Source organism: Heteronotia binoei, chromosome 5, assembly GCF_032191835.1.
Source record: "Heteronotia binoei isolate CCM8104 ecotype False Entrance Well chromosome 5, APGP_CSIRO_Hbin_v1, whole genome shotgun sequence".
Taxonomy (NCBI): Eukaryota; Metazoa; Chordata; class Lepidosauria; order Squamata; family Gekkonidae; genus Heteronotia; species Heteronotia binoei.
Window position 1 is genome coordinate 2,163,545 of NC_083227.1, and position 136,992 is coordinate 2,300,536.

General features: G+C 48.3%; 3 protein-coding genes across 3 annotated transcripts; all 3 read right to left on the bottom strand.

Annotated features, from left to right (window-relative positions):
• Nucleotides 1-5,636: 5,636 nt before the first annotated feature.
• LOC132571380 (zinc finger protein 850-like) lies at nt 5,637-91,821 on the bottom strand. Its single transcript, XM_060238178.1, is given in 15 exon segments — nt 5,637-8,341; nt 19,347-19,451; nt 19,707-19,833; nt 20,057-20,127; nt 41,205-42,270; nt 42,272-42,439; nt 42,441-42,458; nt 47,311-47,381; nt 50,031-50,145; nt 62,825-63,039; nt 64,625-64,729; nt 70,787-70,901; nt 84,119-84,333; nt 85,919-86,023; nt 91,728-91,821. Coding segments are annotated over 15 exon segments (3,774 nt in total). The 3' UTR covers nt 5,637-7,157.
• Nucleotides 91,822-99,843: 8,022 nt separating this feature from the next.
• Nucleotides 99,844-112,493, bottom strand: LOC132571381 (oocyte zinc finger protein XlCOF6-like). The gene is made up of 8 exons (XM_060238179.1): nt 112,371-112,493; nt 109,600-109,714; nt 104,966-105,009; nt 104,057-104,164; nt 103,662-103,770; nt 100,408-102,083; nt 100,158-100,336; nt 99,844-100,075 (listed from the first exon to the last, which is right to left on the bottom strand). Exons 1-8 carry the CDS (start codon nt 112,491-112,493, stop codon nt 99,844-99,846), a joined length of 2,586 nt encoding a protein of 861 aa, XP_060094162.1.
• Nucleotides 112,494-121,407: 8,914 nt separating this feature from the next.
• On the bottom strand, nt 121,408-122,439 carry LOC132571406 (gastrula zinc finger protein XlCGF17.1-like; the record flags this gene model as incomplete). The annotated part of the gene is made up of 1 exon (XM_060238200.1): nt 121,408-122,439. A coding segment is annotated over exon 1 (984 nt), but the record flags the coding sequence as incomplete, so codon positions are not given.
• Between the last annotated feature and the right edge of the window lie 14,553 nt (nt 122,440-136,992).

The window sequence follows — 136,992 nt, forward strand, 5'->3', positions numbered from 1 at the left end:
GAGACCCTTCCTCCTCAGAGACCTCCGCTTCCATCTTCACAGATGGTCCCCACATCTGGAACAGCAGGAAGAGAGACAGGGAAGAGCAGGAAGGCTAAAGACCAAGGAAGCAAAACATGCTCCGTTCCCCATCCCTGCATCCATCAACAGAGCTGCAAGAATCAGGGATCTGGTTTTCTATCAACCCTGGGGAAGTGCCAGGGAGGTCTTAGGCCAGGGGTGGCTAAACTTGCTTAGCATAAGAGTCCCATAGAATAAATAGCAGTGGTATGAGAGCCACAAAACAAGAACATCAGCTATTGGGGGAGGGAGGGAAATAGATGGAGGGGGAAAGAGAGAGGTGGAAAGAAAGCAACTTTAACTTTAAATGCATTCTCCAAGCCACTGGCTGCCTTGGCTTTGAGAAGTGATTTAAATGCCTTTTTCAGGCTGGCCGACTGGTGGCGGCAACTTCAAGAGCCACAGAATATGCGTGCAAGAGCCACATGTGGTTCCCAAGCCACACCTTAGACTAAGGTGGAAGATCACAGCTCGAAGGGACTGCATGAAGCTCCCTCACCTGCCCTGCCTGCCTCTTCTCCTCTGCCTGGCTCAGGAGGAAACCTTCGGCCAGGGCCACCGCCTGGGAACTGGTCTCCGGCCCACATCCTCTGACCCAGCCCTGCATTTCCTGGGGCAGGAGAGTCAGGAACTGCTCCAGGATCACCAGGTCCACGATCTGCTTCTTGGTGTGCCTCTCCGGCTCCAGCCACTGGCTGCAAAGTCCATGGAGCTGGCTGCAAACCTCTCAGGGCCCATCGGCCTCCTGGTAGCGGAACTGCCTGAACCTTTGGCTGTGTACATCTGCAGTCCAAGTCTCCTGAGGCAAGACCTCTGGCTCAGCTCTTTCCCCAGATTCAACACCACTCCCTGCTTGGAGGGGATGGAGCCCTTTGCTTGAGCCCTTGCCAATTCCAGCTCCTTCTGGGTCCTCCTCTTCCATCTCCTTCCCTTCCTCTTGGGCTCAAAAGACACCTAGTGATTCCCCCCCCCCCCCCCGAATCAGATGGAGCCTCATTGCTTAGCCTGCAGACTAGGATCATAGAGTTGGGAGGGACCTCCAGGGTCATCTAGTCCGACCCCCCTGTAAACTGAGTTGGGTAACTGCTGGGGAGACGGCAGAAAGGGGGTATCGCCCTTGCTCCGTCTAGCTGCCAGCAATAGTCTGATTGTGGCATTCTGCCCCCACTGGGTATTTCCCACATAAAGGGGGAGAGCAGCCACGTGGAAGGCATTGCAGGAGCCTGAATGTCACGAGGACACGGATTCAGGTGGCCACACCAGCTGCATCAAGTTAAGGGTAGAGCAAGTTGGAAGAAAGGAAGGAAGGAAGCCTTTTCTGCAACTGCCTTAACTTCCCTCTCCAGCAATTCTGGAGCGTCCAGTAAACCCTCCCCTCCCTCCCTGCTCTGCCAGGGTCAGCTGAACTCCAGGGAAAGGGGGGAGCAGCGGGCTCTTCAAGACCCCTCCCCTTCCCATCCGGCATCACTTCTGTCTTCCCCGGACTCCCTTTGGACTTGTCCAGGCCTCCCTCAGCAGGAGATCTGGAGGAGGATGAGATGCCAAGAGGGCTCTGCCTCTCCTCTGCCCACCGATGCCAGGCAAGGCCAAAACCACCCATGACGATGTGGCCTCCTCAGGGGTGAAGGAGCATCATGATCACCTCGCTTTACTGCGATTACAGCACTGCAACTAGGAATCCTAGAGTTGGAAGGGACCTCCAGGGTCATCTAGTTCAACCCCTTGCACAATGCTGGAAACTCACAAACACCTCCCCCTAAATTCACAGGATCTTCATCGCTGTCAGATGGCCATCTAGCCTCTGTTTAAAAATCTCCAAGGAAGGAGAGCCCACCACCTCCTGAAGAATCCTAGAGTTGGAAGGGACCTCCAGGGTCATCTAGTCCAACCCCCTGCACAATGCAGGAAACTCACAAACCCCTCCCCCTAAATTCACAGGATCTTCATCGCTGTCAGATGGCCATCTAGCCTCTGTTGAAAAACCGCCAAGGAAGAAGAGCCCACAACCTCCCGAGGAAGCCTGTTCCACTGAGGAACCGCTCTAATGGTCTGGAAGTTCTTCCTAATGTTGAGCCGGAAACCCTTGATTCTGGTCCTACCTTCCGGGGCCACAGAAAACAATTCCACACCATCCTCTACAGGACAGCCCTTCAAGTACTTGAAGATGGTGATCCTATCACCTCTCAGCCGCCTCCTCTCCAGGCTAAACATCCCCAGCTCCTTCAACCTTTCCTCCAGACCCCTCACCATCTTCGTTGCCCTCCTCTGGGCCCGTTCCAGCTTGTCTGTATCCTTCTTAAAATGTAGTGCCCAAAACTGAACACAAGACTCCAGGTGAGGACACAATACTCCAGATGAGTAGGAAAAAAGACTGATGGGGCCAACTCTCTACAGTTCCATTTCTGCACTGGGACACCATTGGGCCCTTTGAGCCAGCAGGGGGGGGGGGGGGGCGGCTCAGCAATTGGCCCAGGGAAGCCAGGTTTTGGACCCTGCTCCACCACGGTAAAGGAGATCTAGGAGATTGTAAGCAGCTGTGAGTCTCTGATTCAGAGAGAAGGGCGGGGTATAAATCTGCAATTCTTCTTGCATTGTCTCTGTGCCCCCAAACTCCATCCTAATAGCTCCAATGAGCCGGGCAGGGACTTACACCCAAGGTGGGCAGGCATCCCTTCACCTGCATCACACAAGGACTGCATTTGGTGGGTCCCTGATCTCCTCCAGGGGTCCTTCCCGGAGGAAGGACTGCACCCACTCCAGCCCCCCATGCCGCATTCTGCCCCCCCCTCCCAGGCAGGCCCCCCAAGGGGAAGAGGGCAGCAGCAGCGGAGAGAGCCCGGAGGAGGAGCGGCTGCATTTTAAGAAATCTCTCTTGCATTCCAAAAAAGGCTCCATCTCCACTCCCCGGCAAATGCAAGAGCGGCCCCCCCTGCCTCTCCCTCCCCCGCTTACTTGCGAGGAGACCTTCCCGGGCTCCGGCTGCTGCAAAGAAGATGCCCCCCCCTTCCTTCCCCCTGCAGATCTGAAGTCACTTCCTGCTTCCTCTGCCAATTCAGGAGCCAGGCCTCCTCCTCCACCCCCCCCCAATAACCCCACCCTTTCCTGCCCCCCCCGCCTGGCCGGGCACTCCCTTTAACCCTTTCTCTGCTGCAAGCGGAGGAGAAGGGCTCCCCGCCCCTCCAAAGCGCCTTTAGGGTCTCTGGGAGACCCCCTGCTCCTCTTCCTTCCCACCAACCCCGGGGGGGGGGGGTGCGCTGGGGAGCCTGGCCTGCGGGAGACGCTTGACACCTCCTGCTCGGGAGATCCCTGGAGGTGATGCGGGAGTTAAAGGGACAGGGCCGGTTTTGCAAGGGGGCGCCGCGGGGGGGGGGGAGGAAAAAGAGCTCTTCTGGGGGGGGGGGGAGAAGTTTCTGAATTGCCCCCGAGAGGGAGGGAGGGAGGAAGGAAGGAAGGAAGGCGGAGCAACAGGGAACCCCCCCCCCCCCCAGCAGCAGCCGGATCCCGGGGAGGTCTCCTTGCAAGGAAGTGCTGCGGCGGGCGGAGAAGCTTCGCAGTCCCGGGAAAGAAAGAGAGCCGGCTCCCTGGAGGGCTCTTGCTGGGGAGTTGAGATTCAGTCGTTTAAGAATGCAAGAAGTGTTTTTAAAATGCAACCCAAGGTCGCTCCTCCTAGAATCCTATAATTGGAAGGGACCTCCAGGGCCATCTAGTCCAACCCCCTGCACAATGCAGGACACTCACAAACACCTCCCCCTAAATTCACAGGATCCTCATTGCTGTCAGGTGGCCATCTAGCCTCTGTTTCAAAACCTCCAAGGAAGGAGAGCCCACCACCTCCCAGGGAGGAAGCCTGTTCCACTGAGGAACTGCTCTGTCAGGAAGTTCCTCCTAATGTTGAGCCGGAAACTCTTCTGGTTTAGAATCCTATAATTGGAAGGGATCTCCAGGGTCATCTAGTCCAACCCCCTGCACGATGCAGGAACTCACAAACACTTCCCCCTAAATTCACAGGATCTTCAGCGCTGTCAGATGGCCATCTCACCTCTGTTTAAAAACTTCCAAGGAAGGTGAGGCCACCACCTCCCAAGGAGGAAGCCTGTTCCACTGAGGAACCGCTCTAACGGTCAGGAATAATAGAGTTGGAAGGGACCTCAAGGGTCATCTAGTCCAACCCCCTGCACAACGCAGGAAACTCACAAACACTTCCCCACTCAATTCAGAGGCTCACATGGCCATCTAGCCTGTTTAAAAACCTCCAAGGAAGGAGAGCCCACCACCTCCCCAGGAGGAAGCCTGTTCCACTGAGGAATCACTCTAATGGTCAGGAAGTTCTTCCTAATGTTGAGCTGGAAACTCTATTCATAGAATAGAATCATCCTAAGCACCTCCCCCTAAGTTCACAGGATCTTCCTTGCTGTCAGATGGCCATTCTAGCCTCTGCTGAAAAACCTCCAAGGAAGCAGAGTCCACCACCTCCCGAGGAAGCCTGTTCCACTGAGGAACCGCTCTAACGGTCAGGAAGTTCTTCCTCATTTTGAGCCGGAAACTTTTCTGGTTTAGAATCATAGAATTGGAAGGGACCTCCAGGGTCATCTAGTCCAACCCCCTGCACAATGCTGGAAACTCACACCTCCCCCTAAATTCACAGGATCCTCATTGCTGTCAGATGGCCATCCAGACTCTGTTGAAAAACCTCCAAGGAAGGAGAGCCCACCACCTCCCGAGGAAGCCTGTTCCAGTGAGGAACCGCTCTCACGGTCAGGAAGTTCTTCCTAATGTTGAACCAGAAACTCTTTTAATTTAATTTCAACCCACCGGTTCTGGTCCTACCTTCTGGAGCCACAGAAAACAATTCCACACCCTCCTCTAGATGACAGCCTTTCAAGGACTTGAAGATGATGATCATATCACCTCTCAGCCGCCTCCTCTCCAGGCTGAACATCCCCAGCTCCTTCAACCTTTCCTCATAGGACTTGGTCTCCAGACCCCTCACCATCTTCGTCGCCCTCCTCTGGACCTGCTCCAGCTTGTCTATATCCTTCTTAAAATGTGGCGCCCAAAATTGAACACAAGACTCCAGGTGAGGTCTTACCAGAGCAGAACAGATCCTCAGGGATCTGTCTCTGCTGCTGCCCTCCTTTGGCCTGGTGGACCCCGCCTTAATCCCCTTGAGGGGCCTGGCTGGGGGGGGGGGGCTGGAGTGGGTCTATTCCTTCATACCCTCCTTATATGTTCTTTTTTTGCCATGTTGAGCACCATTCCCCTCAGAAGAGAAGACTGAGGGAAAGTAGGAATTAAGCAGTTCCGCCCTCTCTTCATTAGCTGTTACAAATTCACTTTCTTGCCCTCACAATGGGCCTACCATGTCCTTGCTCTTTTTCTTAAGAAAAGAACCCTTTTTTGTTGTTTTTAGCATCTTTGGCCAGCCTGTGCTCATACTGTGCTTTAGCTTTCCTAACTTTTTCTCTACAAGCACTGGTGATTTGTTTATATTCATCCTTGGTTATAAGGCCTTCCTTCCAATTCCTAAAGGAGTCTTTTGTATTTCTCAAGAAGTTTGTGTCTCTGAAAACAATCTGTAATTTCTACAATCTTTATTCCACCTCACTCTTCCTCCGAGACCATCCAAGAAACCCAAGTAGCTTGTTTATCTTTTGTTTACATGAGAATGAGTGGAATATTTACAAAAACAATCCTAGGATCATTTGTTGGAAAAGATAATTGCCAAGAGAATATATGTCCAATTGGAGAAATTTCCAAGTTAACAAAAACTCCCTTTCAAAGGTATATAATCTTTGATATAACTCGGAACAGATCAATACTGTATACCCTATCAGGCTCTTTGGGTAACCCTTATCTCTCCTCCACAATCCTCTTCTGGAAGCATCATCTGCCAGGGACATATAAAAACCTTTAAACTATTTCTATATATTCACAAAATTCAGTCATCTCTTCTCAATGAATCTCACCAAAAGATTCAGGCAACAATTCTTGTTTTTCACATATCTGGCTGTGATCATTAAGTACTAATCACAAACTTTATGTTTCAAAGCTTCGCCAAAAGTTCCTGGATTCTAGAGAAAGTTCCTATGTCCTGTGATCAGAACTGAATGGGACAACATCCGTCCCACCTGCATCCAGCTGTTAATTCTGGCAACGTGGAAGGTCATCATGAAATAGCAGTTCTTTCCTTGTGTCAGCACAGAGACAGAGAGACATCTTCCTATCTTTTTAGGTAGAAAAGGTGTAGAGTGAGGCCTCACAATGAAGTTAAAACAAATTTCAGCCCTTTAAATAACTAACACTCCCTTCTGTGGAATCCTCTGTGCTAAAGGAGACAGGAGCTGATCTTGGATCTACTTAAACTGGCAGATCCCATCTTTGCTTTCTCCCTTCTGGGATCTATCTGAGGGCTTCAGACACGCCTAAAGATTTCGGATTAGATTAAAGATTTTTACAAGGGTTTATATTGTTTCGCTGCTTTATGTGGTCTCCAGTTGTCTTTTATTTGTGAAATAAGTGTACTCTTTTAGTGGCCTAAGGGATTACATGGTTTCCCCTTACGTCAGCTGGTAGATGTTGTCAAAAAGTCCAACTCCAGCTTAATCTCTTTCCACGCTCTAAGGACTCAAAGGATTTCTCTCCCTGGATGAGTTCTTTGATGGTCTTGAAGATGGCCACTCTGACTGAATCTCTTTCCACAATATGAGCATTCAAATGGTTTCTCCCCTGTGTGGATTCTCTGGTGCTTCCGAAGATCACCCCTCCAACTGAATCGCTTTCCACACACTGTGCATTCAAAAGGTTTCTCCCCTGTGTGGGTTCTCTGATGGTCTTGAAGATGGGAACTCTGACCAAATGTCTTTCCACACTCTGAACATCCAAAAGGTTTCTCCCCTGTGTGGGTTCTCTGATGGTCTTGAAGATGGGCATTCCGACTGAATCTCTTTCCACACTCTGAACATTCAAAAGGTTTCTCCCCTGTGTGGGATCTTTGATGCTGTTGAAGATTGCTATTCCGACTGAATCTCTGTCCACACTCTGAACATTCAAAAGGTTTCTCCCCTGTGTGGGTTTTTTGATGATACTGAAGACTGGCACTACGACTGAATCTTTTTCCCACATTCTGAGCATTCAAAAGGCTTCTCTCCTGTGTGGGTTCTTTGATGCTCTTGAAGACGACCACTCCGACTGAATTTCTGTCCACACTCTGAACATTCAAAAGGCTTCTCCCCTGTGTGGGTTATTTGGTGCTTTAGAAGACTGGAATTCTCACTGAATCTCTTTCCACACTCTGAGCATTCAAATGGTTTCTCCCCTGTGTGGGTTATTTGGTGCTTTAGAAGACTGCAACTCACACTGAATCTCTTTCCACACTCTGAGCATTCAAATGGTTTCTCCCCTGTATGGGTTCTTTGATGCTGTTGAAGATTGCTGCTCCGACTGAATCTCTTTCCACACTCTGAGCATTCATATGGTTTCTCCCCTGTGTGGGTTTTTTGATGATACCGAAGATTGGCACTATGACTGAATCTCTTTCCACACTCTGAACATTCAAAAGGCTTCTCCCCTGTGTGAATTCTTTGATGCTTTTGAAGATGGCCACTCCGACTGAATCTCTGTCCACACTTTGAACATTCAAAAGGCTTCTCCCCTGTGTGGGTTGTTTGGTGCTTTCGAAGACTGGAACTCACACTGAATCTCTTTCCACACTCTGAGCACTCAAATGGTTTCTCCCCTGTATGGGTTCTTTGATGCTGTTGTAGATGGCCACTCTGAGTGAATCTCTTTCCACACTCTGAGCATTCATATGGTTTCGCCCCTGTGTGGACTGTCTGATGTCGTTGCAGATGGCCAGTGTGAATGAATCTCTTTCCACACTCTGAGCATTCAAAACGCTTCTGTGCTGCGTGTAACTTTTGGTGTACAAGAAGCTGTGGTCTGTATCTGAAGTACTTTCTGCAATAACCGCATTTCCATGCCTTCATTATACTGTTCTTTGGAAAACATACATTACCCTTTCTCCAATTGGAGAACGTCATTCCAGTCTTGGAGCAGATGAATAAGTTTACTCCTGAGGGAGTCCATTGGTTATGGCTATGGTCTGGGATTTCATGGAAGCCCCCTACTTGGTAAGGAATGGACCTCAGCATCCTCTTCACTCCACAGTTTCCTTCTTGCTTCTCTGGTCCATCTCTATTCTCGAAGTTTCCTTCAGCCTTTTCATTCTTTGCTTTTTCCTCAGAGAATCCCTGAAATTTCCCAACTGACTCCTCGCCATCTCCTGCTGGAATAAAGAGGGATGTTGAATCACCACTCAAACAAGAAGAAAAGTCACCAATCAGAAGCTCCTGATTAATGATTGTGCATATTGTCTCCTGAGCTACTGGTTACAGCCTTTTCCTAGCCAGCCCTCCCGTGGAGCTTCTCTTGTATTCTGACTATCTATCCCCTCCTCAAAACATAATTTAAGTGAAAAGGTAGCAAGGATGTTTCCCTAGAACCATAGAATGATAGAGTGGGAAAGGATCGCCAAGATCATCTAGTCCAGCCCCCTGTACAATCCAGGAAATTCACAAATGCCTCCCCCCACCCCCAACACAGCCCCAGTGACTCCTGCTCCATTCCCAGAAGGTGGCAAAAACGAAAACCCTCCAGGATCCGTGGCCACACTGGCCTGGGGGAAAAATGTTTCCTGACTCCAAAGTGCTGATTGCTATTTCCTTGGACATGTAAGAGGGCCGTGAGAACTAAGCTTTAATTCAACCCTTCCTGCTCTCCTTCTCAAGATCTGCCTCTGTTCACAGAATCCGTTTTGCTGACAGGTGGCCCTCTAGCCTCTGTTTGAAAACCTCCAAAGAAGGAGAGCCCACCACCTCCCACTGAGGAAACACTCTTAACTATCAGGACATTCTTCCTGATGTTTAGCTCAAAACTCTTCTGATTTAATTTCAACCTGTTGTCTCTGGTCTGAACTTCCGGAGCAACAGAAAACATCTCCGCACCCTCCTCTATATCAGAGGACTCCAACCCCCGGTCTGTGGACCGGTACCAGTCCATGGCCTGTTAGCAACCAGGCCGTGAGTTGTAGAATTATTTCACTATATATTACAATGTGATAATAGAAATAAAGCGCACGACTGCATCATCCTGAAACCATCTCCCCCCTTCCTCAGTCCGTGGAAAAATTGTCTTCCACAAAATTGGTCCCTTCAAGAACTTGAAGATGGTGATCATATCATCTCTCAGTCGTCTCCTTTCGAGGCTAAACATACCGAGCCCCTTCAGCTTCTCATAGGGCTTGTGTAAGGAAGAGATCAGCTTAGAGCCAGCTGATAAGTTAAAGCAAGTTACTGACCTACGTTTTACCAGGAGGTAAAACTAGAGCTGTAACATGTCCAGAGGAGGGCAACAAAGATGGTGAGAGGTCTGGAGACCGAGTTGAACTGTCCCATTTTTTGTTTGCCAGAGCTGCTGAGTCATCCTAATTAACAACCGGCTGAAGGGGGCAAATGGAACCAGTGGGTCAGCTTCGCCTCCTCCAACCCAGCTGTTAATTTGGATGAATCGGCAGCTCTGGCAAACTAAAAATCGGACAGTCCCTGGCAAATCTTAGGTCAGTAACTTGCTTTAATTTATCAGCTGGCTCTAAGCTGATCTTTTTCTTTCAGCTTGGTCTCCAGACCTCTCACCATCTTTGTTGCCCTCCTCTGGGCATGTTATAGCTTCTCTAGATCCCTTGAAGAGAGAGGGAGGGAGGGAGGCAGAAGAGAAAAGTGGTAAGATACAGAAAGGAAATACAGAATCTGAAGGAATACTCCCCTTGTTGTGGAAAAAATTAACTTCCTGATAGTTAGAGTGGTTCCTCAGTGGAACAGGCTTCCTTGAGATGTGGTGGGCTCTCCTTCTTTAGAGGTTTTCAAACAGAGGTTAGATGGCCATCTGCCAACATAGGCAGATCTTGAGAAGGACGATGGTTTTGGGGTGATACAATTGTGCACTTTATTTCTAAAGTGTTTGGTGTGTGTGCATACTCTTATCTAGGAGAACCGAGTTTGATTCCCCACTCCTCCACTTGCAGCTTCTGGAATGGGTTAGCCATAGCTCTCGTAGGAGTTGTCCTTGAAAGGGCAGCTGCTGTAAGAGCTCTCCAGCCCCACCTACCTCACAGGGTGGTTGTTGTGAGGCCAGAAGGTAAGGGAGATTGTGAGCTGCTCTGACACTCTGAGGTCCAGCGTGGAGGGCAGGATATAAATCCAATGTTATATTATTATTATTATTATTATCACTACATTGTAATATATAACGACTATACTACTTAAGACTCTTAAGATCACCACAACTGTCAGGGAGTCTGCTGGTTGCCTTTTATCGTAGTTCCATTGAGAGCATTTTATCTTATTGCCTCTGCGCGTGGTTTGGGAGCTGCACGGAAGCAGAGAGAAGGGTGCTCCAAAGAGTGAGGAGAAGAGCACAAAAGATTTGTGGATGTTCTCTCCCCTCATTGGTGGATCTGTATAATATGGGATGTAAAAGGAAGATACAAATGATCCTAAGGGACCCTTCACATCTGGGCCATTTGCTATTTGAGATCTTACCGTCAGGTAGACGATATAGAGTGTTGAAGGCTAGGACAAACAGATTTAAGGACAGTTTCTATCCAAGTGCTGTGGTTAGGTTAAATGCAGGGTTATGAATGACTATTTGTTTTAGATGTATTTAAATGGTTTTAATGGTTTTATGAATGATTATCTGTTTTAGATGGATTTAAATGGTTTAAATGGTTTTAATTGGTTTAAATGGTTTTAGATGTATTTAAATAGTTTATGAATATGTGTGTTTGATGTGTTGCTATGTTTGTGGAAGAGCACCTCATTTCGTTGCTCTCTTTTGTTGAGAACAATGACAATAAATTTATCTTATCTATCTTATCTTATCTATAATGAAATAATTATACAACTCACGGCTCTGTTGCTAACAGGCCATGGACCGGTACCAGTCCACGACCCAGAGGTTGGAGACCCCTGCTATAAAATATGTTCATTGGGTTTCAATTGTTTTAAATTACTGGTATTATTGATTCTATGTACTTATGAGGAAAGGCTGAAGGAGCTGGGGATGTTTAGCCTGGAGAGGAGGCGGCTGAGAGGTGATGGGATCACCATCTTCAAGTCCTTGAAGGACTGTCATATAGAGGATTGTGTGGAATTGTTTTCTGTGGCCCCGGAAGATAGGATGAGAACCAATGGGTTGAAATTAAATCAAGAGTTTCTGGCTCAACATTAGGAAGAACTTCCTGACTGTTAGAGCGATTCCTCAGTGGAACAGGCTTCCTCGGAAGGTGGTGGGCTCTCCTTCCTTGGAGGTTTTTAAACAGAGGCTGGATGGCCATCTGACAGCGATGAAAATCCTGTGAATTTAGGGGGAGGTGTTTGTGGGTTTCCTGCCTTGCGCAGGGGGTTGAACTAGATGGCCCTGGAGGTCCCTTCCAACTCTAGGATTCTAAGATGATGAAGATAATAATAGTTATGAGGGAAAATATGTAAGGAAACTTTAGAGTTTAAGAATTAGATAAAGGCAAGGCCTGACCTTAGCTACTCTCCCGGTAGAGGCAGGAAAAGAACTGAAGGGAGGGTCATTCTGAAGGTGCCAACAGGAAGTAGAAAAAAGATATTTCCTGTCTCCCTGAAGGATAGATGGAATCACCCAGAGGGAGAACAGACTGCACCATCCTCTGTATGACAGCCCTTCAAGAAGCTGGTGATAATTTCACCTTTCAGTCATCTCCTCTCCAGGCTAAACATCCCCAGCTCCTTCGACCTTTCCTCATAGGAGTTGGTCTCCAGACCCCTCACCATCTTTGTCGCCCTCCTGTGGGCACATTCCAGCTTGTCTATGTCTTTCTGAAATTGTCGTACCCCAAACTGAACACAATACTGTAGGTGAGGTCTAACCAGAGTAAAGCAGAATCACCGCTTTGCATGATCTGGATGCTCCGCTTCTGTCGTTACAGCCCAAAATCGCATTTGCCTTTTTAGCTACTGCATCACATTGCTAACTTGTGTTCACTACTATAGCCAACAATAAAAATTTCTTCAAATATATTAGAAGTAGGAAACCAGCCAGGGAAGCAGTGGGGCCCTTGGATGACCATGGGGTAAAAGGATTACTGAAGGAGGATGGGGAAATGGCTGAGAAGCTGAATGCATTTTTTGCCTCCGTCTTCACCGTGGAAGATGAGAAGTGTTTGCCCGCCCCAGAACCACTAATATTGGAAGGGGTGTTGAAAGACCTGAGTCAGATTGAGGTGACAAAAGAGGAGGTCCTACAACTAATAGACAAATTAAAAACTAATAAGTCACCAGGTCCGGATGGCATACATCCGAGAGTTCTGAAAGAACTCAAAGTTGAACTTGTGGATCTTCTAACAAAAATCTGTAATCTTTCATTGAAATCTGCCTCCGTTCCTGAGGACTGGAAGGTAGCAAATGTCACCCCCATCTTTAAAAAGGGTTCCAGAGGAGATCCGGGAAATTACAGGCCAGTCAGTCTGACTTCAATACCGGGAAAGTTGGTAGAAACCATTATCAAGGACAGAATGAGTAGGCACATTGATGAACACGGGTTATTGAGGAAGACTCAGCATGGGTTCTGCAAGGGAAGATCTTGCCTCACTAACCTGTTACATTTCTTTGAGGGGGTGAACAAACATGTGGACAAAGGAGACCCGATAGATGTTGTTTACCTTGACTTCCAGAAAGCTTTTGATAAAGTTCCTCATCAAAGGCTCCTTAGAAAGCTTGAGAGTCATGGAGTAAAAGGACAGGTCCTCTTGTGGATCAAAAACTGGCTGAGTAATAGGAAGCAGAGAGTGAGTATAAATGGGCAGTCTTCGCAGTGGAGGACGGTAAGCAGTGGGGTGCCGCAGGGCTCGGTACTGGGTCCCATCCTCTTTAACTTGTTCATAAATGATTTAGAGTTGGGAGTGAGCAGTGAAGTGGCCAAATTTGCGGATGACACTAAATTGTTCAGGGTGGTGAGAACCAGAGAGGATTGTGAGGAACTCCAAAGGGATCTGTTGAGGCTGGGTGAGTGGGCGTCAACGTGGCAGATGCGGTTCAATGTGGCCAAGTGCAAAGTAATGCACATTGGGGCCAAGAATCCCAGCTACAAATACAAGTTGATGGGGTGTGAACTGGCAGGGTGCGGTCAGACGTCCAAAAAACCCCGCTACGGGCATGAGTTGAGCCCGCAAGCATGCTGGATTTTACCCGGACGTTCACACGTCCGCATCTGTCAAGCGTGCTTAGCCCGTGCCCGTCCCACGCTGATGCGCCTTGCTCGCGGATTAATTTGCTACCGCTTTTAATCCGGAACAAGACGCTTCCTGAGCGCTTCCTGAGCGCTCTGGAGCATCTGAACGGGCAATCGTTGCTGAGTCGCAACAGCGCTTCCCGCTTCCAGCTTCCCGCCACAAACAAAATGCATATCACTGCACCATCGAAGGAAGGAACTCGAAAAAATTGCTTATTAGCGTGCGTGGCCGGCCTTTTTTTTTAATATTTTAGTTTATTGCGTAATAGCGATATATCGAAATTTCGATATGTGAGTATCGAGATTTCCAGTATGTGAGGCGATCTTTTCCGAAAAGTAGTGCAAACGGAGAAACACATCTGTGTGAATTGGCACATTTAAAAGCGATGCGTGCATCGCGATCCTCAGCAACGAGGGGACGCATGACATGTCAGGTTGCCGGTCGCCATCTCCCTGCCTGGAGGGGTAGCTGAAATGGGGAAATGTCCGTGTTAGCGAGCTGTCTACCGAGTTAGAATGCTTGCAGACATGTGAGAACGGGGCTGCTTATACAGATAACTGCTTTTCGGTTCCTGGATAGACGTGTGTGAGCTCACTCCTCCACGCGCCCTGTCAACCATGCAACAGAGATGTTATGCGCTCTTGCCCTGCATAGTTTGTGCCCTCTCGACCTGCCTTTTGTTTTGCCGCCTGATTGGATAATTCAAAAGAAGGGTGGGCGCGCACGCTAATGTGACAAGGCCATCAGATTCCATTTTGACACAACGATATATCGATATATCGATAGAGCTGCCGGGGAAACAAAAAAAAAAGGTTTAAATAGCCGGAAACCCCGCTACTGCAAACGCGCATGCGTTCAGCAGAAACACACCCTCTGCAGCACGCAGCAGTGCGCCTGCGCAAACAGGTAAACACACACGCGCATGCGGCCAGAAAGAAACATAGAACGCAGCAACGCGCCTGCGCTACTTTGGATTGGCACCATTTTAAATTAGGCCAGCCAGCGCAAATACAACTGCGCCTGCGCTAATGCGGATTGCCGCCATCTGAAAGAAGTTCCGGAGGGCGCTGTGTGATCGAGCAGGGGACGGGATCGACACGGCATGCCATCGGAGCAGCATCTGTCTGATCGGGAAACAGGATGCGGCGGATTATCTGACATACGAAATGACGGCGCTTTAAAGATGGGTTGCTGATGGATTTTTTGGACGTCTGACCGCACCCACAGACTGTTTTCTCATGTTTTTGGTTTATGAGTCAAAAGCAGACTCTTAACCTATAAAAGTGCCTGTGTGCACTTTGATTTATTCTTCTGCAGACTGTTTGAATTCATTTCAGTGCAGACTCGGAAAAGAGGTTATGTCTAAGATTTTTTCCTAATACATATAAACGTTTCGATAGTAGTTTCACCCTGACATTTCTTCTATTATAGCCTTGTGCTCAGTGTCTGGTCCAAAAAGACCTGTAGATCCTTTTTGGACATGCTGCTTTTGGAACAAGTCTCCCCTATTCTATATTTACGCATTTCATTTTTACCACCTATATGGAGAACTTTACATTTATCCCCATTAAATGCATTTTATTCATTTTAGCCCACTTTTCCAGCCTGTCACGATCATCTTGCATCTTGACTTTGTCTTCTACTGTATTTGTTAACCCTCCCAAGTTCATATCATCTGCAAATTTAAGAAGCATTTCCCCTACTACTCCATCCATAAGAACATAAGAGAAGCCATGTTGGATCAGGCCAATGGCCCATCCAGTCCAACACTCTGAGTCACATAAGAACATAAGAGAAGCCCTGTTGGATCAGGCCAATGGCCCCTCCAGTCCAACATTCTGTGTCACATAAGAGAAGCCATGTTGGATCAGGCCAATGGCCCCTCCAGTCCAACACTGTGTCACATAAGAACATAAGAGAAGCCATGTTGGATCAGGCCAATGGCCCCTCCAGTCCAACACTCTGTGTCACATAAGAACATAAGAGAAGCCATGTTGGATCAGGCCAATGGCCCCTCCAGTCCAACACTCTGTGTCACATAAGAACATAAGAGAAGCCATGTTGGATCAGGCCAATGGCCCATCCAGTCCAACACTCTGAGTCACATAAGAACATAAGAGAAGCCATGTTGGATCAGGCCAGTGGCCCATCCAGTCCAACACTCTGTGTCACATAAGAACATAAGAGAAGCCATGTTGGATCAGGCCAATGGCCCCTCCAGTCCAACACTCTGTGTCACATAAGGACATAAGAGAAGCCATGTTGGATCAGGCCAATGGCCCCTCCAGTCCAACACTCTGTGTCACATAAGAACATAAGAGAAGCCATGTTGGATCAGGCCAGTGGCCCCTCCAGTCCAACACTCTGTGTCACACAGTTGCCAATATATGTGTGTGTACACACACATACACACACACAAACACACTGTGGCTAATAGCCACTGATGGACCTCTGCTCCATATTTTTATCCAATCCCCTCTTAAAGCTGGCTATGCTTGTAGCCGCCACCACCTCCTGCGGCAGTGAATTCCACATGTTAATCACCCTTTGGGTGAAGGACTTCCTTTTATCCATTTTAACCTTACTGCTCAGCAATTTCATTGAATGCCCACAAGTTCTCATATTGTGAGAAAGGGAGAAAAGGACTTCTTTCTCTACTAAAAGAGAAATCAATGATAAACACTGTCAGATTCCAGAGTCAGAGGATTATTCACTCACATTTAGTCACCTGACACCTATATCCATTCCTGCGGTATTGTATAACCATATTGCCATGGATGTATATTCATTCTTTCCTTTCTTAAATGTATATCCATCTGCAAACGTGTATCTGACTGTATTAGCTCCGGCATTCTGCTTGCAAGTAACTTTTCACAAGAAGCACAGAAGAGAGACATTAGCCATGGATTTGTTCTCTGGTAACCGTGGTAACGTCTGGCTCTGACCAGATGACCTTAAACACCCATGGAAGACTTCTCATGTTGTACACCACGTCTGGGAATCTTAATGGGCAACAGGGGGCTGGAATATTATTGGTTCTGTTTTAGCAAGAAGGCCATTGCTCTTTATTTGTCTCCAAAAAAATCTGACCATTTCTATATGCACTTAGTTAACTGGGATCTGTAACTGGCGAAACCTCACAAAGATATTAAATAAAACAGGTCCCAGGACAGATCCTTGAGGTATCCCACTTGCCACACCTCTCCAAAAGGATGAGGGACCATTCACAAGCACACTTTGGGTCCTCCATCCTCCCAGTTTTCCTTGCCGTGCAGGTCTTGATGGCAAATCACCAAAAGTGGTCATAATTTCTAGTCCTGTGACTGTACAGAGAGTTTACCTTTCAGATGTGATAAGAGAGAAGAGGAGCTGGTCTTCATGACACACAGCTCTTGGCACATAGGCTCTGACTTTACTTGATCAATTCTGGACCACGTGGCATACAAAAAACACTGAATGCTCTTGATTAAGACATAAGGCTATAGAACAAGAGGCCTCAAGAATATCTCTAAGCCTCTTGGGATTACAAATGGAAACTTTTCCAAAACAAGATAGAACAATAATATGGTACTTACTTTCAGCTGCTAGGACATTATATGCGCAGTTGTGGAAGCAAGATAAAATACCAGAAAAATGGGACTGGATTTTGAAAGTAATATCTTGGAGTGAAATGGACACGCTTACAAGAATCTTAAACGACTATGAGTTGGAGAAGTTTAAAATCGAGTGGGAGAAATTTCAAAAATATGTTGAAAAGTACTGGAAGATAAAGGGACATTGGGTGATTTTTGATAATAGTTAAGTTATTATTATTAATGAACTAATGTTATTTTTTTATCTTGATTCCATTTTTCATTTTGGATAAAGACTATACAAATTATAAGAGAAGAATGAAGAGGGATTATAATTATTATGTTGGGTTTGTTTATACTTCTACAGAATATTTTGTTGGGTTTTTTTATAAGATTTTTAATAAGATTCTTTAATTGCTAAGGTTACCTTTTATTATTAGCAATTTAAGTAATTGACACCAGAGGAGGTCATGATATGGGGGGAGGGAAGGAGGGAAAGAGTAATGTATGGGTATTGGTATTAATTTTGTATTATTTTTCTTATTATTGGATATTATTACCATATATTACCACAACAAAACTGTTTTTCATACAAAGGAATATCTCTAAGCCTTTGTCACTTCACTAAATTTCCTTGGAGTCCAGCATTGTTCCATTGTCTTGTTCTGTTCTGTATCAGGAGCCAATATATGTACTTCCCTTTCTGACCTCTGAAGACCAATTGAGGTCAAAATGCGTCAGGTCAAGTTGAGTGGGTTCCCATTGAGGTTTTATGATTTTACATAGGATAGAGGCTTATGATGGGCCCTTAAATGGTTTTAACTCTCAACAATAAATACATGTATGTTGATTTATGATTTTTTTACACTTTGTTTTTAATGTTCGGCCCTTTAATTGCATATGAACCTTTTAGGTTTCTTACTTAAGACTCCGATACCATCTGCTTCAGACCATTTTACTTTAGACTCTGATACCATCTAGGCTAGGTAGAAGAAGATATTGGATTTATATCCCGCCCTCCACTCTGAAGAGTCTCAGAGCGGCTTACAATCTCCTTTACCTTCCTCCCCCACAACAGACACCCTGTGAGGTAGATGAAGATATTGGATTTATATCCCACCCTCCACTTCGAAGAGTCTCAGAGCGGCTCACAATCTCCTTTACCTTCCTCCCCCACAACACACACCCTGTGAGGTAGATGAAGATATTGGATTTATATCCCACCCTCCACTCCAAAGAGTCTCAGAGCGGCTCACAATCTCCTTTCCCTTCCTCCCCCACAACAGACACCCTGTAAGGTAGATGAAGATATTGGATTTATATCCCACCCTCCACTCCGAAGAGTCTCAGAGCGGCTCACAATCTCCTTTACCTTCCTCCCCCACAACAGACACCCTGTGAGGTAGATGAAGATATAGGATTTATATCCCGCCCTCCACTCCGAAGAGTCTCAGAGCGGCTCACAATCTCCTTTACCTTCCTCCCCCACAACAGACACCCTGTGAGGTAGATGAAGATATTGGATTTATATCCCGCCCTCCACTCCAAAGAGTCTCAGAGTGGCTCACAATCTCCTTTCCCTTCCTCCCCCACAACAGACACCCTGTGAGGTAGATGAAGATATTGGATTTATATCCTGCCCTCCCACTCCAAAGAGTCTCAGAGCGGCTCACAATCTCCTTTCCCTTCCTCCCCCACAACAGACACCCTGTGAGGTAGATGAAGATATTGGATTTATATCCCGCCCTCCACTCCAAAGAGTCTCAGAGCGGCTCACAATCTCCTTTCCCTTCCTCCCCCACAACAGACACCCTGTGAGGTGGGTGGGGCTGGAGAGGGCTCTCACAGCAGCTGCCCTTTCAAGGACAGCCTCTGCCAGAGCTATGGCTGACCCAAGGCCATTCCAGCAGGTGCAAGTGGAGGAGTGGGGAATCAACTAGGTTCTTCCAGATAAGAGTCTGCACACTTAACCACTACACCAAACTGGCTGTACCTCTCCGAGGGAACCCCACAGTTCCAAGGGAACCCCTCCACGGTTTTAGGAACGGATGCTTGTTGTTGGGCGGGGGAGGGGAGGCCTGGAGACATGTGAGTGACCACAGTAGGAAAAGCTTGGTGGGCGTCTGACTCATCCAGCAAAGCTGTCCTTAAGTAAATAGCTCACCTTTCTCTGGAAGATCCAGTATTTAAGGGCAATGGAGGCCCTAAAGGAGCTATAAGAGCCAGAATTGAGCTTACCCCAGGAAGAATTCCCAAGATCTCAAGCTTCAAAAGGCCTCCATTTCTCCTGACCCAGAAGGCTTTCCAATTCTACCCAACCAACAGTTCCTTAGAATTGAAGTTGAAATCTGCCGCGGCTGTTCTTTGCCCATCCCCTTGACATAACGATGCAGAATACTCACTGGCAGCCAGCTCCCTCGGGAAGGGAATATTGTGTGGTGATCCTCTTGAGAGACTCTCCAGCCCTTCGTCTGTCTCCACTGCAGCCTCTTGAACATCCCCGCTTTCTTTGGGACAGAGAGAGAAGAGGCGGAAGAGTGAAACGAGGCCTTTGTCTGTCTCCACCTCAGGCCGTGACTCCCACCCTGCCTCTGCTGCCGGCCACAACATTGCCTTTCACTGCCTCTTCAGCTCCTAGAGTCTTCTGGGGTGGGGAGGTGACAAGAACGTCAAGCCTCAATAGAAGCCTCTTCAATATTTTGATTCACACTTCAATGCAAGGGCAGCAATTCGCACCTTTGGCACCCATGAAAGACCCTTACCCAGAGCGGCCACGTTCCCATAGTCCTCTAGCATTACTTCACTGTACAGAGCTCTTTGGCCCGGATCCAGCAGAGACCTTCCTGCCTCAGGAAATGAGACAGCCACCTCCTCCAAGGAAAAGGGACCCTGAAAGAAAAAGCAGGTTTCCTCATCAGAGACGGTCCCAGTCAAGACTGTACTCTGGACAGGGGCATTCTGGGGTGGTGCAGGATGGAGAGCTTGCCAGGGGGGTAAAGGGAGCGGCCTTCAGAGCCCCTCTCGCTCAGACACATGAGCAGCAACTGCAGGAGCAAAAGCCCCCCTGAGGAAGAGGGGGGAACTCAGGCGGTCCCCTGCTCATCTCCCCTACCTGGACTGCAGGGGCAGTGGCCGTTTCCTCTCCTCCGCAAAGCTGACGGTTCCACACCATCTCTTCACTGTCTGTGAGGGAGAAAACGTTGGAAGAGAGGGTGTTAGCAGAGACTTCATGTTTGCTTGTGGGAATCCTGATTCATGCAATGTGAAACCATGCCCTGGGCACTGAAAAAAGTGCATCAGCTTTGAGTAAACATGAGGGGGTGGGCTGGAGGAGAAACCTCAGGTTCCCATGAGACGGAGGGTGCGGGGGGGGGGGGGGGAGATTTATAAACACTGCCAGCACATTTCAGACTTCTGTGACACTCATCCTGTGAACTCCAGAGCTCAAACCAATAACAGCATCTCTTCTCGATCAGACCAAAGGCCCCGGAAGGTGAAACACCCGCTGGGGGACCCCTCCCTTGTCCCCTTGAGTTCAGGTTTTTTTATTGGGGGGGGGAGAAGATGAGGTAAAAGATATATCACAATCAGAAGTGTCCAAAAACCCAGATGTGAAGAAGAAGACGACGACATTGGATTTATATTCCGCCCTCCACTCAAAGCGGCTCACATTCTCCTTTATCTTCCTCCCCCACAACAGACACCCTGGGAGGTGGGTGGGGCTGAGAGGGCTCTCACAGCAGCTGCCCTTTCAAGGACAACCTCTGCCAGAGCTATGGCTGACCCAAGGCCATTCCAGCAGGTGCAAGTGGAGGAGGGGGGAATCAAACCCCGTTCTCCCATATAAGAGAACTATGACTGACTCAAGGCCATTCCAGCACCTGCAAGTGGAGGAGGGGGGAATCAAACCCTGTTCTCCCAGATAAGAGAGCTATGGCTGACCCAAGGCCATTCTAGCAGGTGCAAGTGGAGGAGTGCGGAATCCAACCCAGTTCTCCCAGATAAGAGAGCTCTGGCTGACCCAAGGCCATTCCAGCAGGTGCAAGTGAAGGAGTGGGGAATCAAACCCGGTTCTCCCAGATAAGAGAGCTATGGCTGACCCAAGGCCATTCCAGCAGCTGCAAGTGGAGGAGGGGGGAATCAAACCCCGTTCTCCCAGATAAGAGAGCTCTGGCTGACCCAAGGCCATTCCAGCAGCTGCAAGTGGTGGAGGGGAGAATCAAACCCGGTTCTCCCAGATGAGAGAGCTCCGGCTGACCCAAGCCCATTTCCAGCAGCTGCAAGTGGAGGAGGGGGGAATCCAACCCAGTTCTCCCATATAAGAGAGCTCTGGCTGACCCAAGGCCATTCCAGCAGCTGCAAGTGGAGGAGTGGGGAATCAAACCCAGTTCTCCCAGATAAGAGAGCTCTGGCTGACCCAAGGCCATTCCAGCAGGTGCAAGTGGAGGAGTGGGGAATCAAACCCGGTTCTGCCCGATAAGAGAGCTCTGGCTGACCCAAGGCCATTCCAGCAGCTGCAAGTGGAGGAGTGAGGAATGAAACCCTGTTCTCCCAGATAAGAGAGCTCTGGCTGACCCAAGGCCATTCCAGCAGGTGCAAGTGGAGGAGTGGGGAATCAAACCCGGTTCTCCCTGATAAGAGAGCTATGGCTGACCCAAGGCCATTCCAGCAGGTGCAAGTGGAGGAGTGGGGAATCAGACCCTGTTCTCCCAGATAAGAGAGCTCTGGCTGACCCAAGGCCATTCCAGCAGGTGCAAGAGGAGGAGTGGGGAATCAAACCCGGTTCTCCCCGATAAGAGAGCTCTGGCTGACCCAAGGGCATTCCAGCAGCTGCAACTGGAGGAGTGGGGAATCCAACCCGGTTCTCCCAAATAAGAGAGCTCTGGCTGACCCAAGGCCATTCCAGCAGCTGGAAGTGGAAGAGTGGGGCATCAAACCTGGTTCTCCCAGATAAGAGAGCTATGGCTGACCCAAGGTCATTCCAGCAGCTGTATGTGCAGGAGTGGGGAATCAAACCCCCTTCTCCCATATAAGAGAGCTATGACTGACTCAAGGCCATTCCAGCAGCTGCAAGTGTAGGAGGGGGGAATCAAACCCTGTTCTCCCAGTTAAGAGAGCTATGGCTGACCCAAGGCCATTCCTGCAGGTGCAAGTGGAGGAGGGGAGAATCATTCTCCCAGATAAGAGAGCTCTGGCTGACCCAAGGCCATTCCAGCATGTGCAAGTGAAGGAGTGGGGAATCAAACCCGGTTCTCCCAGATAAGAGAGCTATGGCTGACCCAAGGCCATTCCTGCAGGTGCAAGTGAAGGAGTGGGGAATCAAACCCGGTTCCCCCAGATAAGAGAGCTATGGCTGACCCAAGGCCATTCCTGCAGGTGCAAGTGGAGGAGGGGGGAATCAAACCCCGTTCTCCCAGATAAGAGAGCTCTGGCTGACCAAAGGGCATTCCAGCAGGTGCAAGTGAAGGAGTGGGGAATCAAACCCGGTTCTCCCAGATAAGAGAGCTCTGGCTGACCCAAGGGCATTCCAGCAGCTGCAACTGGAGGAGTGGGGAATCCAACCCGGTTCTCCCAGATAAGAGAGCTCTGGCAGACCCAAGGCCATTCCAGCAGCTGCAAGTGGAGGAGTGGGGAATCAAACCCCGTTCTCCCATATAAGAGAGCTATGACTGACTCAAGGCCATTCCAGCAGCTGCAAGTGGAGGAGTGGGGAATCAAACCCCGTTCTCCCAGATAAGAGAGCTCTGGCTGACCCAAGGCCATTCCAGCAGGTGCAAGTGAAGGAGTGGGGAATCAAACCCGGTTCTCCCAGATAAGAGAGCTCTGGCTGACCCAAGGCCATTCCAGCAGCTGCAAGTGGTGGAGGGGGGAATCAAACTCGGTTCTCCCAGATGAGGGAGCTCCGGCTGACCCAAGGCCATTCCAGCAGCTGCAAGTGGAGGAGGGGTGAATCCAACCCAGTTCTCCCAGATAAGAGAGCTCTGGCTGACCCAAGGTCATTCCAGCAGCTGCATGTGGAGGAGTGGGGAATCCAACCCGATTCTCCCAGATAAGAGAGCTCTGGCAGAACCAAGGCCATTCCAGCAGCTGCAAGTGGAGGAGTGGGGAATCAAACCCCGTTCTCCCATACAAGAGAGCTATGACTGACTCAAGGCCATTCCAGCAGCTGCAAGTGGAGGAGTTGGGAATCAAACCCGGTTCTCCCCGATAAGAGAGCTATGGCTGACCCAAGGCCATTCCAGCAGCTGCAAGTCGATGAGGGGGGGAATCCAACCCGGTTCTCCCAGATAAGAGAGCTCTGGCAGACCCAAGGCCATTCCAGCAGCTGCAAGTGGAGGAGTGGGGAATCCAACCCGGTTCTCCCAGATAAGAGAGCTCTGGCAGACCCAAGGCCATTCCAGCAGCTGCAAGTGGAGGATGGGGGGAATCCAACCTGGTTCTCCCAGATAAGAGAGCTCTGGCAGACCCCAGGCCATTCCAGCAGCTGCAAGTGGAGGAGTGGGGAATCAAACCCCGTTCTCCCATATAAGAGAGCTATGACTGACTCAAGGCCATTCCAGCAGCTGCAAGTGGAGGAGTGGGGAATCAAACCCGGTTCTCCCCGATAAGAGAGCTATGGCTGACCCAAGGCCATTCCTGTAGGTGCAAGTGAAGGAGTGGGGAATCAAACCCGGTTCTCCCAGATAAGAGAGCTATGGCTGACCCAAGGCCATTCCTGCAGGTGCAAGTGAAGGAGTGGGGAATCAAACCCGGTTCTCCCAGATAAGAGAGCTATGGCTGACCCAAGGCCATTCCTGCAGGTGCAAGTGGAGGAGGGGGGAATCAAACCCCGTTCTCCCAGATAAGAGAGCTCTGGCTGACCCAAGGCCATTCCAGCAGGTGCAAGTGAAGGAGTGGGGAATCAAACCCGGTTCTCCCAGATAAGAGAGCTCTGGCTGACCCAAGGCCATTCCAGCAGCTGCAAGTGGTGGAGGGGGGAATCAAACCCGGTTCTCCCAGATGAGGGAGCTCCGGCTGACCCAAGGCCATTCCAGCAGCTGCAAGTGGAGGAGGGGTGAATCCAACCCAGTTCTCCCAGATAAGAGAGCTCTGGCTGACCCAAGGTCATTCCAGCAGCTGCATGTGAAGGAGTGGGGAATCCAACCCAGTTCTCCCAGATAAGAGAGCTCTGGCTGACCCAAGGTCATTCCAGCAGCTGCATGTGGAGGAGTGGGGAATCCAACCCGGTTCTCCCAGATAAGAGAGCTCTGGCAGACCCCAGGCCATTCCAGCAGCTGCAAGTGGAGGAGTGGGGAATCAAACCCCGTTCTCCCATATAAGAGAGCTATGACTGACTCAAGGCCATTCCAGCAGCTGCAAGTGGAGGAGTGGGGAATCAAACCCGGTTCTCCCCGATAAGAGAGCTATGGCTGACCCAAGGCCATTCCTGCAGGTGCAAGTGAAGGAGTGGGGAATCAAACCCGGTTCTCCCAGATAAGAGAGCTATGGCTGACCCAAGGCCATTCCTGCAGGTGCAAGTGGAGGAGGGGGGAATCAAACCCCGTTCTCCCAGATAAGAGAGCTCTGGCTGACCCGAGGCCATTCCAGCAGGTGCAAGTGAAGGAGTGGGGAATCAAACCCGGTTCTCCCAGATAAGAGAGCTCTGGCTGACCCAAGGGCATTCTAGCAGCTGCAAGTGGTGGAGGGGGGAATCAAACCCGGTTCTCCCAGATGAGGGAGCTCCGGCTGGCCCAAGGCCATTCCAACAGCTGCAAGTGGAGGAGGGGTGAATCCAACCCAGTTCTCCCAGATAAGAGAGCTCTGGCTGACCCAAGGTCATTCCAGCAGCTGCATGTGGAGGAGTGGGGAATCCAACCCGGTTCTCCCAGATAAGAGAGCTCTGGCAGACCCAAGGCCATTCCAGCAGCTGCAAGTGGAGGAGTGGGGAATCAAACCCCGTTCTCCCATATAAGAGAGCTATGACTGACTCAAGGCCATTCCAGCAGCTGCAAGTGGAGGAGTGGGGAATCAAACCCGGTTCTCCCCGATAAGAGAGCTATGGCTGACCCAAGGCCATTCCAGCAGCTGCAAGTGGAGGAGGGGGGGAATCCAACCCGGTTCTCCCAGATAAGAGAGCTCTGGCAGACCTAAGGCCATTCCAGCAGCTGCAAGTGGAGGAGGGGGGGAATCCAACCTGGTTCTCTCAGATAAGAGAGCTCTGGCTGACCCAAGGCCATTATCGCAGCTGCAAGTGGAGGAGTGGGGAATCCAACCCGGTTCTCCCAGATAAGAGAGCTCTGGCTGACCCAAGGCCATTCCAGCAGCTGCAAGTGGAGGAGTGAGGAATGAAACCCTGTTCTCCCAGATAAGAGAGCTCTGGCTGACCCAAGGCCATTCCAGCAGGTGCAAGTGGAGGAGTGGGGAATCAAACCCTGTTCTCCCAGATAAGAGAGCTCTGACCTACCCAAGGCCACTCCAGCAGGTGCAAGTGGAGGAGTGGGGAATCAAACCCGGTTCTCCCAGATAAGAGTCCGCACACTTAACCACTACACCAAACTGGCTCTCCAAACTGCCATTTAAAAAACCCTTTTCAGCATTTTCCTCTTATTTCCTTCAAGAATTCTGGTAATTAAAATTATGTCCTGTCTGTGCCTTCTGGATTGTATGTCTCCAGAAAGGAGGAAGAAATATCAGTTCCATCTGGAGCAGATTTCTAATTGTGCTGTATATATGAGATATTTGTTTAAGAACTTTCTAGTTCTCTTTTCCCACTAAGAATCCACACCGTGACTCAATAAAAACCCAAAGTTAAAACAGATACACCAGAGAAAATGATCAAGAAACAGAAAATATCCCCTCCTCAATCAAAATATTAATAAAGCCTTCATGAAACAGATAAGTATAAAAGAACAATCAATAAAATATTTGCTACTGGATAGTAGGGCAGAGTGAGTAAGAAGCAGAAAAAAAATTGAAAAGAGAAAGGTATTGCAGAATGAAAGAACAGAACAGTGTTCTATCTTCACATTGAGTAACATCTGACAATCTAAATTGGACATTATTATCCTGAACACTTATTACCGGCATCCAACACTTCAAACTAAAGCAAATACAATAACTGAGTAAAGTCATAAGGATAATATACCTCTTATATACACAATTCGACACACCCAATCCTATAGTACTGTATATGAATACACTTCTGTGGCAGGGCTTCCTAAAGACTGGCTAACACAAATGCAGTGGAAACCCAGAAAAGGATCAGTAAAGATATCCCCCCCTGGTCTTTTTTATCTTTTCAAACAAGATAAATGTTTCCTGAATGCAGTTTTCACTTTCTCTTCTTTTTTGCCTTTCCCCACAAACTGAAAGTATCATTTGTCGTACCCCACAACCATAAGTCCCTTGTCAGGCTCTGGTAGCATTTCCAAGCATGGTTTTATTACAGGACGCACACACAGGGATAAATGTAAAGTTCTGCATTTAGGTAGGAAAAATCCAATGCATGGTTATAGGACGGGGGAGACTTGTCTTAGCAGTAGAATGTGCGAAAAGGATCTAGGGGTTTTAGTGGACCATACGCTGAACATGTCAACAGTGTGATGCAGTGGCTAAAAAGGCAAATGCCATTTTGGGGATGTATCAACAGAAGTCTAGTGTCCAGATCACGTGATGTGATGGTATCGCTTTACTCTGCTCTGGCAAGACCTCACCTGGAGTCTTGTGTTCAGTTTTGGGCACCACATTTTAAGAAGGATATAGACAAGGTTTTCTAACAGAGGCTGGATGGCCATCCGACAGCAATGAGGATCCTGTGAATTTAGGGGGAAGTGTCTGTGAGTTTCCTGCATTGTGCAGGGGGTTGGACTAGATGACCCCAGAGGTCCCTTCCAACTCTAGGACTCTACTGCAGCTAACATCAACAATGAATCTGCAACATTGTTTGCTCAGCTCAACACCTTAAGCAAGAGCAAAGAGGCACTTCCTACCCATGTTATATTTAAAACAACAACAACAAAAAAGGCTTTTGTTTTCTCCTCCATACAGTGTTCTGCCCCCCACCCAAAAAAACTATTTACATTGTAAACGGAGGCACTTTGGAGAGCCCACAGAGGGACTGTTCCCTCCCTCTCTCTGGATCACTGCAGCATCTGCTCAGGATCTGAGTTCGATCTCTGGTGGAAGCTGAGTTTTCAGGCAGCCGGCCCAAGGTTGACTCAGCCTTCCACCTTTCCGAGGTCGATAAAATGAGGACATATGAACATATATATGAACATATGAAGCTGCCTTATACTGAATCAGACCCTCGGTCCATCAAAGTCAGTATTGTCTGCTCAGACTGGCAGCGGCTCTCCAGGGTCTCAAGCTGAGGTTTTTCACACCTATTTGCCTGGACCCTTTTTTGGAGATGCCGGGGATTGAACCTGGGACCTCCTGCTTCCCAAGCAGATGCTCTACCACTGAGCCACCGTCCCTCCTTGCTGGGGGAAAAGTGCAGATGACTGGGGAAGGCAATGGCAAAGCAGCCCGTAAAAAGTCTGCCGTGAAAACACTGTGAAAGCAACGTCACCCAAGTCGGAAACGACTGTGGCTTGCACAATGGCACCTTTCCTTTTCCTTTTCCCCTGGCTGGGCGGGAAAGAGACTTCTCTCCCTCTCTCTGGTAGTCATTTCCAACTTGGGGCAGCGACAAAGACGAGATCGCAGCTGCCCCCCAGGCTCATCCTGGCCTGATTGGGGGCTGCAGGGAGCTGGGGGCGGGCCTTCGCTGCCAGTGAACAGAGTCTTCTGGCTGCCTGTCCACCTGCCTGGCTTCCTCTTTGCTTTAATTTTTTTTTACTCGCTCTCCGTTTTCAAAGCAGAGTTGTTGGGCATCGGTGGCGTGGGGGGGGAGAAACAGCTCCGGGAGTCGCAGTCTGGCTCTCCCTTCTCTAACGGAAGGTACGTGAGATAGGAATACTTTAGTTAACATGAGGAACTCACTGCCGCAGGAAGTGGCGGGAGCTACAAGCACACACAGTTTCAAGAGTGGATAGGATAAATGTATGGAGTGAAGGTTCATGAGTGGCTTTTAGCCACAAGCTACAATGGCGATTCTCTGCCTTCTTGGTGCTTGTGGGGTAACAGTGGGAGGGCTTCTAGAGTTCAGAGTATAAACAATTTTATTGGTAACATATGGTAGCAAATCTATATCAATATCTTACAACTTAAAAAGAAAAATTTATCTACCCCATATCTTACTTTTCTCCCACCCCTCCCCCCGTTATTTGACCCCCACCAGTTTTATTTACTTAAAAAAATATTAAAAGTACCCTTAACTATTAAAAAAAACCAAAAGTTATATTCTTCTTTTAAAACTTAATCATTATCAAAAATTGTCCAATGTCCTTTTATTTTCCACTCTTTTTCTACGTATCTTCTGAACTTCTTCCACTCCATCTTAAAAACTTCCAAATCATAGTCTCTTAATATTCTTGTTAATTTGTCCATTTCACTCCATGTCATAATTTTTATAATCCAATCCCATTTCTCTGGTATTTTTTCTTGCTTCCACAACTGCGCATGCAATGTCCTAGCGGCTGAGAGCAAGTACCAGATTAAAGTTCTATCTTCTTTTGGAAATGTTTCCATTTGTAGTCCCAACAGAAAAGTCTCTGCAACTTTGTTAAATTCGTATCCCAAGATCTTAGAAATCTCTTGTTGAATCAGTACTTTTTCGCTCTTTCACAAGTCCACCACACATGGTAGAAAGAACCTTCACGTTTTTTACATTTCCAACATCTATCTGGGCTTCTAGAGTTCTGACCCCAACATTGGTTGTCCTCCTAATGGCACCTGGGTTTTGGCCACTGTGGGACACAGAATCTTGGACTGGAGGGACCATTGGCCGGATCCAAGATGGCTTCTCTTACATTCTTTTGGGGGGATTTTAGGGGTTCAGGCTTCTGCCTGGTATCCCCAACCCCATTAGGGTTACGGAACACAGGCTTCACGAGAGAGAGAGTTACTCTGAACAAAAGCTATTTATAAATTTTTAAAACCCACACACAAGTAATACTTGGTAGCATACAGAATCATAGAGTTGGTAGGGACCTCCAGGGTCATCTAGTCCAGCCCCCTGCTCAGTGCAGGAAACTTCACAAATACCTCCCCCTAAATTCACAGGATCTTCATTGCTGTCAGATGGCAATCTAGCCTCTGCTTAAAAACCTCCAAGGAAGGAGAGCCCACCACCTCCCAAGGAGGAAGCCTCTTCCACTGAGGAATCGCTCTAATGGTCAGGAAGTTCTTCCTAATGTTGAGCCGGAAACTCTTTTAATTTAATTTCAACCCAATGGTTCTGGTCCTGCCTTCTGGAGCCACAGAAAACAATTCCACATCATCCTCTAGAGGACAGCCCTTCAAGTCCTTGAAGATGGTGATCCTATCACCTCTCAGCCGCTTCCTCTCCAGGTTAAACATGCCCAGCTTCTTCAACCTTTCCTCACAGGACCTGGTCTCCAGACCCCTCACCATCTTCGTCGCTCTCCTCTGGACCCCTTCCAGCTTGTCTAGATCCTTCTTAAAATGGGGTGCCCAAAATTGAACACACATATTCAATATCAATAGGATATATAGAAGACCACAATACCTGATATAGTGTATGCTTTAGAAAGAACAAAATAAAAGATTCCTGGGTTGCAAGATCGAGACAGACACAGGTAAAGTGTTCACCAAGCGGCCTCGAAGAAAGCCAGAATGCCCATATTTTTACTCTTTTTAGTCTATTTTACCCAGATATATTTAATTAGCTTAGAGGTCAAAAAGATCTAGGCAGACGTGGCAACTCTCGTACATCTAATTTATGTTTTGGCTTTGGAACCAGGCACTTGGAAGCTGGGGAATGTCAAATACGAACTCAGGCAAAGGCAAATGTACAGGACAGATTTGTCGTTTTCATGCATAGGCTGCCAGCAATACTCCCTATAAGCAATGGAGTCTTGAGAGCAAAAATTCTACTTTGTTAGCTACTAGCATTAAAGTTGGGGAGGGATGGTGGCTCAGTGGTAGAGCCTCTGCTTGGTAAGCAGAAGATCCCAGATTCAATCCCCGGCATCTCCAACTAAGAAGGGTCCAGGCAAGTAGGCGTGAAAAACCTCAGCTTGAGACCCTGGAGAGCCATGCATGGGGCTGTGGCTCAGTGGTAGAGCATCTGCTTGGTAAGCAGAAGGTCCCAGGTTCAATCCCCGGAATCTCCAACTCAAAAGGGTCCAGGCAAGTAGGCGTGAAGAACCTCAGCTTGGGACCCTGGAGAGCCGCTGCCAGTCTGAGTAGACAATACTGACTTTGATGGACTTTGATGGATTTGATTCAGTAGAAGGCAGCTTCCTATGTTTATATGTTGTGAGAAAGCGATTTGGCTACTGCATTGTTCTGGGGCCGTCCTTCCTGAGCTAAGACAAAAATATATGAGCTAAAAAGCTGTGAGCTAGCTCACACTGACTCAGCTTAGAAGGAAAACTGGCGGAAAGAAAAAGTTTATGGGGCAAATAACCTTATAGAGATTTATCAGCTAATTCAGACTAATATAGAAGAATATAGAAAATCAGACGTGACCTAGTCTCTCTTATAATTCTGACACAGTTCTATTGAGAATGAAATTGCCCTCCACAAATCCCTTCAAGTGACTGAGTGGCCATCGCTACGTCCTATGACTGTCAGTCCCAGAAGTCCACTCTGTGTGGTGCACAGAAGTATTTCCTTCTCCTTTCCTGAACCTTCTATCCAACAACTTCACACCGGGCCCAAATCTGACCATAGGGCACCCTTACCGTCTGAGAGGGCCTCTTGGGCACGCTCCTGGGCCTGCACCTTCTGCTCTCCTTCCTCCAAAGGAGACCCTTCCTCCTCAGAGAACTCCGCTTCCATCTTCACAGATGGACCTCACATCTGGAACAGCAGGAAGAGAGATAAGGAAGAGCAGGAAGGCTAAAGACCAAGGAAGCAAAACACGCTCCATTCCCCATCCCTGCATCCATCAATAGAGCTGCAAGAATCAGGGATCTGGTTGTCTAGCAACCCTGGGGAAGTGCCTAGAGGGATACATATTGGGCAGGGAGGCCTTAGGCTAAGGTGGAAGATCACAGCTCGAAGGGACTGTGTGAAGCTCCCTCACCTGTCCTGCCTGTCTCTTCTCCTCTGCCTGGCTCAGGAGGAAACCTTCGGCCAGGGCCACTGCCTGGGAACTGGTCTCCGGCCCGCATCCTCTGACCCAGCCCTGCATTTCCTGGGGCAGGAGAGTCAGGAACTGCTCCAGGATCACCAGGTCCACGATCTGCTTCTTTGTGCCTCTCTGGCTCCAGCCCATGGAGCTGGCTGCAAACCTCTCGGGGCCCTTCGGCCTCCTGGTAGCGGAACTGCCTGAACCTTTGGCTGTGTACATCTGCAGTCCAAGTCTCCCGAGGCAAGACCTCTGGCTCAGCTCTTTCCCCAGATTCACCACTCCCTGCTTGGAGGGGATGGAGACCTTTGCTTGAGCCCTTGCCAATTCCAGCTCCTTCTGGGTCCTCCTCTTCCATCTCCTTCCCTTCCTCTTGGGCTCAAAAGACACCTAGTGATTCCCCCCCCCCCCGAATCAGATGGAGCCTCGTTGCTTAGCCTGCAGACCAGGATCATAGAGTTGGGAGGGACCTCCAGGGTCATCTAGTCCGACCTCCTGTAAACTGAGTGGGGAGACGGCAGAAAGGGGGTATTGCCCTTGCTCCATCTAGCTGCCAGCAATAGTCTGATTGTGGCATTCTGCCCCCACTGGGTATTTCCCACATAAGGGGGAGACCAGCCATGTGAGGGGCATTGCAGGAGTCTGGATGCCACCAGGACACAGATCTAGGCATCCAGACCAGCCCTGTGAAGGTCCAGTAAACCCTCCCCTCCATCCTGCCTCTACCAGGGTCAGCTGAACTCCAGGGAAAGGGGAGAAGAAGCATGCCAGTTTGGTGTAGTGGTTAAGTGTGCAGACTCTTAACTGGGAGAACCGGGTTTGATTTCCCACTCCTCCACTTGCAGCTGCTGGAATGGCCTTGGGTCATCCATAGTCCTCATAGGAGTTGTCCTTGAAAGGGCAGCTGCTGTGAGAGCCCTCTCAGCCCCACCCCCTTCACAGGGTGTCTGTTGTGGGGGAGGAAGATAAAGGAGATTGTGAGCCGCTCTGAGTCTCTGATTCAGAGAGAAGGGCAAGGTATAAATCTGCAGTCGTCGTCTTCTAACCCCAAACTCCCCAAAATTTCAAAGTGTAGAGCGGGATATAAAGCCATTATCTTCTTCAAAAACAGACAGCCAGTTTGGGTTAGTGGTTAAGTGCGCAGACTCTAATCTGGGAGAACTGGGTTTGATTCCCCACTCTTCCACTTGCAGCTGCTGGAATGGTCTTGGGTCAGCCGTAGCTCTGGCAGAGGTTGTCCTTGAAAGGGCAGCTGCTGTGAGAGCCCTCTCAACCCCACCCACCTCACAGGGTGTCTGTTGTGGGGAGAGAATATATGGGAGATTGTAGTCCCCTCTGAGACTCCGTCCTTGAAAGGGCAGCTGCTGTGAGAGCCCTCTCATCTCCACCCATCTCACAGGGTGTCTGTTGTGGGGGAGGAAGGGAAAGGAGATGGTAGGCCACTCTGAGATTCTATCCTTGAAAGGGCAGCTTCTGGGAGATCCCTCTCAGCCCCACCCACCTCACAGGGTGTCTGTTGTGAGGGTGGAAGGGAAAGGTGATTGTAGGCCGCTCTGAGACTCTGTTCTTGAAAGGGCAGCTTCTGGGAGAGCTCTCTCAGCCCCACCCACCTCACAGGGTGTCTGTTGTGGGGGAGGAAGGGAAAGGTGATTGTAGGCCGCTCTGAGACTCTGTTCTTGAAGGGGCAGCTGCTGAGAGAGCCCTCTCAGCCTCACCCACCTCACAGGGTGTCTCTTGTGAGGGTGGAAGGGAAAGGTGATTGTAGGCCGCTCTGAGACTCTGTCCTTGAAGGGGCAGCTGCTGAGAGAGCCCTCTCAGCCCCACCCACCAAACAGGGTGTCTCTTGTGAGGGTGGAAGGGAAAGGTGATTGTAGGCCGCTCTGAGCCTCTGTCCTTGAAAGGGCGGCTTCTGGGAGATCCCTCTCAGCCCCACCCACCTCACAAGTTGTCTGATGTGGGGGAAGAAGATATAAGAGATTGGAAGCCGCTCTGAGCCTCTGATTCAGAGAGAAGGGCGGGGTATAAATCTGCAGTCTTCTTCTTCCCAACTGGCATCCTTGAGGCCTCGCTCAGCAGGGTATTTGTAGGAGGAGATGCACAGAGGGCTGCCTGTTCTCTGCCCAGCAGCCAAACCCAAAACCGCAGGCGAGGTGGCCTCCTCAGGGGCGCAGTTGCTAAATGCCAGGTTCGATACCCGAGGAGGCACAGAGCGTCGGGATCAGCTCGATGCATGGCAACTGCAGCACTGCAGCCAGGAAAAGAGGGCGAAGTGCTCCAACTCTCTACAGCGCCAGTTCCTGCCCTTTGAGCCAGCCGGGGGCTCAGCGACTGGCCCAGGGAAGGCAGGTTGTGGGTCCTGCTCCCCATCTTCTCTGTGCCCCCAAACTCCATCCTAATAGCTCCAATGAGCCGGGCAGGGACTCACACCCAAGGTGGGCAGGCATCCCTTCACCTGCATCACACAAGGCCTGCATTTGCACCTGGTGGGTCCCTGATCTCCTCCAGGGGTCCTTCCCGGAGGACCGCGCCCACTCCAGCCCCCCATGCCGCATTCTGCCCCCTCCCAGCCAGGCCCCCCAAGGGGAGGAGGGCAGCAGCAGCGGAGAGAGCCCGGAGAAGGAGCGGCTGCATTTTAAGAAATCTCTCTTGCATTCCAAAAAAGGCTCCATCTCCACTCCCCGGCAAATGCAAAAGCGCCCCCCCGTGCATCTCCCTCCCCCACTTACTTGCGAGGAGACCTTCCCGGGCTCCGGCTGCTGCAAATAAGATGCCCCCCCCTTCCTTCCCCCTGCAGATCTGAAGTCACTTCCTGCTTCCTCTGCCAATTCAGGAGCCAGGCCTCCCCCCCCCCCCCCGCCTGGCCGGGCCTCCCCGCGCGCTCCCTTTAACCCTTGCGGTGCTGCAGGCGGCGGCGAAGGGCTCCCTGCCCCCTCCAAAGCGCCTTTGGGGTCTTTGGGAGACCCCCTGGTCTTCTTCCTCCCCACCAGTCTCGGCGGGGGGGAGAGTTGCTCTGGGGAGCCTGGCCTGCGGGAGACGCTTGACACCTCCTGCTCGGGAGATTCCTGGAGATGATGCTTCTTCCCTTTGGGGGAGGGACAAATGGCTGCATTCTTGGTGCTGGGGGGGAGCTCTCACCAGCCCTCCCCTTCAGTGGGGCTCCCTCCCAGCCTGGAAGAAGCGCAGCCGCTCTGCCTGGGTCCGGGAGCTGGGAACAGGCCCGGGAGCGGCTTCATCTCTGTCCAGCGCTGCGGGGGGGGGGGGGAAGGCTCTTCTGGGGGGGGGGAGAAGTTTCTGAATTGCCCCCGAGAGGGAGGGAGGGAGGGAAGGAAGGAAGGAAGGAAGGAAGGAAGGAAGAAAGAGAGGGAGGAAGGAAGGAAGGAAGGCGGAGCAGCCGGGACCCCCCCCCCCCTTGCAGCTGCATCCGGATCCCGGGGAGGTCTCCTTGCATGGAAGTCTTGGGGGGCGGAGAAGGTTTCCAGTCCCGGGAAAGAGAGAAAGAGAGGCGGCGCTCTGGAGGGCCTTTGCTGGGAAGTGGAGATGGAGCCCTTCTGGAATGCAAGAAGTGCCTCAAGGATCTGTCCTGGGACCTGTTTTGTTCAACATCTTTATAAAAGATTTGGAAGAAGGAATAAAGGGAATGCTTATTCAATTTGCAGATGAGACTAAATTGGGAGGGGTTGCAAACACAGAAGACGACAGAAACAGGATACAGGATGATCTTTGCAAGCTGGAAAACTGGGCTAAAACCAATAAAACGAATTTTAACAGGGATAAATGTAAAGTTATGCATTTAGGTAGGAAAAATCCAATGCATGGTTATAGGACGGGGGAGACTTGTCTTAGCAGTAGTATGTGCGAAAAGGATTTAGAGGTCTTAGTGGATCATAAGCTGAACATGAGTCAACAGTGTGATGCGGCGGCTAAAAAGGCAAATGCAATTTTGGGCTGTATCAACAGAAGTGTAGTGTCCAGGTCACGTGATGTGATGGTATCGCTTTGCTCTGCTCTGGTAAGACCTCACCTGGAGTCTTGTGTTCAGTTTTGGCCACCACATTTTAAGAAGGATACAGACAAGCTAGAACGGGCCCAGGGGAGGGCGATGAAGTTGGCGAGGGGTCTGGAGACCAAGTCCTCTGAGGAAAGGTTGAAGGAGCTGGGCATGTTTAGCCTGGAGAGGAGGAGGCTGAGAGGTTATAGGATCACCATCTTCAAGTACTTGAAGGGCTGTCATCTAGAGGACGGTGTGGAATTGTTTTCTGTGGCCCCGAAAGGTAATACCAGAACCAATGGGTTGAAATTAAATCAAAAGAGTTTCTGGTTCAACATTAGGAAGAACTTCTCAAGGCAGCAGGGAGTAGGTTGTAGGCCTAACTTGCCTGGGAAATTAGAGATGTCTATATAAAAATGCTAGAAGTGTCCAAGGCAAAACTGGGGACTTGGGATGCTTAGTGTTGGGAGTGTCAAACATGTTGTCCAGGGGCCAAATCAGCCCCGCCCTCCCCAAAGGACTTGTATCAGGCCCCTGAGCAACAGGCTGTCATCTGCTTCCTTCTCCCTCTTTCTCGCTTCTTTCTCCATTACCGCTTGCTTTGCAAGGCTTGCTCAATCGCACAGGAGCTATAGAGCAAAGCCTCTATTTTCTCCATTGGTTGAGGCTCCTTCCTTGGGGAGGAATGGCTTGCTTTGCCAGTGCTCTCAATCACACAGCAGAGCTACTGAGCCAAGCCTCTCTTCCTTCTGTTGGTTGAGGCTTCTCCCACTCCCTAGTCCCCTGGGGAAGGAAGGAAAGAGCCAGAGCTTCCTTTACCCAGTTCCCTGGATCCCATGGGAGAAATAAAGCCCCTTTAAGACCAACAAGTGCTAATGTTTTAAGCATGTTTAACCGTTTTTTTTAAATCTTTAATTGTGTTTGTGTCCTTTATAAAGTTTCTATCTCTGCTACCTAATCTTAAATAGGAACACATACGGCCCGGCCCAAAATGGTCTCAGTTATGTTAGATCCGGAAATGAGTTTGACACCCCGATACAGACATCGTAGGCATCTTAGAAACTTGGTGGGATGAGGAGAATCAGTGGGACACGGTGATTCCTGGATGTAAATTATACCAGAAGGATAGGGAGGGAAGGGTTGGAGGTGGAGTGTCTAGAAACTCAATCTTTCTCCCAACCTAAACACACGTCGATGAAACCACCCATTAAGACACAGTTTTTACTTCTAGCTGCTGACTTTAACTCTCTCGTCATTTTATAATCACGCTCTTATCTTTTGATGTGGTGGACAATAATCAATTCCCAGAGTTAAGTTTCCTTTTGGGCCCACTATTTTGACCCATAGCATTTCCAGAAGTGAATCTAAATCGAAAGAACATAAGAGAAGCCATGCAGAATCAGGCCCATCTATTCCAACACTCTGTGTCACACAGTGGCCAAAAAAACCAGGTGCCACCAAGAGGTCCATCAGTGGGGCCAAGACACGAGATCCAACAATAAGTTGTTGCTAATAGCCACTGATAGACCTCTGCTCCGTATGCTTATCTAATCCCCTCTTGAAGCTGGCTATGCTTGTAGTCACCACCACCTCCTATGGCAGTGAATTCCACGTGGTAATCACCCTTTGGGTGAAGAAGGACTTCCTTGTATCCATTCTAACTTGACTGCTCAGCAATTTCATTGAATGTCCATGAGTTTCCGTATTGAGAGAAAGGGAGAAAAGTACTTCTTTATCTACCTTCTGTATCCCATGCATAATCTTGTAAACCTCTAACATGTCACCCCTCTTACCTTCTCAGTCTTATTGGACTGTATACACTCTCTGACATACAGAACCACCCCATCTCCAACCCTTCCCTCCCTATCCTTCCAATATAACTTATATCCAGGAATCACCATGTCCCACTGATTCTCCTCATTCCACCAAGTTTCTGAAATTCCCACAATGTCTATGTTTTCTCCCAACACTAAACATTCCAACTCCCCAATTTTACTTCGAACACTTCTAGCATTTGTATATCAACATCTATATCCAGTTCAAGTCATCTTACAGTAACTCTAATCCTATTATATTGTTTGTTGAATGCCTCATCTTGTTGACTATTCAGTGACTCCCTTTGTGAAATCCACCTTGATTCTGAGGGAGACGGGCAAACTACCCTCTTTGTTTAAGTGTGACTTTTATTAAGGTGAAATAAAATGCAAGACAGAAAAAACACGGCAACACAAGAAACAATAGAAACTACACTAGTGTCCATTATTTAATGCATTTGTGTCCAATATTTTTGGTGGTCTATTAAAAGATGTAAATAAATGAATTATATCAGGCTGAGGCTTTTCTCTTTCCCAAACCCCACCATAGCCAAGGCTCAACCCCCAAGGAATCCCCCAATCTGGAAGCGTAACCCCAGCAAGGCCTCACTCCAGGAGTCCTTCTTCAAAGGCCAAAACACCCCCGAAATGGACCCTCCCATATCCACACACACACACACACACACACACACACCGCCTGTCACTCACAGAAACCCAGTATGGAATGCCCTGGTTGCCTAGCAGCAGTCACTGAGGGAATCCATTTCTTAAAGCTACAGATGCTGCTTTCATCCTTTTGGGTTTTAAAAAACAGTTTATCTTAAGATATTTCTTATTTTTCTGCAACCCTGGGAAATTTTCAGTTTGTCGAAAGTTCTGACCGGCCACGACTCCTGCCACCGCATGTGGGTACACTCAGATTTGGCCAAGTTTGCTATTAGACTGTGTGATTTATTTCAAGTCAAATTAGCCTTTATTGGCATAAGAATAACAATACAGATTAATACAGAAACACAACTTTCATACACACCTGTGTGATATCCTTTGTTGCAACTTTAGAGCAGGATACACCAACTTGGCAGGCCTCTCGGTGACATTGAAATCTCTGGACATTCAAGAATCTCGGGACCTTAAGCGCATCTATGTCAGTCTATATTATTATTCCCTAATATCTTGTATCTCTGAATCCCTGAGTGTTAATTTAGGGTGTTCCAAGCAGGGGGGCAACCAATTCAGTAAACCCCACACATCTATGGTTTGACTGAGAATGCAAGGGAACCAAAACCATGCTATATAAAGTTTATAGCCGTTATTGCGATTCAAAGGCCCTAATATTGCCATTAGAATATTTTCAGCTTAAGCATCAGCTGCACCAACTTATAAAAAAAAGAATTTGATTATATTAAGACCAAATGGGATGTGCTAAATCATGCTACAACCTTAAATAACTCTAAAAAGTTCTGGGCCGTAGTTTCGGGTGCTTTCCAGGCTGATGAGCCCTCCTGGTCTGCCCTTTCTTCTTACGTCTGGTTCCTGCACTTTTCACTTCTGTTCCATCAAGAACCAACCTCTGTTAAACCCTTTGAGATTCCTTTAGCTGATCTACCTGACTGGGCCCCTTGGTCACCAGAGGAAATCGAAGGATTAATGGTGCCCCCATTAGTGTGCTCCAAAGAATTAAAAGGCCCCAGCCCTGAGCCTACCCCTTCCGAAATCTTGAAATTAGACCCAGACTGGTGGGCTTCTCCTCTTGCGTCCTTGTTCACAACTGTAGACAGAACTAGCCTAGTCCCTTCAGCATGGCTGAATGCAGTAGTTGTCCCACTATATAAAAAGGGGGATTTATTTCATTATAAACCCCTGGCAGATGAGTAGGCCTTGCAGTGCCCCTGGAAGATCTACGAAGAGAGGCTGCTCTCACTTCTTCAGGCAGCCTTATATTGGTGGTGTGCCAAAATACCAGCTTTGGGGGTCTTGTGAGAGAATGCTTCTTCTTCGGTGTAGGAGAGGTGTAGAAACCTCAAGCTACAGGAGAAAAAGACCTAATAGAGGGAGAAGTGGCATCAGTCCCTAGGTTTAAACCATTGGCTGTTTCAGGCATGTGCTTACACAGCTGCAACTGCTCTGGGAAAGGGAGAGGGGGTGGAGGGTGTCTCTTCTGACTCCCCCTCAATACCACAGATGGTGGCACCCATACTCTGGTGGTTCCAGTCCAGGTGGGCTAGTCAACTCTGCCAGACAGGGTCCCAGAGTTTTCTCCCAGGCTTTAGATTCTGGAATATTCAAAGGAATTTTGAGAGTCTCAGAAGTATCTCTGCTGGAGTCTCTGTTCAGACCTTGAATGTGAGGCTCCTTGAGATGTGCTTCTGTAATCTTTCACAGTTAATTTGATAAAACACAGCCCTCCTTTAGAACTAAGTGTTAACAACATATATAAAAGTTTTCAGGTTTTCACGGCTGGTAACATCATTAGGGTTTGTAGAATCTTTCGGGCTCAAGTGCCGTGTTCTACTGGAGAAAGTTTTCCTTCCAGACGTTTCGTTCTCAGCTGCGGAGAACATCCTCAGTGGCGTTGCAGCCGGAGCAGGCACAGAAGGTCACAGCAGCCAAGAAGGTCTGAGCGCCTGCTCCGGCTGCAATGCCACTGAGGATGTTCTCCGCAGCTGAGAACAAAACGTCTGGAAGGAAAACTTTCTCCAGTAGAACACGGCACTCGATCCCGAAAGATTCTACAAACCCTAACATATATAAAGTATCTTATAGCTTCGTAAATAACATCGAGCCTGAAAACAATCCGCAGTTTCTAGAACCCCCATCTCACCTCGGTCACCCTCGCAGATCATCCAAGAAAGCCAAGCAGCTTGCTTATCCTAGGGTCATTTGTCAGAAAGGATAATTGCCAAGAGAATAAATGTCTTGATTGGCGAAATTTCCACATTAACAAAAACTCCCTTTCAAAGGTCATCCCTGATATAAATCAGAACAGATCAATACTTTATACCCTGGCTCTTCGGGCAGCCCTTATTTCTCCTCCACAATCCTCTTCTATGAGCATCATCTGCCAGGAACACATAAAAATCTTTAAACTATATCTATATACTCTCTTCCCAATAAATCTCACCAAAAGATTCTCACAATTCCTGTTTTTCACATATCTGGCCTGGATTATCACAGACACTGCTGTGATCAGCAATTACTAATCACAAAGTTTACATTTCAAAGACTCTCCAAGAGTTCCTGGATTCTAGAGAAAGTTCCTAAGTCCACTGATCAGAACTGAACAAGACAACTTCTGTCCCACCTGCATCCAGCTGTTAATTCTGGCAATGTGGAAGGTCAGCATGAAACAGGAGTTCTTTCCTCTGTGCTCTTGTCTCAGCACAAAGACAGAGAGAGGTTTTTCTATCTCTTTAAGTAGAAAAGGCCTAAAGTGAGGCCTCACAATGAACTTAAATCAAATTTAGGCCTTTTAATGTCTAAAACTCCCTTGTGGAATCCTCCATGCTAAAAGAGACAGGAGCTGATCTTGGATCTACTTCAGCTGGAGAGCCAGTTTGGTGTAGTGGTTAAGTGTGCGGACTCTTATCTGGGAGAACCGGGTTTGATTCCCCACTCCTCCACTTGCACCTACTAGCATAGCCTTGGGTCAGCCATAGCTCTGGCAGAGGTTGTCCTTGAAAGGGCAGCTGCTGTGAGAGCCCTCTCCAGCCCCACCCACCTCACAGGGTGTCTGTTGTGGGGGAGGAAGATAAAGGAGATTGTGAGCCGCTCTGAGACTCGTCGGAGTGGAGGGTGGGATATAAATCCAATATCTTCTATCTTCTTCTTCTGGCAGAGTCTACCTTTGCTTCCTTCCTTCTGGGATCTATCCGAGGGCTTCAGACACAGCTAAAGCTCCTTCTGTAGTCTGACCATCTGTAACATTTCTTCTTCATTTGGGTCAGATTTCTGATTAAAGATTTTTACAAGGGTTTATATTGTTTCACCGCTTTATGTGGTCTCTGGTTGTCTTTTACTCGTGAAATAAGAGAAGTACTCTTTTCCCGACCAAAGGGATTACATGGGTCCTGCTTATGTCATTTGGCAGATGTACTCAAAAAGTCCAACTGCAAGTTCCTCTCTTTCCACACTCTATTAAGGACTCAAAGAGTTTCTCTCCCTGTATGAGTTCTTTGATGCTCTTGAAGAAGGTCACTCTGATTGAATCCCTTTCCACACTCTGAGCATTCAAAAGGCATCTCCCCTCTGTGGGTTTTCTGATGTCGTTGAAGATGGCTACTGCGACTGATGTCGTTGAAGATGGCTACTGCGACTGAGCATGAAAAAGGCTTCTCCCCTGTATGGGTTGTTTGGTGCTTTCGAAGATTGGAACTCATACTGAATCTCTTTCCACACTTTGAGCATTCAAATGGTTTCTCACCTGTGTGGGTTCTTTGATGCTTTTGAAGATGACCACTCCGACTGAATCTTTTTCCACACTCTGAGCATTCAAATGGTTTCTCACCTGTGTGGGTTCTTTGATGCTGTTGAAGAGTGCTACTCCAACTGAAACTCTTTCCACACTCTGAGCATTCAAAAGGTTTCTCCCCTGTGTGGGTTCTTCGATGCTGTTGAAGAGTGCCACTCTGACTGAATCTCTTTCACACTCCTGAACATCCAAAGGGTTTCTTCCCTGTGTGGGTTCTCTCATGTTTTTTAAGAGTGCTCCTCTGACTGAATCTCTTTCCACAGTCTGAGCATTCAAAAGGCCTCTCCCCTGTGTGGGTTCTTCGGTGCTGTTGAAGACTGGAACTCACACTGAATCTCTTTCCACACTCTGAGCACTTAAAAGGTTTCTCCCCTGTGTGGGCTCTTTGATGTTGTTGAAGATGTCCACTGAGTCTGAATCTCTTTCCACACTCTAAGCACTCATACGGCTTCTCCCCTGTGTGGGTTCTTAGATGCTGTTGAAGACTGGAATTCACACTGAATCTCTTTCCACACTCTGAGCATTCAAATGGTTTCTCCCCTGTGTGCGTTCTTCGGTGCTGTTGAAGACTGGAACACACACTGAATCTCTTTCCACACTCTGAGCACTTAAAAGGTTTCTCCCCTGTGTGGGCTCTTTGATGTTGTTGAAGATGTCCACTGAGTCTGAATCTCTTTCCACACTCTAAGCACTCATACGGCTTCTCCCCTGTGTGGGTTCTTAGATGCTGTTGAAGATCACCACTCTGACTGAATCTCTTTCCACACTTTGAACATTCAAAAGGCTTCTCCCCTGTGTGTGTTCTTTGATGCTTTTGAAGGTCGGAACTCAGACTGAATCTCTTTCCACACTCCAAGCATTCAAAAGGTTTCTCTCCTTGTGTGGGTTCGAAGATGCTGTTGCAGATGGCTGCTCTGACTGAATTTCTTTCCACACACTGAGCATTCAAAAGGTTTCTCCCCTGTGTGGGCTCTTTGATGTTGCTGAAGATGTCCACTGAGTCTGAATCTCTTTCCACACTCTAAGCATTCAAATGGTTTCTCCCCTTGTATGCGTTCTTCGGTGCTTTTGAAGATTGCCACGATGACTGAATCTCTTTCCACACTCTGAGCACTTAAAAGGTTTCTCCCCTGTGTGGGTTCGAAGATGCTGTTGGAGATTGCCATTCGTACTGAATCTCTTTCTGCACTCTGAACATTCAAATGGAAGGAACTGATCTGTAAGAAGCATAAAACTTTAGCTGCGAATATATTGTTATAGGATAGATTACAGTTTTAAATATGTGTTGCTTTTGTTGATTTTTCACTATCCTTGTTGTTATCTGTAAACTGCGGTTTTGTTACACAATTTGGTATATAAAAAATGTATTCATTAAAAACAAAACATTCAAATGGTTTCTTCCCTGTGTGGGTCTGTTGGTGCTTTTGAAAACTGAAATTCATATTGAACTTCTTTCCACACTCTGAGAATTCGACATGCTTCTCTGGTCCATCTCTATTTCTGAAGTTTCCTTCGGCCTTCAAGGTCATCTAGTCCAACCCCCTGCACAGTGCAGGAAATTCAGAAATACCTCCCCCCCACAGCCCCAGTGACCACTGCTCCGTGCTCAGAAGGCAGCAAAAACAAAAATCCTCCAGGATCAATGGCCAAATTGGCCTGGGGGAAAAATGTTGCCTGACCTCAAAGTCGTGATTGCCATTTCCCTAGACTAGTAAAAAAGGGCCGTGAGAACTAAGCACCGATACTACCCTTCCTGCCCTCCTTCTCAAGATCTGCCTCTGTCCACAGAAGAAGAAGAAGAATTGCAGATTTATACCCCGCCCTTCTCTCTGAATCAGAGACTCAGAGCGGCTTACAATCTCCTATATCTTCTCCCCCCACAACAGACACCCTGTGAGGTGGGTGGGGCCGAGAGGGCTCTCACAGCAGCTGCCCTTTCAAGGACAACCTCTGCCAGAGCTATAGCTGACCCAGGGCCATTCCAGCAGGTGCAAGTGGAGGAGTGGGGAATCAAACCGGTTCTCCCAGATAAGAGTCCGCGCACTTAACCACTACACCAAATTTCAACCCATTGGTTCTGGTCCTACCTTCTGGAGGCCGCAGAAAACAGTTCTGCACCATCCCCTAGATGACAGCCCTTCAAGTACTTGAAGATGGTGATCCTATCAATTCTCAGCCGCCTCCTCTCCAGGCTAAACAGGCCCAGATCCTTCAACCTTTCTTCATTGGACTTAGTCTCCTGTCTGCTCATATCTTAATTCCCCTCTTATGGGCACATTTCAGCTTGTCCATACCTTTCTTAAATTGTGGTACCCAGGTCCTTTTTTGCAGCAGGAATCAATTTTGCTGTCAGATGGCCATCTAGCCCTGTTTTAAAACCTCCAAGGAAGGAGAGCCCACCACCTCCTGAGGAAGCCTGTTCCACTGAGGAACCGCTCTAACGGTCAGGAAGTTCTTCCTAACGTTTAGCTCAAAACTCTTCTGATTTAATTTCAACCCATTGGTTCTGGTCCTACCTTCTGGAGGCCGCAGAAAACAGTTCTGCACCATCCCCTAGATGACAGCCCTTCAAGTACTTGAAGATGGTGATCCTATCACTTCTCAGCTGCCTCCTCTCCAGGCTAAACAGGCCCAGATTCTTCAACCTTTCTTCATTGGACTTAGTCTCCTGTCTGCTCATATCTTGATTCCCCTCTTATGGGCACATTTCAGCTTGTCCATACCTTTCTTAAATTGTGGTACCCAGGTCCTTTTTTGCAGCAGGAATTCCCAATGTAGTCAATCTTCAAGAGCTTACAGGGCTCTTATTACAGGGCCTACTTTTAGCCCTTGGAGGTTTGGCTATATCAGGGGAAAAAGGAAAGATCCCCTGTGCAAGCACCAGTCGTTTCTTACTCTGGGGTGACGTTGCTTTCACAACGTTTTCACGGCAGCCTTTTTTATGGGTTGGTTTGCCATTGCCTTCCCCAGTCCATCTACACTTTCCCCCCAGCAAGCTGGGGACTCATTTTACCCACCTCTAAAGGATGGAAGGCTGATCTTGGGCTGGCTACCTGAACCAGCTTTCGCTGGGATAGAACTCAGGTCGTGAGCAGAGAGTTCAGAACACAGTAATGCAGTACTGCTGCTTTACCACTCTGCGCCATAGGGCCGCTATATCAGGGGAGTGTGGCCTAATGTGCAAAGGTGTTCCTGCTACAAAAAAAGCCCTAGTGATACCCCAAACTGAACACAATACTGTAGGCAAGGTCTAACCGGAGCAGAGTAAAGCAATATCATCACTTTGCATGACCTGGATGTTACAGGCCAAAAATCACACCTACCCTTTTAGCTACTGCATCACATTGCTGACTCGTGTTCAGTGCATAGTCCGAAAAGACTCGTAGATCCCTTTCGCACATACTACTTTCGAGACAAGTCTCCCCCATCCTATACTAATGCATTTGATTTCCCCACCTACATGGAAAACTTTACGTTTATCTCCATAAAGATGCGTTTTATTCATTTGAGCCCAGTTTTCCAGCCTGTCCAGATCATCTCCATTCTTTCGTTTGCTAAATGTATATCCATTTGCAAAGGTGTATCTGACTGTTTTAGCTCTGGCATTCTGCTGGTGAGTAACTTTTCACAAGATTTGCAGAAGAGAGACGTTAGCCATTTGCAGAAGAGAGACGTTAGCCATAGTCCTCTGGTAACCGTGGTAATGTCCAACTCTCACCAGATGACTTTGAGCACCCAGGGAAGACTTCTCACACTGCACACCAGGTCTGGGAATCTTAATAGTCAACAGGAGCTGGCTTTAGCTTGTGCACCTTTTCTGCCTGGTATATTATTGGTTCTGTTTGTAAGTTACCCTATTCTTGGCAAAGGCAGTACCTCTCCAAGGGAACCCCACAATTCTAAGGGAACCCCCATGGGTTTTGGAAGAGATATCAGCTGTTGGGTGGGGGAGGGGAGGCCTGGAGACATGTGAATGACCATAATAGGAAAAGGTTGATGAGCTTCTGACTCATCCAGCAAAGCTGTCCTTAGGTAAATACCTCACCTTTCCTTGGAATATCCAGTATTTAAGGGCAATGGAGCCCCTAAAGGAGCTAAAAGAGCCAGAATTGAGCTTACCCCAGGAAGAATTCCCAAGATCTCAAGCTCCAAAAGGCCTCCATTTCTCCTGACCCAGAAGGCTTTCTAATTCTACCCAACTAAGAGTTCCTTAGAAGTGAAGCTGAAATCCACCGTGACCGATAATACTAAATTGGGAGGGGTTGCAAACACAGTAGAAGACAGAAACAGGATACAGGATGAACTGGACAGGCTGGAAAACAGGGCTAAAATCAAGAAAATGAATTTTAACAGGGATAAATGTAAAGTTCTGCAATTTGGTAGGAAAAATCCCATGCATAGTTATAGGATGGGGGAGACTTATCTTAGCAGTAGTACGTGCGAAAAGGATCCAGGGGTCTTAGTGGATCATACGCTGAACATGAGTCAACAGTGTGATGCGGTGGCTAAAAAGGCAAATGCAATTTTGGGCTGTATCAACAGAAGTATAGTTTCCAGATCACGTGATGTGATGGTATCGCTTTACTCTGCTCTGGGAAGACCTCACCTGGAGTCTTGTGTTCAGTTTTGGGCACCACATTTTAAGAAGGATATAGACAAGCTGGAATGGGTCCAGAGGAGGACGACAAAGATGGTGAGGGGTCTGAGATCAAGTCCTATGAGGAAAGGCTGAAGGAGCTGGGCATGTTTAGCCTGGAGAGGAGGCAGCTGAGAGGTGAAATGATCACCATCTTCAAGTACTTGAAGGGCTGTAATACAGAAGATGGTGTGGAATTGTTTTCTGTGGCCCTGGAAGGTAGGACCAGAACCAATGAGTTGAAAGTTGAGTTGAAAGTTGAGTTTCCAGCTCAACTTTAGGAAGAACTTCCTGACCGTTAGAGCAATTTCTCAGTGGAACAGACTTCCTCCTTGAGAGGTGGTGGGCTCTCCTTCCTTGGAGGTTTTGAAACAGAGGATAGATGGCCATCTGACAGCAATGAAGATCCTGTGAATTTAGGGGGAGGAGTTTGTGGGTTTCCTGCATTGTGCAGGGGGTTGGACTAGATGACCCTGAAGGTCCCTTCCAACTCTAGGATTCTATTATCTTTGCCCATCCTATTGACATAACGATACAGCACACTCACTTGCCAGCCAGCTCACTTGGGAAGGAATATTTTGTTGAGATCCTCTTGAGAGACTCTCCAGCCTTTTGTCTGTCTCCACTGCAGCCTTTTGTACATCCCTGCTTTCTTTGGGACAGAGAGAAGAGAAGGAAGAGTAACACGAGGCCTTTGTCTGTCTCCACCTCAGGTCACTACACCCACCCTGCCTCTCCTGCTGGCCACGACATTGACCACAGTGGCCCCTGGACCAGCCCGGTGTGTCGGCTGATCTCAGAGCCCACCCAGCTCCTGGAGTCCTCCAGAGGGGGGAGTACAGCACCAAGCCTCACAAGGACCTATTGCTTTTCCATATCTTGATTCACACATCATCACAATGGCAGCAATTCGCACCTTGGAAAGATTCTTACCCAGAGAGGCCACATTCCCATAGTTCTCCAGCATGACTTCCCTGTAGAGATCTCTTTGGTCTGGATCCAGCAGGGCCACTCAGCCTCGGTGAAAAACACAGCCACCTCCTCGAAGGAAAAGGACCCCTGAAGAAAAAGCAGGTTTCCTCATCAGAGACTGTCCCAGTCAAGACTGTACTCTGGACAGGGGCAATTCTGGGGTGGTGCAGGATGGAGAGCTTGCCAGGGGGGTAAAGGGAGCGCCTTCAGAGCCCCTCTCGCTCAGACACATGAGCAGCAACTGCAGGAGCAAAAGCCCCCCTGAGGAAGACGGGGGAACTCAGGCGGTCCCCTGCTCATCTCCCCTACCTGGACTGCAGGGGCAGCAGCCATTTCTACTCTTCCACAAAGATGGCGGCTCAGCACCGTCTCTTCACTGTCTGTGAGGGAGAAAACATTGGAAGAAAGTGTTAGCCTAGACTTCATGTTTGCTTGTTTGAATCCCAATTCATGCAATGTGAAACCTTGCCCTGAAATTTTGAGTAAACTTGGGGGGTGGGGTGAAGGAGATACCTCAGGTTCCCATGAGGCTGGGAGGGGGGAGAGTTATAAACACTGCCAGCACATTTCAGACTTCTGTGACACTAATCCTGTGAACTCCAGAGCTTGAAACTGTGACAGGGCAACAAAGATGGTGAGGGGTCTGGAGACCAAGTCCTATGAGGAAAGGTTGAAGGAGCTGGGGATGTTTAGCCTGGAGAGGAGGCCGGCTGAGAGGTGATAGGATCACCATCTTCAAGGACTTGAAGGGCTGTCATCTAGAAGATGGTGTGGAATTGTTTTCTGCGGCCCCAGGAGGTAGGACCAGAACCAATGGGCTGAAATTAAATCAAAAGAGTTTCCGGCTCAACATTAGGTGGGGTATTCACCAAGCAGCCCTGAACAAAGCCAGAAGCCCCATATCTATACTCTTTTCAGTCTATTTTGCCCAGATATATTTTATTAGTGGAGATGTCAAAAAGACCTTGGCAGACAAGGCAACTATCATACACCTAATTTATATGTGTTTCAGATTTGATTTAATTTCAACCCATCGGTTCTGGTCCTACCGTCTGGGGCGACAGAAAACAATTCCACATTATCCTCTATAGGACAGCCCTTCAGGTACTTGAAGATGGTGATCCATTTCACCTCTCAGCCGCCTCCCCTCCAGGCTAAACATCCCCAGCTCCTTCAGCCTTTCCTCATAGGACTTGGTCTCCAGACCCCTCACCATCTTTGTCACCCTCCTCTGGGACCCAGCTTGTCTATATCCTTCTTAAAATGTGGTGCCCAAAACTGAACACAATACTCCAGGTGAAGTCTTACCAGAGCAGAGTAAAGCGATACCATCACATCACGTGATCTGGACCTATACTTCTGTTAATACAGCCCAAAATTGCATTTGCCTTTTTAGCCACCGCATCACACTGTTGACTCATGTTCAGCGTCCCAGGACAGATCCCAGGTCCCAGGACAGATCTTTGAGGCACTCCACTTATCACTCCTCTCCAAGAGGATGAGGAACCATTCACAAGCACACTTTGAGTGCGATCTGTCGACCAGTTACAGATCAACCTAATGGTAACAGGATACAAACCACATTTTACCAACTTGTCAACAAGGATAGTATGTGGAACCTTATCAAAAGCCTTACTGAAATCAAGATAAATGATGTCTACAGCATTCCCCTGATCCAGCAAGGTAGTCACTTCCTCAAAAAAAGAGATCAGGATAGTCTGACATGACTTGTTCTTGAGAAACCCATGCTGGCTCTTAGTAATCACATCTATTCTTTCTAAATGCCACAATGTTGAATATGAATTCAGGCAAAGGCAAATATACAAAACAGGGTTGTAGTTTTCATGCCTAGGCTGCCAGCATTACTCCCTTTAAGCAGTGGAGTCTTTGTGAGCAAAAATTCTACTTCGTGAGCTACTGGTATTAAAGTTGTGAGCCACTGCATAAAGTAGTTTGCTCTGGGGCCATTTTTCCTGAGCTAAGACAAACATGTGTGAGCCAAGGCTTAAAATACGCGCCAAAGCTGCAATACTGCAGTCCTAAGCTCTCTGCTCACGACCTGAGTTCGATCCCAGCGGAAGCTGGGTTCAGGTAGTCGGCTCAAGGTTGACTCAGCCTTCCATCCTTCCGAGGTTGGTAAAATGAGTACCCAGCTTGCTGGGGGGGGGAAGTGTAGATGACTGGGGAAGGCAATGGCAAACCACCCCGTCAAAAGTCATGATTTGACGTCACCCCAGAGTTGGAAACGACTGGGGCTTGCACAGGGCTTGCTCACACTAACTCGGCTTAGAAGGAAAACTGGCTGCCAGCAAAAAGAGCAGAGGCTTATGGAAAAATAACCTCACAGAGAGTTACGAAATCCAGGCTGCAGCCCTCAAATCTCCAGGGAATCTCCCAACCTGGAGTTAGCAACCCTGTCTCCTCAGTCAACAATCCTGGGATGAGGCTGAGGGGAGGAGGGAGAGAGAGGGGGGATTGGAGGAAAGAGGCAGGAGAGACAGGAAAGGTGGGGCAGCTCCGTGGCTATTCTGCTAGGAGCCTGTGTGGGCTGCGGACAGGGGGGCAACAACACTGCTGTCTGAGGTGAGACCGTTTTGGCAGTTTGTTCAGCACTGCGGAGCCCGAGTAGGCGGGGGCAGGGGGGGTCAGCCAATGGGAGGCCAGAGATTCTGACTGAGCTGTGATGGGCCAATGGGTTGTGATGTGCATGGAATGCTGCCAACATGACTTGGGAATTATGTATATAGATACAGAAAGTCAAACATGGCCTGGCCGCGTTTATAATTATGACACAGTTCTACTGGGAATGAAATTGCCCTCCACAAATCCCTTCAAGTGAGTGAGTGGCCCCCATTACTGAGCCCGCTTTGGCAGGGAGGGCGGGATATAAATAGAATTAAATAAATAAAAGACATCCGACGGCCACTCCCAGAAGTCCACTCTGTGAGGTGCACAGAAGTATTTCCTTTTCCTCCTTTCCTGAACCTTCTATCCAACAATTTCACAATGGGCCCACAGGGCACCCTTACCGTGTGAGAGGGCCTCTTGGGCACACTCCTGGGCCTGCGCCTTCTGCTCTTCCTCCAAAGGAAACCCTTCCTCCTCAAGGAACTCCACTTCCATCTTCACAGATGGTCCCCACCTCTGGAACAGCAGGAAGAGAGACAGGGAAGAGGAGGAAGCAAGGAAGCAAATCTTGCCCTGTCCCCATCCCTGCATCCATCAACAGAGCTGCTTCAACCACAGCAACAAGAATCAGGGGGCTCAGGAGGTGGTGGGCTCTCCTTCCATGGAGGTTTTTAAGCAGAGGCTAGATGACCATCAGAAGGAAGAAGGAATCAGAAGGAAATGCCTGGAGGGATACATATTGGGCAGGGAGGCCTTAGGCTAAGGTGGAAGATCACAGCTCAAAGGGACTGTGTGAAGCTCCCTCACCTGTCCTGCCTGCCTCTTCTCCTCTGCCTGGCTTAGGAGGAAACCTTCGGCCAGGGCCACCGCCTGGGAACTGGTCTCCGGCCCACATCCTCTGACCCAGCCCTGCATTTCCTGGGGCAGGAGAGTCAGGAACTGCTCCAGGATCACCAGTCCACGATCTGCTTCTTGGTGTGCCTCTCCGGCTCCAGCCACTGGCTGCAAAGTCCATGGAGCTGGCTGCAAACCTCTCGAGGGTCCATCGGCCTCATGGTAGCGGAACTGCCGGAAGCATCGTCTGCATACATCTGAGGACGTAGCATCGTGAGCCAAGCTCTCTCGCACAGAAGTTTCCCCGAAATCAGCACCACTTCCTGGTTGGAGGTGATGGAGACCTTTGATTAAGCTTTTGCCAATTCCAGGTCCTTCTGGGTCCTCTTCCATCTCCTTCCCTTCCTCTTGGGCTGCCTCCAATTTTGGAAATACTCCCTTATTTATATGCCTATGGAGAGAGAGATGAAAACATATCAGAAAGGCAAAAAGAAATCAAAAGGGATCAGAGCTACATCAACAACCCTTCTCAAAAGACACCGAGTGATTCCCCCAGTGAATCAGATGGAGCCTCCTTGTTTCGTCTGCAGACCAGGATCACAGAACCTTAGAGTGGGAAGGGACCTCCAGGGTCATCTAGTCCAACCCCCTGTGCAATGCAGGGCTTTGTATGGGGGAGCCCCTCCTTTCAACTGAGCCGGGGAACTGCTGGGCAGCCAGTGGAGAGACGGCAGAAGAGCAGTAATGCACATGCTCCATCCAGTCTAACTGTGGCATTCTGCCCCAACTGGATATCCCACATAGATTCTGAGGGGAGACCAGCCAGTCATAGAGGGCATTACAGGAGTCTGGATGTCACCAGGACACGGATCCAGGCAGCCGCACCAGCCGTGGGAAGGTGAGGCTGGGCTGAGCTGGAAGGAAGGAAGCCTTTTCTGCAGCCGCCTTAACTTCCCTCTCCAGCAATGGGGGGGGAGGGGCAGCCTCTTCCCCTCCCTCCCTCCCTGCTGTACCAGGGTCAGCTGAACTCCAGGGAAAGGGGGGAGCAGCGGGCCCTTCAAGACCCCCCCTTTCCCATCCGGCATCACTTCTGTCTTCCCGCATTCCCTTTGGACTTGTCCAGGCCTCCCTCAGCAGATGGAGATGAGGGTGAGGATGTAGGGGTCTGGAGTTCGATTCCGGCGGAAGCTGGATTCAGGTAGCTGGCCCAAGGTTGACTCAGCCTTCCATCCTTCTGAGGTCGGTAAAAGGAGTCCCCAGCTTGCTGGGGCGAAATTGTAAAAGACTGGGGAAGGCAATGGCAAGCCATCCCATAAATAGTCTGCCGTGAAAACGTTGTGAAAGCAGCGTCACCCCAGAGTCGGAAACGACTGGTGCTTGCACAGGGGACTGCCTTTTTAACCTTTTTAGTAATGAGTTTAGGGGAGGGGAGAGCCCCGTGGCGCAGAGTGGTAAAGCTGCAGTACTGCAGTCGGAGCCCTCTGCTCACGACATGAGTTTGATCCCAGCGGAAGCTGGTTCAGGTAGCTGGCTCCAGGTTGACTCAGCCTTCCATCCTTCTGAGGTCGGTCAAATGAGGACCCAGCTTGATGTGGGGGGGGGGGAACATAGAGGAGTGGGGAAGGCAATGGCAAACCACCCCATAAAAAAAAGTCTGCCATAAACGTCTGGTGCTTGCACAGGGGACCTTTCCTTTCTTGCGCATCTTCTCTGTGCCCCCCAGCTCTGTCCTAATAGCTCCAATGATCCAGGCTAAAAGGAAGTCCTTCTTCACCCAAAGGGTGATTAACATGTGGAATTCGCTGCCACAGGAGGTGGTGGCGGCTACAAGCATAGCCACCTTCAAGAGGGGTTTAGATAAAAATATGGAGCAGAGGTCCATCAGTGGCTATTAGCCACAGTGTGTGTGTGTGTGTGTGTGTGTGTGTATATATATATATATAAAATTTTTTGCCACTGTGTGACTCAGAGTGTTGGACTGGAGGGGCCATTGCCCTGATCCAACAGGGCTTCTCTTCTGTTCTTAGGCAGGGACTCACACCCAAGGTGGCCAGACATGCATCACACAAGGGCTGCATCTGGCGGCTCCCAGAGGGGTCCCTGTTCCCCTCCGGGGGTCCTTCCCGGAGGAAGGATGGGGCCCACTCCAGCCCCCCATGCTGCATTCTGCTCCCTCCCCCAGCCCAGCCAGGCCCCTCCAAGGGGAGGAGGGCAGCAGCAGCAGAGAGATCCAGGAGCGACCTTTGGCTGCATTTTAAACATATTTCTTGCCTTCTGCAAGGGCTCCATCTCAACCCCCCCCCCCCCCGCCTCCTGTTCCCCACTCCGCTCCCTCCCTTACTCGCGAGGAAACCTTCCCGGGCTCCGGCTGCTGCAAGGAGGCTCCTTCCCTTCCTTCCCCTTGCAAATCCAAAGCCCCGCCCTCTTCCCTGGGGCCATTCAGCAGCAAGGCCTCCCCCCAATAACCCCGCCCTCCCCTCCCCTCCCCCCCCGCCGGGCTGGGCCTCTCCGCCCTCCCTTTAACCCTTTCCCTGCTGATAGATGCAAGCGGGCAGCCATTGTGGGGCTGAAGCAGCTGAACAAAGCAGGAGTCAAGTGGCACCTTGTAGACCAACCCATTTTTATTTCGAAATCAGCTCTTAAGCACACTTCCTCAGACGAGGGATCCAGCACAGGGAGCAAAGCCATACAGAGCTGAGCAGAGCCACACAGAGCTGGTAGGCAGTGGCCCAGAATGCAACATGGTACAGATTTAAAAACCAATGACAGGAAGTGAAATTATCTGGTAGGCAGTGGTTGAGAATGTGAAATGGTACAAGGACAGAATAGTCAAATGAACAAATGGAGCAAACCTCTGATCTGAGTAGCAGGAGCACGCGAAAGCAATAAAACAGCAGTATGTCAAAATGTGAGATTGTCTGTCAAGGACAACGGGAGATGGGTTCAGTATATGCAATGGGATAAGCAACCAAAGTCCCTGCTTGAGTGTGTCAATGCAGCTCAAGGAGAAATACATTGGCTAGTGAGGTTCTTGTCCACGTACGTAATTTACTTTTTCACATGTAAGCAAAATTTCTAGTTTGCCACAGGAAAAAAGAATACAATAAAATACAGTGGAAATGGGTAAAGCATTTGTAATGAGATAAACAGCCAATATCCCTATTCTGAGTACGTCGAGGCAAATAATCCCACTGGTACCCCATCCTTTCCTTGCTGCTCCCCCCTCCCCGCCCCGGAAAGCGCCTTTAGGGCCGAACGGAGACCCCCGGCTGGAAAGGAGCAGGGGGGCGTCTTCAGCATCTGTGTCCAGCACTGCGGGGGTTAAAGGGGCAGCGCCGTTTTTGCAAGGGAGGCCGAGCCGGGGCGGGGGGGAAAAAGGCTCTTCCGCGGGGGGGGGGGGCGGGGAGAAGTTTCTGAATTGCCCCCTCCTTGCAGCAGCAGCCGGATGCAGGGAAGGTCTCCTTGCAAGGAAGAGTTGCGCGGGGCGGAGAAGCATCGCAGTCCCGGGAAAGAGAGAGAGAGAGAGAGAGGCGGCTCTCTGGAGGGCTCTTGCTTTTGGCGGAGAGTTCGAATTCGACCATTTCGGAATTGGAACGTGCACCCGAGCATGCCCCCTCATCACCCCCCCCCCCCCCGCGGTTAGCCGGCTGCCCCCGAGCCGGGCTCCTGCTTGGTGCTGCTGGGCAGGGGGTGGCAACGACGGGCTTTCCAGAGCAGCTGTGGGCAGGGGCAGGGCCCTCTCCGTCCTGGCCCCCAGCTTCTTCTTCCTCCTGCTCCATTAGCGGAAGCGTGAAGGAGCTGCAGCACGAGGCTTCATTCTCTGCTGGCGCTGACTTGAAAGGGGGGGGGGGAGTCAAAGGCAGCGTCCCCAATACAGCCCCACCCCCAATTTAAGTACTGCATGCCAGCAATGTCCCCTCTATGCTGAGTTAGTGTGAGCCAGCTCAGAACTTTCTAGCCTCTGGCTCATAGATTTTTGTCTTCGCTCAGGAAAAATGGCCCCAGAGCAAACTAAGGCATGCAGGAGCTCACCGCTGTAATGCCAGCAAGTCACAAAGTAGGATTTTTGCTCACAAGACTCCAGGGCTTAGAGGGAACATTGGTTGCCAGTGAGGCATGTGACTGAGATGAAATGTGAAGGGAACATAAGAACATAAGAGAATCCATGTTAGATCAGGCCAATGGCCCATCCAGTCCAACACTCTGTGTCACACAGTGGCAAAAAAAGGGAAATGTCAAACCCCGATATTTCCAGAGTCCTTTTGTTCTGAATCAACGGCAGGTTTATTGCTAGAAACTCAAGAGCTTTTCCAAGGACACAAGCCTTGGGAGTAATGGAGTCCCAACAGTTACACAGCTGCCATATAGCAGGGGTGCCCAACGGTAGCTCTGCAGATTTTTTTTGCCTACAACTCCCATCAGCCCCAGCCAGCATGGCCAATGGCTGGGGCTAGTGGGAGTTGTAGGCAAAAAACATCTGGAGAGCTACCCTTGGCCACCCCTGCTATACAGGATAGCATCAAAGGTTACATTACAGATGCATGCTTGAGTCAGGGGTTCAAAGGTTACTAAGCAACTATCTATCCATACTAAGGCATCTTAGGCTATAGAAAACATTAGAAACCTTCTCACACTTCTTTGTGAACAGATAAGGGTTGTCTGTGTGAAATAGGGTGGAGAGGAGGCCACTTTGAGGCACCAACTGCCAGCCTATAACATAAACATCCCAGGGCCAGATGTTTTTGCTACATGCCCTCTGGGTTGTAAATAATGGGGGGGGGGGGAGAGCTGGGTCTTTACATAATAAAATATGGTCCAGAAATGAGCGCACTTGACGGAAGCCTTTTTTGGGAAACATTTTCCCCTAAACTGCTTTTGTGAGCAAAACTGGCAGTCAGGATGTCAGACACATTTCAAAGTGGTTTTCCCTGGGATATTTTCTCCCCCCACACACACTTCCTCCCCCCTCAAATCCCCACACTGAGTTTGCTTCTCCCCCTGTGCACCTTCTGCTATCCCCCCTCCCCACGTCATGGGTGGACAAACTCTATGGCCACGTGCGCTTCTCAGCCAGTTTGGTGTCGTGGTTAAGAGTGGGGGACTCTGAATCAAGAATCTTAGCAGAACGGCTTAAACAATATTTAATAAATTTTATAAAGGAAGACCAAGCGGGTTTTCTCCCTAAAAGGCAAATAAGAGACAATATTAGAACTGTTGTAAATATTGTAGAATACTATGAAAGACATAGTGGGGTGTGAACTGGCAGAGACTGACCAAGAGAGAGATCTTGGGGTCGTGGTAGATAATTCACTGAAAATGTCAAGACAGTGTGCGTTTGCAATAAAAAAGGCCAACGCCATGCTGGGAATTATTAGGAAGGGAACTGAAAACAAATCAGCCAGTATCATAATGCCCCTGTATAAATCGATGGTGTGGTCTCATTTGGAGTACTGTGTGCAGTTCTGGTCGCCGCACCTCAAAAAGGATATTATAGCATTGGAGAAAGTCCAGAAAAGGGCAACTAGAACAATTACAGGGCTGGAACACTTTCCCTATGAAGAAAGGTTGAAATGCTTGGGGCTCTTTAGCTTGGAGAAACGTCGACTGCGGGGTGACATGATAGAGGTTTACAAGATAATGCATGGGATGGAGAAAGTAGAGAAAGAAGTACTTTTCTCCCTTTCTCACAATACAAGAACTCGTGGGCATTCGATGAAATTGCTGAGCAGACAGGTTAAAATGGATAAAAGGAAGTACTTCTTCACCCAAAGGGTGATTAACATGTGGAATTCACTGCCACAGGAGATGGTGGCAGCCACAAGCATAGCCACCTTCAAGAGGGGTTTAGATAAAAACATGGAGCAGAGGTCCATCAGTGGGTATTACCCACAGTGTGTGTGTGTGTGTGTATAAATTGCCACTGTGTGACACAGAGTGTTGGGCTGGATGGGCCATTGGCCTGATCTAACATGGCTTCTCTTCTTATGTTCTTATGACATCCAGAGAAGGAAGTTGCATTATTCTTTGCGGACACAGAGAAAGCTTTTGATAATTTAAATTGGGACTTTATGTTTGCAGTAATGGAGAAAATAAAGTTTGGGGAAAACTTTATAAGAATGATAAAAGCAATTTATACTGAACAACGTGCAAGGTTATGTATAAATGCAGATCTTACAGAAGAAATGGTTATCAGCAAAGGTACAAGGCAAGGTTGTCCGCTTTCACTATTGTTGTTTATAATGACTCTTGAAATCTTATTGATGCAAATACGAGATGATGAAGAAATTGAAGGAACGAGAATTAAAGGATTTTCCTATAAATATAGAGCATTTGCAGATGATATAATGTTTATAAATGAAAATCCTACGCAAGTAACACCTTTGTTGTTAGCCAAAGTACAAGATTTTGGAGAACTGGCGGGACTTTATGTTAATAAAGAAAAGTCAAAAATTTTGTGTAAAAATATGCAAGTAAGTAAACAAAAGGAATTGCAGAGATTAACGGGATGTGAAGTTACCCCTAAAGTAAAATATTTAGGCGTGGAAATAACAATGAAGAATATTGATTTGTTTAAAAACAATTATGAAAAGTTATGGCGTATAATGGATGAAGATATAAAAAAATGGAAGAAGCTTAATTTGTCACTGCTTGGTAGAATAGCTGCAATTAAGATGAACATTTTGCCGAGAATAATCTATTTGTTTCATACTATTCCGATTGTGAAAGACAGCCAATAATTTAATAAATGGCAAAGAAAGATTTCAGAATTTCTCTCTCGGCTTGGCTTCGCGAACGAAGATTTAAGAAGGGTGCAATAGTCCACGTTTGCTGCAGGCTCGCTGGTGGCTGACAAGACCAATGTGGGACAGGTAGAATTTCTATGGGCCGGGAAAAAAACAAGGATTAAAATGAAAGTTTTAACAGATGCTAAAGAAAGAGGAGGATTTCAACTACCAGATTTAAGATTATATCATGAAGCAGTTTGTCTAGTGTGGATAAAAGATTGGGTGACAATGTTGAATGAAAAACTTTTAACTTTGGAAGGTCATGGAAATAAATTCGGCTGGCACGCTTATATGTACTATGGAAAGAAAAAGTCGGATGGTTTTCTTTCTCACCATTATATAAGAAATAATCTACTAAATGTTTGGATGAAGTATAAGAAATATGGCGATGAGAGAAAACCACTATGGATAGTGCCAGCAGAAGTAATAAGAATAACAGCTGATACAGGAGAGGAAAAAGGGATGTCATATAATCAATTATTAAAAATACAAAACGGTAAAATAGAATTGAAAACTGCTGAAGAGTTGAATAATAAGTATGATTGGTTTCAAATGCAACAACTAAAACGTTTGGTGGAAAGCGATGTTAAAACTGAAGGAATAAGATGAGAAAAAACAGAAATGGAAAAAGTTCTGCTTGGAGATAATGAAAAATTAATTTTGAAAATCTATAAATTACTTTTAAAATGGTCTACGGAAGATGAAGTAGTGAAATCTCAAATGATTATGTGGGCAGTTAATGTAAATAAAGAAATACAGATGGACACATGGGAATATTTGTGGAAGAACTCTATGAAACTCTCAACATGTCAGAGTACTAAAGAAAACTGTTTTAAGATGATGTACAGATGGTATATGACTCCTAAAAAGTTGGCAAAGATGAACAATAAGATGCCAGATAGATGTTGGAAATGTAAAAAACATGACGGTTCTTTCTACCATATGTGGTGGACTTGTGAAAGAGCGAAAAAGTACTGGCAGATGATTCAACAAGAGATTTCTAAGATCTTGGGATACGAATTTAACAAAGTTGCAGAGACTTTTCTGTTGGGATTACAAATGGAAAAATTTCCAAAAGAAGATAGAACTTTAATTTCGTACTTGCTCTCAGCTGCTAGGACATTGTATGCGCAGTTGTGGAAGCAAGAAAAAATACCAGAGAAATGGGATTGGATTGTAAAAGTTATGACATGGAGTGAAATGGACAAGTTAACAAGGACCTTAAGAGACTATGATTTAGAAGTATTTAAGATGGAGTGGAAAAAGTTCAGAAGATACGTAGAAAAAGAGTGGAAAATAAAAAGACATTGGACAATTTTTGATAATGATTAAGTACAAGAGGGCGGAGGATATTAATTTTGGTTCTTATTAATTAAGGGTACCTTTAATATTAAGATTTTAAGTATATAACACCGGCAGGGGTCAAGTAACGGGGGGAGGGGTGGGTAGAAAGTAATATATGGGATAGATTTAAAAAAAAAAGGAATTATTAATGAAGTAAGAAATTGAAATTTATTACCATATATTACTAATAAAATTGTTTGAAACAAAATAACACACTTGCAAACCTAAGACTCTGGGGGTGGAGGGGAGTGTGAGAAAAACCAAATGACCATGAAGTATTCCCGCTTTTGCGCTCCCGCTTTTTGCTTGAATGTATAATGGTTATGATAAGGTATATAAGGGAGCTACTGAGAAGAAGAGTCAGTCTTTGCAAAACCTTGTTTTGCCTCCATGTCTGTCTGTGAATAAACCTGACTTTTATGAAGTGGACTGTGTGATACCTGAACTGCAGGGGGGTCTTGACAAGGGTAATGGGGAGTTTTCACAATATGTCAACTCCCTGGACTTTCAAACAACAACACACTCAGGAAGCATTCAAGACTAATTGAAATACTGAGATCCTCAAGGCAAGAATGTTCTTGTGAATACTGATAATGGTGGGCCAGGACCCCCTACAAAAACATTCAGAGAAACCATTACTTTTCACAGCATTGGGCGCCAAGCAACGCAGCCCTCCCACCAGAGTTCACATTCCCATCTCCAGCAGGAAGATGCAAACGCAATCGCTGAGAACCCGGCAACGACCTTGGCTCTCTCAGGAATTAAAAATATTTAAGGATTACAGCCTGAAAGACCAAAATAAACCAACACACAGTTAGCTGCAATAGCACGCAAGAAAGATGTAAATAAAAGAACAATTTTCATTAATGTATACGATGTCTAAATCTTTTTATAGTTGTAAACAATATCATTGCCAGTTAACACGGAGCATTGAAGCAAAATGCAGAGTACATGAAAGTCCAATGGAAAAAGAAATAAATTCACAAAGTCCATTATAAGTTCACACTCATCAGTTCTCAAATGGAATCCTTCAAGTCCATAAGAAGTCTTGTATGAAGTCCTAGTCCACATGAAGATTCTAGATAATCCCTCGCTCCGATGACCTCTTCCTCAGGGAACTATACAAGTAATAAACAATGTTTTATTCTATGCACTATGTAAAGCCACAAGGAATTTTGCAGAAACCAGATATAATGCATCTTACCCCCAGATAATCATGGCATGTGCCAAACCATGTCATCATATGTCCTTCTTCACGCAAAGGGTGATTAACACATGGAAAGAGACAGGAGCTGATCTTGGATCTACTTCAGCTGGCAGGGTCCACATTTGCTTTCCTTTCTTCTGGGATCTATCTGAGGGCTTCAGACACCGCTAAAGCTCCTTCTGTAGTCTGACCATTTGTAATACTTCTTCTTCTTTCGGGTAAGATTTCCGATTAAAGATTTTTACAAGGGTTTATATTGTTTCGATGCTTTACGTGGTCTCTGGTTGTCTTTTACTTGTGAAATAAGAGAAGTACTCTTTTCCCAATCTATGGGATTACATGGTTCTTCCTTACGTCAGTTTGAAGATGTTGTCCAAAAGTCCAACTACAACTTAATCTCTTTCCACGCTCTGACTCAAAGGGTTTCTCTCCCTGTATGAGATCTTTGATGCTCGTGAAGAAGGTCACTTTGACTGAATCTCTGTCCACACTCTGAGCATTCAAAAGTTTCTCCCCTCTGTGGGTTCTTAGATGCCTTTGAAGATTGCTAATCTGATTGAATCTCTTTCCACACTCTGAGCATTCAAAAGGTTTCTCCCCTGTGTGGGTTCTTTGATGATACAGAAGACTGGCTCTATAACTGAATCTCTTCCCACACTCTGAACATTCAAATGGTTTTTCCTGTGGGGGATTTTTGGTGCTTTAAAAGACTGGAGCTTGCACTGAACCTCTTTCCACACTCTGAGCATTCAAAAGGTTTCTCTCCTGTGTGAATTCTTTGATGTTGTTGAAGATTGGAATTCACACTGAATCTCTTTCCACACTCAGAACACTCAAAAGATTTCTCCCCTGTATGGATACTTTGATGATACAAAAGACTGGCTCTACGACTGAATCTCTTTCCACACTCTGAGCATTCAAAAGGTTTCTCCTCTGTGTGGGATTTTGGTGCTTCAGAAGACTGGAACTCTGACTGAACCTCTTTCCACACTGAGAATTCAAAAGGCTTCTCTCCTGTGTGCGTTCTCTGATGCTGTTGAAGATGGCCACTCTGAATGAATCTCTTTCCACACTCTGAGCATTCAAATGGTTTCTCCCTGGTGTGGGTTCTCTGATGCTTTTGAAGAGTCCCCCTCTCACTGAATCTCTTTCCACACTCTGAGCATTCAAACAGTTTCTCTCCAGTGTGGGTTCTTATATGCCGTTTAAGTTTGTCATTTTTGATGAATATCCTTTCGCACTCTGAGCATTCAAAAGGCTTCTCCCCTGTGTGGGTTCTGTGATGCCGTTGAAGATGGCCACTCTGAATGAATCTCTTTCCACACTCTGAGCATTCAAACGGTTTCTCTCCTGTGTGGGTTCTTGTATGCTGTTTAAGTTTGCCATTTGTGATGAATCTCCTTCCACACTCTGAGCATTCAAAAGGCTTCTCCCCTGTGTGGGTTCTCTGATGATTTTGAAGAGTCCCCCTCTCACTGAATCTCTTTCCACACTCCGAGCATTCAAACGGTTTCTCCCCTGTGTGGGTTCTTGTATGCCGTTTAAGTTTGCCATTTGTGATGAATCTCCTTCCACACTCTGAGCATTCAAAAGGCTTCTCCCCTGTGTGGGTTCTCTGATGCTTTTGAAGAGTCCCCCTCTCACCGAATCTCTTTCCACACTCTGAGCATTCAAACGGTTTCTCCTCTGTGTGGGATTTTGGTGCTTCAGAAGACTGGAACTCTGACTGAACCTCTTTCCACACTGAGCATTCAAAAGGCTTCTCTCCTGTGTGCGTTCTCTGATGCTGTTGAAGATGGCCACTCTGAATGAATCTCTTTCCACACTCTGAGCATTCAAACGGTTTCTCTCCTGTGTGGGTTCTTGTATGCTGTTTAAGTTTGCCATTTGTGATGAATCTCCTTCCACACTCTGAGCATTCAAAAGGCTTCTCCCCTGTGTGGGTTCTCTGATGATTTTGAAGAGTCCCCCTCTCACTGAATCTCTTTCCACACTCCGAGCATTCAAACGGTTTCTCCCCTGTGTGGGTTCTTGTATGCCGTTTAAGTTTGCCATTTGTGATGAATCTCCTTCCACACTCTGAGCATTCAAAAGGCTTCTCCCCTGTGTGGGTTCTCTGATGCTTTTGAAGAGTCCCCCTCTCACCGAATCTCTTTCCACACTCTGAGCATTCAAACGGTTTCTCTCCAGTGTGGGTTCTTGTATGCCGTTTAAGTTTGTCATTTTTGATGAATCTCCTTCCGCACTCTGAGCATTCAAAAGGCTTCTCCCCTGTGTGGGTTCTGTGATGCTGTTGAAGATGGCCACTCTGAATGAATCTCTTTCCACACTCTGAGCATTCAAATGGTTTCTCCCTGGTGTGGGTTCTCTGATGCTTTTGAAGAGCCCCCCTCTCAATGAATTTCTTTCCACACTCTGAGCATTCAAACGGTTTCTCTCCAGTGTGGGTTCTTGTATGCCGTTTAAGTTTGTCATTTTTGATGAATCTCCTTCCGCACTCTGAGCATTCAAAAGGCTTCTCCCCTGTGTGGGTTCTGTGATGCCGTTGAAGATGGCCACTCTGAATGAATCTCTTTCCACACTCTGAGCATTCAAACGGTTTCTCTCCTGTGTGGGTTCTTGTATGCTGTTTAAGTTTGCCATTTGTGATGAATCTCCTTCCACACTCTGAGCATTCAAAAGGCTTCTCCCCTGTGTGGGTTCTCTGATGATTTTGAAGAGTCCCCCTCTCACTGAATCTCTTTCCACACTCCGAGCATTCAAACGGTTTCTCCCCCGTGTGTGTTCTTGTATGCCATTTAAGTTTGCTATTTGTGATGAATCTCTTTCCACACTCTGAGCATTCAAAACAGTTTTGTGCTGTGTGTAATTTTTGGTGTACAAGAAGCTGCGGTCTGTATCTGAAGTACTTTCCACAATAACTGCATTTACATGCCTTCATTATACTGTCGTTTGGAAAACATACATTACCCTTTCTCCCACTGGAAAATGTCATTTCACTCTTGGAGCAGATGAATGACTTTACTCCTGAAGGAGTCCACTGGTGACGGCCATGGGGTGGGATTTCACGGAAGCCCCCTCCTTGGTAAGGAATGGGCTTCACAATCCTCTTCACTCCACATCTTCCTTCCTGCTTCTGTGGTCCATCTCTAGTCCTGAAGTTTTCTTCAGCCTTTTCATTATTGGCTTTTTCCTGTGACAATCCCTGAAATTTCCGAATTGACTCCTCGCAATCTCCTGCTGGAATAAAGAAGGAGGTCGAATCACCACTCAGACAAGGAGGACAAGCCACCAATCAGAAACTCCTGATTAATGATTGTGCATATTATCTCCTGAGCTACTGGTCACAACCTTTCCCTGGCCAGCCCTGCATTACAGCTTTTCAGAATGTCCCTTTCCTCCCCAAAACTTCCAAAATGTACTTTTAGGGAAAAGGTGGCAAGGCTTTTTTCCTAGAACCATAGAATCAAACAGTTGGAAGGGACTTCCAAGGACATCTAGTCCAAACCCCTGTACAGTGCAGGAAATTCAGAAATACTTCCCCCCCTCCACAGCCCCAGTGACCCCTGCTCCATGCCTAAAAGATGGCAAAAACAAAAAACCTCCAGGATCAATGGCCAAACTGGCCTGGGAACAAAATTTGCTTCCTGACCCCGAAGCAGTGATTGGCATTTCCCTGAACAAGTAAGAAAGCGCCATGAGAACTAAGAACTGATACAACATTTCCTGCCCTCCTTCTCAAGATCTGCCTATGTTCACAGAATCAGTTTTGCTAGCTGATGGCCATCTATCCTCTGTTTGAAAAGCTCCAAAGAAGGAGGGCCAACCACCTCTCAAAGAAGCCTGCTCCACTGAGGAACCGTTCTAACTGTCAGGGCGTTCTTCCTCATGTTTGCTGGAAACTCTTCTGATTTAATTTCAACCCACTGGTTCTGGTCTTATCTTCTGGAGGCCACAGAAAACAGTTCTGCACCATCCTCTATAGGACAGCCCTTCAAGTACTTGAAGATGGAGATCCTATCTCCTCTCAGCCACCTCCTCTCCAGGCTAAACATACTGAGCCCCTTCAGTCTTTCCTCATAGGCCGTTTGATGATGAATAACAAAAAGTGATCATAATTTCTAGTCCTGTGACTGTACAGGTTTTTCCCAGGTGTGATGAGAGAGAAGGGGAGCTGGTCTTCGACAGTACCTCTCCAAGGGAACCCCACAGATTTAAGGGAAACTCCATGGTTTTTGGAAGGGATGCCTGTTGTTGGCGGGGGAGGGGAGGCTTGGAGACATGTGAGTGACCACAGTAGGAAAAGGTTGACGGACATCTGAGTCATCCAGCAAAGCTGTCCTTAAGGAAATACCTCACCTTTCCCTGGAATACACAGTATTTAAGGGCAATGCAGCTCCTAAGAAACTAAAAGAGCCAAACCTGAGCTCAGCCTCAGGAAGAATTCCCAAGATCTCAGTCCCCAAATGACTCTGGTTTTTCCTGACCCAGAAGGCTTTATAATTGTAACCCACCAGATAGTTCCTTAGAAGAGGTGTTGAAATCCACCGTGGCTGTTCTTTGCTCATCCCGTTGACATCAAATCAAATCAAATCAAATCAAATTTTATTCTTATATCCCGCCCTCCCCCACCAGAAGGCGGGCTCAGGGCGGCTCACAGACATGACACGTCATGATTCAATTAAAACAAATAAGCAGCATTTTAAATATAGTACAGTTACATAAATAGATTAAAATAGATAAAAATAGGTGCTATAAATTCTGTCGTCCCAATTACATACTATCAAACATCAGTTACAGTTACATAATGATGCAGCACACTCACGTGTAGCCAGCTCACTCGGGAAAGAAAGTTTGTGTTGGGATCCTCTTGAGAGACTCTCCAGCCCTTCGTCTGTCTCCACTGCAGCCTCTTGTACATCCCTGCTTTCTTTGAGAGAGAGGGAAGAGGAGGAGGAAGAGTGAAACGAGGCCTTTGTCTGTCTCCACCTCAGGTCACTACACCCACCCTGCCTCTCCTGCTGGCCACATTGACCACAGTGGCCCCTGGGCCAGCCCGGAGTGTCGGCGGATCTCAGAGCCCACTCAGCTCCTGGAGTCCTCCAGAGGGGGGGAATACAGGACCAAGCCTCACAAGGACCTATTGCTTTTCCATATCTTGATTCACACATCATCTCAATGGCAGCAATTCGCACCTTTGAAAGATCCTTACCGAGAGAGGCCACATTCCCATAGTTCTCCAGCATGACTTCCCTGTAAAGACCTCTTTGGTCTGGATCCAGCAGGGCCCACTCAGCCTCGGTGAAAAACACAGCCACCTCCTCAATGGAAAAAGGACCCTGAAAGAAAAAGCAGGTTTCCTCATCAGAGATTGCCCCAGTCAAGACTGTACTCTGGACAGGGGCATTCTGGGCTGGTGCAGGACGGAGAGCGTGCCGGGGGGTAAAGGGAGCAGCCTTCAGAGCCCCTCTCGCTCAGACACATGAGCAGCAACTGCAGGAGCAAAAGCCCCCCTGAGGAAGAGGGGGGAACTCAGGTGGTCCCCTGCTCATCTCCCCTACCTGGACTGCAGGGGCAGCAGCCGTTTCCACTCCTCTACAACGATGACGGCTCAACATCATCTCTTCACTGTCTGTGAATGAGAAAACATTGGAAAAAAGAGTGTTAGCCTAGATTTCATGTTTGCTTGTTTGAATCCTGATTCACACAATGTGAAACCTTCCCTGAAATTTTGAGTAAACTTGGGGGGTGGGATGAAGTAGATACCTCAGGTTCCCATTAGGTTGGGAGGGGGAGAGTTATAAACACTGCCGGAACATTTCTGGGCCCTCGATTGGTTGTCCTAGCGGTGCCTGGGTTTTGGCCATTGTGGGACACATAGTCTTGGACTGGAGGGGCCATTGCCCGGATCCAAGATGGCTTCTCTTATGTTCTTTGGGGGGATATTTAGGGGTTCAGGCTTCTGCCTGGTATCCCCAACCCCATTAGGGTTAAGGAACACAGGCTTACTGAGAGTTACTCTGAACAAAAGCTATGTATAAATTCTTAAAACCACACACAAGTTATACGAGGTAGCCTATATGCAATATCAATACTCAATAGGATATATAGAAGATCACAATACCTGATATAGTGTATGCTTTTGGAAGAGCAAGAAATATTCCTGGGCTGCATGATCAAGACCGACACAGACACAGGTGGGGATTCTCCAAGCAGCCCCAAACAAAGCCAGAAGCCCCAGATCTATACTCTTTTCAGTCTGTTTTGCCCAGGTATATTTTATTAGCGGAGATGTCAGAAAGACCTCGGCAGACATGGCAACTCTCGTACATCTAATTTATATATGTTTCAGCTTTGGAGCCTGGCACCTGGAGGCTGGGGAATGCCCAATATGAATTCAGGCAAAGGCAAATATACAAAACAGGGTTGTAGTTTTCATGCCTAGGCTGCCAGCATTACTCCCTGTAAGCAGTGGAGTCTTTGTGAGCAAAAATTCTACTTCGTGAGCTGCTGGTATTAAAGTTGTGAGCCACTACATAAAGTAGTTTGCTCTGGGGCCATTTTTCCCGAGCTAAGACAAGCATGTGTGAGCCAAGGCTTAAAATACTGTGGGCTTGCTCACACTAACTCAGCTTAGAAGGAAAACTGGCTGCCAGCAAAAAGAGCAGAGGCTTATGGGAAAAACAACCTTACAGAGAGTTACGAACTAATTCAAACTAATATACAGGAGTACAGAAAGCCAACATGGCCTAGCCTCCCTTATCATTCTGACACAGTTCGACTGAGAATGAAATTCGAGTGAGTGAGCGGCCACCCCTCCTCAAATCCAGGCTGTGGCCCTCAAATCTCCAGGAAACTCCCAACCTGGAGTTGGCAACCCTGTCTCCTCAGTCAACAATCCTGGGATGAGGCTGAGGGGAGGAGGGAGAGAGAGGGGGGATTGGAGGAAAGAGGCAGGAGACAGGAAAGGTGGGGCAGCTCCGTGGCTATTCAGCTAGGAGCCTGTGTGGGCTGCGGACAGGGTGGCAGCAACAACGCCTTTTGAGCAGCACTGCTGTCTGAGGTGAGACCGTTTTGGCAGTTTGTTCAGCATTGCGGAGCCCGAGTAGGCGGGGGCAGGGGAGTCAGCCAATGGGAGGCCAGAGATTCTGACTGAGCTGTGATGGGCCAATGGGTTGTGATGTGCACGGAATGCTGCCAACATGACTTGGGAATTATGTATAGAGACTAGGAATAAGGCCCGTTGTGAAGAAAAATACAACGGGCTCTAGCCTGCAACCTTTGCTGTCTTCCCACTCACCCAAGTGAAGGCATTGACCCCCCCCCCCACTCAAGGGGAGCTAATGCCTGCCATCTAGAGAAGAGCTGTAAATCTGAGTGCTCTCCAGTAGCTCCCCAGAAGGAAACGGCACTGTACCTGTCTGAGGTCCTATCCCTTCTTAAACCTCACCCTCTCTAGGAAGAGGAAAGGTCCCCTGTGAAAGCACCAGTCGTTTTCACGACAGACGTTTGACGGGGTGGTTTGCCATTGCCTTCCCCAGTCATCTACACTTTCCCTCAGCAAGGTGAGGACTCATTTTCTCGACCTCAGAAGGATGGAAGGCTGAGTCAACCTTGGGCTGCCTACCTGAACCAGCTTTCGCTGGGATCGAACTCAGGTCGTGAGCAGAGTTCAGATCACAGTACTGCAGTACTGCTGCTTTACCACTCTGCACCATGGAACCCTCTCTAGGCCCCACCCCTAACCTGGAGTTGGCAACCCTATCTCCTTTCCTTTATCGGCCCCTCTGACTTCAGCTTTCCATTGCCTTCCCCCTCACTGAAGCTTCTACAGTGGAGGGGCCAAAGCAGTTTGCATCATTCTCCTCTCCCCCCATGTGATCTGAATAACAACCCTGAGAGGCAGGTTAGGCTGGAAGTCCATGCCTGGTCCAAAACCACCCAGTCAGTTTCCACAGGAAGAACCTGGGTCTGGCAGATCCCACTCTGAAGCCCTAACTTGCATGTCCTCCTCAAATTCCACCACAGAATCTCCAGGAATTTCCCACCAGCGTGGAAAGGTACCACTAAAGTCCTCTGGGCGAATGCCCCCCCCTTTGCTGTCTTCCCACCCACCCAAGTGAAGGCATTCACTCCCTCCCACCTCAAGGGGAGCTGATCTCTGCCATCTATTTGGATAGCAGTTGTCATTCTGAGTGATCTCCAGCCCTCACCTGGAGACTGGCAACAGTGGTTCCCCAGGAGGAAAGGCCTTTCTCTTAGAGGCCTATAATGATCTCTTAGGAATCTCCCACCAACCTGGAAAGGTACCACTAAGAGCCTCTGGGCAAATACCCCCCCAGCCATCTAAATGAAGGCATTGATTCCCCTCCCCACCTCAAGGGGAGCAGATCTCTGCCATCTATCTGGAGAGAAGTTGTAATTCTGAGAGATCTCCAGCCCTCACATGGAGACTGGCAACAGTGGTTCCCCAGGAGGAAAGGCCTTTCCCTCAGAGGCCTATAGTGATCCCTTAGGAATTTCCCAGCAACCTGGAAAGGTACCACTAACAGCCTCTGGGGAAATACCCCCCCCCCCCAGCCATCGAAATGAAGGCAATGATTCCCCTCCCCACCTCAAGGGGAGCAGATCTCTGCCATCTATCTGGAGAGCAGTTGCAATTCTGAGAGATCTCCAGCCCTCACCTGGAGACTGGCAACAGTGGTTCCCCATGAGGCCTGTACAAGAAGATGAAGATATTGGATTTATATCCCGCCCTCCACTCCGAAGAGTCTCAGAGCGGCTCACAATCTCCTTTACCTTCCTCCCCCACAACAGGCACCCTGTGAGGTGGGTGGGGCTGGAGAAGTCTCTCACAGCAGCTGCCCTTTCAAGGACAGAGTCTCAGAGCGGCTCACAATCTCCTTTCCCTTCCTCCCCCACAACAGACACCCTGTGAGGGTGGTGGGGCTGAGAGAGCTCTCACAGCTGCTGCCCTTTCAAGGACAGCTCCGCGAGAGCTATGGCTGACCCAAGGCCATGCTAGCAGGTGCAAGTGGAGGAGTGGGGAATCAAACTTGGTTCTCCCAGATAAGAGTCTGCACACTTAACCACTACACCAAACTGGCTCTCTGTATAGGAATTTCCCACTAACTTGGAAAGGTACCACTAAAGGCCTCTGGGCGTGTGCCCCCACCGCCAGACATGCTATCTTCCCACCCACCCAAGTGAAGGAATTAATCCCACACACACACACACCTCAAGGGGAGCTAATCTCTGCCATCTATTTGGACAGCAGTTGTAATTCTGAGAGCTCTCCAGCCCTCACCTGGAGATTGGCAACACTGATTCCCATGTGGAAAGGGTTTTCCCTCAGAGGCCTGTAGTGATCTTTTAGGAATTTCCCACCAACTTTTAAAGGTACCACTAAGGGCCTCTGGGCGAGTGCCCCCTCCCCGCCCCTGATTGGCTATCTTCCCACCCACCCAAGTGAAGGCATTAATTCCCCCCCCACACACACACACACACCTCAGCTATCTAGAATTTTCTGACCTGGAGTTGGCAACTCTTCAGCCTCTAAGGAAAAGGACAATCTTTCTTCACAGTGTGTGTGTGTGGGGGGGGGGCAAGCAGGGGGACCAAGCAGCTGACATCATACGCTGGATCATACGCTGAACATGAGTCAACAGTGTGATGCGGTGGCTAAAAAGGCCAATGCAATTTTGGGCTGTATCAACAGAAGTATAGTGTCCAAATCACCTGATGTGATAGTATCGCTTTGCTCTGCTCTGGTAAGACCTCAGAGCCAGTTTGGTGTAGTGGTTAAGTATGCGGACTCTTATCTGGGAGAACCGGGTTTGATTCCCCACTCTTCCACTTGCACCTGCTAGCATGGCTGGGTCAGCCATAGCTCTGGCAGAGGTTGTCTTTGAAAGGGCAGCTGCTGTGAGAGCCCTCTCCAGCGCCCCACCCACCTCACAGCGTGTTTGTTGTGGGGGAGGAAGGTAAAGGAGATTGTGAGCCGCTCTGAGACTCTTCGGAGTGGAGGGTGGGATATAAATCCAATATCATCTTCTTCTACCTGGAGTCTTGTGTTCAGTTTTGGGCACCACATTTTAAGAAGGATATAGACAAGCTGGAATGGGTTCAGAGGAGGGCGACGAAGATGGGGAGGGGTCTGGAGACCGAGTCCTATGAGGAAAGGCTGAAGAGCTGGGGATGTTTAGCCTGGAGAGGAGGCGGCTGAGAGGTGATAGGATCACCATCTTCAAGGACTTGAAGGGCTGTCCTATAGAGGATGGTGTGGAATTGTTTTCTGTGGCCCCAGAAGGTCAGACCAGAACCAATGGGTTGAAATTAAATCAAAAGAGTTTCCGGCTCAACATTGGGAAGAACTTCCTGACCGTTAGAAGGATTCCTCAGTGGAACAGGCTTCCTCGGGAGGTGGTGGGCTCTCCTTCCTTGGAGGTTTTTAAACAACGGCTAGATGGCCATCTGACAGCAATGAAGATCCTGTGAACTTAGGAGGAAGTGTTTGTGAGTTTCCTGCATTGTGCAGGGGGTTGGACTAGATCGGGGTGGCCAACTGTAGCTCTCCAGATGTTTCTCTCTCTGGGGTAAGGCTGCTTCTGACAGCTTGTTGAGCATTCCAGAGTCTGAGTAGGCGGGAGCAGGGGAATCAGCCAATGGGAAGCCAAAGACGCCGACTGAGCTGTGATGGACCAATGGTTTCTGGAGTGCATGGAATGTTCACAAGATAATTATTACTACAAACTGAAGATTCAGAAAGTCAGACATGGCCTGGTCTCTCTTATATTTCTGACACAGTTCTACTGAGAATTAAATTGCCCTCCACAAATCCCTTCAAGTGAGTGAGTGGCCACCATTATATCCTATGGCAGTCAGTCCCAGAAGTCCACTCCGTGTGGTGCACAGAAGTAGTTCCTTTTCCTCCTTTCCTGAACCTTCTATCCAACAATTTCACAATGGGCCCACAGGGCACCCTTACCGTCTGAGAGGGCCTCTTGGGCACGCTCCTGGGCCTGCGCCTTCTGCTCTTCCTCCAAGGGAGTCCCTTCCTCCTCAGAGAACTCCACTTCCATCTTCACAGATGGTCCCCACCTCTGGAACAGCAGGAAGAGAGACAGGGAAGAGCAGGAAAGCTAAAGACCAAGGAAGCAAATCTTGCCCCACCCCCATCCCTGCATCCATCAAAAGAGCTGCTTCAACCACAGCAGCAAGAGGTGCTCGGGAGGCTCGGGAGGTGGTGGGCTCTTCTTCCTTGGAGGTTTTTAAGCAGAGGCTAGATGGCCATCAGAAGGAAGAAGGAATCAGAAGGAAATGCCTGGAGGGATACATATTGGGCAGGGAGGCCTTAGGCTAAGGTGGAAGGTCACAGCTCGAAGGGACTGTGTGAAGCTCCCTCACCTGTCCTGCCTGCCTCTTCTCCTCTGCCTGGCTCAGGAGGAAACCTTTGGCCAGGGCCACCGCCTGGGAACTGGTCTCCGGCCCACATCCTCTGACCCAGCCCTGCATTTCCTGGGGCAGGAGAGTCAGGAACTGCTCCAGGATCACCAGGTCCACGATCTGCTTCTTGGTGTGCCTCTCCGGCTCCAGCCACTGGCTGCAAAGTCCATGGAGCTGGCTGCAAACCTCTCGAGGTCCATCGGCCTCATCGTAGCGGAACTGCCGGAAGCGTCGTCTGCATACATCTGAGGATGTAGCATCGTGAGCCAAGCTCTCTGGCACAGAAGTTTCCCCAATATCAGCACCACTTCCTGCTTGGAGGTGATGGAGACCTTTGCTTGAGCCCTTGCCAATTCCAGGTCCTTCTGGGTCCTCCTCTTCCATCTCCTTCCCTTCCTCTTGGGCAGCCTCCAACTCTGGAAACATTCATTTACTTATTTGGCTATGAAGAGAAGGAGGAAAACATATCAGAACGGCAGAAAGAAATCAAAAGGGATCAGAGCTACATCACCAACCCTGGTCAAAAGACACCGAGTGATCCCCCCAGTGAATCAGATGGAGCCTCCTTGTTTAGTCTGCAGACCAGGATCAGAGAACCTTAGAGTGGGAAGGGACCTCCAGGGTCATCTCGTCCATCCCCCTGTGCAATGCAGGGCTTTGTATGGGGGAGCCCCTCCTTTCAACTGAGCTGGGGAACTGCTGGGCAGCCAGTGGAGAGACGGCAGAAGAGCAGTAATGCACATGCTCCATCCAGTCTAACTGTGGCATTCTGCCCCAACTGGATATCCCACATAGATTCTGAGGGGAGACCAGCCAGTCAGAGAGGGCATTACAGGAGTCTGGATGTCACCAGGACACGGATCCAGGCAGCCGCACCAGCCGTGGGAAGGTGAGGCTGGGCTGAGCTGGAAGGAAGGGAGCCTTTTCTGCAGCTGCATCAGCTCCCCTCTCCAGCAATCCTGGGGGGGGGGGGGGCAGCCTCTTCCCCTCCCTCCCTCCCTGCTGTACCAGGGTCAGCTGAACTCCAGGGAAAGGGGGGAGCAGCGGGCCCTTCAAGACCCCCCCCTTCCCATCCGGCATCACTTCTGTCTTCCCGCATTCCCTTTGGACTTGTCCAGGCCTCCCTCAGCAGATGGAGATGAGGGTGAGGATGTAGGGGTCTGGAGTTCGATTCCGGCGGAAGCTGGATTCAGGTAGCTGGCCTAAGTTTGACTCAACCTTCCCAGCTTGCTGGGGCGAAAGTGTAAAAGACTGGGGCAGGCAATAAATAGTCTGCCGTGAAAACGTTGTGAAAGCAATGTCACCCCAGAGTCGGAAACGACTGGTGATTGCACAGGGGACTGCCTTTTTTACCTTTTTAGTAATGAGTTTAGGGGAGGGAAGAGCCCCGTGGCGCAGAGTGGTAAAGCTGCAGTACTGCAGTCGGAGCCCTCTGCTCACGACCTGAGTTCGATCCCAGTGGAAGCTGGTTCAGCTAGCTGGCTCCAGGTTGACTCAGCCTTCCATCCTTCCGAGGTCGGTCAAATGAGGACCCAGCTTGCTGGGGGGGGGGACATAGAGGAGTGGGGAAGGCAATGGCAAACCACCCCGTAAAAAAAGTCTGCCGTGAAAATGTCGTGAAAGCAACACCACCCCAGAGTCGGAAACGCCTGGTGCTTGCACAGGGGACCTTTCCTTTCCTCCCCATCTTCTCTGTGCCCCCCAGCTCTGTCCTAATAGCTCCAATGATCCAGGCTAAAAGGAAGTCCTTCTTCACCCAAAAGGTGTTTAACATGTGGAATTCACTGCCACAGGAGGTAGTGGCGGCCACAAGCATAGACAACTTCAAGAGGGGTTTAGATAAAAATATGGAGCAGACGTCCATCGGTGGCTATTAGCCACAGTGTGTGTGTGTGTATATACTGTGTGACACAGAGTGTTGGACTGGATGGGCCATTGGCCTGATCCAACAGGGCTTCTCTTATGTTCTTCTGTGACACAGAGTGTTGGACTGGATGGGCCATTGGCCTGATCCAACATGGCTTCTATTATGTTCTTTTGTGACACAGAGTGTTGGACTGGATGGGCCATTGGCCTGATCCAACAGGGCTTCTCTTATGTTCTTCTGTGACACAGAGTGTTGGACTGGATGGGCCATTGGCCTGATCCAACAGGGCTTCTCTTATGTTCTTCTGTGACACAGAGTGTTGGACTGGATGGGCCATTGGCCTGATCCAACAGGGCTTCTCTTATGTTCTTCTGTGACACAGAGTGTTGGACTGGATGGGCCATTGGCCTGATCCAACAGGGCTTCTCTTATGTTCTTCTGTGACACAGAGTGTTGGACTGGATGGGCCATTGGCCTGATCCAACAGGGCTTCTCTTATGTTCTTACGTGACACAGAGTGTTGGACTGGATGGGCCATTGGCCTGATCCAACAGGGCTTCTCTTATGTTCTTCTGTGACACAGAGTGTTGGACTGGATGGGCCATTGGCCTGATCCAACATGGCTTCTCTTATGTTCTTATGATCTTAGGCAGGGACTCACACCCAAGGTGGGCAGGCATCCCTTCACCTCCATCACACAAGGACTGTATCTGGCGGCTTCCAGAGGGGTCCCTGTTCTCCTCCGGGGGGTCCTTCCCGGAGGAAGGATGGGGCCCACTCCAGCCCACAGCCCAGCCCAGCCAGGCCCCCCAAGGGGAGGAGGGCAGCAGCAGCAGAGAGATCCAGGAGCGACCTTTGGCTGCACTTTAAACATATTTCTTGCCTTCTGCAAGGGCTCCATCTCAACCCCACCCCCCCAACTGCAAAAGCCAAAGCGCCCCCCGCCCTGCATCTCCCGCCCCCGCCTGCATCGCCCGCCCCCCACTCCGATCCCTCCCTTACTCGCGAGGAGACCTTCCCGGGCTCCGGCTGCTGCAAAGAGGCTCCTTCCCTTCCTTCCCCTTGCAAATCCGAAGCCCCGCCCTCTTCCCTGGGGCCATTCAGCAGCAAGGCCTCCCCCCCCATAACCCCGCCCTCCCCCCCCCGCGCTCCCTTTAACCCTTTCCCTGCTGATAGATGCAAGCGGGCAGCCGTGTTGGTCTGAAGCAGCTGAACAAAGCAGGAGTCAAGTGGCACCTTGAGGACCAACCCATTTTTCTTGAGAACGTGAGCTTTCGTGTGCTCTTAAGCCCACTTCATCAGATGAGGAATCCAGCACAGGGAGCAAAGCCACACAGAGCTGAGCAGAGCCACACAGAGCTGGTAGGCGGTGGCCCAGAATGCAACAGGGTACAGATTTCAGAACCAAAGACAGTGAAGTGAAATTCTCGGCTAGGCAGGGGTTTAGAATGCAAAATGGTACAAGGACAGAATAGTCAAATGAACAAATGGAGCAAACCTCTGATCTGAGTAGCAGGAGCACGCGAAAGCAATAAAACAGCAGTATGTCAAAATGTGAGATTGTCTGTCAAGGACAACGGGAGATGGGTTCAGTATATGCAATGGGATAAGCAACCAAAGTCCCTGCTTGAGTGTGTCAATGCAGCTCAAGGAGAAATACATTGGCTAGTGAGGTTCTTGTCCACGTACGTAATTTACTTTTTCACATGTAAGCAAAATTTCTAGTTTGCCACAGGAAAAAAGAATACAATAAAATACTGTGGAAATGGGTAAAGCATTTGTAATGAGATAAACAGCCAATATCCCTATTCTGAGTACGTCGAGGCAAATAATCCCACTGGTACCCCATCCTTTCCTTGCTGCTCCCCCCTCCCCGCCCCGGAAAGCGCCTTTAGGGCCGAACGGAGACCCCCGGCTGGAAAGGAGCAGGGGGGCGTCTTCAGCATCTGTGTCCAGCACTGCGGGGGTTAAAGGGGCAGCGCCGTTTTTGCAAGGGAGGCCGAGCCGGGGCGGGGGGGAAAAAGGCTCTTCCGCGGGGGGGGGGGGCGGGGAGAAGTTTCTGAATTGCCCCCTCCTTGCAGCAGCAGCCGGATGCAGGGAAGGTCTCCTTGCAAGGAAGAGTTGCGCGGGGCGGAGAAGCATCGCAGTCCCGGGAAAGAGAGAGAGAGAGAGAGAGGCGGCTCTCTGGAGGGCTCTTGCTTTTGGCGGAGAGTTCGAATTCGACCATTTCGGAATTGGAACGTGCACCCGAGCATGCCCCCTCATCACCCCCCCCCCCCGCGGTTAGCCGGCTGCCCCCGAGCCGGGCTCCTGCTTGGTGCTGCTGGGCAGGGGGTGGCAACGACGGGCTTTCCAGAGCAGCTGTGGGCAGGGGCAGGGCCCTCTCCGTCCTGGCCCCCAGCTTCTTCTTCCTCCTGCTCCATTAGCGGAAGCGTGAAGGAGCTGCAGCACGAGGCTTCATTCTCTGCTGGCGCTGACTTGAAAGGGGGGGGGGGGAGTCAAAGGCAGCGTCCCCAATACAGCCCCACCCCCAATTTAAGTACTGCATGCCAGCAATGTCCCCTCTATGCTGAGTTAGTGTGAGCCAGCTCAGAACTTTCTAGCCTCTGGCTCATAGATTTTTGTCTTCGCTCAGGAAAAATGGCCCCAGAGCAAACTAAGGCATGCAGGAGCTCACCGCTGTAATGCCAGCAAGTCACAAAGTAGGATTTTTGCTCACAAGACTCCAGGGCTTAGAGGGAACATTGGTTGCCAGTGAGGCATGTGACTGAGATGAAATGTGAAGGGAACATAAGAACATAAGAGAATCCATGTTAGATCAGGCCAATGGCCCATCCAGTCCAACACTCTGTGTCACACAGTGGCAAAAAAAGGGAAATGTCAAACCCCGATATTTCCAGAGTCCTTTTGTTCTGAATCAACGGCAGGTTTATTGCTAGAAACTCAAGAGCTTTTCCAAGGACACAAGCCTTGGGAGTAATGGAGTCCCAACAGTTACACAGCTGCCATATAGCAGGGGTGCCCAACGGTAGCTCTGCAGATTTTTTTTGCCTACAACTCCCATCAGCCCCAGCCAGCATGGCCAATGGCTGGGGCTAGTGGGAGTTGTAGGCAAAAAACATCTGGAGAGCTACCCTTGGCCACCCCTGCTATACAGGATAGCATCAAAGGTTACATTACAGATGCATGCTTGAGTCAGGGGTTCAAAGGTTACTAAGCAACTATCTATCCATACTAAGGCATCTTAGGCTATAGAAAACATTAGAAACCTTCTCACACTTCTTTGTGAACAGATAAGGGTTGTCTGTGTGAAATAGGGTGGAGAGGAGGCCACTTTGAGGCACCAACTGCCAGCCTATAACATAAACATCCCAGGGCCAGATGTTTTTGCTACATGCCCTCTGGGTTGTAAATAATGGGGGGGGGGGGGAGAGCTGGGTCTTTACATAATAAAATATGGTCCAGAAATGAGCGCACTTGACGGAAGCCTTTTTTGGGAAACATTTTCCCCTAAACTGCTTTTGTGAGCAAAACTGGCAGTCAGGATGTCAGACACATTTCAAAGTGGTTTTCCCTGGGATATTTTCTCCCCCCACACACACTTCCTCCCCCCTCAAATCCCCACACTGAGTTTGCTTCTCCCCCTGTGCACCTTCTGCTATCCCCCCTCCCCACGTCATGGGTGGACAAACTCTATGGCCACGTGCGCTTCTCAGCCAGTTTGGTGTCGTGGTTAAGAGTGGGGGACTCTGAATCAAGAATCTTAGCAGAACGGCTTAAACAATATTTAATAAATTTTATAAAGGAAGACCAAGCGGGTTTTCTCCCTAAAAGGCAAATAAGAGACAATATTAGAACTGTTGTAAATATTGTAGAATACTATGAAAGACATAGTGGGGTGTGAACTGGCAGAGACTGACCAAGAGAGAGATCTTGGGGTCGTGGTAGATAATTCACTGAAAATGTCAAGACAGTGTGCGTTTGCAATAAAAAAGGCCAACGCCATGCTGGGAATTATTAGGAAGGGAACTGAAAACAAATCAGCCAGTATCATAATGCCCCTGTATAAATCGATGGTGTGGTCTCATTTGGAGTACTGTGTGCAGTTCTGGTCGCCGCACCTCAAAAAGGATATTATAGCATTGGAGAAAGTCCAGAAAAGGGCAACTAGAACAATTACAGGGCTGGAACACTTTCCCTATGAAGAAAGGTTGAAATGCTTGGGGCTCTTTAGCTTGGAGAAACGTCGACTGCGGGGTGACATGATAGAGGTTTACAAGATAATGCATGGGATGGAGAAAGTAGAGAAAGAAGTACTTTTCTCCCTTTCTCACAATACAAGAACTCGTGGGCATTCGATGAAATTGCTGAGCAGACAGGTTAAAATGGATAAAAGGAAGTACTTCTTCACCCAAAGGGTGATTAACATGTGGAATTCACTGCCACAGGAGATGGTGGCAGCCACAAGCATAGCCACCTTCAAGAGGGGTTTAGATAAAAACATGGAGCAGAGGTCCATCAGTGGGTATTACCCACAGTGTGTGTGTGTGTGTGTATAAATTGCCACTGTGTGACACAGAGTGTTGGGCTGGATGGGCCATTGGCCTGATCTAACATGGCTTCTCTTCTTATGTTCTTATGACATCCAGAGAAGGAAGTTGCATTATTCTTTGCGGACACAGAGAAAGCTTTTGATAATTTAAATTGGGACTTTATGTTTGCAGTAATGGAGAAAATAAAGTTTGGGGAAAACTTTATAAGAATGATAAAAGCAATTTATACTGAACAACGTGCAAGGTTATGTATAAATGCAGATCTTACAGAAGAAATGGTTATCAGCAAAGGTACAAGGCAAGGTTGTCCGCTTTCACTATTGTTGTTTATAATGACTCTTGAAATCTTATTGATGCAAATACGAGATGATGAAGAAATTGAAGGAACGAGAATTAAAGGATTTTCCTATAAATATAGAGCATTTGCAGATGATATAATGTTTATAAATGAAAATCCTACGCAAGTAACACCTTTGTTGTTAGCCAAAGTACAAGATTTTGGAGAACTGGCGGGACTTTATGTTAATAAAGAAAAGTCAAAAATTTTGTGTAAAAATATGCAAGTAAGTAAACAAAAGGAATTGCAGAGATTAACGGGATGTGAAGTTACCCCTAAAGTAAAATATTTAGGCGTGGAAATAACAATGAAGAATATTGATTTGTTTAAAAACAATTATGAAAAGTTATGGCGTATAATGGATGAAGATATAAAAAAATGGAAGAAGCTTAATTTGTCACTGCTTGGTAGAATAGCTGCAATTAAGATGAACATTTTGCCGAGAATAATCTATTTGTTTCATACTATTCCGATTGTGAAAGACAGCCAATAATTTAATAAATGGCAAAGAAAGATTTCAGAATTTCTCTCTCGGCTTGGCTTCGCGAACGAAGATTTAAGAAGGGTGCAATAGTCCACGTTTGCTGCAGGCTCGCTGGTGGCTGACAAGACCAATGTGGGACAGGTAGAATTTCTATGGGCCGGGAAAAAAACAAGGATTAAAATGAAAGTTTTAACAGATGCTAAAGAAAGAGGAGGATTTCAACTACCAGATTTAAGATTATATCATGAAGCAGTTTGTCTAGTGTGGATAAAAGATTGGGTGACAATGTTGAATGAAAAACTTTTAACTTTGGAAGGTCATGGAAATAAATTCGGCTGGCACGCTTATATGTACTATGGAAAGAAAAAGTCGGATGGTTTTCTTTCTCACCATTATATAAGAAATAATCTACTAAATGTTTGGATGAAGTATAAGAAATATGGCGATGAGAGAAAACCACTATGGATAGTGCCAGCAGAAGTAATAAGAATAACAGCTGATACAGGAGAGGAAAAAGGGATGTCATATAATCAATTATTAAAAATACAAAACGGTAAAATAGAATTGAAAACTGCTGAAGAGTTGAATAATAAGTATGATTGGTTTCAAATGCAACAACTAAAACGTTTGGTGGAAAGCGATGTTAAAACTGAAGGAATAAGATGAGAAAAAACAGAAATGGAAAAAGTTCTGCTTGGAGATAATGAAAAATTAATTTTGAAAATCTATAAATTACTTTTAAAATGGTCTACGGAAGATGAAGTAGTGAAATCTCAAATGATTATGTGGGCAGTTAATGTAAATAAAGAAATACAGATGGACACATGGGAATATTTGTGGAAGAACTCTATGAAACTCTCAACATGTCAGAGTACTAAAGAAAACTGTTTTAAGATGATGTACAGATGGTATATGACTCCTAAAAAGTTGGCAAAGATGAACAATAAGATGCCAGATAGATGTTGGAAATGTAAAAAACATGACGGTTCTTTCTACCATATGTGGTGGACTTGTGAAAGAGCGAAAAAGTACTGGCAGATGATTCAACAAGAGATTTCTAAGATCTTGGGATACGAATTTAACAAAGTTGCAGAGACTTTTCTGTTGGGATTACAAATGGAAAAATTTCCAAAAGAAGATAGAACTTTAATTTCGTACTTGCTCTCAGCTGCTAGGACATTGTATGCGCAGTTGTGGAAGCAAGAAAAAATACCAGAGAAATGGGATTGGATTGTAAAAGTTATGACATGGAGTGAAATGGACAAGTTAACAAGGACCTTAAGAGACTATGATTTAGAAGTATTTAAGATGGAGTGGAAAAAGTTCAGAAGATACGTAGAAAAAGAGTGGAAAATAAAAAGACATTGGACAATTTTTGATAATGATTAAGTACAAGAGGGCGGAGGATATTAATTTTGGTTCTTATTAATTAAGGGTACCTTTAATATTAAGATTTTAAGTATATAACACCGGCAGGGGTCAAGTAACGGGGGGAGGGGTGGGTAGAAAGTAATATATGGGATAGATTTTAAAAAAAAAGGAATTATTAATGAAGTAAGAAATTGAAATTTATTACCATATATTACTAATAAAATTGTTTGAAACAAAATAACACACTTGCAAACCTAAGACTCTGGGGGTGGAGGGGAGTGTGAGAAAAACCAAATGACCATGAAGTATTCCCGCTTTTGCGCTCCCGCTTTTTGCTTGAATGTATAATGGTTATGATAAGGTATATAAGGGAGCTACTGAGAAGAAGAGTCAGTCTTTGCAAAACCTTGTTTTGCCTCCATGTCTGTCTGTGAATAAACCTGACTTTTATGAAGTGGACTGTGTGATACCTGAACTGCAGGGGGGTCTTGACAAGGGTAATGGGGAGTTTTCACAATATGTCAACTCCCTGGACTTTCAAACAACAACACACTCAGGAAGCATTCAAGACTAATTGAAATACTGAGATCCTCAAGGCAAGAATGTTCTTGTGAATACTGATAATGGTGGGCCAGGACCCCCTACAAAAACATTCAGAGAAACCATTACTTTTCACAGCATTGGGCGCCAAGCAACGCAGCCCTCCCACCAGAGTTCACATTCCCATCTCCAGCAGGAAGATGCAAACGCAATCGCTGAGAACCCGGCAACGACCTTGGCTCTCTCAGGAATTAAAAATATTTAAGGATTACAGCCTGAAAGACCAAAATAAACCAACACACAGTTAGCTGCAATAGCACGCAAGAAAGATGTAAATAAAAGAACAATTTTCATTAATGTATACGATGTCTAAATCTTTTTATAGTTGTAAACAATATCATTGCCAGTTAACACGGAGCATTGAAGCAAAATGCAGAGTACATGAAAGTCCAATGGAAAAAGAAATAAATTCACAAAGTCCATTATAAGTTCACACTCATCAGTTCTCAAATGGAATCCTTCAAGTCCATAAGAAGTCTTGTATGAAGTCCTAGTCCACATGAAGATTCTAGATAATCCCTCGCTCCGATGACCTCTTCCTCAGGGAACTATACAAGTAATAAACAATGTTTTATTCTATGCACTATGTAAAGCCACAAGGAATTTTGCAGAAACCAGATATAATGCATCTTACCCCCAGATAATCATGGCATGTGCCAAACCATGTCATCATATGTCCTTCTTCACGCAAAGGGTGATTAACACATGGAAAGAGACAGGAGCTGATCTTGGATCTACTTCAGCTGGCAGGGTCCACATTTGCTTTCCTTTCTTCTGGGATCTATCTGAGGGCTTCAGACACCGCTAAAGCTCCTTCTGTAGTCTGACCATTTGTAATACTTCTTCTTCTTTCGGGTAAGATTTCCGATTAAAGATTTTTACAAGGGTTTATATTGTTTCGATGCTTTACGTGGTCTCTGGTTGTCTTTTACTTGTGAAATAAGAGAAGTACTCTTTTCCCAATCTATGGGATTACATGGTTCTTCCTTACGTCAGTTTGAAGATGTTGTCCAAAAGTCCAACTACAACTTAATCTCTTTCCACGCTCTGACTCAAAGGGTTTCTCTCCCTGTATGAGATCTTTGATGCTCGTGAAGAAGGTCACTTTGACTGAATCTCTGTCCACACTCTGAGCATTCAAAAGTTTCTCCCCTCTGTGGGTTCTTAGATGCCTTTGAAGATTGCTAATCTGATTGAATCTCTTTCCACACTCTGAGCATTCAAAAGGTTTCTCCCCTGTGTGGGTTCTTTGATGATACAGAAGACTGGCTCTATAACTGAATCTCTTCCCACACTCTGAACATTCAAATGGTTTTTCCTGTGGGGGATTTTTGGTGCTTTAAAAGACTGGAGCTTGCACTGAACCTCTTTCCACACTCTGAGCATTCAAAAGGTTTCTCTCCTGTGTGAATTCTTTGATGTTGTTGAAGATTGGAATTCACACTGAATCTCTTTCCACACTCAGAACACTCAAAAGATTTCTCCCCTGTATGGATACTTTGATGATACAAAAGACTGGCTCTACGACTGAATCTCTTTCCACACTCTGAGCATTCAAAAGGTTTCTCCTCTGTGTGGGATTTTGGTGCTTCAGAAGACTGGAACTCTGACTGAACCTCTTTCCACACTGAGAATTCAAAAGGCTTCTCTCCTGTGTGCGTTCTCTGATGCTGTTGAAGATGGCCACTCTGAATGAATCTCTTTCCACACTCTGAGCATTCAAATGGTTTCTCCCTGGTGTGGGTTCTCTGATGCTTTTGAAGAGTCCCCCTCTCACTGAATCTCTTTCCACACTCTGAGCATTCAAACAGTTTCTCTCCAGTGTGGGTTCTTATATGCCGTTTAAGTTTGTCATTTTTGATGAATATCCTTTCGCACTCTGAGCATTCAAAAGGCTTCTCCCCTGTGTGGGTTCTGTGATGCCGTTGAAGATGGCCACTCTGAATGAATCTCTTTCCACACTCTGAGCATTCAAACGGTTTCTCTCCTGTGTGGGTTCTTGTATGCTGTTTAAGTTTGCCATTTGTGATGAATCTCCTTCCACACTCTGAGCATTCAAAAGGCTTCTCCCCTGTGTGGGTTCTCTGATGATTTTGAAGAGTCCCCCTCTCACTGAATCTCTTTCCACACTCCGAGCATTCAAACGGTTTCTCCCCTGTGTGGGTTCTTGTATGCCGTTTAAGTTTGCCATTTGTGATGAATCTCCTTCCACACTCTGAGCATTCAAAAGGCTTCTCCCCTGTGTGGGTTCTCTGATGCTTTTGAAGAGTCCCCCTCTCACCGAATCTCTTTCCACACTCTGAGCATTCAAACGGTTTCTCCTCTGTGTGGGATTTTGGTGCTTCAGAAGACTGGAACTCTGACTGAACCTCTTTCCACACTGAGCATTCAAAAGGCTTCTCTCCTGTGTGCGTTCTCTGATGCTGTTGAAGATGGCCACTCTGAATGAATCTCTTTCCACACTCTGAGCATTCAAACGGTTTCTCTCCTGTGTGGGTTCTTGTATGCTGTTTAAGTTTGCCATTTGTGATGAATCTCCTTCCACACTCTGAGCATTCAAAAGGCTTCTCCCCTGTGTGGGTTCTCTGATGATTTTGAAGAGTCCCCCTCTCACTGAATCTCTTTCCACACTCCGAGCATTCAAACGGTTTCTCCCCTGTGTGGGTTCTTGTATGCCGTTTAAGTTTGCCATTTGTGATGAATCTCCTTCCACACTCTGAGCATTCAAAAGGCTTCTCCCCTGTGTGGGTTCTCTGATGCTTTTGAAGAGTCCCCCTCTCACCGAATCTCTTTCCACACTCTGAGCATTCAAACGGTTTCTCTCCAGTGTGGGTTCTTGTATGCCGTTTAAGTTTGTCATTTTTGATGAATCTCCTTCCGCACTCTGAGCATTCAAAAGGCTTCTCCCCTGTGTGGGTTCTGTGATGCTGTTGAAGATGGCCACTCTGAATGAATCTCTTTCCACACTCTGAGCATTCAAATGGTTTCTCCCTGGTGTGGGTTCTCTGATGCTTTTGAAGAGCCCCCCTCTCAATGAATTTCTTTCCACACTCTGAGCATTCAAACGGTTTCTCTCCAGTGTGGGTTCTTGTATGCCGTTTAAGTTTGTCATTTTTGATGAATCTCCTTCCGCACTCTGAGCATTCAAAAGGCTTCTCCCCTGTGTGGGTTCTGTGATGCCGTTGAAGATGGCCACTCTGAATGAATCTCTTTCCACACTCTGAGCATTCAAACGGTTTCTCTCCTGTGTGGGTTCTTGTATGCTGTTTAAGTTTGCCATTTGTGATGAATCTCCTTCCACACTCTGAGCATTCAAAAGGCTTCTCCCCTGTGTGGGTTCTCTGATGATTTTGAAGAGTCCCCCTCTCACTGAATCTCTTTCCACACTCCGAGCATTCAAACGGTTTCTCCCCCGTGTGTGTTCTTGTATGCCATTTAAGTTTGCTATTTGTGATGAATCTCTTTCCACACTCTGAGCATTCAAAACAGTTTTGTGCTGTGTGTAATTTTTGGTGTACAAGAAGCTGCGGTCTGTATCTGAAGTACTTTCCACAATAACTGCATTTACATGCCTTCATTATACTGTCGTTTGGAAAACATACATTACCCTTTCTCCCACTGGAAAATGTCATTTCACTCTTGGAGCAGATGAATGACTTTACTCCTGAAGGAGTCCACTGGTGACGGCCATGGGGTGGGATTTCACGGAAGCCCCCTCCTTGGTAAGGAATGGGCTTCACAATCCTCTTCACTCCACATCTTCCTTCCTGCTTCTGTGGTCCATCTCTAGTCCTGAAGTTTTCTTCAGCCTTTTCATTATTGGCTTTTTCCTGTGACAATCCCTGAAATTTCCGAATTGACTCCTCGCAATCTCCTGCTGGAATAAAGAAGGAGGTCGAATCACCACTCAGACAAGGAGGACAAGCCACCAATCAGAAACTCCTGATTAATGATTGTGCATATTGTCTCCTGAGCTACTGGTCACAACCTTTCCCTGGCCAGCCCTGCATTACAGCTTTTCAGAATGTCCCTTTCCTCCCCAAAACTTCCAAAATGTACTTTTAGGGAAAAGGTGGCAAGGCTTTTTTCCTAGAACCATAGAATCAAACAGTTGGAAGGGACTTCCAAGGACATCTAGTCCAAACCCCTGTACAGTGCAGGAAATTCAGAAATACTTCCCCCCCTCCACAGCCCCAGTGACCCCTGCTCCATGCCTAAAAGATGGCAAAAACAAAAAACCTCCAGGATCAATGGCCAAACTGGCCTGGGAACAAAATTTGCTTCCTGACCCCGAAGCAGTGATTGGCATTTCCCTGAACAAGTAAGAAAGCGCCATGAGAACTAAGAACTGATACAACATTTCCTGCCCTCCTTCTCAAGATCTGCCTATGTTCACAGAATCAGTTTTGCTAGCTGATGGCCATCTATCCTCTGTTTGAAAAGCTCCAAAGAAGGAGGGCCAACCACCTCTCAAAGAAGCCTGCTCCACTGAGGAACCGTTCTAACTGTCAGGGCGTTCTTCCTCATGTTTGCTGGAAACTCTTCTGATTTAATTTCAACCCACTGGTTCTGGTCTTATCTTCTGGAGGCCACAGAAAACAGTTCTGCACCATCCTCTATAGGACAGCCCTTCAAGTACTTGAAGATGGAGATCCTATCTCCTCTCAGCCACCTCCTCTCCAGGCTAAACATACTGAGCCCCTTCAGTCTTTCCTCATAGGCCGTTTGATGATGAATAACAAAAAGTGATCATAATTTCTAGTCCTGTGACTGTACAGGTTTTTCCCAGGTGTGATGAGAGAGAAGGGGAGCTGGTCTTCGACAGTACCTCTCCAAGGGAACCCCACAGATTTAAGGGAAACTCCATGGTTTTTGGAAGGGATGCCTGTTGTTGGCGGGGGAGGGGAGGCTTGGAGACATGTGAGTGACCACAGTAGGAAAAGGTTGACGGACATCTGAGTCATCCAGCAAAGCTGTCCTTAAGGAAATACCTCACCTTTCCCTGGAATACACAGTATTTAAGGGCAATGCAGCTCCTAAGAAACTAAAAGAGCCAAACCTGAGCTCAGCCTCAGGAAGAATTCCCAAGATCTCAGTCCCCAAATGACTCTGGTTTTTCCTGACCCAGAAGGCTTTATAATTGTAACCCACCAGATAGTTCCTTAGAAGAGGTGTTGAAATCCACCGTGGCTGTTCTTTGCTCATCCCGTTGACATCAAATCAAATCAAATCAAATCAAATTTTATTCTTATATCCCGCCCTCCCCCACCAGAAGGCGGGCTCAGGGCGGCTCACAGACATGACACGTCATGATTCAATTAAAACAAATAAGCAGCATTTTAAATATAGTACAGTTACATAAATAGATTAAAATAGATAAAAATAGGTGCTATAAATTCTGTCGTCCCAATTACATACTATCAAACATCAGTTACAGTTACATAATGATGCAGCACACTCACGTGTAGCCAGCTCACTCGGGAAAGAAAGTTTGTGTTGGGATCCTCTTGAGAGACTCTCCAGCCCTTCGTCTGTCTCCACTGCAGCCTCTTGTACATCCCTGCTTTCTTTGAGAGAGAGGGAAGAGGAGGAGGAAGAGTGAAACGAGGCCTTTGTCTGTCTCCACCTCAGGTCACTACACCCACCCTGCCTCTCCTGCTGGCCACATTGACCACAGTGGCCCCTGGGCCAGCCCGGAGTGTCGGCGGATCTCAGAGCCCACTCAGCTCCTGGAGTCCTCCAGAGGGGGGGAATACAGGACCAAGCCTCACAAGGACCTATTGCTTTTCCATATCTTGATTCACACATCATCTCAATGGCAGCAATTCGCACCTTTGAAAGATCCTTACCGAGAGAGGCCACATTCCCATAGTTCTCCAGCATGACTTCCCTGTAAAGACCTCTTTGGTCTGGATCCAGCAGGGCCCACTCAGCCTCGGTGAAAAACACAGCCACCTCCTCAATGGAAAAAGGACCCTGAAAGAAAAAGCAGGTTTCCTCATCAGAGATTGCCCCAGTCAAGACTGTACTCTGGACAGGGGCATTCTGGGCTGGTGCAGGACGGAGAGCGTGCCGGGGGGTAAAGGGAGCAGCCTTCAGAGCCCCTCTCGCTCAGACACATGAGCAGCAACTGCAGGAGCAAAAGCCCCCCTGAGGAAGAGGGGGGAACTCAGGTGGTCCCCTGCTCATCTCCCCTACCTGGACTGCAGGGGCAGCAGCCGTTTCCACTCCTCTACAACGATGACGGCTCAACATCATCTCTTCACTGTCTGTGAATGAGAAAACATTGGAAAAAAGAGTGTTAGCCTAGATTTCATGTTTGCTTGTTTGAATCCTGATTCACACAATGTGAAACCTTCCCTGAAATTTTGAGTAAACTTGGGGGGTGGGATGAAGTAGATACCTCAGGTTCCCATTAGGTTGGGAGGGGGAGAGTTATAAACACTGCCGGAACATTTCTGGGCCCTCGATTGGTTGTCCTAGCGGTGCCTGGGTTTTGGCCATTGTGGGACACATAGTCTTGGACTGGAGGGGCCATTGCCCGGATCCAAGATGGCTTCTCTTATGTTCTTTGGGGGGATATTTAGGGGTTCAGGCTTCTGCCTGGTATCCCCAACCCCATTAGGGTTAAGGAACACAGGCTTACTGAGAGTTACTCTGAACAAAAGCTATGTATAAATTCTTAAAACCACACACAAGTTATACGAGGTAGCCTATATGCAATATCAATACTCAATAGGATATATAGAAGATCACAATACCTGATATAGTGTATGCTTTTGGAAGAGCAAGAAATATTCCTGGGCTGCATGATCAAGACCGACACAGACACAGGTGGGGATTCTCCAAGCAGCCCCAAACAAAGCCAGAAGCCCCAGATCTATACTCTTTTCAGTCTGTTTTGCCCAGGTATATTTTATTAGCGGAGATGTCAGAAAGACCTCGGCAGACATGGCAACTCTCGTACATCTAATTTATATATGTTTCAGCTTTGGAGCCTGGCACCTGGAGGCTGGGGAATGCCCAATATGAATTCAGGCAAAGGCAAATATACAAAACAGGGTTGTAGTTTTCATGCCTAGGCTGCCAGCATTACTCCCTGTAAGCAGTGGAGTCTTTGTGAGCAAAAATTCTACTTCGTGAGCTGCTGGTATTAAAGTTGTGAGCCACTACATAAAGTAGTTTGCTCTGGGGCCATTTTTCCCGAGCTAAGACAAGCATGTGTGAGCCAAGGCTTAAAATACTGTGGGCTTGCTCACACTAACTCAGCTTAGAAGGAAAACTGGCTGCCAGCAAAAAGAGCAGAGGCTTATGGGAAAAACAACCTTACAGAGAGTTACGAACTAATTCAAACTAATATACAGGAGTACAGAAAGCCAACATGGCCTAGCCTCCCTTATCATTCTGACACAGTTCGACTGAGAATGAAATTCGAGTGAGTGAGCGGCCACCCCTCCTCAAATCCAGGCTGTGGCCCTCAAATCTCCAGGAAACTCCCAACCTGGAGTTGGCAACCCTGTCTCCTCAGTCAACAATCCTGGGATGAGGCTGAGGGGAGGAGGGAGAGAGAGGGGGGATTGGAGGAAAGAGGCAGGAGACAGGAAAGGTGGGGCAGCTCCGTGGCTATTCAGCTAGGAGCCTGTGTGGGCTGCGGACAGGGTGGCAGCAACAACGCCTTTTGAGCAGCACTGCTGTCTGAGGTGAGACCGTTTTGGCAGTTTGTTCAGCATTGCGGAGCCCGAGTAGGCGGGGGCAGGGGAGTCAGCCAATGGGAGGCCAGAGATTCTGACTGAGCTGTGATGGGCCAATGGGTTGTGATGTGCACGGAATGCTGCCAACATGACTTGGGAATTATGTATAGAGACTAGGAATAAGGCCCGTTGTGAAGAAAAATACAACGGGCTCTAGCCTGCAACCTTTGCTGTCTTCCCACTCACCCAAGTGAAGGCATTGACTCCCCCCCCACTCAAGGGGAGCTAATGCCTGCCATCTAGAGAAGAGCTGTAAATCTGAGTGCTCTCCAGTAGCTCCCCAGAAGGAAACGGCACTGTACCTGTCTGAGGTCCTATCCCTTCTTAAACCTCACCCTCTTTAGGAAGAGGAAAGGTCCCCTGTGAAAGCACCAGTCGTTTTCACGACAGACGTTTGACGGGGTGGTTTGCCATTGCCTTCCCCAGTCATCTACACTTTCCCTCAGCAAGGTGGGGACTCATTTGACCGACCTCAGAAGGATGGAAGGCTGAGTCAACCTTGGGCTGCCTACCTGAACCAGCTTTCGCTGGGATCGAACTCAGGTCGTGAGCAGAGTTCAGATCACAGTACTGCAGTACGGCTGCTTTACCACTGCACCATGGAACCCTCTCTAGGCCCCACCCCTAACCTGGAGTTGGCAACCCCATCTCCTTTCCTTTATCGGCCCCTCTGACTTCAGCTTTCCATTGCCTTCCCCCTCACTGAAGCTTCTACAGTGGAGGGGCCAAAGCAGTTTGCATCATTCTCCTCTCCCCCCATGTGATCTGAACAACAACCCTGAGAGGCAGGTTAGGCCGGAAGTCCATGCCTGGTCCAAAACCACCCAGTCAGTTTCCACAGGAAGAACCTGGGTCTGGCAGATCCCACTCTGAAGCCCTAACTTGCATGTCCTCCTCAAATTCCACCACAGAATCTCCAGGAATTTCCCACCAGCGTGGAAAGGTACCACTAAAGTCCTCTGGGCGAATGCCCCCCCCCTTTGCTGTCTTCCCACCCACCCAAGTGAAGGCATTCACTCCCTCCCACCTCAAGGGGAGCTGATCTCTGCCATCTATTTGGATAGCAGTTGTCATTCTGAGTGATCTCCAGCCCTCACCTGGAGACTGGCAACAGTGGTTCCCCAGGAGGAAAGGCCTTTCTCTTAGAGGCCTATAATGATCTCTTAGGAATCTCCCACCAACCTGGAAAGGTACCACTAAGAGCCTCTGGGCAAATACCCCCCCAGCCATCTAAATGAAGGCATTGATTCCCCTCCCCACCTCAAGGGGAGCAGATCTCTGCCATCTATCTGGAGAGCAGTTGCAATTCTGAGAGATCTCCAGCCCTCACCTGGAGACTGGCAACAGTGGTTCCCCATGAGGCCTGTACAAGAAGATGAAGATATTGGATTTATATCCCGCCCTCCACTCCGAAGAGTCTCAGAGAGGCTCACAATCTCCTTTCCCTTCCTCCCCCACAACAGACACCCTGTGAGGGTGGTGGGGCTGAGAGAGCTCTCACAGCTGCTGCCCTTTCAAGGACAGCTCCGCGAGAGCTATGGCTGACCCAAGGCCATGCTAGCAGGTGCAAGTGGAGGAGTGGGGAATCAAACCTGGTTCTCCCAGATAAGAGTCTGCACACTTAACCACTACACCAAACTGGCTCTCTGTATAGGAATTTCCCACTAACTTGGAAAGGTACCACTAAAGGCCTCTGGGCGTCTGCCCCCACCGCCAGACATGCTATCTTCCCACCCACCCAAGTGAAGGAATTAATCCCACACACACACACACCTCAAGGGGAGCTAATCTCTGCCATCTATTTGGACAGCAGTTGTAATTCTGAGAGCTCTCCAGCCCTCACCTGGAGATTGGCAACACTGATTCCCATGTGGAAAGGGTTTTCCCTCAGAGGCCTGTAGTGATCTTTTAGGAATTTCCCACCAACTTTTAAAGGTACCACTAAGGGCCTCTGGGCGAGTGCCCCCTCCCCGCCCCTGATTGGCTATCTTCCCACCCACCCAAGTGAAGGCATTAATTCCCCCCCACACACACACACACACCTCTGCTATCTAGAATTTTCTGACCTGGAGTTGGCAACCCTTCAGCCTCTAAGGAAAAGAACAATCTTTCTTCACAGTTTGTGGGGGGGGGGGCAAGCAGGGGGACCAAGCAGCTGACATCATACGCTGGATCATACGCTGAACATGAGTCAACAGTGTGATGCGGTGGCTAAAAAGGCCAATGCAATTTTGGGCTGTATCAACAGAAGTATAGTGTCCAAATCACCTGATGTGATAGTATCGCTTTGCTCTGCTCTGGTAAGACCTCAGAGCCAGTTTGGTGTAGTGGTTAAGTATGCGGACTCTTATCTGGGAGAACCGGGTTTGATTCCCCACTCCTCCACTTGCACCCTGCTAGCATGGCTGGGTCAGCCATAGCTCTCGTAGGAGTTCTCCTGGAGAGGGCAGCTGCTGTGAGAGCCCTCTCCAGCGCCCCCACCCCACCTCACAGCGTGTTTGTTGTGGGGGAGGAAGGTAAAGGAGATTGTGAGCCGCTCTGAGACTCTTCGGAGAGGAGGGTGGGATATAAATCCAATATCATCTTCTTTTACCTGGAGTCTTGTGTTCAGTTTTGGGCACCACATTTTAAGAAGGATTTAGACAAGCTGGAATGGGTCCAGAGGAGGGCGACGAAGATGGGGAGGGGTCTGGAGACCGAGTCCTATGAGGAAAGGCTGAAGAGCTGGGGATGTTTAGCCTGGAGAGGAGGCGGCTGAGAGGTGATAGGATCACCATCTTCAAGGACTTGAAGGGCTGTCCTCTAGAGGATGGTGTGGAATTGTTTTCTGTGGCCCCAGAAGGTCAGACCAGAACCAATGGGTTGAAATTAAATCAAAAGAGTTTCCGGCTCAACATTGGGAAGAACTTCTTGACCGTTAGAGGGATTCCTCAGTGGAACAGGCTTCCTCGGGAGGTGGTGGGCTCTCCTTCCTTGGAGGTTTTTAAACAACGGCTAGATGGCCATCTGACAGCAATGAAGATCCTGTGAACTTAGGAGGAAGTGTTTGTGAGTTTCCTGCATTGTGCAGGGGGTTGGACTAGATCGGGGTGGCCAACTGTAGCTCTCCAGATGTTTCTCTCTCTGGGGTAAGGCTGCTTCTGACAGCTTGTTGAGCATTCCAGAGTCTGAGTAGGCGGGAGCAGGGGAATCAGCCAATGGGAAGCCAAAGACGCCGACTGAGCTGTGATGGACCAATGGTTTCTGGAGTGCATGGAATGTTCACAAGATAATTATTACTACAAACGGAAGATTCAGAAAGTCAGACATGGCCTGGTCTCTCTTATATTTCTGACACAGTTCTACTGAGAATTAAATTGCCCTCCACAAATCCCTTCAAGTGAGTGAGTGGCCACCATTATATCCTATGGCAGTCAGTCCCAGAAGTCCACTCCGTGTGGTGCACAGAAGTAGTTCCTTTTCCTCCTTTCCTGAACCTTCTATCCAACAATTTCACAATGGGCCCACAGGGCACCCTTACCGTCTGAGAGGGCCTCTTGGGCACACTCCTGGGCCTGCGCCTTCTGCTCTTCCTCCAAAGGAGTACCTTCCTCCTCAGAGAACTCCACTTCCATCTTCACAGATGGTCCCCACATCTGGAACAGCAGGAAGAGAGACAGGGAAGAGCGGGAAGGCTAAAGACCAAGGAAGCAAATCTTGCCCCACCCCCATCCCTGCATCCATCAAAAGAGCTGCTTCAACCACAGCAGCAAGAGGTGCTCGGGAGGCTCGGGAGGTGGTGGGCTCTTCTTCCTTGGAGGTTTTTAAGCAGAGGCTAGATGGCCATCAGAAGGAAGAAGGAATCAGAAGGAAGTGCCTGGAGGTATATATATTGGGCAGGGAGGCCTTAGGCTAAGGTGGAAGGTCACAGCTCGAAGGGACTGCGTGAAGCTCCCTCACCTGTCCTGGCTGCCTCTTCCCCTCTGCCTGGCTCAGGAGGAAACCTTCGGCCAGGGCCACCGCCTGGGAACTGGTCTCCGGCCCACATCCTCTGACCCAGCCCTGCATTTCCTGGGGCAGGAGAGCCAGGAACTGCTCCAGGATCACCAGGTCCACGATCTGCTTCTTGGTGTGCCTCTCTGGCTCCAGCCACTGGCTGCAAAGTCCATGGAGCTGGCTGCAAACCTCTCGAGGTCCATCGGCCTCATGGTAGCGGAATTGCCGGAAGCGTCGTCTGCATACATCTGAGGACGTAGCATCGTGAGCCAAGCTCTCTGGCACAGAAGTTTCCCCAATATCAGCAGCACTTCCTGCTTGGAGGTGATGGAGACCTTTGATTAAGCCTTTGCCAATTCCAGGTCCTTCTGGGTCCTCCTCTTCCATCTCCTTCCCTTCCTCTTGGGCAGCCTCCAACTCTGGAAACATTCATTTACTTATTTGGCTATGAAGAGAAGGAGGAAAACATATCAGAACGGCAGAAAGAAATCAAAAGGGATCAGAGCTACATCACCAACCCTGGTCAAAAGACACCGAGTGATCCCCCCAGTGAATCAGATGGAGCCTCCTTGTTTAGTCTGCAGACCAGGACCACAGAATCATGGAGTGGGAAGGGACCTCCAGGGTCATCTAGTCCAACCCCCTGTGCAATGCAGGGCTTTGTATGGGGGAGCCCCTCCTTTCAACTGAGCGGGGGAACTGCTGGGCAGCCAGTGGAGAGACGGCAGAAGGGCAGTAATCCAGCTGCTGATAATAGTCTAACTGTGGCATTCTGCCCCAACTGGATATCCCACATAGATTCTGAGGGGAGACCAGCCAGTCAGAGAGGGCATTACAGGAGTCTGGATGTCACCAGGACACGGATCCAGGCAGCCGCACCAGCCGTGGGAAGGTGAGGCTGGGCTGAGCTGGAAGGAAGGGAGCCTTTTCTGCAGCTGCATCAGCTCCCCTCTCCAGCAATCCTGGGGGGAAGGGCAGCCTCTTCCCCTCCCTCCCTCCCTGCTCTACCAGGGTCAGCTGAACTCCAGGGAAAGGGGGGAGCAGCGGGCCCTTCAAGACCCCCCCCCTTCCCATCCGGCATCACTTCTGTCTTCCCGCATTCCCTTTGGACTTGTCCAGGCCTCCCTCAGCAGATGGAGATGAGGGTGAGGATGTAGGGGTCTGGAGTTCGATTCCGGCGGAAGCTGGATTCAGGTAGCTGACCTAAGGTTGACTCAACCTTCCCAGCTTGCTGGGGCGAAAGTGTAAAAGACTGGGGCAGGCAATAAATAGTCTGCCGTGAAAATGTTGTAAAAGCAATGTCACCCCAGAGTCGGAAACGACTGGTGCTTGCACAGGGGACTGCCTTTTTTACCTTTTTAGTAATGAGTTTAGGGGAGGGAAGAGCCCCATGGCGCAGAGTGGTAAAGCTGCAGTACTGCAGTCGGAGCCCTCTGCTCACGACATGAGTTCGATCCCAGCGGAAGCTGGTTCAGCTAGCTGGCTCCAGGTTGACTCAGCCTTCCATCCTTCCGAGGTCGGTCAAATGAGGACCCAGCTTGCTGGGGGGGGGAACATAGAGGAGTGGGGAAGGCAATGGCAAACCACCCCGTAAAAAGTGTCTGCCGTGAAAATGTCGTGAAAGCAACACCACCCCAGAGTCGGAAACGCCTGGTGCTTGCACAGGGGACCTTTCCTTTCCTCCCCATCTTCTCTGTGCCCCCCAGCTCTGTCCTAATAGCTCCAATGATCCAGGCTAAAAGGAAGTCCTTCTTCACCCAAAAGGTGATTAACATGTGGAATTCACTGCCACAGGAGGTGGTGGCGGCCACAAGCATAGACAACTTCAAGAGGGGTTTAGATAAAAATATGGAGCAGACGTCCATCAGTGGCTATTAGCCACAGTGTGTGTGTGTGTGTGTGTGTATATACTGTGTGACACAGAGTGTTGGACTGGATGGGCCATTGGCCTGATCCAACATGGCTTCTCTTATGTTCTTATGATCTTAGGCAGGGACTCACACCCAAGGTGGGCAGGCATCCCTTCACCTCCATCACACAAGGACTGTATCTGGCGGCTTCCAGAGGGGTCCCTGTTCTCCTCCGGGGGTCCTTCCCGGAGGAAGGATGGGGCCCACTCCAGCCCACAGCCCAGCCCAGCCAGGCCCCCCAAGGGGAGGAGGGCAGCAGCAGCAGAGAGATCCAGGAGCGACCTTTGGCTGCACTTTAAACATATTTCTTGCCTTCTGCAAGGGCTCCATCTCAACCCCCCCCCCAACTGCAAAACCCAAAGCGCCCCCCGCCCTGCATCTCCCGCCCCCCACTCTGATCCCTCCCTTACTCGCGAGGAAACCTTCCCGGGCTCCGGCTGCTGCAAAGAGGCTCCTTCCCTTCCTTCCCCTTGCAAATCCGAAGCCCCGCCCTCTTCCCTTGGGCCATTCAGCAGCAAGGCCTCCCCCCCAATAACCCCCCTCCCCCCCCCGCGCTCCCTTTAACCCTTTCCCTGCTGATAGATGCAAGCGGGCAGCCCTGTTGGTCTCAAGCAGCTGAACAAAGCAGGAGTCAAGTGGCACCTTGAGGACCAACCCATTTTTCTTGAGAACGTGAGCTTTCCTGCGCTCTTAAGCCCACTCCATCAGACGAGGAATCCAGCACAGGGAGCAAAGCCACACAGAGCTGAGCAGAGCCACACAGAGCTGGTAGGCGGTGGCCCAGAATGCAACAGGGTACAGATTTCAGAACCAAAGACAGGGAAGTGAAATTATCTGCTAGGCAGGGGGTTAGAAGGCAAAATGGTAGAAGGACAGGATAGTCAAATGAACAAATGGAGCAAACCTCTGATCAGAGTGGCAGGAGCACGCGAAAGCAACGAAACAGCAGTATGTCAAAATGTGAGACTGTCTGTGGGAGATGGGCTCAGTATATGCAATGGGATAAGCAACCAAAGGCCCTGCTTGAGTGTGTCAATGCAGCTCAAGGAGAAATACATTGGCTAGTGAGGTTCTTGTCCACGTACGTAATTTACTTTTTCACATGTAAGCAAAATTTCTAGTTTGCCACAGGAAAAAAGAATACAATAAAATACAGTGGAAATGGGTAAAGCATTTGTAATGAGATAAACAGCCAATATCCCTATTCTGAGTATGTCGATGCAAATAATCCCACTGATACCCCATCCTTTCCTTGCTGCTCCCCCCTCCCCGCCCCGGAAGGCGCCTTTAGGGCCGAACGGAGACCCCCGGCTGGAAAGGAGCAGGGGAGCGCCTTCAGCATCTGTGTCCAGCACTGCGGGGGTTAAAGGGGCAGCGCCGTTTTTGCAAGGGAGGCCGAGCCGGGGGCGGGGGCGGGGAGGGAAAAAGGCTCTTCCGCGGGGGGGGGGGAGAAGTTTCTGCATTGCCCCCGAGAGGGAGGGAGGGAGGGAGGGAGGGAGGAAGGCGGAGCAGCAGGGAAAAGCCCCCTCCTTGCAGCAGCAGCCGGATGCAGGGAAGGTCTCCTTGCAAGGAAGAGTTGCGCGGGGCGGAGAAGCATCGCAGTCCCGGGAAAGAGAGAGAGAGAGAGAGAGGTGGCTCTCTGGAGGGCTCTTGCTTTTGGCGGAGAGTTCGAATTCGACCATTTCGGAATTGGAACGTGCACCCGAGCATGCCCCCTCATCACCCCCCCCCCCCGCAGTTAGCCGGCTGCCCCCGAGCCGGGCTTCTGCTTGGTGCTGCTGGGCAGGGGGTGGCAACGACGGGCTTTCCAGAGCAGCTGTGGGCAGGGGCAGGGCCCTCTCCGTCCTGGCCCCCAGCTTCTGCTTCCTCCTGCTCCATTAGCGGAAGCGTGAAGGAGCTGCAGCACGAGGTTTCATTCTCTGCTGGCGCTGACTTGAAAGGGGGGGGGTGTGTGTCAAAGGCAGCGTCCCCAATACAGCCCCCCCCCCCCATTTAAGTGTTTCCTCTATGCTGAGTTAGTGTGAGCCAGCTCACAACTTTTTAACCTCTGGCTCATACATTTTTGTCTTCGCTCAGGAAAAATGGCCCCAGAGCAAACTAAGGCATGCAGGAGCTCACCGCTGTAATGCCAGCAAGTCACAAAGTAGGATTTTTGCTCACAAGACTCCAGGGCTTAAAGGGAACATTGGTTGCCAGTGAGGCATGTGATTGAGATGAGATGTGAAGGGAACATAAGAACATAAGAGAAGCCATGTTAGATCAGGCCAATGGCCCATCCAGTCCAACACTCTGTGTCACATAAGAACATAAGAGGAGCCCTGTTGGATCAGGCCAATAGCACATCCAGTGCAACACTCTGAGTCACATAAGAACATAAGAGAAGCCCTGTTGGATCAGGCCAGTGGCCCATCCAGTCCAACACTCTGTGTCACATAAGAACATAAGAGAAGCCCTGTTGTATCAGGCCAATGGCCCCTCCAGTCCAACACTCTGTGTCACATAAGAGAAGCCCTGTTGGACCAGACCAATGGCCCATCCAGTCCAACACTCTGTCACATAAGAACATAAGAGAAGCCCTGTTGGATCAGGCCAATGACCCATCCAGTCCAACACTCTGTGTCACATAAGAACATAAGAGAAGCCCTGTTGGATCAGACCAATGGCCCATCCAGTCCAACACTCTGAGTCACATAAGAACATAAGAGAAGCCCTGTTGGATCAGGCAAATGGCCCCTCCAGTCCAACACTCTGTGTCACATAAGAACATAAGAGAAGCCATGTTAGATCAGGCCAATGGCCCATCCAGTCCAACACTCTGTGTCACATAAGAACATAAGAGAAGCCCTGTTGGATCAGACCAATGGCCCATCCAGTCCAACACTCTGTCACATAAGAACATAAGAGAAGCCCTGTTGGATCAGGCCAATGACCCATCCAGTCCAACACTCTGTGTCACATAAGAACATAAGAGAAGCCCTGTTGGATCAGACCAATGGCCCATCCAGTCCAACACTCTGTCACATAAGAACATAAGAGAAGCCCTGTTGGATCAGGCCAATGGCCCATCCAGTCCAACACTCTGTGTCACACAGTGGCAAAGAAAGGGAACTGTCAAACCCCGATATTTCCCAATAACAGAGTCCTTTTGTTCTGAATCAAACTATAGGTTTATTGCTAGGAACTCAGGAGCTTTTCCAAGGACACAAGCCTTGGGAGTAATGGAGTCCCAACAGTTACACAGCTGCTATATAGCAGGGTGCCCAACGGTAGCTCTGCAGATTTTTTTTGCCTACAACTCCCATCAGCCCCAGCCAGCATGGCCAATGGCTGGGGCTGGTGGAAGTTGTAGGCAAAAAACATCTGGAGAGCTACCGTTGGCCACCCCTGCTATACAGGATAGCATCAAAGGTAACATTACAGATGTATGCTTGAGTCAGGGGTTCAAAGGTTACTAAGCAACTATCTATCCATACTAAGGCATCTTAGGCTATTGAAAACATCAGAAACCTTCTTACACTTCTTTGTGAACAGATAAGGGTTCTCTGTGTGAAACGGGGTTGGGGGGAGGCCACTTTGAGGCACCAACTGCCAGCCTATAACATAAACATCCCAGGGCCAGATGTTTTTGCTACATGCCCTCTGGGTTGTAAATAATGGGAGGAGGGGGAGAGCTGGGTCTTTACATAATAAAATATGGTCCAGAAATGAGCGCGCTTGACTGAAGCCTTTTTTGGGAAACATTTTCCCCTAAACTGCTTTTGTGAGCAAAACTGGCAGTCAGGATGTCAGACACATTTCAAAGTGGTTTTCCCTGGGATATTTTCTCCCCCCCATACACACACTTCCTCCCCCCTCAAATCCCCACACTGAGTTTGCTTCTCCCCCTGTGCACCTTCTGCTATCCCCCCTCCCCACGTCATGGGTGGACAAACTCTATGGCCACGTGCGCTTCTCAGCCAGTTTGGTGTCGTGGTTAAGAGTGGGGGATGCCAGATAGATGTTGGAAATGTAAAAAACATGACGGTTCTTTCTACCATATGTGGTGGACTTGTGAAAGAGCAAAAAAGTACTGGCAGATGATTCAACAAGAGATTTCTAAGATCTTGGGATACGAATTTAACAAGAGGGCGGAGGATATTAATTTTGGTTCTTATTAATTAAGGGTACCTTTAATATTAAGATTTTAAGTATATAACACCGGCAGGGGTCAAGTAACGGGGGGAGGGGTGGGTAGAAAGTAATATATGGGTTAGATTTAAAAAAAAGGAATTATTAATGAAGTAAGAAATTGAAATTTATTACCATATGTTACTAATAAAATTGTTTGAAACAAAATAACACACTTGCAAACCTAAGACTCTGGGGGTGGAGGGGAGTGTGAGAAAAACCAAATGCCCATGAAGTATTCCCGCTTTTGCGCTCCCACTTTTTGCTTGAATGTATAACGGTTATGATAAGGTATATAAGGGGGCTACTGAGAAGAAGAGTCAGTCTTTGCAAAACCTTGTTTTGCCTCCATGTCTGTCTGTGAATAAACCTGACTTTTATGAAGTGGACTGTGTGATTCCTGAACTGCAGGGGGGTCTTGACAAGGGTAATGGGGAGTTTTCACAATATGTCAACTCCCTGGACTTTCAAACAACAACACACTCAGGAAGCATTCAAGAGTTTCATTGAAATACTGAGATCCTCAAGGCAAGAATGTTCTTGTGAATACTGATAATGGTGGGCCAGGACCCCCTACAAAAACATTCAGAGAAACCATTACTTTTCACAGCATTGGGCGCCAAGCAACGCAGCCCTCCCACCAGAGTTCACATTCCCATCTCCAGCAGGAAGATGCAAACGCAATCGCTGAGAACCCGGCAACGACCTTGGCTCTCTCAGGAATTAAAAATATTTAAGGATTACAGCCTGAAAGACCAAAATAAACCAACACATAGTTAGCTGCAATAGCACGCAAGAAAGATGTAAATAAAAGAACAATTTTCATTAATGTATACGATGTCTAAATCTTTTTATAGTTGTAAACAATATCATTGCCAATTAACACGGAGCATTGAAGCAAAATGCAGAGTACATGAAAGTCCAATGGAAAAAGAAATAAATTCACAAAGTCCATTATAAGTTCACACTCATCAGTTCTCAAATGGAATCCTTCAAGTCCATAAGAAGTCTTGTATGAAGTCCTAGTCCACATGAAGATTCTAGATAATCCCTCGCTCCGATGACCTCTTCCTCAGGGAACTATACAAGTAATAAACAATGTTTTATTCTATGCACTATGTAAAGCCACAAGGAATTTTGCAGAAACCAAATATAATGCATCTTACCCCCAGATAATCATGGCATGTGCCAAACCATGTCATCATATGTCCTTCTTCATGCAAAGGGTGATTAACACATGGAAAGAGACAGGAGCTGATCTTGGATCTACTTCAGCTGGCAGGGTCCACATTTGCTTTCCTTTCTTCTGGGATCTATCTGAGGGCTTCAGACACCGCTAAAGCTCCTTCTGTAGTCTGACCATTTGTAATACTTCTTCTTCTTTCGGGTAAGATTTCCGATTAAAGATTTTTACAAAGGTTTATATTGTTTCGATGCTTTACGTGGTCTCTGGTTGTCTTTTACTTGTGAAATAAGAGAAGTACTTTTTTCCCAATCTATGGGATTACATGGTTCTTCCTTACGTCAGTTTGAAGATGTTGTCCAAAAGTCCAACTACAACTTAATCTCTTTCCACGCTCTGACTCAAAGGGTTTCTCTCCCTGTATGAGATCTTTGATGCTCGTGAAGAAGGTCACTTTGACTGAATCTCTGTCCACACTCTGAGCATTCAAAAAGTTTCTCCCCTCTGTGGGTTCTTAGATGCCTTTGAAGATTGCTACTCTGATTGAATCTCTTTCCACACTCTGAGCATTCAAAAGGTTTCTCCCCTGTGTGGGTTCTTTGATGATACAGAAGACTGGCTCTATAACTGAATCTCTTTCCACACTCTGAACATTCAAATGGTTTTTCCCATGGGGGATTTTTGGTGCTTTAAAAGACTGGAGCTCGCACTGAACCTCTTTCCACACTCTGAGCATTCAAAAGGTTTCTCTCTTGTGTGAATTCTTTGATGTTGTTGAAGATTGGAATTCACACTGAATCTCTTTCCACACTCAGAACACTCAAAAGGTTTCTCCCCTGTATGGGTACTTTGATGATACAAAAGACTGGCTCTACGACTGAATCTCTTTCCGCACTCTGAGCATTCAAAAGGTTTCTCCTCTGTGTGGGATTTTGTGCTTCAGAAGATTGGAACTCTGACTGAACCTCTTTCCACACTGAGCATTCAAAAGGCTTCTCTCCTGTGTGCGTTCTCTGATGCTGTTGAAGATGGCCACTCTGAATGAATCTCTTTCCACACTCTGAGCATTCAAATGGTTTCTCCCTGGTGTGGGTTCTCTGATGCTTTTGAAGAGTCCCCCTCTCACTGAATCTCTTTCCACACTCTGAGCATTCAAATGGTTTCTCTCCAGTGTGGGTTCTTATATGCCGTTTAAGTTTGTCATTTTGGATGAATCTCCTTCCGCACTCTGAGCATTCAAAAGGCTTCTCCCCTGTGTGGGTTCTGTGATGCTGTTGAAGATGGCCACTCTGAATGAATCTCTTTCCACACTCTGAGCATTCAAATGGTTTCTCCCTGGTGTGGGTTCTCTGATGCTTTTGAAGAGTCCCCCTCTCACTGAATCTCTTTCCACACTCGGAGCATTCAAACGGTTTCTCTCCTGTGTGGGTTCTTGTATGCTGTTTAAGTTTGCCATTTGTGATGAATCTCCTTCCACACTCTGAGCATTCAAAAGGCTTCTCCCCTGTGTGGGTTCTCTGATGCTTTTGAAGAGTCCCCCTCTCACTGAATCTCTTTCCACACTCTGAGCATTCAAACGGTTTCTCTCCAGTGTGGGTTCTTGTATGCCGTTTAAGTTTGTCATTTTTGATGAATCTCCTTCCGCACTCTGAGCATTCAAAAGGCTTCTCCCCTGTGTGGGTTCTCTGATGCTGTTGAAGACTGCCACTCTGAATGAATCTCTTTCCACACTCTGAGCATTCAAATGGTTTCTCCCTGGTGTGAGTTCTCTGATGCTTTCGAAGAGCCCCCCTCTCACTGAATCTCTTTCCACACTCTGAGCATTCAAACGGTTTCTCTCCAGTGTGGGTTCTTGTATGCCGTTTAAGTCTATCATTTTTGATGAATCTCCTTCCGCACTCTGAGCATTCAAAAGGTTTCTCCCCTGTGTGGGTTCTGTGATGCTGTTGAAGATGGCCACTCTGAATGAATCTCTTTCCACACTCTGAGCATTCAAACGGTTTCTCTCCTGTGTGGGTTCTTGTATGCTGTTTAAGTTTGCCATTTGTGAAGAATCTCCTTCCGCACTCTGAGCATTCAAAAGGCTTCTCCCCTGTGTGGGTCCTCTGATGCTTTTGAAGAGTCCCCCTCTCACTGAATCTCTTTCCACACTCCGAGCATTCAAACGGTTTCTCCCCTGTGTGTGTTCTTGTATGCCGTTTAAGTTTGCTATTTGTGATGAATCTCTTTCCACACTCTGAGCATTCAAAACAGTTCTGTGCTGTGTGTAATTTTTGGTGTACAAGAAGCTGCGGTCTGTATCTGAAGTACTTTCCACAATAACTGCATTTACATGCCTTCATTATACTGTCGTTTGGAAAACATACATTACCCTTTCTCCCACTGGAAAATGTCATTTCACTCTTGGAGCGGATGAATGACTTTACTCCTGAAGGAGTCCACTGGTGACGGCTATGGGGTGGGATTTCATGGAAGCCCCCTCCTTGGTAAGGAATGGGCTTCACAATCCTCTTCACTCCACATCTTCCTTCCTGCTTCTGTGGTCCATCTCTAGTCCTGAAGTTTTCTTCAGCCTTTTCATTATTGGCTTTTTCCTGTGACAATCCCTGAAATTTCCGAATTGACTCCTCGCCATCTCCTCCTGGAATAAAGAAGGTCGAATCACCACTCAGACAAAGAGGACAAGCCACCAATCAGAAACTCCTGATTAATGATTGTGCATATTGTCTCCTGAGCTACTGGTCACAACCTTTCCCTGGCCAGCCCTGCATTACAGCTTTTCAGAGTGTCCCTTTCCTCCCCAAAACTTCCAAAATGTACTTTTAGGGAAAAGGTGGCAAGGCTTTTTTCCTAGAACCATAGAATCAAACAGTTGGAAGGGACTTCCAAGGACATCTAGTCCAAACCCCTGTACAGTGCAGGAAATTCGGAAATACTTCCCCCCCTCCACAGCCCCAGTGACCCCTGCTCCATGCCTAAAAGATGGCAAAAACAAAAAACCTCCAGGATCAATGGCCAAACTGGCCTGGGAACAAAATTTGCTTCCTGACCCCAAAGCAGTGATTGGCATTTCCCTGAACAAGTAAGAAAGCGCCATGAGAACTAAGAACTGATACAACACTTCCTGCCCTCCTTCTCAAGATCTGCCTATGTTCACAGAATCAGTTTTGCTAGCTGATGGCCATCTATCCTCTGTTTGAAAAGCTCCAAAGAAGGAGGGCCAACCACTTCTCAAAGAAGCCTGCTCCACTGAGGAACCGCTCTAACTGTCAGGACGTTCTTCCTCATGTTTGCTGGAAACTCTTCTGATTTAATTTCAACAGACTGGTTCTGGTGTTACCTTCTGGAGGCCACAGAAAACAGTTCTGCACCATCCTCTATAGGACAGCCCTTCAAGTACTTGAAGATGGAGTTCCTATCTCCTCTCAGCCACCTCCTCTCCAGGCTAAACATACTGAGCCCCTTCAGTCTTTCCTCATAGGCCGTTTGATGATGAATAACAAAAAGTGATCATAATTTCTAGTCCTGTGACTGTACAGGTTTTTCCCAGGTGTGATGAGAGAGAAGGGGAGCTGGTCTTCGACAGTACCTCTCCAAGGGAACCCCACAGTTTTAAGGGAACCTCCATGGTTTTTGGAAGGGATGCCTGTTGTTGGCGGGGGAGGGGAGGCTTGGAGACATGTGAGTGACCACAGTAGGAAAAGGTTGACGGACATCTGAGTCATCCAGCAAAGCTGTTCTTAAGGAAATACCTCACCTTTCCCTGGAATAGACAGTATTTAAGGGCAATGCAGCTCCTAAGAAACTAAAAGAGCCAAACCTGAGCTCAGCCTCAGGAAGAATTCCCAAGATCTCAGTCCCCAAATGACTCTGGTTTTTCCTGACCCAGAAGGCTTTATAATTGTAACCCACCAGATAGTTCCTTAGAAGAGGTGTTGAAATCCACCGTGGCTGTTCTTTGCTCATCCCGTTGACATCAAATCAAATCAAATCAAATCAAATTTTATTCTTATATCCCGCCCTCCCCCACCAGAAGGCGGGCTCAGGGCGGCTCACAGACATGACACGTCATGATTCAATTAAAACAAATAAGCAGCATTTTAAATATAATACAGTTACATAAATAGATAAAAATAGATAAAAATAGGTGCTATAAATTCTGTCGTCCCAATTACATACTATCAAACATCAGTTACAGTTACATAATGATGCAGCACACTCACGTGTAGCCAGCTCACTCGGGAAAGAAAGTTTGTGTTGGGATCCTCTTGAGAGACTCTCCAGCCCTTCGTCTGTCTCCACTGCAGCCTCTTGTACATCCCTGCTTTCTTTGGGGGAGAGAGAAGAGGAGGAGGAAGAGTGAAACGAGGCCTTTGTCTGTCTCCACCTCAGGTCACTACACCCACCCTGCCTCTCCTGCTGGCCACATTGACCACAGTGGCCCCTGGACCAGCCCGGTGTGTCGGCTGATCTCAGAGCCCACTCAGCTCCTGGAGTCCTCCAGAGGGGGGGAGTACAGGACCAAGCCTCACAAGGACCTATTGCTTTTCCATATCTTGATTCACACATCATCACAATGGCAGCAATTCGCACCTTTGAAAGATCCTTACCCAGAGAGGCCACATTCCTGTAGTTCTCCAGCATGACTTCCCTGTAGAGACCTCTTTGGTCTGGATCCAGAAGGGCCCACTCAGCCTCGGTGAAAAACACAGCCACCTCCTCGAAGGAAAAAGGACCCTGAAAGAAAAAGCAGGTTTCCTCATCAGAGACTGTCCCAGTCAAGACTGTACTCTGGACAGGGGCATTCTGGGGTGGTGCAGGATGGAGAGCTTGCCAGGGGGGTAAAGGGAGCGGCCTTCAGAGCCCCTCTCACTCAGACACATGAGCAGCAACTGCAGGAGCAGAAGCCCCCCTGAGGAAGAGGGGGGAACTCAGGTGGTCCCCTGCTCATCTCCCCTACCTGGACTGCAGGGGCAGCAGCCGTTTCCACTCCTCCACAACGATGACGGCTCAACATCATCTCTTCACTGTCTGTGAATGAGAAAACATTGGAAAAAAGAGTGTTAGCCTAGATTTCATGTTTGCTTGTTTGAATCCTGATTCACACAATGTGAAACCTTCCTTGAAATTTTGAGTAAACTTGGGGGGTGGGATGAAGGAGATACCTCAGGTTCCCATTAGGTTGGGAGGGGGAGAGTTATAAACACTGTCGGCACATTTCTGGGCCCTCGATTGGTTGTCCTAGCGGTGCCTGGGTTTTGGCCATTGTGGGACACAGAGTCTTGGACTGGAGGGGCCATTGCCCGGATCCAAGATGGCTTCTCTTATGTTCTTTGGGGGGATATTTAGGGGTTCAGGCTTCTGCCTGGTATCCCCAACCCCATTAGGGTTAAGGAACACAGGCTTCCCGAGAGTTACTCTGAACAAAAGCTATGTATAAATTCTTAAAACCACACACAAGTAATACGAGGTAGCCTATATGCAATATCAATACTCAATAGGATATATAGAAGATCACAATACCTGACGTAGTGTATGCTTTTGGAAGAGCAAGAAATATTCCTGGGCTGCAAGATCAAGACCGACACAGACACAGGTGCGAATTCTCCAAGCAGCCCCAAACAAAGCCAGAAGCCCCAGATCTATACTCTTTTCAGTCTGTTTTGCCCAGGTATATTTTATTAGCGGAGATGTCAAAAAGACCTCGGCAGACATGGCAACTCTCGCACATCTAATTTATATATGTTTCAGCTTTGGAGCCAGGCACCTGGAGGCTGGGGAATGTTGAATATTAATTCAGGCAAAGGCAAATGTAGAGAACGGTTGTAGTTTTTATGCCTAGGCTGCCAGCATTACTCCCTGTAAGCAGTGGAGTCTTTGTGAGCAAAAATTCTACTTTGTGAGCTGCTGGTATTAAAGTTGTGAGCCACTGCATAAAGTAGTTTGCTCTGGGGCCATTTTTCCCGAGCTAAGACAAACATGTGTGAGCCAAGGCTTAAAATACTGTGGGCTTGCTCACACTAACTCAGCTTAGAAGGAAAACTGGCTGCCAGCAAAAAGAGCAGAGGCTTATGGGAAAAACAACCTTACAGACAGTTATCAGCTAATTCAAACTAATATACAGGAGTACAGAAAGCCAACATGGCCTAGCCTCCCTTATCATTCCGACACAGTTCGACTGAGAATGAAATTCGAGTGAGTGAGGCACCCCTCCTCAAATCCAGGCTGCGGCCCTCAAATCTCCAGGAATCTCCCAACCTGGAGTTGGCAACCCTGTCTCCTCAGTCAACAATCCTGGGCTGAGGCTGAGGGGAGGAGGGAGAGAGAGAGGGGATTGGAGGAAAGAGGCAGGAGAGACAGGAAAGGTGGGGCAGCTCCGTGGCTATTCAGCTAGGAGCCTGTGTGGGCTGCGGACAGGGTGGCAGCAACAATGCCTTTTGAGCAGCACTGCTGTCTGAGGTGAGACCGTTTTGGCAGTTTGTTCAGCATTGCGGAGCCCGAGTAGGCAGGGGCAGGGGAGTCAGCCAATGGGAGGCCAGAGATTCTGACTGAGCTGTGATGGGCCAATGGGTTGTGATGTGCACGGAATGCTGCCAACATGACTTGGGAATTATGTATATAGACTAGGAATAAGGCCCGTTGTGAAGAAAAATACAACGGGCTGTAGCCTGCAAACTTTGCTGTCTTCCCACTCACCCAAGTGAAGGCATTGACCCCCCCCCCCTCAAGGGGAGCTAATGCCTGCCACCTAGAGAAGAGCTGTAAATCTGAGTGCTCTCCAGTAGCTCCCCAGAAGGAAACGGCACTGTACCTGTCTGAGGTCCTATCCCTTCTTAAACCTCACCCTCTCTAGGAAGAGGAAAGGTCCCCTGTGAAAGCACCAGTCGTTTTCACGACAGACGTTTGACGGGGTGGTTTGCCATTGCCTTCCCCAGTCATCTACACTTTCCCTCAGCAAGGTGGGGACTCATTTGACCGACCTCAGAAGGATGGAAGGCTGAGTCAACCTTGGGCTGCCTACCTGAACCAGCTTTCGCTGGGATCGAACTCAGGTCGTGAGCAGAGTTCAGATCACAGTACTGCAGTACTGCTGCTTTACCACTCTGCACCATGGAACCCTCTCTAGGCCCCACCCCTAACCTGGAGTTGGCAACCCCATCTCCTTTCCTTTATCGGCCCCTCTGACTTCAGCTTTCCATTGCCTTCCCCCTCACTGAAGCTTCTACAGTGGAGGGGCCAAAGCAGTTTGCATCATTCTCCTCTCCCCCCATGTGATCTGAATAACAACCCTGAGAGGCAGGTTAGGCTGGAAGTCCATGCCTGGTCCAAAACCACCCAGTCAGTTTTCACAGGAAGAACCTGGGTCTGGCAGATCCCACTCTGAAGCCCTAACTTGCATGTCCTCCTCAAATTCCACCACAGAATCTCCAGGAATTTCCCACCAGCGTGGAAAGGTACCACTAAAGTCCTCTGGGCGAATGCCCCCCCCCCCTTTGCTGTCTTCCCACCCACCCAAGTGAAGGCATTCACTCCCTCCCACCTCAAGGCGAGCTGATCTCTGCCATCTATTTGGATAGCAGTTGTCATTCTGAGTGATCTCCAGCCCTCACCTGGAGACTGGCAACAGTGGTTCCCCAGGAGGAAAGGCCTTTCTCTTATAGGCCTATAATGATCTCTTAGGAATCTCCCACCAACCTGGAAAGGTACCACTAAGAGCCTCTGGGCAAATACCCCCCCAGCCATCTAAATGAAGGCATTGATTCCCCTCCCCACCTCAAGGGGAGCAGATCTCTGCCATCTATCTGGAGAGGAGTTGTAATTCTGAGAGATCTCCAGCCCTCACATGGAGACTGGCAACAGTGGTTCCCCATGAGGTCTATAGAAGAAGATGAAGATATCGGATTTATATCCCGCCCTCCACTCCAAAGAGTCTCAGAGCGGCTCACAATCTCCTTTACCTTCCTCCCCCACAACAGACACCCTGTGAGGTGGGTGGGGCTGGAGAAGTCTCTCACAGCAACTGCCCTTTCAAGGACAGAGTCTCAGAGCGGCTCACAATCTCCTTTCCCTTCCTCCCCCACAACAGACACCCTGTGAGGGTGGTGGGGCTGAGAGAGCTCTCACAGCTGCTGCCCTTTCAAGGACAGCTCCGCGAGAGCTATGGCTGACCCAAGGCCATGCTAGCAGGTGCAAGTGGAGGAGTGGGGAATCAAACTTGGTTCTCCCAGATAAGAGTTTGCACACTTAACCACTACACCAAACTGGCTCTCTGTATAGGAATTTCCCACTAACTTGGAAAGGTACCACTAAAGGCCTCTGGGTGTGTGCCCCCACCGCCAGACTTGCTATCTTCCCACCCACCCAAGTGAAGGAATTAATCCCACACACACACACACACACACACACACCTCAAGGGGAGCTAATCTCTGCCATCTATTTGGACAGCAGTTGTAATTCTGAGAGCTCTCCAGCCCTCACCTGGAGATTGGCAACACTGATTCCCATGTGGAAAGGGTTTTCCCTCAGAGGCCTGTAGTGATCTTTTAGGAATTTCCCACCAACTTTTAAAGGTACCACTAAGGGCCTCTGGGCGAGTGCCCCCTCCCCGCCCCTGATTGGCTATCTTCCCACCCACCCAAGTGAAGGCATTATTTCCCCCCCACACACACACACACACCTCTGCTATCTAGAATTTTCTGACCTGGAGTTGGCAACTCTTCAGCCTCTAAGGAAAAGGACAATCTTTCTCCACAGTGTGTGTGTGGGGGGGGGGGGCAAGCAGGGGGACCAAGCAGCTGACATCATACGCTGGATCATACGCTGAACATGAGTCAACAGTGTGATGTGGTGGCTAAAAAGGCCAATGCAATTTTGGGCTGTATCAACAGAAGTATGGTGTCCAAATCACCTGATGTGATAGTATCGCTTTGCTCTGCTCTGGTAAGACCTCAGAGCCAGTTTGGTGTAGTGGTTAAGTATGCGGACTCTTATCTGGGAGAACCGGGTTTGATTCCCCACTCCTCCACTTGCACCTGCTAGCATGGCTGGGTCAGCCATAGCTCTCGTAGGAGTTCTCCTTGAGAGGGCAGCTGCTGTGAGAGCCTTCTCCAGCGCCCCACCCACCTCACAGCGTGTTTGTTGTGGGGGAGGAAGGGAAAGGAGATTGTGAGCCGCTCTGAGACTCTTCGGAGTGGAGGGTGGGATATAAATCCAATATCATCTTCTTCTACCTGGAGTCTTGTGTTCAGTTTTGGGCACCACATTTTAAGAAGGATATAGACAAGATGGAATGGGTCCAGAGGAGGGCGACGAAGATGGGGAGGGGTCTGGAGACCGAGTCCTATGAGGAAAGGCTGAAGAGCTGGGGATGTTTAGCCTGGAGAGGAGGCGGCTGAGAGGTGATAGGATCACCATCTTCAAGGACTTGAAGGGCTGTCCTCTAGAGGATGGTGTGGAATTGTTTTCTGTGGTCCCAGAAGGTCAGACCAGAACCAATGAGTTGAAATTAAATCAAAAGAGTTTTCGGCTCAACATTAGGAAGAACTTCCTGACCGTTAGAGGGATTCCTCAGTGGAACAGGCTTCCTCGGGAGGTGGTGGGCTCTCCTTCCTTGGATGTTTTTAAACAACAGCTAGATGGCCATCTGACAGCAATGAAGATCCTGTGAACTTAGGAGGAAGTGTTTGTGAGTTTCCTGCATTGTGCAGGGGGTTGGACTAGATCGGGGTGGCCAACTGTAGCTCTCCAGATGTTTCTCTCTCTGGGGTAAGGCTGCTTCTGACAGCTTGTTGAGCATTCCAGAGTCTGAGTAGGCGGGAGCAGGGGAATCAGCCAATGGGAAGCCAAAGACGCCGACTGAGCTGTGATGGACCAATGGTTTCTGGAGTGCATGGAATGTTCACAAGATAATTATTACTACAAACTGAAGATTCAGAAAGTCAGACATGGCCTGGTCTCTCTTATATTTCTGACACAGTTCTACTGAGAATTAAATTGCCCTCCACAAATCCCTTCAAGTGAGTGAGTGGCCACCATTATATCCTATGGCAGTCAGTCCCAGAAGTCCACTCCGTGTGGTGCACAGAAGTAGTTCCTTTTCCTCCTTTCCTGAACCTTCTATCCAACAATTTCACAATGGGCCCACAGGGCACCCTTACCGTCTGAGAGGGCCTCTTGGGCACGCTCCTGGGCCTGCGCCTTCTGCTCTTCCTCCAAGGGAGTCCCTTCCTCCTCAGAGAACTCCACTTCCATCTTCACAGATAGTCCCCACCTCTGGAACAGCAGGAAGAGAGACAGGGAAGAGCAGGAAGGCTAAAGACCAAGGAAGCAAATCTTGCCCCACCCCCATCCCTGCATCCATCAAAAGAGCTGCTTCAACCACAGCAGCAAGAGGTGCTCGGGAGGCTCGGGAGGTGGTGGGCTCTTCTTCCTTGGAGGTTTTTAAGCAGAGGCTAGATGGCCATCAGAAGGAAGAAGGAATCAGAAGGAAGTGCCTGGAGGTATACATATTGGGCAGGGAGGCCTTAGGCTAAGGTGGAAGGTCACAGCTCGAAGGGACTGCGTGAAGCTCCCTCACCTGTTCTGCCTGCCTCTTCTCCTCTGCCTGGCTCAGGAGGAAACCTTCGGCCAGGGCCACCGCCTGGGAACTGGTCTCCGGCCCACATCCTCTGACCCAGCCCTGCATTTCCTGGGGCAGGAGAGCCAGGAACTGCTCCAGGATCACCAGGTCCACGATCTGCTTCTTGGTGTGCCTCTCCGGCTCCAGCCACTGGCTGCAAAGTCCATGGAGCTGGCTGCAAACCTCTCGGGGCCCATCAGCCTCATGGTAGCGGAATTGCCGGAAGCGTTGTCTGCATACATCTGAGGACGTAGCATCGTGAGCCAAGCTCTCTGGCACAGAAGTTTCCCCAATATCAGCACCACTTCCTGCTTGGAGGTGATGGAGACCTTTGATTAAGCCTTTGCCAATTCCAGGTCCTTCTGGGTCCTCTTCCATCTCCTTCCCTTCCTCTTGGGCCGCCTCCAACTCTGGAAACATTCGTTTACTTATTTGGCTATGAAGAGAAGGAGGAAGACATGTCAGAAAGGCCGAAAGAAATCAAAAGGGATCAGAGCTACATCACCAACCCTGCTCAAAAGACAGCGAGTGATTCCCCCCGTGAATCAGATGGAGCCTCCTTGTTTCGTCTGCAGACCGGGATCAGAGAACCTTAGAGTGGGAAGGGACCTCCAGGGTCATCTAGTCCAACCCCCTGTGCAATGCAGGGCTTTGTATGGGGGAGCCCCTCCTTTCAACTGAGCCAGGTAACTGCTGGGCAGCCAGTGGAGAGACGGCAGAAGGGCAGTAATCCAGCTGCTGATAATAGTCTAACTGTGGCATTCTGCCCCAACTGGATATCCCACATAGATTCTGAGGGGAGACCAGCCAGTCAGAGAGGGCATTACAGGAGTCTGGATGTCACCAGGACACGGATCCAGGCAGCCGCACCAGCCGTGGGAAGGTGAGGCTGGGCTGAGCTGGAAGGAAGGAAGCCTTTTCTGCAGCTGCATCAGCTCCCCTCTCCAGCAATCCTGGGGGGGGGGGCAGCCTCTTCCCCTCCCTCCCTCCCTGCTCTACCAGGGTCAGCTGAACTCCAGGGAAAGGGGGGAGCAGCGGGCCCTTCAAGACCCCCCCCTTCCCATCCGGCATCACTTCTGTCTTCCCGCATTCCCTTTGGACTTATCCAGGCCTCCCTCAGCAGATGGAGATGAGGGTGAGGATGTAGGGGTCTGGAGTTCGATTCCGGCGGAAGCTGGATTCAGGTAGCTGGCCTAAGGTTGACTCAACCTTCCCAGCTTGCTGGGGCGAAAGTGTAAAAGACTGGGGCAGGCAATAAATAGTCTGCCGTGAAAACGTTGTGAAAGCAATGTCACCCCAGAGTCGGAAACGACTGGTGCTTGCACAGGGGACTGCCTTTTTTACCTTTTTAGTAATGAGTTTAGGGGAGGGAAGAGCCCCGTGGCGCAGAGTGGTAAAGCTGCAGTACTGCAGTCGGAGCCCTCTGCTCACGACCTGAGTTCGATCCCAGCGGAAGCTGGTTCAGCTAGCTGGCTCCAGGTTGACTCAGCCTTCCATCCTTCCGAGGTCGGTCAAATGAGGACCCAGCTTGCTGGGGGGGGGGACATAGAGGAGTGGGGAAGGCAATGGCAAACCACCCCGTAAAAAAAGTCTGCCGTGAAAATGTCGTGAAAGCAACACCACCCCAGAGTCGGAAACGCCTGGTGCTTGCACAGGGGACCTTTCCTTTCCTCCCCATCTTCTCTGTGCCCCCCAGCTCTGTCCTAATAGCTCCAATGATCCAGGCTAAAAGGAAGTCCTTCTTCACCCAAAAGGTGATTAACATGTGGAATTCACTGCCACAGGAGGTGGTGGCGGCCACAAGCATAGACAACTTCAAGAGGGGTTTAGATAAAAATATGGAGCAGACGTCCATCAGTGGCTATTAGCCACAGTGTGTGTGTGTGTGTGTGTGTGTATACTGTGTGACACAGAGTGTTGGACTGGATGGGCCATTGGCCTGATCCAACATGGCTTCTCTTATGTTCTTATGATCTTAGGCAGGGACTCACACCCAAGGTGGGCAGGCATCCCTTCACCTCCATCACACAAGGACTGTATCTGGCGGCTTCCAGAGGGGTCCCTGTTCTCCTCCGGGGGTCCTTCCCGGAGGAAGGATGGGGCCCACTCCAGCCCACAGCCCAGCCCAGCCAGGCCCCCCAAGGGGAGGAGGGCAGCAGCAGCAGAGAGATCCAGGAGCGACCTTTGGCTGCACTTTAAACATATTTCTTGCCTTCTGCAAGGGCTCCATCTCAACCCCCCCCCCAACTGCAAAAGCCAAAGCGCCCCCCGCCCTGCATCTCCCGCCCCCCACTCCGATCCCTCCCTTACTCGCGAGGAAACCTTCCCGGGCTCCGGCTGCTGCAAAGAGGCTCCTTCCCTTCCTTCTCCTTGCAAATCCGAAGCCCCGCCCTCTTCCCTGGGGCCATTCAGCAGCAAGGCCTCCCCCCCCATAACCCCCCTCCCCCCCCCCGCGCTCCCTTTAACCCTTTCCCTGCTGATAGATGCAAGCGGGCGGCCGTGTTGGTCTGAAGCAGCTGAACAAAGCAGGAGTCAAGTGGCACCTTGAGGACCAACGCATTTTTCTTGAGAACGTGAGCTTTCGTGTGCTCTTAAGCCCACTTCATCAGATGAGGAATCCAGCACAGGGAGCAAAGCCACACACAGCTGAGCAGAGCCACACAGAGCTGGTAGGCGGTGGCCCAGAATGCAACAGGGTACAGATTTCAGAACCAATGACAGTGAAGTGAAATTATCTGCTAGGCAGGGGTTTAGAAGCTAAAATGGTGCAATGACAGAATAGTCAAATGAACAAATGGAGCAAACCTCTGATCAGAGTGGCAGGAGCATGCGAAAGCAACGAAACAGCAGTATGTCAAAATGTGAGATTGTCTGTGGGAGATGGGCTCAGTATATGCAATGGGATAAGCAACCAAAGGCCCTGCTTGAGTGTGTCAATGCAGCTCAAGGAGAAATACATTGGAGAGTGAGGTCCTTGTCCACGTAATTTACTTTTTCACATGTAAGCAAAATTTCTAGTTTGCCACAGGAAAAAAGAATACAATAAAATACAGTGGAAATAAGTACAGCATATGTCATGAGATAAACAGCCAATATCCCTATTCTGAGTATGTCGATGCAAATAATCCCACTGATACCCCATCCTTTCCTTGCTGCTCCCCCCTCCCCGCCCCGGAAGGCGCCTTTAGGGCCGAACGGAGACCCCCGGCTGGAAAGGAGCAGGGGGGCGCCTTCAGCATCTGTGTCCAGCACTGCGGGGGTTAAAGGGGCAGCGCCGTTTTTGCAAGGGAGGCCGAGCCGGGGGCGGGGGGGAAAAAGGCTCTTCCGCGGGGGGGGGGGCGGGGAGAGGTTTCTGAATTGCCCCCGAGAGGGAGGGAGGGAGGGAGGGAGGGAGGGAGGAAGGCGGAGCAGCAGGGAAAAGCCCCCTCCTTGCAGCAGCAGCCGGATGCAGGGAAGGTCTCCTTGCAAGGAAGAGTTGCGCGGGGCGGAGAAGCATCGCAGTCCCGGGAAAGAGAGAGAGAGAGAGAGAGAGAGGCGGCTCTCTGGAGTGCTCTTGCTTTTGGCGGAGAGTTCGAATTCGACCATTTCGGAATTGGAACGTGCACCCGAGCATGCCCCCTCATCACCCCCCCCCCCCCGCAGTTAGCCGGCTGCCCCCGAGCCGGGCTTCTGCTTGGTGCTGCTGGGCAGGGGGTGGCAACGACGGGCTTTCCAGAGCAGCTGTGGGCAGGGGCAGGGCCCTCTCCGTCCTGGCCCCCAGCTTCTGCTTCCTCCTGCTCCATTAGCGGAAGCGTGAAGGAGCTGCAGCACGAGGTTTCATTCTCTGCTGGCGCTGACTTGAAAGGGGGAGGGGAGTCAAAGGCAGCGTCCCCAATACAGCCCCACCCCCATTTAAGTACTGCATGCCAGCAATGTCCCCTCTATGCTGAGTTAGTGTGAGCCAGCTCAGAACTTTCTAGCCTCTGGCTCATAGATTTTTGTCTTCGCTCAGGAAAAATGGCCCCAGAGCAAACTAAGGCATGCAGGAGCTCACCGCTGTAATGCCAGCAAGTCACAAAGTAGGATTTTTGCTCACAAGACTCCAGGGCTTAGAGGGAACATTGGTTGCCAGTGAGGCATGTGACTGAGATGAAATGTGAAGGGAACATAAGAACATAAGAGAATCCATGTTAGATCAGGCCAATGGCCCATCCAGTCCAACACTCTGTGTCACACAGTGGCAAAAAAAGGGAAATGTCAAACCCCGATATTTCCAGAGTCCTTTTGTTCTGAATCAACGGCAGGTTTATTGCTAGAAACTCAAGAGCTTTTCCAAGGACACAAGCCTTGGGAGTAATGGAGTCCCAACAGTTACACAGCTGCCATATAGCAGGGGTGCCCAACGGTAGCTCTGCAGATTTTTTTTGCCTACAACTCCCATCAGCCCCAGCCAGCATGGCCAATGGCTGGGGCTAGTGGGAGTTGTAGGCAAAAAACATCTGGAGAGCTACCCTTGGCCACCCCTGCTATACAGGATAGCATCAAAGGTTACATTACAGATGCATGCTTGAGTCAGGGGTTCAAAGGTTACTAAGCAACTATCTATCCATACTAAGGCATCTTAGGCTATAGAAAACATTAGAAACCTTCTCACACTTCTTTGTGAACAGATAAGGGTTGTCTGTGTGAAATAGGGTGGAGAGGAGGCCACTTTGAGGCACCAACTGCCAGCCTATAACATAAACATCCCAGGGCCAGATGTTTTTGCTACATGCCCTCTGGGTTGTAAATAATGGGGGGGGGGGAGAGCTGGGTCTTTACATAATAAAATATGGTCCAGAAATGAGCGCACTTGACGGAAGCCTTTTTTGGGAAACATTTTCCCCTAAACTGCTTTTGTGAGCAAAACTGGCAGTCAGGATGTCAGACACATTTCAAAGTGGTTTTCCCTGGGATATTTTCTCCCCCCACACACACTTCCTCCCCCCTCAAATCCCCACACTGAGTTTGCTTCTCCCCCTGTGCACCTTCTGCTATCCCCCCTCCCCACGTCATGGGTGGACAAACTCTATGGCCACGTGCGCTTCTCAGCCAGTTTGGTGTCGTGGTTAAGAGTGGGGGACTCTGAATCAAGAATCTTAGCAGAACGGCTTAAACAATATTTAATAAATTTTATAAAGGAAGACCAAGCGGGTTTTCTCCCTAAAAGGCAAATAAGAGACAATATTAGAACTGTTGTAAATATTGTAGAATACTATGAAAGACATAGTGGGGTGTGAACTGGCAGAGACTGACCAAGAGAGAGATCTTGGGGTCGTGGTAGATAATTCACTGAAAATGTCAAGACAGTGTGCGTTTGCAATAAAAAAGGCCAACGCCATGCTGGGAATTATTAGGAAGGGAACTGAAAACAAATCAGCCAGTATCATAATGCCCCTGTATAAATCGATGGTGTGGTCTCATTTGGAGTACTGTGTGCAGTTCTGGTCGCCGCACCTCAAAAAGGATATTATAGCATTGGAGAAAGTCCAGAAAAGGGCAACTAGAACAATTACAGGGCTGGAACACTTTCCCTATGAAGAAAGGTTGAAATGCTTGGGGCTCTTTAGCTTGGAGAAACGTCGACTGCGGGGTGACATGATAGAGGTTTACAAGATAATGCATGGGATGGAGAAAGTAGAGAAAGAAGTACTTTTCTCCCTTTCTCACAATACAAGAACTCGTGGGCATTCGATGAAATTGCTGAGCAGACAGGTTAAAATGGATAAAAGGAAGTACTTCTTCACCCAAAGGGTGATTAACATGTGGAATTCACTGCCACAGGAGATGGTGGCAGCCACAAGCATAGCCACCTTCAAGAGGGGTTTAGATAAAAACATGGAGCAGAGGTCCATCAGTGGGTATTACCCACAGTGTGTGTGTGTGTGTGTATAAATTGCCACTGTGTGACACAGAGTGTTGGGCTGGATGGGCCATTGGCCTGATCTAACATGGCTTCTCTTCTTATGTTCTTATGACATCCAGAGAAGGAAGTTGCATTATTCTTTGCGGACACAGAGAAAGCTTTTGATAATTTAAATTGGGACTTTATGTTTGCAGTAATGGAGAAAATAAAGTTTGGGGAAAACTTTATAAGAATGATAAAAGCAATTTATACTGAACAACGTGCAAGGTTATGTATAAATGCAGATCTTACAGAAGAAATGGTTATCAGCAAAGGTACAAGGCAAGGTTGTCCGCTTTCACTATTGTTGTTTATAATGACTCTTGAAATCTTATTGATGCAAATACGAGATGATGAAGAAATTGAAGGAACGAGAATTAAAGGATTTTCCTATAAATATAGAGCATTTGCAGATGATATAATGTTTATAAATGAAAATCCTACGCAAGTAACACCTTTGTTGTTAGCCAAAGTACAAGATTTTGGAGAACTGGCGGGACTTTATGTTAATAAAGAAAAGTCAAAAATTTTGTGTAAAAATATGCAAGTAAGTAAACAAAAGGAATTGCAGAGATTAACGGGATGTGAAGTTACCCCTAAAGTAAAATATTTAGGCGTGGAAATAACAATGAAGAATATTGATTTGTTTAAAAACAATTATGAAAAGTTATGGCGTATAATGGATGAAGATATAAAAAAATGGAAGAAGCTTAATTTGTCACTGCTTGGTAGAATAGCTGCAATTAAGATGAACATTTTGCCGAGAATAATCTATTTGTTTCATACTATTCCGATTGTGAAAGACAGCCAATAATTTAATAAATGGCAAAGAAAGATTTCAGAATTTCTCTCTCGGCTTGGCTTCGCGAACGAAGATTTAAGAAGGGTGCAATAGTCCACGTTTGCTGCAGGCTCGCTGGTGGCTGACAAGACCAATGTGGGACAGGTAGAATTTCTATGGGCCGGGAAAAAAACAAGGATTAAAATGAAAGTTTTAACAGATGCTAAAGAAAGAGGAGGATTTCAACTACCAGATTTAAGATTATATCATGAAGCAGTTTGTCTAGTGTGGATAAAAGATTGGGTGACAATGTTGAATGAAAAACTTTTAACTTTGGAAGGTCATGGAAATAAATTCGGCTGGCACGCTTATATGTACTATGGAAAGAAAAAGTCGGATGGTTTTCTTTCTCACCATTATATAAGAAATAATCTACTAAATGTTTGGATGAAGTATAAGAAATATGGCGATGAGAGAAAACCACTATGGATAGTGCCAGCAGAAGTAATAAGAATAACAGCTGATACAGGAGAGGAAAAAGGGATGTCATATAATCAATTATTAAAAATACAAAACGGTAAAATAGAATTGAAAACTGCTGAAGAGTTGAATAATAAGTATGATTGGTTTCAAATGCAACAACTAAAACGTTTGGTGGAAAGCGATGTTAAAACTGAAGGAATAAGATGAGAAAAAACAGAAATGGAAAAAGTTCTGCTTGGAGATAATGAAAAATTAATTTTGAAAATCTATAAATTACTTTTAAAATGGTCTACGGAAGATGAAGTAGTGAAATCTCAAATGATTATGTGGGCAGTTAATGTAAATAAAGAAATACAGATGGACACATGGGAATATTTGTGGAAGAACTCTATGAAACTCTCAACATGTCAGAGTACTAAAGAAAACTGTTTTAAGATGATGTACAGATGGTATACGACTCCTAAAAAGTTGGCAAAGATGAACAATAAGATGCCAGATAGATGTTGGAAATGTAAAAAACATGACGGTTCTTTCTACCATATGTGGTGGACTTGTGAAAGAGCGAAAAAGTACTGGCAGATGATTCAACAAGAGATTTCTAAGATCTTGGGATACGAATTTAACAAAGTTGCAGAGACTTTTCTGTTGGGATTACAAATGGAAAAATTTCCAAAAGAAGATAGAACTTTAATTTCGTACTTGCTCTCAGCTGCTAGGACATTGTATGCGCAGTTGTGGAAGCAAGAAAAAATACCAGAGAAATGGGATTGGATTGTAAAAGTTATGACATGGAGTGAAATGGACAAGTTAACAAGGACCTTAAGAGACTATGATTTAGAAGTATTTAAGATGGAGTGGAAAAAGTTCAGAAGATACGTAGAAAAAGAGTGGAAAATAAAAAGACATTGGACAATTTTTGATAATGATTAAGTACAAGAGGGCGGAGGATATTAATTTTGGTTCTTATTAATTAAGGGTACCTTTAATATTAAGATTTTAAGTATATAACACCGGCAGGGGTCAAGTAACGGGGGGAGGGGTGGGTAGAAAGTAATATATGGGATAGATTTTAAAAAAAAAGGAATTATTAATGAAGTAAGAAATTGAAATTTATTACCATATATTACTAATAAAATTGTTTGAAACAAAATAACACACTTGCAAACCTAAGACTCTGGGGGTGGAGGGGAGTGTGAGAAAAACCAAATGACCATGAAGTATTCCCGCTTTTGCGCTCCCGCTTTTTGCTTGAATGTATAATGGTTATGATAAGGTATATAAGGGAGCTACTGAGAAGAAGAGTCAGTCTTTGCAAAACCTTGTTTTGCCTCCATGTCTGTCTGTGAATAAACCTGACTTTTATGAAGTGGACTGTGTGATACCTGAACTGCAGGGGGGTCTTGACAAGGGTAATGGGGAGTTTTCACAATATGTCAACTCCCTGGACTTTCAAACAACAACACACTCAGGAAGCATTCAAGACTAATTGAAATACTGAGATCCTCAAGGCAAGAATGTTCTTGTGAATACTGATAATGGTGGGCCAGGACCCCCTACAAAAACATTCAGAGAAACCATTACTTTTCACAGCATTGGGCGCCAAGCAACGCAGCCCTCCCACCAGAGTTCACATTCCCATCTCCAGCAGGAAGATGCAAACGCAATCGCTGAGAACCCGGCAACGACCTTGGCTCTCTCAGGAATTAAAAATATTTAAGGATTACAGCCTGAAAGACCAAAATAAACCAACACACAGTTAGCTGCAATAGCACGCAAGAAAGATGTAAATAAAAGAACAATTTTCATTAATGTATACGATGTCTAAATCTTTTTATAGTTGTAAACAATATCATTGCCAGTTAACACGGAGCATTGAAGCAAAATGCAGAGTACATGAAAGTCCAATGGAAAAAGAAATAAATTCACAAAGTCCATTATAAGTTCACACTCATCAGTTCTCAAATGGAATCCTTCAAGTCCATAAGAAGTCTTGTATGAAGTCCTAGTCCACATGAAGATTCTAGATAATCCCTCGCTCCGATGACCTCTTCCTCAGGGAACTATACAAGTAATAAACAATGTTTTATTCTATGCACTATGTAAAGCCACAAGGAATTTTGCAGAAACCAGATATAATGCATCTTACCCCCAGATAATCATGGCATGTGCCAAACCATGTCATCATATGTCCTTCTTCACGCAAAGGGTGATTAACACATGGAAAGAGACAGGAGCTGATCTTGGATCTACTTCAGCTGGCAGGGTCCACATTTGCTTTCCTTTCTTCTGGGATCTATCTGAGGGCTTCAGACACCGCTAAAGCTCCTTCTGTAGTCTGACCATTTGTAATACTTCTTCTTCTTTCGGGTAAGATTTCCGATTAAAGATTTTTACAAGGGTTTATATTGTTTCGATGCTTTACGTGGTCTCTGGTTGTCTTTTACTTGTGAAATAAGAGAAGTACTCTTTTCCCAATCTATGGGATTACATGGTTCTTCCTTACGTCAGTTTGAAGATGTTGTCCAAAAGTCCAACTACAACTTAATCTCTTTCCACGCTCTGACTCAAAGGGTTTCTCTCCCTGTATGAGATCTTTGATGCTCGTGAAGAAGGTCACTTTGACTGAATCTCTGTCCACACTCTGAGCATTCAAAAGTTTCTCCCCTCTGTGGGTTCTTAGATGCCTTTGAAGATTGCTAATCTGATTGAATCTCTTTCCACACTCTGAGCATTCAAAAGGTTTCTCCCCTGTGTGGGTTCTTTGATGATACAGAAGACTGGCTCTATAACTGAATCTCTTCCCACACTCTGAACATTCAAATGGTTTTTCCTGTGGGGGATTTTTGGTGCTTTAAAAGACTGGAGCTTGCACTGAACCTCTTTCCACACTCTGAGCATTCAAAAGGTTTCTCTCCTGTGTGAATTCTTTGATGTTGTTGAAGATTGGAATTCACACTGAATCTCTTTCCACACTCAGAACACTCAAAAGATTTCTCCCCTGTATGGATACTTTGATGATACAAAAGACTGGCTCTACGACTGAATCTCTTTCCACACTCTGAGCATTCAAAAGGTTTCTCCTCTGTGTGGGATTTTGGTGCTTCAGAAGACTGGAACTCTGACTGAACCTCTTTCCACACTGAGAATTCAAAAGGCTTCTCTCCTGTGTGCGTTCTCTGATGCTGTTGAAGATGGCCACTCTGAATGAATCTCTTTCCACACTCTGAGCATTCAAATGGTTTCTCCCTGGTGTGGGTTCTCTGATGCTTTTGAAGAGTCCCCCTCTCACTGAATCTCTTTCCACACTCTGAGCATTCAAACAGTTTCTCTCCAGTGTGGGTTCTTATATGCCGTTTAAGTTTGTCATTTTTGATGAATATCCTTTCGCACTCTGAGCATTCAAAAGGCTTCTCCCCTGTGTGGGTTCTGTGATGCCGTTGAAGATGGCCACTCTGAATGAATCTCTTTCCACACTCTGAGCATTCAAACGGTTTCTCTCCTGTGTGGGTTCTTGTATGCTGTTTAAGTTTGCCATTTGTGATGAATCTCCTTCCACACTCTGAGCATTCAAAAGGCTTCTCCCCTGTGTGGGTTCTCTGATGATTTTGAAGAGTCCCCCTCTCACTGAATCTCTTTCCACACTCCGAGCATTCAAACGGTTTCTCCCCTGTGTGGGTTCTTGTATGCCGTTTAAGTTTGCCATTTGTGATGAATCTCCTTCCACACTCTGAGCATTCAAAAGGCTTCTCCCCTGTGTGGGTTCTCTGATGCTTTTGAAGAGTCCCCCTCTCACCGAATCTCTTTCCACACTCTGAGCATTCAAACGGTTTATCCTCTGTGTGGGATTTTGGTGCTTCAGAAGACTGGAACTCTGACTGAACCTCTTTCCACACTGAGCATTCAAAAGGCTTCTCTCCTGTGTGCGTTCTCTGATGCTGTTGAAGATGGCCACTCTGAATGAATCTCTTTCCACACTCTGAGCATTCAAACGGTTTCTCTCCTGTGTGGGTTCTTGTATGCTGTTTAAGTTTGCCATTTGTGATGAATCTCCTTCCACACTCTGAGCATTCAAAAGGCTTCTCCCCTGTGTGGGTTCTCTGATGATTTTGAAGAGTCCCCCTCTCACTGAATCTCTTTCCACACTCCGAGCATTCAAACGGTTTCTCCCCTGTGTGGGTTCTTGTATGCCGTTTAAGTTTGCCATTTGTGATGAATCTCCTTCCACACTCTGAGCATTCAAAAGGCTTCTCCCCTGTGTGGGTTCTCTGATGCTTTTGAAGAGTCCCCCTCTCACCGAATCTCTTTCCACACTCTGAGCATTCAAACGGTTTCTCTCCAGTGTGGGTTCTTGTATGCCGTTTAAGTTTGTCATTTTTGATGAATCTCCTTCCGCACTCTGAGCATTCAAAAGGCTTCTCCCCTGTGTGGGTTCTGTGATGCTGTTGAAGATGGCCACTCTGAATGAATCTCTTTCCACACTCTGAGCATTCAAATGGTTTCTCCCTGGTGTGGGTTCTCTGATGCTTTTGAAGAGCCCCCCTCTCAATGAATTTCTTTCCACACTCTGAGCATTCAAACGGTTTCTCTCCAGTGTGGGTTCTTGTATGCCGTTTAAGTTTGTCATTTTTGATGAATCTCCTTCCGCACTCTGAGCATTCAAAAGGCTTCTCCCCTGTGTGGGTTCTGTGATGCCGTTGAAGATGGCCACTCTGAATGAATCTCTTTCCACACTCTGAGCATTCAAACGGTTTCTCTCCTGTGTGGGTTCTTGTATGCTGTTTAAGTTTGCCATTTGTGATGAATCTCCTTCCACACTCTGAGCATTCAAAAGGCTTCTCCCCTGTGTGGGTTCTCTGATGATTTTGAAGAGTCCCCCTCTCACTGAATCTCTTTCCACACTCCGAGCATTCAAACGGTTTCTCCCCCGTGTGTGTTCTTGTATGCCGTTTAAGTTTGCTATTTGTGATGAATCTCTTTCCACACTCTGAGCATTCAAAACAGTTTTGTGCTGTGTGTAATTTTTGGTGTACAAGAAGCTGCGGTCTGTATCTGAAGTACTTTCCACAATAACTGCATTTACATGCCTTCATTATACTGTCGTTTGGAAAACATACATTACCCTTTCTCCCACTGGAAAATGTCATTTCACTCTTGGAGCAGATGAATGACTTTACTCCTGAAGGAGTCCACTGGTGACGGCCATGGGGTGGGATTTCACGGAAGCCCCCTCCTTGGTAAGGAATGGGCTTCACAATCCTCTTCACTCCACATCTTCCTTCCTGCTTCTGTGGTCCATCTCTAGTCCTGAAGTTTTCTTCAGCCTTTTCATTATTGGCTTTTTCCTGTGACAATCCCTGAAATTTCCGAATTGACTCCTCGCAATCTCCTGCTGGAATAAAGAAGGAGGTCGAATCACCACTCAGACAAGGAGGACAAGCCACCAATCAGAAACTCCTGATTAATGATTGTGCATATTGTCTCCTGAGCTACTGGTCACAACCTTTCCCTGGCCAGCCCTGCATTACAGCTTTTCAGAGTGTCCCTTTCCTCCCCAAAACTTCCAAAATGTACTTTTAGGGAAAAGGTGGCAAGGCTTTTTTCCTAGAACCATAGAATCAAACAGTTGGAAGGGACTTCCAAGGACATCTAGTCCAAACCCCTGTACAGTGCAGGAAATTCAGAAATACTTCCCCCCCTCCACAGCCCCAGTGACCCCTGCTCCATGCCTAAAAGATGGCAAAAACAAAAAACCTCCAGGATCAATGGCCAAACTGGCCTGGGAACAAAATTTGCTTCCTGACCCCGAAGCAGTGATTGGCATTTCCCTGAACAAGTAAGAAAGCGCCATGAGAACTAAGAACTGATACAACATTTCCTGCCCTCCTTCTCAAGATCTGCCTATGTTCACAGAATCAGTTTTGCTAGCTGATGGCCATCTATCCTCTGTTTGAAAAGCTCCAAAGAAGGAGGGCCAACCACCTCTCAAAGAAGCCTGCTCCACTGAGGAACCGTTCTAACTGTCAGGACGTTCTTCCTCATGTTTGCTGGAAACTCTTCTGATTTAATTTCAACCCACTGGTTCTGGTCTTATCTTCTGGAGGCCACAGAAAACAGTTCTGCACCATCCCCTATAGGACAGCCCTTCAAGTACTTGAAGATGGTGATCCTATCACCTCTCAGCCACCTCCTCTCCAGGCTAAACATACTGAGCCCCTTCAGTCTTTCCTCATAGGCCGTTTGATGATGAATAACAAAAAGTGATCATAATTTCTAGTCCTGTGACTGTACAGGTTTTTCCCAGGTGTGATGAGAGAGAAGGGGAGCTGGTCTTCGACAGTACCTCTCCAAGGGAACCCCACAGATTTAAGGGAAACTCCATGGTTTTTTGAAGGGATGCCTGTTGTTGGCAGGGGAGGGGAGGCTTGGAGACATGTGAGTGACCACAGTAGGAAAAGGTTGACGGGCATCTGGCTCATCCAGCAAAGCTGTTCTTAAGGAAATACCTCACCTTTCCCTGGAATATACAGTATTTAAGGGCAATGCAGCTCCTAAGAAACTAAAAGAGCCAAACCTGAGCTCAGCCTCAGGAAGAATTCCCAAGATCTCAGTCCCCAAATGACTCTGGTTTTTCCTGACCCAGAAGGCTTTATAATTGTAACCCACCAGATAGTTCCTTAGAAGAGGTGTTGAAATCCACCGTGGCTGTTCTTTGCTCATCCCGTTGACATCAAATCAAATCAAATCAAATTTTATTCTTATATCCCGCCCTCCCCCACCAGAAGGCGGGCTCAGGGCGGCTCACAGACATGACACGTCATGATTCAATTAAAACAAATAAGCAACATTTTAAATATAATACAGTTACATAAATAGATTAAAATAGATAAAAATAGGTGCTATAAATTCTGTCGTCCCAATTACATACAATCAAACATCAGTTACAGTTACATAATGATGCAGCACACTCACGTGTAGCCAGCTCACTCGGGAAAGAAAGTTTGTGTTGGGATCCTCTTGAGAGACTCTCCAGCCCTTCGTCTGTCTCCACTGCAGCCTCTTGTACATCCCTGCTTTCTTTGAGAGAGAGGGAAGAGGAGGAGGAAGAGTGAAACGAGGCCTTTGTCTGTCTCCACCTCAGGTCACTACACCCACCCTGCCTCTCCTGCTGGCCACATTGACCACAGTGGCCCCTGGGCCAGCCCGGAGTGTCGGCTGATCTCAGAGCCCACCCAGCTCCTGGAGTCCTCCAGAGGGGGGGAGTACAGGACCAAGCCTTAAAAGGACCTATTGCTTTCCCATATCTTGATTCACACAGCATCACAATGGCAGCAATTCGCACCTTTGAAAGATCCTTACCCAGAGAGGCCACATTCCCATAGTTCTCCAGCATGACTTCCCTGTAGAGATCTCTTTGGTCTGGATCCAGCAGGGCCCACTCAGCCTCGGTGAAAAACACAGCCACCTCCTCGAAGGAAAAAGGACCCTGAAAGAAAAAGCAGGTTTCCTCATCAGAGACTGTCCCAGTCAAGACTGTACTCTGGACAGGGGCATTCTGGGGTGGTGCAGGATGGAGAGCTTGCCAGGGGGGTAAAGGGAGCGGCCTTCAGAGCCCCTCTCGCTCAGACACATGAGCAGCAACTGCAGGAGCAGAAGCCCCCCTGAGGAAGAGGGGGGAACTCAGGTGGTCCCCTGCTCATCTCCCCTACCTGGACTGCAGGGGCAGCAGCCGTTTCCACTCCTCCACAACGATGACGGCTCAACATCATCTCTTCACTGTCTGTGAATGAGAAAACATTGGAAAAAAGAGTGTTAGCCTAGATTTCATGTTTGCTTGTTTGAATCCTGATTCACACAATGTGAGACCTTCCCTGAAATTTTGAGGAAACTTGGGGGGTGGGATGAAGGAGATACCTCAGGTTCCCATTAGGTTGGGAGGGGGAGAGTTATAAACACTGCCGGCACATTTCTGGGCCCTCGATTGGTTGTCCTAGCGGTGCCTGGGTTTTGGCCATTGTGGGACACAGAGTCTTGGACTGGAGGGGCCATTGCCCGGATCCAAGATGGCTTCTCTTATGTTCTTTGGGGGGATATTTAGGGGTTCAGGCTTCTGCCTGGTATCCCCAACCCCATTAGGGTTAAGGAACACAGGCTTCCCGAGAGTTACTCTGAACAAAAGCTATGTATAAATTCTTAAAACCACACACAAGTAATACGAGGTAGCCTATATGCAATATCAATACTCAATAGGATATATAGAAGATCACAATACCTGACATAGTGTATGCTTTTGAAAGAACAAGAAATATTCCTGGGCTGCAAGATCAAGACCGACACAGACACAGGTGCGAATTCTCCAAGCAGCCCCAAACAAAGCCAGAAGCCCCAGATCTATACTCTTTTCAGTCTGTTTTGCCCAGGTATATTTTATTAGCGGAGATGTCAGAAAGACCTCGGCAGACATGGCAACTCTCGTACATCTAATTTATATATGTTTCAGCTTTGGAGCCAGGCACCTGGAGGCTGGGGAATGTTGAATATTAATTCAGGCAAAGGCAAATGTAGAGAACAGTTGTAGTTTTTATGCCTAGGCTGCCAGCATTTAGTCCCTGTAAGCAGTGGAGTCTTTGTGAGCAAAAATTCTACTTTGTGAGCTGCTGGTATTAAAGTTGTGAGCCACTGCATAGAGTAGTTTGCTCTGGGGCCATTTTTCCCGAGCTAAGACAAACATGTGTGAGCCAAGGCTTAAAATACTGTGAGCTAGCTCACACTAACTCAGCTTAGAAGGAAAACTGGCTGCCAGCAAAAAGAGCAGAGGCTTATGGGAAAAACAACCTTACAGACAGTTATCAGCTAATTCAAACTAATATACAGGAGTACAGAAAGCCAACATGGCCTAGCCTCCCTTAACATTCTGACACAGTTCGACTGAGAATGAAATTCGAGTGAGTGAGGCACCCCTCCTCAAATCCAGGCTGCGGCCCTCAAATCTCCAGGAATCTTCCAACCTGGAGTTGGCAACCCTGTCTCCTCAGTCAACAATCCTGGGGTGAGGCTGAGGGGAGGAGGGAGAGAGAGGGGGGATTGGAGGAAAGAGGCAGGAGAGACAGGAAAGGTGGGGCAGCTCCGTGGCTATTCTGGTGGCCTCTGGAGGCTGCCTGTGCTAGGATACTGTGTGGGCTGCGGACAGGGTGGCAGCAACAACGCCTTTTGAGCAGCACTGCTGTCTGAGGTGAGACCGTTTTGGCAGTTTGTTCAGCACTGCGGAGCCCGAGTAGGCAGGGGCAGGGGAGTCAGCCAATGGGAGGCCAGAGATTCTGACTGAGCTGTGATGGGCCAATGGGTTGTGATGTGCACGGAATGCTGCCAACATGACTTGGGAATTATGTATAGAGACTAGGAATAAGGCCCGTTGTGAAGAAAAATACAACGGGCTGTAGCCTGCAAACTTTGCTGTCTTCCCACTCACCCAAGTGAAGGCATTGACCCCCCCCCCTCAAGGGGAGCTAATGCCTGCCATCTAGAGAAGAGCTGTAAATCTGAATGCTCTCCAGTAGCTCCCCAGAAGGAAACGGCCCTGTACCTGTCTAAGGTCCTATCCCTTCTTAAACCTCACCCTCTCTAGGAAGAGGAAAGGTCCCCTGTGAAAGCACCAGTCGTTTTCACGACAGACGTTTGACGGGGTGGTTTGCCATTGCCTTCCCCAGTCATCTACACTTTCCCTCAGCAAGGTGGGGACTCATTTGACCGACCTCAGAAGGATGGAAGGCTGAGTCAACCTTGGGCTGCCTACCTGAACCAGCTTTCGCTGGGATCGAACTCAGGTCGTGAGCAGAGTTCAGATCACAGTACTGCAGTACTGCTGCTTTACCACTCTGCACCATGGAACCCTCTCTAGGCCCCACCCCTAACCTGGAGTTGGCAACCCTATCTCCTTTCCTTTATCGGCCCCTCTGACTTCAGCTTTCCATTGCCTTCCCCCTCACTGAAGCTTCTACAGTGGAGGGGCCAAAGCAGTTTGCATCATTCTCCTCTCCCCCCATGTGATCTGAATAACAACCCTGAGAGGCAGGTTAGGCTGGAAGTCCATGCCTGGTCCAAAACCACCCAGTCAGTTTCCACAGGAAGAACCTGGGTCTGGCAGATCCCACTCTGAAGCCCTAACTTGCATGTCCTCCTCAAATTCCGCCACAGAATCTCCAGGAATTTCCCACCAGCGTGGAAAGGTACCACTAAAGTCCTCTGGGCGAATGCCCCCCCCTTTGCTGTCTTCCCACACACCGAAGTGAAGGCATTCACTCCCTCCCACCTCAAGGGGAGCTGATCTCTGCCATCTATTTGGATAGCAGTTGTCATTCTGGTGTATTTGGATAGCAGTTGTCATTCTGGTGTAGTGGTTAAGTATGCGGACTCTTATCTGGGAGAACCGGGTTTAATTCCCCACTCCTCCACTTGCACCTGCTAGCATGGCTGGGTCAGCCATAGCTCTCGTAGGAGTTCTCCTTGAGAGGGCAGCTGCTGTGAGAGCCCTCTCCAGCGCCCCACCCACCTCACAGCGTGTTTGTTGTGGGGGAGGAAGGTAAAGGAGATTGTGAGCCGCTCTGAGACTCTTCGGAGTGGAGGGTGGGATATAAATCCAATATCATCTTCTTCTACCTGGAGTCTTGTGTTCAGTTTTGGGCACCACATTTTAAGAAGGATATAGACAAGCTGGAATGGGTCCAGAGGAGGGCGACGAAGATGGGGAGGGGTCTGGAGACCGAGTCCTATGAGGAAAGGCTGAAGAGCTGGGGATGTTTAGCCTGGAGAGGAGGCGGCTGAGAGGTGATAGGATCACCATCTTCAAGGACTTGAAGGGCTGTCCTCTAGAGGATGGTGTGGAATTGTTTTCTGTGGCCCCAGAAGGTCAGACCAGAACCAATGGGTTGAAATTAAATCAAAAGAGTTTCCGGCTCAACATTAGGAAGAACTTCCTGACCGTTAGAGGGATTCCTCAGTGGAACAGGCTTCCTCAGGAGGTGGTGGGCTCTCCTTCCTTGGAGGTTTTTAAACAACGGCTAGATGGCCATCTGACAGCAATGAAGATCCTGTGAACTTAGGAGGAAGTGTTTGTGAGTTTCCTGCATTGTGCAGGGGGTTGGACTAGATCGGGGTGGCCAACTGTAGCTCTCCAGATGTTTCTCTCTCTGGGGTAAGGCTGCTTCTGACAGCTTGTTGAGCATTCCAGAGTCTGAGTAGGCGGGAGCAGGGGAATCAGCCAATGGGAAGCCAAAGACGCCGACTGAGCTGTGATGGACCAATGGTTTCTGGAGTGCATGGAATGTTCACAAGATAATTATTACTACAAACGGAAGATTCAGAAAGTCAGACATGGCCTGGTCTCTCTTATATTTCTGACACAGTTCTACTGAGAATTAAATTGCCCTCCACAAATCCCTTCAAGTGAGTGAGTGGCCACCATTATATCCTATGGCAGTCAGTCCCAGAAGTCCACTCCGTGTGGTGCACAGAAGTAGTTCCTTTTCCTCCTTTCCTGAACCTTCTATCCAACAATTTCACAATGGGCCCACAGGGCACCCTTACCGTGTGAGAGGGCCTCTTGGGCACGCTCCTGGGCCTGCGCCTTCTGCTCTTCCTCCAAGGGAGTCCCTTCCTCCTCAGAGAACTCCACTTCCATCTTCACAGATGGTCCCCACCTCTGGAACAGCAGGAAGAGAGACAGGGAAGAGCAGGAAGGCTAAAGACCAAGGAAGCAAATCTTGCCCCACCCCCATCCCTGCATCCATCAAAAGAGCTGCTTCAACCACAGCAGCAAGAGGTGCTCGGGAGGCTCGGGAGGTGGTGGGCTCTTCTTCCTTGGAGGTTTTTAAGCAGAGGCTAGATGGCCATCAGAAGGAAGAAGGAATCAGAAGGAAGTGCCTGGAGGTATACATATTGGGCAGGGAGGCCTTAGGCTAAGGTGGAAGGTCACAGCTCGAAGGGACTGCATGAAGCTCCCTCACCTGTTCTGCCTGCCTCTTCTCCTCTGCCTGGCTCAGGAGGAAACCTTCGGCCAGGGCCACCGCCTGGGAACTGGTCTCCGGCCCACATCCTCTGACCCAGCCCTGCATTTCCTGGGGCAGGAGAGTCAGGAACTGCTCCAGGATCACCAGGTCCACGATCTGCTTCTTGGTGTGCCTCTCCGGCTCCAGCCACTGGCTGCAAAGTCCATGGAGCTGGCTGCAAACCTCTCGAGGTCCATCGGCCTCATGGTAGCGGAACTGCCGGAAGCGTCGTCTGCATACATCTGAGGACGTAGCATCGTGAGCCAAGCTCTCTGGCACAGAAGTTTCCCCAATATCAGCACCACTTCCTGCTTGGAGGTGATGGAGACCTTTGATTAAGCCTTTGCCAATTCCAGGTCCTTCTGGGTCCTCTTCCATCTCCTTCCCTTCCTCTTGGGCCGCCTCCAACTCTGGAAACATTCATTTACTTATTTGGCTATGAAGAGAAGGAGGAAAACATATCAGAACGGCAGAAAGAAATCAAAAGGGATCAGAGCTACATCACCAACCCTGCTCAAAAGACACCGAGTGATCCCCCCAGTGAATCAGATGGAGCCTCCTTGTTTAGTCTGCAGACCAGGATCAGAGAACCTTAGAGTGGGAGGGGACCTCCAGGGTCATCTAGTCCATCCCCCTGTGCAATGCAGGGCTTTGTATGGGGGAGCCCCTCCTTTCAACTGAGCCGGGGAACTGCTGGGCACCCAGTGGAGAGACGGCAGAAGGGCAGTAATCCAGCTGCTGATAATAGTCTAACTGTGGCATTCTGCCCCAACTGGATATCCCACATAGATTCTGAGGGGAAACCAGCCAGTCATTACAGGAGTCTGGATGTCACCAGGACACGGATCCAGGCAGCCGCACCAGCCGTGGGAAGGTGAGGCTGGGCTGAGCTGGAAGGAAGGAAGCCTTTTCTGCAGCTGCATCAGCTCCCCTCTCCAGCAATCCTGGGGGGGGGGGGCAGCCTCTTCCCCTCCCTCCCTCCCTGCTGTACCAGGGTCAGCTGAACTCCAGGGAAAGGGGGGAGCAGCGGGCCCTTCAAGACCCCCCCCCTTCCCATCCGGCATCACTTCTGTCTTCCCGCATTCCCTTTGGACTTGTCCAGGCCTCCCTCAGCAGATGGAGATGAGGGTGAGGATGTAGGGGTCTGGAGTTCGATTCCGGCGGAAGCTGGATTCAGGTAGCTGGCCTAAGGTTGACTCAACCTTCCCAGCTTGCTGGGGCGAAAGTGTAAAAGACTGGGGCAGGCAATAAATAGTCTGCCGTGAAAACGTTGTGAAAGCAATGTCACCCCAGAGTCGGAAACGACTGGTGCTTGCACAGGGGACTGCCTTTTTTTACCTTTTTAGTAATGAGTTTAGGGGAGGGAAGAGCCCCGTGGCGCAGAGTGGTAAAGCTGCAGTACTGCAGTCGGAGCCCTCTGCTCACGACCTGAGTTCGATCCCAGCGGAAGCTGGTTCAGCTAGCTGGCTCCAGGTTGACTCAGCCTTCCATCCTTCCGAGGTCGGTCAAATGAGGACCCAGCTTGCTGGGGGGGGGGGACATAGAGGAGTGGGGAAGGCAATGGCAAACCACCCCGTAAAAAAAGTCTGCCGTGAAAATGTCGTGAAAGCAACACCACCCCAGAGTCGGAAACGCCTGGTGCTTGCACAGGGGACCTTTCCTTTCCTCCCCATCTTCTCTGTGCCCCCCAGCTCTGTCCTAATAGCTCCAATGATCCAGGCTAAAAGGAAGTCCTTCTTCACCCAAAAGGTGTTTAACATGTGGAATTCACTGCCACAGGAGGTAGTGGCGGCCACAAGCATAGACAACTTCAAGAGGGGTTTAGATAAAAATATGGAGCAGACGTCCATCGGTGGCTATTAGCCACAGTGTGTGTGTGTGTGTATATACTGTGTGACACAGAGTGTTGGACTGGATGGGCCATTGGCCTGATCCAACAGGGCTTCTCTTATGTTCTTCTGTGACACAGAGTGTTGGACTGGATGGGCCATTGGCCTGATCCAACAGGGCTTCTCTTATGTTCTTCTGTGACACAGAGTGTTGGACTGGATGGGCCATTGGCCTGATCCAACATGGCTTCTATTATGTTCTTTTGTGACACAGAGTGTTGGACTGGAGGGGCCACTGGCCTGATCCAACAGGGCTTCTCTTATGTTCTTCTGTGACACAGAGTGTTGGACTGGATGGGCCATTGGCCTGATCCAACAGGGCTTCTCTTATGTTCTTCTGTGACACAGAGTGTTGGACTGGATGGGCCATTGGCCTGATCCAACAGGGCTTCTCTTATGTTCTTCTGTGACACAGAGTGTTGGACTGGATGGGCCATTGGCCTGATCCAACAGGGCTTCTCTTATGTTCTTCTGTGACACAGAGTGTTGGACTGGATGGGCCATTGGCCTGATCCAACAGGGCTTCTCTTATGTTCTTACGTGACACAGAGTGTTGGACTGGATGGGCCATTGGCCTGATCCAACAGGGCTTCTCTTATGTTCTTCTGTGACACAGAGTGTTGGACTGGATGGGCCATTGGCCTGATCCAACATGGCTTCTCTTATGTTCTTATGATCTTAGGCAGGGACTCACACCCAAGGTGGGCAGGCATCCCTTCACCTCCATCACACAAGGACTGTATCTGGCGGCTTCCAGAGGGGTCCCTGTTCTCCTCCGGGGGGTCCTTCCCGGAGGAAGGATGGGGCCCACTCCAGCCCACAGCCCAGCCCAGCCAGGCCCCCCAAGGGGAGGAGGGCAGCAGCAGCAGAGAGATCCAGGAGCGACCTTTGGCTGCACTTTAAACATATTTCTTGCCTTCTGCAAGGGCTCCATCTCAACCCCACCCCCCCAACTGCAAAAGCCAAAGCGCCCCCCGCCCTGCATCTCCCGCCCCCGCCTGCATCGCCCGCCCCCCACTCCGATCCCTCCCTTACTCGCGAGGAGACCTTCCCGGGCTCCGGCTGCTGCAAAGAGGCTCCTTCCCTTCCTTCCCCTTGCAAATCCGAAGCCCCGCCCTCTTCCCTGGGGCCATTCAGCAGCAAGGCCTCCCCCCCCATAACCCCGCCCTCCCCCCCCCCGCGCTCCCTTTAACCCTTTCCCTGCTGATAGATGCAAGCGGGCAGCCGTGTTGGTCTGAAGCAGCTGAACAAAGCAGGAGTCAAGTGGCACCTTGAGGACCAACCCATTTTTCTTGAGAACGTGAGCTTTCGTGTGCTCTTAAGCCCACTTCATCAGATGAGGAATCCAGCACAGGGAGCAAAGCCACACACAGCTGAGCAGAGCCACACAGAGCTGGTAGGCGGTGGCCCAGAATGCAACACGGTACAGATTTCAGAACCAAAGACAGTGAAGTGCAATTATCTGCTAGGCAGGGGTTTAGAATGCAAAATGGTACAAGGACAGAATAGTCAAATGAACAAATGGAGCAAACCTCTGATCTGAGTAGCAGGAGCACGCGAAAGCAACAAAACAGCAGTATGTCAAAATGTGAGATTGTCTGTCAATGACAACGGGAGATGGGTTCAGTATATGCAATGGGATAAGCAACCAAAGTCCCTGTTTGAGTGTGTCAATGCAGCTCAAAGAGAAATACATTGGAGAGTGAGGTCCTTGTCCACGTAATTTACTTTTTCACATGTAAGCAAAATTTCTAGTTTGCCACAGGAAAAAAGAATACAATAAAATACAGTGGAAATGGGTAAAGCATATGTCATGAGATAAACAGCCAATATCCCTATTCTGAGTATGTCGATGCAAATAATCCCACTGATACCCCATCCTTTCCTTGCTGCTCCCCCCTCCCCGCCCCGGAAGGCGCCTTTAGGGCCGAACGGAGACCCCCGGCTGGAAAGGAGCAGGGGGGCGCCTTCAGCATCTGTGTCCAGCACTGCGGGGGTTAAAGGGGCAGCGCCGTTTTTGCAAGGGAGGCCGAGCCGGGGGCGGGGGGGGAAAAGGCTCTTCCGCGGGGGGGGGGGGGAGAAGTTTCTGAATTGCCCCCGAGAGGGAGGGAGGAAGGCGGAGCAGCAGGGAAAAGCCCCCTCCTTGCAGCAGCAGCCGGATGCAGGGAAGGTCTCCTTGCAAGGAAGAGTTGCGCGGGGCGGAGAAGCATCGCAGTCCCGGGAAAGAGAGAGAGAGAGGCGGCTCTCTGGAGGGCTCTTGCTTTTGGCGGAGAGTTCGAATTCGACCATTTCGGAATTGGAACGTGCACCCGAGCATGCCCCCTCATCACCCCCCCCCCCCCGCGGTTAGCCGGCTGCCCCCGAGCCGGGCTTCTGCTTGGTGCTGCTGGGCGGGGGGTGGCAACGACGGGCTTTCCAGAGCAGCTGTGGGCAGGGGCAGGGCCCTCTCCGTCCTGGCCCCCAGCTTCTTCTTCCTCCTGTCCAATTAGCGGAAGCGTGAAGGAGCTGCAGCACGAGGCTTCATTCTCTGCTGGCGCTGACTTGAAAGGGTGTGTGTGTGTGGGGGGGGGGGTGTCAAAGGCAGCGTCCCCAATACAGCCCCCCCCCCATTTAAGTGTTTGCTCTATGCTGAGTTAGTGTGAGCCAGCTCACAACATTTTAGCCTCTGGCTCATACATTTTTGTCTTCGCTCAGGAAAAATGGCCCCAGAGCAAACTAAGGCATGCAGGAGCTCACCGCTGTAATGCCAGCAACTCACAAAGTAGGATTTTTGCTCACAAGACTCCAGGGCTTAGAGGGAACATTGGTTGCCAGTGAGGCATGTGATTGAGATGAGATGTGAAGGGAACATAAGAACATAAGAGAATCCATGTTAGATCAGGCCAATGGCCCATCCAGTCCAACACTCTGTGTCACACAGTGGCAAAAAAAGGGAACTGTCAAACCCCGATATTTCCCAATAACAGAGTCCTTTTGTTCTGAATCAAACTATAGGTTTATTGCTAGGAACTCAGGAGCTTTTCCAAGGACACAAGCCTTGGGACTAATGCAGTCCCAACAGTTAGACAGCTGCTATATAGCAGGGTGCCCAACGGTAGCTCTGCAGATTTTTTTTGCCTACAACTCCCATCAGCCCCAGCCAGCATGGCCAATGGCTGGGGCTGGTGGGAGTTGTAGGCAAAAAACATCTGGAGAGCTACCGTTGGCCACCCCTGCTATACAGGATAGCATCAAAGGTTACATTACAGATGTATGCTTGAGTCAGGGGTTCAAAGGTTACTAAGCAACTATCTATCCATACTAAGGCATCTTAGGCTATTGAAAACATCAGAAACCTTCTTACACTTCTTTGTGAACAGATAAGGGTTCTCTGTGTGAAACGGGGTTGGGGGGAGGCCACTTTGAGGCACCAACTGCCAGCCTATAACATAAACATCCCAGGGCCAGATGTTTTTGCTACATGCCCTCTGGGTTGTAAATAATGGGAGGAGGGGGAGAGCTGGGTCTTTACATAATAAAATATGGTCCAGAAATGAGCGCGCTTGACGGAAGCCTTTTTTAGGAAACATTTTCCCCTAAACTGCTTTTGTGAGCAAAACTGGCAGTCAGGATGTCAGACACATTTCAAAGTGGTTTTCCCTGGGATATTTTCTCCCCCCCATACACACACTTCCTCCCCCCTCAAATCCCCACACTGAGTTTGCTTCTCCCCCTGTGCACCTTCTGCTATCCCCCCTCCCCACGTCATGGGTGGACAAACTCTATGGCCACGTGCGCTTCTCAGCCAGTTTGGTGTCGTGGTTAAGAGTGGGGGACTCTGAATCAAGAATCTTAGCAGAACGGCTTAAACAATATTTAATAAATTTTATAAAGGAAGACCTAGCGGGTTTTCTCCCTAAAAGGCAAATAAGAGACAATATTAGAACTGTTGTAAATATTGTAGAATACTATGAAAGACATAGTGGGGTGTGAACTGGCAGAGACTGACCAAGAGAGAGATCTTGGGGTCGTGGTAGATAACTCACTGAAAATGTCAAGACAGTGTGCGTTTGCAATAAAAAAGGCCAACACCATGCTGGGAATTATTAGGAAGGGAACTGAAAACAAATCAGCCAGTATCATAATGCCCCTGTATAAATCGATGGTGCGGTCTCATTTGGAGTACTGTGTGCAGTTCTGGTCGCCGCACCTCAAAAAGGATATTATAGCATTGGAGAAAGTCCAGAAAAGGGCAACTAGAACAATTACAGGGCTGGAACACTTTCCCTATGAAGAAAGGTTGAAATGCTTGGGGCTCTTTAGCTTGGAGAAACGTCGACTGCGGGGTGACATGATAGAGGTTTACAAGATAATGCATGGGATGGAGAAAGTAGAGAAAGAAGTACTTTTCTCCCTTTCTCACAATACAAGAACTCGTGGGCATTCGATGAAATTGCTGAGAAGACAGGTTAAAATGGATAAAAGGAAGTACTTCTTCACCCAAAGGGTGATTAACATGTGGAATTCACTGCCACAGGAGATGGTGGCGGCCACAAGCATAGCCACCTTCAAGAGGGGTTTAGATAAAAATATGGAGCAGAGGTCCATCAGTGGGTATTACCCACAGTTTGTGTGTGTGTGTGTGTGTATAAATTGCCACTGTGTGACATAGAGTGTTGGGCTGGATGGGCCATTGGCCTGATCTAACATGGCTTCTCTTCTTATGTTCTTATGACATCCAGAGAAGGAAGTTGCATTATTCTTTGCGGACACAGAGAAAGCTTTTGATAATTTAAATTGGGACTTTATGTTTGCAGTAATGGAGAAAATAAAGTTTGGGGAAAACTTTATAAGAATGATAAAAGCAATTTATACTGAACAACGTGCAAGGTTATGTATACATGCAGATCTTACAGAAGAAATGGTTATCAGCAAAGGTACAAGGCAAGGTTGTCCGCTTTCACCATTGTTGTTTATAATGACTCTTGAAATCTTATTGATGCAAATACAAGATGATGAAGAAATTGAAGGAACGAGAATTAAAGGATTTTCCTATAAATATAGAGCATTTGCAGATGATATAATGTTTATAAATGAAAATCCTACGCAAGTAACACCTTTGTTGTTAGCCAAAGTACAAGATTTTGGAGAACTGGCGGGACTTTATGTTAATAAAGAAAAGTCAAAAATTTTGTGTAAAAATATGCAAGTAAATAAACAAAAGGAATTGCAGAGATTAACGGGATGTGAAGTTACCCCTAAAGTAAAATATTTAGGCGTGGAAATAACAATGAAGAATATTGATTTGTTTAAAAACAATTATGAAAAATTATGGCGTATAATGGATGAAGATATAAAAAAATGGAAGAAGCTTTATTTGTCACTGCTTGGTAGAATAGCTGCAATTAAGATGAACATTTTACCGAGAATAATCTATTTGTTTCATACTATTCCAATTGTGAAAGACAGCCAATAATTTAATAAATGGCAAAGAAAGATTTCAGAATTTCTATGGGCCGGGAAAAAAACAAGGATTAAAATGAAAGTTTTAACAGATGCTAAAGAAAGAGGAGGATTTCAACTACCAGATTTAAGATTATATCATGAAGCAGTTTGTCTAGTGTGGATAAAAGATTGGGTGACAATGTTGAATGAAAAACTTTTAACTTTGGAAGGTCATGGAAATAAATTCGGCTGGCACGCTTATATGTACAATGGAAAGAAAAAGTCGGATGGTTTTCTTTCTCACCATTATATAAGAAATAATCTACTAAATGTTTGGATGAAGTATAAGAAATATGGCGATGAGAGAAAACCACTATGGATAGTGCCAGCA

Bases quoted from the DNA above. Each gene is read 5' to 3' on its own strand.
- LOC132571381 (XM_060238179.1), bottom strand. From the start codon at position 112,493: ATGGGGGGGGAGGCCTTGCTGCTGAATGGCCCCAGGGAAGAGGGCGGG. The intron at 109,715-112,370 runs GTAAGGGAGGGA...CTGCTGTTCCAG, and splicing joins CCGGGAAGGTTTCCTCGCGA to AGGTGGGGACTATCTGTGAA. The intron at 102,084-103,661 runs GTGTGCTGCATC...TCTTTATTCCAG, and splicing joins AGTGAGCTGGCTACACGTGA to GAGGAGATGGCGAGGAGTCA.